This window comes from Cryptomeria japonica, chromosome 4 (genome assembly GCF_030272615.1).
Source record: "Cryptomeria japonica chromosome 4, Sugi_1.0, whole genome shotgun sequence".
Classification (NCBI taxonomy): Eukaryota; Viridiplantae; Streptophyta; class Pinopsida; order Cupressales; family Cupressaceae; genus Cryptomeria; species Cryptomeria japonica.
Window position 1 is genome coordinate 630,634,965 of NC_081408.1, and position 144,179 is coordinate 630,779,143.

Consider the following 144,179-nt stretch of genomic DNA (forward strand, 5'->3'; position numbering starts at 1 on the left):
TTGTCATTGATGGAAACCTTGCAATCATATGATACCAGCAAGATAGGATACCAGGACTGACAACGACAAACTCTACACCGGCTCACAAAACACAGGCAATGAAAGGAAGGATATCGGCACCCTGGCCGATAGGAATTTTGTTTATAATGTATTTTGTAATTAATTGTAAAATCATTGTAAGCTGACATGGCAAGTTGTAAAAGGACTCATATATGTATGAGATCTTTGTAGAGCATTTTGTAAAAAGGAGATAGGCGAAATTATGCAAACCTAATATGTGAACTATAGGTTAAGGGTTTACGTATGTAGCATAGCTTAAACCGATTCTAGATCTAGCATAGAAGATTCTAATCTGAAGCAGTACAAGACATTAGATTAATATAATCCCATTTTGTAAGTCAGTGTGACTTCTTTTGTAATTGAGCAGTGAGCTCTAGGCACTTGGCCTTCCTGCATGTGCAGGCCCCTATTGTAAGAGTAATATTCCCTTATTGGCCAGTAAGCAAATATTGCTGGTCACAAATCCCACCAAGGTTTTTCCCACACCGGGTTTCCTCATTAAAATACTATGTTATGGTGTGCTTCTCATGTGGTTGTTGTTATTCTTGTTTACTGCATTATTTTTGGTTTGTCAGTACATAGTTTTAATATTCTTTTCATGTTTTAAGTCAAGTAAATTTATATACCAATTAGATACTTATTCACCCCCCCTCTCAGTATCTTTGGGAATCCTAACAACCTAGAGCCACCTCTCTGAGGAACTATCAACCAATGCTTCACTATATTATTTCAGTGTCCACTCTTGTCTGCATCGAACTCAGTGATTGATTGGGCAGGGGAAAAATTTGAGAACTTGTAATCTGGAAACTTGAAAACAGAAGAAATGACTTCCCTATTAATAGCGAGGAGGGTTTCACCATTGTCCCTCTTGATAGTTTCAAAATAAGGTTCATATCGCGCAATGCACTCCCTAACTAATTTTGGGAAAGGAATAGTAGGAGAGAAAGTTGCTGCCTCTATCAGGCCACTACTTAAAATTTCTAGACCAAAAGAACCATCAATACCTTTAAACTTCCTTTCCTTCAAGTCTTCCAAATTCTCCCCTTTCAGGTCCATGTCACTGATAATGGGTTCTGTGCAAGCAAGATTGAAAATATTTTCAAAAAGATGTAGAGTGGACTTCATAATTTATAACCAATAACCCTTATTTGTCCAGCAATTTTATTACGAGAGAGAAAAACAACTAAAAATCATTGAAGAAGATAGGAATCAAAACTCACCTTCATGGCTGAAAACAATCGAATGACTACCAACAGAAAAACCTTCGACCAGACACTCCACAACAATGAAGAATAGGTTTCAAAAATAAATCACTTCATACCTTATAACAAATGAAGCGCCAAAATCTCATTAAGTGCATTAATTTTAGCCATCAACTCAAATGTGTCAAGCATTGGGATTTGACATCACGCATGTTTATTGAATGCATGATGACTCTCTCGACATAACTGCCAATTCTCAATAATGATTACTTGCCTTCAAAAATTGGCTAGTTCACGTCACCCGAGATATGGCCAGATGTTCATCACACTTAGCAATAAATGCACCATCATGTCATTTAGTCTTTTTTATGGGACCCACTTGATTTGAACATTCATGAACCATTTGAAGTGACTTCATGAGGGTTCAGGTATTTCAAAGCATACTACGCCAAGGAGATTTTCTTGTGAAAAAGATTAACTTTGTTGATTGCTGCTGGTCCTTTGAACTTCGTCGAACATTTTGAACATCACTGAACTATTTGAACTAGGTTCAAATAGTTCAAAGTCCAGAGAAAGAGTATACGAAACGTCATCCGTGACCATGAAATAGAGCTGCTGCAAAACACTTGACGTAAACGTTAGCCTAAAAATGTCTTAGATACAACTTAGAACTTGCGGTACCTAAATGAACACTATGAACTCATTTTAGGATGGTTCGAGGGGTTCATGAGGTTCAACCAGAACATTGAAGTGAAATGCTAAGGATTTAGAAAAGATTTATAGGAGGATTAGGGATTGAACAAATGAAATTTTAACAAGATTTCAGAAAAAGAGGGAGAAAAAGGGCTCAACTAAAATTTTTGCAAGGTGACTCACTCTTATTATGAGGGACGAATGACAAGGTAACAAGTCATTTATCCAGTTTTCAGTGACTTTGGTGACTGCTAGGTTAACTCTACCTTTATCATAGTTGACCATCTTTTCCATGAAATTCATCATGAATCTTCTCTCCAGCTTTTCCTAAACCTTAGGAATCTCCTTCCATGTAGAAATATTATCAGGTTCCTCTCTTCTTAGATCCCCCCCCATTTTAGATTTCGTTTTACAATTTCTCTTCTTTTGCAACTTCAAAGCTTTCTTCCAAATGAAACTTGAAATTTTGAAAATACATACCCACAAAGTGTTCAAAAAATTAATATTCTTTATTAGGATTCTACCCTTCTGATGTGTCATCATTACCTTTCTAAAAATTTGAATATTACTCATTACAACTTTCATGATTAATCTTGTGATCCATTTTCCCCCATGAATCTGTCCTTTCTGATAAGTTTTTTAATATGAAAATCCATATTAACATCCCCATTCCATTTACATCGAGCTTCAGAATTTACGCCAAGGTTTTCTAACCCATCTGCAACCCCATTTTTTTCTTTAGAGTTATATATTATAATATATGTTAATAATTATTATTAATATTTTTCATAATATATTACAAATAAAAGATATCAGATATCAGATATGTATTCAAGATCCACTTTGGGAAAAATAATTTAAATTTTCATAATGGCACCAACATTTTTAAGATTGGGATAGAGGGAGAGTGATAGGGAGAAGTAGACTAGGATATGGAGAGAGAGAGAGAGAGAGAGAGAGAGAGAGAGAGAGAGAGAGAGAGAGAGAGAGAGAGAGAGAGAGAGAGAGTTGGCAAGGAATATGGGGAAAGTGATCTAGACAAGGAGAGAGAGAGATAGGGATAAAATAATAAAAGGATATATATATATATATATATATAGAGAGAGAGAGAGAGAGAGAGAGAGAATGAGAGATACATAGAGAGATGCATAGAGAGAGATATCTGATATCTTGTTCAAGATAGGGAGAGGTAGAGAGAGAGAGATAGGGGGAGAGAGAGAGAGAGAGAGAGAGAGAGAGAGAGAGAGAGAGAGAGAGATACACAATGAGATACATAGAGAGAGAGATCTAATATCTTGTTCAGGATAGGGAGAGGGAGAGAGAGAGAGCGATAGGGAGAGAAGGGGATACAGAGATGGAGACAAAGAAGGAGAGATAGAGAGAGATCATATACCTTGTTTAGGATAGGGTTTAGGGTTTAGGTGATATCCCACTCTCCCTCTCCCTCTTCCCTTCTCTTTGTCTCTATCCCTTTACCCTTATCTCCCTATCTCTCCCTCTCCATCTCCCTTTACCTATCTCACCCTATCTTTATTGAACATAATGTACCACTAAGAGGGGGATAAATCAGTGCTTCCTAAGAATTCTTTACCTTTGAAATCTAGCCTTGAGTACTAGAAAACAACCTAAGCACTAAGAAATCAAACCGGTAAGACAAGAGTGGTTATAAAAAGGGGTAAACACATAGAGGCACAACTCACAACACCAGATAGATGAGGAAAATCCAATATGAGAAAAACCTTGGTGAGAAATGTTGTTGGAGTCTATAGCTCTAATCCAACCTCACAGTAAAACAATGGATTATAAAAATTTAGGGCACCAACCCAAGGAGCACCAACTGCTACTAATTTAGGGCACTAACCCAAGGAGAACAAACCCCTGCAACAAGAACCAATGTAGTGTAATATAATGAAATTAAAATTAATACAATGATAACATCTTGTTGCAAATGAGTTTTGCAATACTTGATCATTGTGTGTTGGTGACCAACCTCCCTTCTTTCACCAATTCTTCCACTATCGGTTATCAGATTGCTCTCCCTCTTATCACTTCCAATTAGTTCCTTCCTTTCTTCTCTTCTTCTAATCTTCACCATGCACAATATCACTCCTATAATCCTTCCTAGTTGTTCAACCCCTACTAGTACACTTGACTGTTAAGACTATAACAGTTCACTGGTTACTATGTGGCTGCCGATAAAGACCTCTTACTAATTCTAGCTTCTAACATCATACTCAGTCACTCTGCAAGAGAACTCTCAAATAGATTATCTCTCTTCTTTCTCTGGCTCTCTTTTTTGTCACAACTTGCATTCAGAATCCTTATCTTTAGTCTCGATTTGACATATTTATATATGAGGATTCCTAGTAGAACCACAATTCAAATGGTTGCATGGTAGGGTTTTCCTCCACCAACTCAATCAGCATCAGATCTGATTGGATTTACTTTTCTAAGAAGATGAAATGCATCACATCAGTTAGTACCACCATATCTTCTCCTTCCAATGCACTTTTTCTATTTTTAGACATCTGCAACTGGTTTTTCGGTCTCTCTTTGTACATCATCAGTAATGGCTTAGTTGTTTCCTCTGAATAATGTACACAAGGATCGGATCTTTCTAGAAGAATGGATTAGTCACTTTGCCTCTTTGTCTTCCTCCAGCCTCAACATCCTGCCATCGATCCACGATTTGTGGGTTCTCCATTAATATCAACCTACTTACCCACAATGTTGATGGCAACATCACCAACCTCTACATGCTTGCCACATGTCAGTATTGTCGATATCCACCTTTGCTCAGACTGCTAAGTCAGTTTTGCATCATTCATTGACCAAGACACACTACTAGTTCAACACACCTTAGTGGTATAACCTAACTTCATTGGTGAACCTTCATATCTCCTAACTTCTCCTCTATTGATGGATCCACTTGGTCTACCATCAAACACAATAAAAATACATCGGTCCATCAACTAAGACTATTTATCAGTGATGTTGCACTTCTACTTGTATACTGATGGTCACATCCCTGTTATCCTTTGCTTGCTTACCGGTGCACCTATTTACTGATAGATGTCATACTTCATGTGTACTAGTAACTTGCCTTACTTGGCAACTTGCATACTACTTCTTGCATACCAATTAACATCTAAGACAACCTTCTCTATCAACTTGCATACTTTGACCATCATTATTCACTGGTCACCCTTACTCCTCACAGTGCACACTCTATACTGGTTGACATCAATGACAACATAATACCAACAATCTCCCCCTTTGGAATTGATGCCAATGCACTTGCAAGTCTCCATACCATTAGATTTTCTCCATACCATCATATTTCTCCCAGTTTTACACAGTGACAAAGGGTCAAGGTATTTTTTCCGTAACTGGTCCATTCACCCTTTTTGGTTCATAGTTGACCATTTTGATTGTGTAGACTCCCCCCTATAGCTAGCATGTGGTTCAAGAGATACACATATTTCTATACAATTCCCCCTAAACCATAGTTCTCCCGACTAACTTAAGTGCATGAGATAGGTGACACAACTCCCAAATTATGTCTCAAATACTCAAAAGTGCTTATAGGTGATGATTTTGTCAAGATGTCTACCACTTGTTCAGTGATAGGGACATATTCCATCATTTTTTTCTATCCTTCAACCTTCTCTTGGAGGAAATGATACTTGATGGCTATATTGTTTGTCCTTGAATGCATCATCGAGTTCTTTGACATGTTGATGGCACTTGAGTTATCACACTAGATGGGTATAGGATCAAAAAAATTCACCTTTATGTCCTTGAGGGTCCTTCATCTAGAGCACTTGATAGAATTGTGTGGCAGGAACAATGTATTCTACTTTAGCAATTGATAGGGAGATAAAATCTTGCTTCTTTCTATGCCATGAGACCAACTAGTCACTTAGGAAGAAAGCACCACCACTTGTGCTCTTCCGAACATCAATGCATCCTACCCTATCAACATCTGTGTATGCTTCCAAGGTAAATTCCCCTTGTTTAGGGTACCATAATCCATATTTTACTGTCCCCTATAGGTACTTAAAAATGATGCTGACTACATTCATACCATACACACTACTTGCATTATATCTGTTCTAGAGGTAGTAAGATGCAATAAACTACCAATCATGTATCTATACAAAGGTTTCATCGACTACTGGTGACTCGTCATTATTGCTCAGTTTGTATTTGGTCATCATGGGGTTACTCACTAGTTTATAGTCCCCCATTTGAGACTTCTTTAGCATGTCATTTGCATACTTGATTTGTGAGATGAATATTCCCTTATCTAGCTATAATTTCTACAAACCAAGAAAGTATGTCAATTCTCCAAGCATTCATATCTTAAACTCTAACTGCATCTGATCAGCAAAATCTCTACAAAGGGTGTCCCCGTTGCTTAAAAAATGATATCATCCACATTTACTACCATGATTAACATGTGGTTTCCTTCTTCTTTGATATATAAGTTGTTGTTAGCACTCCCCTTTTTGAACCCTTGCTCCTTTAGGTACTTATCTAGCCTTGAATGCCATGCTCTTGGAGCGTGTTTCAAGCCATACAATGCTTTCTTCAACTGGCACACAAAGGTTTTTGTCATCATGTAATATAAACCCTTCTAGTTTCTCCATATATATTTCTTCTTCCAAATTTCCATTAAGGAAGGCAGATTTTACATCCATTCGATACACTTTATATCCTTTGTAAGCTAAAAAAGCTAGAAACATCCTAATGGCTTGTAGTCTAGCTACTGATGCAAATATTTCTTCAAAATCAATGCGCTCTACTTGATAGTAACCCTTGAACACTTGTCTAGCTTTATGCCTAATAATCTTACCTTCTTCATTCATCTTATTCTGGTAGACCCATTTGGTACCAATGATATTCTTCTTTGCCGGTCTAAGGACTAATTCCCAAGTCTTGTTCTTTTCAATCAGTTGCAACTCTTCTTCCATGGCAGCCATCCACTTCTCATCCTTTCTTTCCTCATTGAAGGTTTTAGGTTCCATTTCTGTAATGAGGTAGAATTTTACCTGCTCATTGGTCTGGCTAGTCTTCTCCTTGTCTACACAACATCATATTTATTTCCTATGATCTTCTCTTTAGGGTGATTCTTCAACACATACTAGTTTCATCTTCTAGTTCATTGTCAATCTAAACCTCAATATCTTCATCACCCGAGTCAGCATACCAGTTGTGTTGTTGTAGTCTTCCTCTGTACAAATCTTCTTCAACTCTAACATTCATACCTTCAATGACTCTTCATAGTCTCTTATTGTAGCATTTGTATGCCTTACTATGATTTGAGTAGCCAATGAAGATGCCTTCATCACTCTTGGAATCAAAACTCCATAAGCAATTCATATCTCGTTTGATGAAACATTTACATCCAAATACTTTGAAGTATTTAACTGATGGTTTTAGGTCATATCACAATTCATAGGGTGTCGTATTGCTATTTATTCTTAGTTGCACCTGGTTTAGAGTTTATACTATATTATGAACTGATTCCTTCCAATAGAGATCCGATATATTTGCCTCATTCAAAATGGTCCTAGCCATCTCCTTGATTGTTCTTTTTCTCCTTTCTACAATACCATTTTGTTGTTGTTTTCTTGGAGCTGAATAGTGTCTTCTTATTCCATGCCTCTCATAGTAATATTCAAACTCATTTGATGTGAATTCTCCACCTAGGTTTGATCTCAGACATTTCATCTTGTATCCACTCTCCCTCTCAACCATCTTCCGAAATATCTTGAATCTTTCAAAAGCTTGAGATTTGTCCTATAGGAAAGTAACCCATGTCATTCTTGAAAAATAATCAATGAGGAGCATGAAGTATCTTTCACCAGTAAGAGCTCTTATCCTAGATTGGTCGTAGAGATCAATGTTCATAATTTTAAGTGGCCTTGAAGTATCATATTCTTTAGTTTGAAAAGTCACCTTAGTTTGCTTTCCTTTTACACATTCGTCACAAAATGTGGTTGTTAGTTTAGTGATCTCTAGTATATGTCTTACATAACCCTTCTTGGTCACCTTGACTAGGTTATCAAAATTTATGTGGCCTAATCTTCTGTGCCACAACAAGCTCTCATCCACCATTGACATCATGCATTGGGCCTCATAAAATTCCTTCAGATTTTACACATTTCCATTTGTTATTTTACCTTCTGCTACAGTTTGACCAATACTCTTTTTATTTATCTAGCAACTGATAGAGTCAAAAGTGAATTTATATCCTTTATCACATATCTAACTCATACTTAGCAAATTATGTTTTAGACCTTCTACATAATACATATCACGTGCCTTCAATTTTCCATCTATATTCAGAGTACTATATCCTTTTATCCTAATGAAGATGTTATCTCCAAATATTACCATTCCAATATTCAAGCTTGATAAAATTCTTTTTATCACAAGTCATGTGGTTGGAACAACCACTATCAATAACCCATAGATTTCTTCTTTCTGTAGGTATGGTAGTTTGCACAATCAGACTTGATTCTGCTTTGTCCTTTTCTTTCTCAACCTAAATTAGTTTGTCTTCTTTCTTTTTGTTTGTTGCAACTTCTTGTTCCGACTTAACTACCGATTCTTGATCAAGAGTTGTCCTTTTCTACTTGATTTTCCCATGCTAGCAATGCATTGCAATATGTCCAAACTCTTAACAGTTATAGCATTTCAGATTTACACTAAAAGATGAATCTTTAAGGCTATTGTAGGACACCAATTAACTTTTCCTACATTCAAAACTCCTATGACCAAATCTATTGAATGGATAATAGACAACATTCATATCCTAAAGTGCATTAAATGGATTTCTACTTTCAAAATTAATAGAGGGCTTATTCACCAATCTCCAATCACCAATTCTATGTCCAATTTTATTACACCGGTAACAATAACCATGAAATTTGGGTACATACTAGTCTTGTTATTTTGGACCAGCGAACCTTTATCTCACCGATGATCTTCCTTTCAAGTTGAAGACTTTAATAAACCCTTCATGATCAACCCTTTCTTTTCTCTTAGGATCTGCATTCCAGTGCATTTAGAGTGGCCTCTGGTTCAATGGCTGAGTAAACTGGTTTGTGGAACAGTTTCTTGTAGCTTCTACATAAGTTTTCTTGTCAGTATCTTTACTTATAGTGATTTTTTTCTTCTCTTCACCTTCTCTTGAAGAAGTGAATTGTATCTCCTTACCGGATGTGTATTTTCTATTTGAACTTTTTCCTTCTTCAAATCCTAAGCCATCGATATCATTTGATTACCTTTGTTTACTCAACATCTTGTCCAAGGATTCAATACTATCCTCATACTTGCTTCTCATTTTCAGTTCTTCCTTGCTCTTTTCAAGCTCCTTTCTGAGTGTTATATCTTCCTCTTCCATATTTTAATGTACCTTCTCCTTCTTCATTAGATCATAGGATGTAACTTCACATATCCTCTTAACTTCTTCCAACTAGAGTTTCAAGTCAGAAATCACTTGATTGGAATCATCCAAAGATTTCTTCAAGAGATCCTTTTCTTCTGAGAAAACAAGATTGACCTTCTTAAGTTCTCTTCTTGTATTACTTAACTCCTTAATAACACTTATGAGCTCACCTTATAGATCCACTCAGCTTCAATGTATTCATCTTCCTCATCTTCAACAACTGGATCATCTAGTTTCATAAAGAGATTAACTTCTCTTTCATTCTCATAGAAGTCATATTTTTCTTCCTTGCCGGTAGACTTTATTCTCTTTTTCTCTATCAATAGATCTGCTAGAGCTCCTTTTCTCATCCCAACCGGTTTCACTATAGGGACATTTTGTAGAAAAGTGTCCTATCTAACCACACTTAAAACATTTTAGAAACCTATTTTGCCCTTTTACTTGTACCAGATCCTCTTTTGAGCTTCCTCACAAAGTTTGCCACCTCTGCATTATAATCCTCACTAGATTTACCATGAGCAACTTCTTCTTTGCCTTTCTTGATGGATTTGAAAGAAGCCTATTTCTTAGAAGATCCTTCACCACTTGTCCTCATCTCATAAGCAGATAAGGAGCCAAATAACTCATCCATTGTGAAGGTTTTCAGATCCTTAGCTTTCTATATAGCAGAGACCTTAGTATCATACTTAGATCTAAGTGATCTAAGTACCTTTTTCATAATAATTTCATCAAATATTTCCTCTCCAATTCCTCTAATATTGTTCATAGTTTCATCTATCCTATGAGGACAATCTGCAATCTTTTCTTCATCTTTCATCATCAAGCCTTCAAGATGACCTCTTAGTGATTACAGCTTGGCCTCTTTGACTTTGACACATCCTTCAAATAATCTGTTCAATTTTTCCCAAGTCTCCTTGGCAGAGGAGAAGTGCATAACCTTAACAAACTCATTATCTAACAACCCACTAAGAATAGAATGCTTAGCCTTTGCATTGTTCTCATATTCCTTCGTAGCATTTGGGTCTATGGGAGGAACACTGTGGACAATATGCCCACATTTTATAGACATTTGCACATCAAAACCAAGAGAGGAAAGAAATGTCTCCATTATTTTTCTCCATAAGGCATAGTGAGTTCCATGAAACATGGGGGTTTTTGAGGAGGCAGACTCATTTCTTGCTATTATGTTCTTTGACTAGAATCTACCCAAGTTAGAAAAAGCTTTGATCAACCGGGAACCTGGCTCTAATACCAATTGTTCAACACAATGTACCACTAAGAGTGGGGTGAATTAGTGGTTCCTAAGATTTCTTTACCTTTTAAACCTATCCTTGAGAACGAGTTATTAACATAAGACTAAGAAATCAAACTGATATGATAAGAGTGGTTATAAAAAGAGGCAAACACACAGATGCACAACTAACAACACCAGATATACTAGGAAATCCCAATACAGGAAAAACCTCAGTGATAAATGTTGCTAAAGTCTATTGCTCCAATCTAACCTCACAGTAAACAATAGATTACAAAAATTTAGGGCACCAACCCAAGGAGTACCAACCTCTACTAATTTAGGGAACCAACCCAAGGAGAACCAACTCGATGTAATACAACAAAATTCAACTTAATAGAATGATAACATCTTGTTGGAAATGAGTTTTGTAACACCTAGTCATCTTATATCTATCAGTTACCAACCTCCCCTCTTTCACCAGTTCTTCCACTACTGGTTATCAGATTGCTCTCCTTTGATCACTTATAATTACTCTTTGCCTTTCTTCTCTTCTTCTAATCTTTACCCTACATAGGATCATTCCTAGATGCCTTCCTATTTGTTCAACCCCCACTGGTACACTTGACTATTAAGATTACAATAGTTCATTGGTTACTCTGTGGCTGGTGATAAAGACCTCTCACAAGTTTTGTTTGCTAACACCACACTATGTCACTCTACAAGGGAACTCTCAAATAGATTATCTCTCTTCTTTCTCAAGCTCTCTTTCTCTCACAACTCGCATTCAACTTCCTTATCTTCAGTCTTGAGTTCACATATTTATATCTAAGGATTGCCGCCAATACCACACTTCAAATGATGGCGTGCTAGGGTTTTCCTCAACCAACTCAAACTGCATCAAATCTGATCAAATTAATTTTTCTGAGAAGATGAACTACATCATGTTAGTCAATATTACCATGCCTTCTCCTTCCAATATAATTTATCTATTTTTAGATGTCTTTAACTGGCTTGTTGGTCTTTCATTGTACACCACCATTAATGGCTCAGCTATTTCCTATGACCAACAAACACAAGGATCAGCTCATCCTACAATATTTTATTATTCGCTTTGTCTCTTTGTCTTCCTCAAGCTGCAACATCCTTCTATCAATATATGTTCTCCATTAATGTTGACCTACTGATCAACTACCACGTCGATGAGCACATCACCAACCTCTACATGCTCGCCACATGTCATCCTTGTCGACATCCACCTTTTCTTAGACTGCTAAGTTGGTTTTGCATCATTCACTGACCAAGATATACTATTGGTTCAACACACCTTACCGATATGACCTAACTTCACCAGTGAACCTTCATATTCTGTAACTTCTCCTTTGTCAGTGGATCCACTTGGTTTGTCATGAAACACAATAAAAACACACTGGTCCATCAACTAATACTATTTATTGGTCATGTTGCACTTATTTTTATATACCAGTCATCACAACCTTGTTATCCTTTGCTCTCTTACTGGTGCACCTGTTTACCGATAGATGTTGCACTTGATGTGTACTAGTAATATGCCTTACTTGGAAACTTCCAGCCTTCTTCCTGCATATCGATTAACATCTAAGACAAACTTATCTATCAACTTGCATACTTTGACTATCATTATTCACCGGTCACCCTTACTCCTCATAATGAATACTCCATACTGGTTGACATCAATGATAACATAATGCCAATAATCTATCCCTCTCCCTTTCCCCTTCTCACCCTATATAGATTATTCTTCCATTATCCCTTGTGAATTACCTCCCACCCTCTCTCTCTCTCTCTCTCTCTCTCTCTCTCTCTCTCTCTCTCTCTCTCTCTCTCTCTCTCTCTCTCTCTCTCTCTCTCTCTCTCTCTCTCTCTCTCTCTCTCTCTCTCTCCCCCTTCTCTCACACACTCTTTCTATATGAAAAGATATTAGATATTGGATATTTATCCAATTTCTGATCCCTTTCCATTTGGGTGTCAGTGTTTAAATGTTGGGCGCCAATGAAAAAGTTGACGCCAATATAAAAATTATCTTTAAATATTAGATATACAATTTAAATCAGAAATCCAATTCACATTCCACACAAAATAGGACAATAGGCTATTTTTTGCATTCCAACATATTGGAGTACAAAGGATGCTAAGAGGAGGGTTGACTCAATGTTCTAATAATCAACATCAAATCAAATATTTAATAAACATATAACTGAATGCTCAGTTTTATTCAAATGTGGCAATCTTTAAACTGCATCAAATGGTATGAAGCAAATAAATTAAATTATATGAAAAATATGAAAATCATAAAGCCTAGAACAAAAACATAACATAGTATTTTTCAGGAGTGGAGAACCCTCATAGAGATGAAAAACCTATAAAAAGCCTCACCAACTTTATTAGAAAATCAATTGTTTACAGGGTCTCACTAGAAAGAAATGTGCCTCACTGGCTATTAAAACAATATGCCTCATTGACAAATAAATTTGTCTCACTAGCTATTGAAAAAATGCCCCACATCATCATAGTTCTGAGAATAGAAAATATAGAGTATAATCTATGTTTCACTTTATAACGTTTCTTGACTATCTCATTTTTATTTGAGACTCAAGAATTCATATGCATGCAAATATATCTCGCACGATGAAGTGCTTCACAAAATAACAATTTCTCACTAAAAAAAACTTTTCAATCTCATTTCAATCGAGCTATCTTGCAATAGTGACTATGTCACTTGTAAATAATACAAAAAACCCTTCATAAGTTCCATCAAAAACCTATATTTCCAACTATTTTTAAATAATATCATTATAATTGGTAAGACAATGTTCATAGGTATGATATCACAGCTATCAAAATAAGGCATTGAAGACATTTTTAAACCTTCTAGCTTAAGAAAAGTATGTCTAACAAAAAAAATTTATCAACAATATACCATAAGCTTAAAATTTGTTTTCTTAAAGTTTTAGTAGCTTGAAAAGAGAAACAATAAACTTAGGCCTAATAATTGTTTCTAGGAAAAAAAAAATCACCTAGAATGAACAACCATGCCTTGCAACTTCCTTAGTAATCACCTCAACATGATAAGTAGCTTCAAATATTGTCACAATCCTCCTAAAAATCTTTTGTGCCCGAAGATGTCTTTGCTAGGGTTTTAGTTGATTCAAACAAAATGATGTCGATAACAACCAAAACAATAATAATTCCTTCAATACTCATAATGAGTATAATATTTTTATGTCCAAAGTCAAAGAACCAAAATTATCGTGTTATCATTACCAAGATCACCATGTTTTTATGCAACTTATTTTTTCCAAGGTCAAAAACATATCCTTTCTTCAACTTATATTTGCATAATTTATAACTTATCTTTGTATTAAATAAGTCAATGATAACTTAACAACCTTGTATATAACAAGTCACTCATAACTTATCAACAAAATGTTAATAATAAATCAATCCCTTATTAATGACAATGATACATAATGTATCAGAATAACCATCATCCAAAGAATAATACCAAGATCATGACAAGTGAAATATGATGAGCATGTAGTGTAAATTAGACCATCCATCCTATATACCTATCTACTTAAATGAGTAAAATGAGTATGCCATCTTATACACCTAGCCACTAAAATAAGTATGCCAATGACCGATCAAAGTGTACCAATGTGTCTTTTTCCATTAATTTTTTTTTGTCATCAATTTTTTTTTTCATAAAATGTGTTGTTTAATTTGTATACCAAGTACAACAAATGTCTTTTGTCATCAAGGACAACAAACAAAGGGAACAAAGAACAACAAACTCCCCCTTTTTCCTTAGTGACAAAAACACAAATATCTCCCCCTTTCTGGCAGCAAAGACAAGAGAACCATTTGATAAATAAGTACAACACATAGAAAGGAGAAGTGCCACTAGGTATTCACTAAAACTATCATCAGACAAAATAAGGAAAAACTGAAGAAAAAAAAAAAGTAGTCATTGAAACTACTAGTACAAAACTATTGAATGCCAAGATAAGTCACCACTTTCATAAGCAAAAGCAATAGATTAGATCATTGTCTCAATATAAGCTTTGTAGCATGGAAGAATAACCACATAATATAAGCACTATATACCCAACATGAACAAGAACATGAATCAATGTCATTGGGAGCATTGTCTAGTCAAACTCTAATAAAAAGATTCAAAAGAAATATTAATCATAGGAACAAAGAACTCATATGTCAGGGATAGAAAAAAAACTTGAATAACTTCCCCTAAAACATTATAGAAACTAAGCTAGTTGAGAGAACTAAAGGAAAGAACACCAAGTCTATCCCTTAAAGATTCAAATAATACCTTTGGTAATGTCTTTGTAAAAATATCAGCTACCTAATAACGTGATGCCACATATTCCAAAATGAATTCATTTGATAAAAAAATTTCTATTAGTAAATGATACCTAATAGCAATATGTTTAGTTCTAGAATGCATTATAGGTTTTTTTGAAATATTGATAGTGCTAGTGTTATCACACAAAATATGAATAGGTTGAGATATTTCCACTTTGATATTTTTTAATCTTTGAATCATCCATAAAACCTAATTATAGCATGTGGAGGCACCAATATATTCTAAACTTCAATAATTGACAAAGATAGAAATATTATAGTTTGACTTGTTGTGGAAAATACCTCCTACTCAAAAATTGATGAGCTAAAGAGGCTCTAAAATAAATGTTTCATAAGGAACAAGACTTGCTAAAGGTTTTGAAAATGAAGTTGCCAGTTAAGTGGATTTAACCTTGGAGGGAACTTTGTGGTTAAGCGTGCTTGAGCTGGAGTAGTCTTGGGATGGGTGACCTCCTAGGAAGTCATAGTTTTTAACCCCTGTGAGCATCACCTAGATGCAATGAGTGCTAAGTGGACCATTCATTCTCATGAGAGATGGGTTCTTGTGATCCACTACTCATGAAAACATGCTTCAATGTGTTTGACTCAAAAACTACATAGGTTAACCCTTGTAGCAATATCATAAGTTGACTTGCTATGGAAAATACCTCCTACTTATAAATTGATGAGATAAAGGGGCTCTACAATGAATGGTTCATAAGGTACAACATTTGTTGAAGGTTTTACAAATGGCGTTTCAATCTAAGTGGATTTAACCTCGGAGGAAACTCTGTGGTTAAGCACGCTTGAGCAGGAGTAGTACTGGATGGGTGACCTCTCAGGAAGTCCTAGTGTTTCATCCCTATGAGAATCATCTAGATGCAACGACTACTAAGTGGACCATTCATTCTCATGAGAGATGGGTTATTGTGAGCCACTTCTCATGAAAACATGGGTCAATGAGTTTGACTCAAAAACTACAAAGTTGAACCCTGATAGCAATACCATACTTTGACTTGCTATAAAAAATACCTCCTACTTATCAAATGACGAGATAAAGGGCCTCTATAATGAATGTTTCATAAGGCACAACACTTTCTGAAGGTTTTAGAAATGGGGTTGCAAGCTAAGTGGGTTTAACCTTGGAGTGAACTCCATGGTTAAGCATGCTTGAGCTGGAGTAGTACTGGGATGGGTGACCTCCGAGGAATTCCCAGTGTTTCACCCCTATGAGCATCACCTAGATGCAATGAGTGCTAAGTGGACCATTCATTCTCATGAGAGATGGGTTCTTGTGAGACACTACTCATGAACCATTCATTCTCATGAGAGATGACTTCTTGTGAGACACTACTCGTGAAAACATGGATCAATGAGTTTGACTCAAGAACTACACCAATGAACCCTGATAGCAATATCATAGTTTGACGTCTTGTTGAAAATACCTCCTACTTATCAAAGACATGGAGTCTTATTTCTTGATGTTCCATGCTACCAACCTAGCACCAAAGGAAAATGCTTCTCCATAAGTTCTCTTTATATCGTCAATACATCCTAGCCAATCAATAGTAGTATAAGAGAGAAAAGTAAAATTATCATGTCTTGGACGCCACAAGGCATAATCAATAGTACTATTGGCATATCTAAGTATCATTTTAATTGCCTTAAGATGAGATTTCTTCGGAGAGGATTGAAATCTGGCCACCAAGCATACAACTTTCATAATGTCAGGAATTGTGACAGTCAAGTATAAAATACTATGTATCATAGACCTGACATAGTATGATCTACATCAAGTAAATCAACATCTTGAACTAATTTGTAGTTAGTTTCCATAGGAGTTCCAACTAGTTTCCTTTCATCCATTTGAAATTTCTTGATAATCTCTTATGCATTTTTCATCTGAGAAATAAATATACCCTTCTCAAGTTGAGAGACCTATAACCCCAGAAAGAAAGACATTTCTCATATCATGGATATTTCAAACAATATTTTTATAATGCTAGGAAAATTAGAGAACATGTCATCATCATTTATTTCGAAGATAATATCATCTACATAGACAAAAACTACAAGAATATTATCACATTTTTTTTGTAATACAAATTATTTTCCACAACTCCTTTTGTAAATCCTTGATCATGCTACAAATTCTTATTCAGTTTAGAGTACTAGGCTCTAGGGGCTTATTTTAAGCCATACGATGCCTTTTTTAGTCTATGGAATTGATCCTCTTCAGCTACACATTTAAAACCTTTAGGATGTTCCATATAAACTTGTTCCTCAAGATCACCATTTAAAAAGGTTTTTTTAACATCTTTTTGAAACACTTTGATATTTTTATAAACATAAAAGGCTAGAGAAATCCTTATAGCTTCAAGTCTAGCTACACAAGTAAAGGTTTCATCAAAATCAATACCCTCATTCTAAGAGTATCCTTTGTAGACAAGTCTTGCTTTGTTTTGAACTACATTTCCCTTGTTATCAAGTTTATTCCTAAACACCCATATTGATCTAATAACATTCTTGTCCCTAGGTCTAGGAACAAGTTCCCATGTTCTTTTTTTCTAGATATTTTGTCTAACTCCTCTTTCATTTCCTTAAACACCATAAAACTAGTTATATTATCTTGAAAGTTAACCCTCTTGGGGCCTTCCCCATTTGGTTTTTTTACATATTAAATATGGTTTTCTATTTAAGGTTATTTTGTTTGGTTATTATGCATTTGTTGATTCAGGTTTATGAGATTAATTGCTAAAGTTAATATATCTACAAAAAAATTTGTAGTGTGGTAATATTGATTCACACCCCCACCCCCCCCCACCCCACCTCTCAGTATTATAGTCCATTCAACCATTCAATAATTGGCATCAGAGCTTGGTCCCTTGTTTAAAATTTGAACTACTTCAGGAAGATCCTTGTTGGTTGAGCCATGGCTCTGATGAGTATGAACAAAGAACATAATCTAGATGAAGAGTTAAAAATACTAGTTAATGATCTAGAAAGTGTGGAATATGACAATGAGGAATTAAAAGAAAAAATCAGACAAACAAATAAGTGTGTAGTGAAATTGCTATGATAAATCTGGAATATCAAATTAAGACATAAGGAAGTTAACAATCAGTTGAAGCACATACATAAAATTGTTGTAGATCAAATGCTGAAAGTTAAGGAGAAGAAAAAGATATAAGAAACCCTAAAAGACTCAATCAAGATGAAGACTGAAGAATGTGACAAGCTAGAACAAAAAGTGAAAAAGCTGAAGGCAGAAAGTAAAGCTCTTCAAACTAGAAAACTATTGGAAAACCTAATTAACATGTAGAAATATCATTTACATAGGATTGGATTAGGATTTCAATCCAATGAATGCTTAAATCAAGATGATAAAGACAAAGGTAAGGAAGCTAAGACTGAAGTAGAGAAGAAAACTGAAGATGCAAGCAAAACTCAATATAAGAGATCTATTGCAAGGAGACATTTAGTTTGTAAACCAAATGAACAAAGGTACTAATCATTTAATGGTTATTATTTTCAATGTAATAAATTTGGTCATAAGGTGATAGATTGTAGGATTATTCATGTTACAATTGAAAGAATTTTGGACATAAACTAAATTACTAGAGAAATCATGCTATGAGTTAGAATCATTATCCGATGAGAATGAATAAGATGATTGGTAAGTTTCATGGATATTATCATCTATGCAATGGTTATGGTCATAAAGCTAATTAGGGTAGACCTAGAACACATTCATCAAATTCAATGCAAAGGATTATCAATTGTTATAAGTACAAGCAATCCAAACATTATCCTAATCAGTGCAAAAATAAAGTTGCTATGGATAAATCCTATGAAGAAAAATATGATGAAGGCTAGTGAATCAAAGAAAAAGGAAGTCATGGTATGGAGAAAAAAGGAGGTAAATAATGAGAGAAAACTAGGTGTACCAGAATCTGATGCACACACCTCTTTCTCCAATAACTGAACTTAATGCTTTCGATGAAGGGGAGTTTTCAAGGAAAATCATTCAGACCCCCTCTCTCCAAAGTTGTTCGTGCCATTCGTCTGACATGACTGTGTTAGAGATGTAATCTAGTAATTCAATGTTTGTGTTGATGTCATCAATAAGACACTTTGTGGTGTCAAAACCCTAGAAGGAATTGGCAAGGTAAATTTAGGAATTTGATATCATTTTCATCATTGTGTAAAGAAAAGAATTTAATGAGTGGAGAAGAAGTTAAAGAGAAAGGAGCAGAGAGTGCAATAAGTTATCATGGAATCGAAGATAATTATTGGAGAATCAAGCAAAAAAGTTTTCAAATTTTGAAATAGGAATCGCTATATTATTTTGACATAGAAAAGATCAAAAAGATGGAAAGTAGTTTAGGTGAAGCAAATTTGTAGAATGTTAAATAATTAGGTCATAAAGGAATATATTTATGGAGTGAATTTTCATGGTTTGACAATGAGGATATGATCATATTAATCCCGAGTCAAGTGTAAAATAACTATATCATTTTGGAAAAACCCTATCCTATCACGAAGGACATTATTTCAACTAGTACTAGTCTATGAGACAAAGGGAGTTTATCAGTTAAGAAGATTGTAAAGAACAAGCATGTTAGACCCTAACCCATGTGATGAGAGATCAAAGAGAACTATTGGTCGACAAAATCATTAATCCATTTTTGAGGTATGTTTCATATGGTATATATTAGAAGAATTGTTTTAGAAATTGGGAAGGTTTCACTTCAGCGATTGCAATATATGTTACCCACATGATCTATATGGAAGATGTTGTGTTCCATTTATGTGAATTGCTAAAGAATCTTTTGTTAGAGAATATCAAAATGAGAAAATATCAAGGTTACCCCTTCTGCTTTAGATTTTTTCTTATATGTTTGGCTATGTATTGTCTAGGATTGTCATCAACAAAGGACAATGCAATATGGGAATCTGGAGTCCTAATTGCTACACAGATTTTTTGATCTTAATAGATTGGAAAAGAGAGAAGAAGTTGTTGTTGTCTACTATAAATCATTTAAGTTGATGTGGAGTATTGATCTAGTATCCCTTGCTACCTGTTCAACTAATGAGGATCTAGCCTTCAGAAAGATGTTAAAAAAGGAGAGTGTGTCCTCTAGTTCTCTAGAATTTGAGAAGTAGAAAGTGAATGAACAAGAAGAAGTAATTGAATTGGATGATCCAGAATCTGTTGTGGTTAAGGAAGAATCAGAGGTTGTAGAATAGGAAAATGATGATGAAGCAGATAACATGCAAGATATGTTGAAAAAAAGTGATCATGATAAAAGCAATTTATCATCATGCATAAAAGAGAGATGAGAGATTGTATCAATAATGCTAATAGAGTTTACATATGGGTGGGTGCAAGAAGTTGAGTCCCACTTTTGGGCAAAAAGTGGAAGTTTTTTCCCTATTTTTCAAATTTTTTGTTGATTGATGTCAAAATTTGAGGTACTCAGAGTCTAAATATGGAAAAACTTTAGTAATAGAAAATGTAGTGCTCAAAGTCTAATTTTCAAATATGTAATTTATTTCAATACCCACATGGTAGAAATTTCTTTTTAGTAGGCATATTTAAAAACCACTTTTTCAAAATGCCTGTTTTAGGACCATACCACACATGTGTATGACCACCATATTTTGACGTAAATAAAAGAATCTTTGCAAATCCTTCTGGGAAAAGATACCTAATATACCAAATATTGATGATAATATTTTTTCTTATTTTTTTATTGAATATATTTTTTTAATTAATTTTTAATTTACTATAAAGTACATTTTCAAAACATCATGTGTATGACCACCATAATTGATGAAAATTTCATATTTTTTAAAAATATAAAATTTATCTTCAAAATAATTGTATGTAGATTGATGTCATATAATTTATTTTCAAAAAAACTGAAAAACCCAAAAGTTATTAAAGTTTAACTAAAGCTCACTATTTTACATTTAGGTATGACTTTTGATTAATAAATAATGCAAAAATAATAAAACTAATCATACCACTATGAAATTTACATTTTTGAAATAAGGACAGTGAGAACTGTAATGGGTTTTTGTTTCATTAAAAAATATGATGAGGAAGACCTTCAAAAAATTATGGCAAGGCAGAAATCTGGTATTCCAGTGCCTTAGCCATTTTTTTGGAGGTCTAAGCATAGGCTTGGTCCAACCAAGCCTAACCATGAAGCCAAAACCAAGGCATTAGTGTGTTTCCTACTCCATCTTTTATGAAATGGGTGCCTATTATTTAAAATTCAAAAAATGGGCACCCATTTTGAAATTTATAGCACTTTAAGAAACGTGTACCCTTTTTTAGAAATGGGTACATGTTTTTAGAAACGGGTGCCCATTTTTAGAAATGAGTACCCTTTTTTAGAAACGTGTGCCCATTTCTAAAAATTGTGCACCCATTTCTCTATGGTGGTCCAACCCTAAACGGGCACCCATTTTTCAAAGCGTGCACCTATTTTATTTTTATGGGTCAGGGCTCCAAAGCTAAACAGGTGCCCGTTTCTTAAAAAATAAGAACTTCTTTCTAGTGGCAAACTTTTTCGCTTGCAAACTTCCATGGAATTGGGATCCAACTTCTTGCACCCACCCATATATTGTCTTCAATGGGAAGCTTCTATGGAAAATCATAAAGAAAATTTTGAATCTATTGAAGATGAACTAAATTCTTTCGGTAAGACATTTGACTTTTTGATTGACAAAGATGGTAAGAAAAAGAAAAAAGTAAACTCCCTACATTCTGAACTATTATCTTTGTAGAGGTAGAAGGGAGATTATGTGAAAGTTTTCCAAAAAGGTAAGGAAATTGTTGAGGCTAAACTGGTGCAGGAGCACCTACCTATGAAGACATGAACCAAGAACAGGATGATTTTCTATTAGCCTAAAAGAAATGTAATAAGATCCTATGGGTCCTTTTTTTAATTCAATGTCCTAGAAGTGTGACAAGTTTGTCCATGTTTGGGTCAAATTATCATCTAGGGTCTGGTAAAAAAAATTGAGTCAATAAGGTTCACAATGGTCTAAATTGATGGATCAAGTGACCACACATCTATTTGAGTTGTTTTTGATATTTTAGAATCAAATGTAATTATTTTGGGGGACTATAATAGTTTGGAGTCTAAGTTGGTTCAATTATGCAAAAGTTGTCATATTGTCAATTTGTTGTCATGACAATTTTACACCTTTTTGTAAGTTGCTACTCTCCAATAGTCAGTCAGTTTGAAAAACATTTGGAGGAGGTTGTGGTCATTTGGAAAATACCTTTAAAGGCCCCAAACACTAAAGGATGTATGTTGGCTATTTTGGAAAGGAAATTTAAGCATCAAGAACCGTTGGAAACTTAGAAAACCATCTAATTTATGTTGATTGCATACTGAAGGTGGATTGGCAAGAATGATAATGGAAAAGTTCCTATAACCAAATCATTTTACATTTGTTTTTCTTTCAGTGTTTAGTCTACAAGCAAATCTCTACCGGATAGCCTAAAACCCTTAGACCCTTAGGGTTTGACTATAATAATGGGTTTTGGCCTAACAATCCTTAATCGAACACTTTATTGTTATAAGAGATGATAGGCCACTATATCATATTTCAGTCCCAAAATCCATTAAGAGGATACAACAAGGTAAAGAGGATGGAGAATTGACCCTAGGTCTAGCATCTCTATGTGACAGACCGGTTTGATGAGTGCAGTGCGTGAGAATTGAGTGGTAGAGCATTGGAAATGGGTTTGAATGTGGTTGAAGAGTATTTTGGAGGTTTACATAAGATTTGATGGTTAGTGATAGTCACCCATTAGGACAACCAAACCAGTTTGTTGAAGGCATTCAGTCAAATAGGTGTAATAGCCCTATTAGGTTTTGTAGTGCAGTATTGGTTGAGATATCTACAAGTTAGTCCAGTACCAAAAACTGAAATATTATCGAGAAATACCAAAAGGGTATTTAAAAATATAATTTGTTTTCCTAGATCCTTAGGGTGTCAAAATTTATCACCCAATTCCTTCAAATGGAGGCTTAATAGCAATCGGTTCTATTTGTGATCAACTGAGTCAAAATTGATGTTCTAGTGGATTGAAACCATGAAATCCTATTTCATTTATGTTAGGGTGTTGTGAGAACAACACTCCAAGGATCGTTGTGTTGAATTGGTCAAGTGGACCATTCAAACCCTAAAGCTTAGTAGTAGCCCACTCATGTATGCAAGGGTATGGGTAGTCACACAAGAACTTGAAGAGTGTTAGTTGTTTGTAAGTGGACAGAGTGGAGCCTTTGGGCTTTCTAGGTGTGGTTTGGTTTCATTGAACCATTTCTTTACTTGGTGTGTTGTAAGGATCTTTTGAATTAGGGATTACCAGTTTATTTTGTGAGCCTTAGAGGTTGGTTGGTTCAAGGTTATCTTTCTGGTCTATTGCCTCCTCATCATAAACAAGAACATTAGTTAGTATTGCTTGGTGATGTAGTTGAATATGAGTAGAAAACATCTATTCTTAACAATTTTTCTCATGCTATTGATGTGCTGGTGGAGTGTAGTAGTTTACCTCTTAGCATTAAATTGGTTGTTGATTCTTGGAAGGTTCTCCTTCCAGAGCTTAAGGAGAAATGCAGGTAGATACTTGGGAAGAAAACCAGTTAAGAGTTTTTTTATTGACACAAATTTTGACATTATTTTTGTTAAAGCTATGAGATTTCCACAATCCATATTGTATAATAGTTTGTTTTTTTGGATTCAATTGTGTGTGTTATTTATCCATCAACGTTTCAAATCACACTCCGTGATTCACCATCAAGATGAGAAGAATTCTAAAGATATGAAAGATGTTGAGTTGCAGATTTGAGATAGAATATAAAGAGTGGGTTGTGGGAGGGCACAAGGAACGAGGAGAAAGGAAAAGAAAAAGAGAATAACCACCCAAGGAAAAGAAAATGGAAAGCCAAGCAACATAAACAAACCACTAAAAACAAAAAAGAAAGAGAAATAAAGTCAACAAATTAAAAATAGATCAAAACAAAAATAAAAACATATATATATATGTGTGTGTGTGTGTGTGTGTGTGTGTGTGAATGTGTGGATTTATACACATATTCATAAATTTTTATATATATATATATATATAAACACTTACAAATATGTGTATAAGCCCATACCTATACCAAAAGGAAGAGAGACGCAACCAAAAATGAGCAAAAGCATTAACATAAACAAAAAGCCAAATGCAAATATAAAAATACAAATGCAAAAAATCAATAAATGAATAAATCAATGAAAATATACAAATATGCAAAGAAACCAAAGGGGGAGAGGGAGCCGCACAAAGGAAAAAGAAAGAGGGGGAGAAGTCAAGGCAGGGGGTAGGCATGGTACTGGAGGACAGAAAGAAGAGGGTGCCATGAGATGCTGAGGTTTAGCCCATCGTCACGATTAAGATTGGAGGGGTGATGGATAATAGCAATGGTCTCTTTAACTTTTCTCTTCAAAAAATTGTTCTCCCTCCACAATATTTGAGTGTCCTCCAAACAAATATTTTTGTTATTGAACATATTTATTTTTCTTTCTTTCTTTTTCATCAAAGGCACCCTTTGTCCTTGATGTCAAAGGGGGAGAAAGGTAAATAGAGAAATAAGGAGAAATGTAGAGTAATGGAGATATATGAGAAAGGGGGAGTTATATTCAGATTTTGTTTTGAGATTATTCTTTTTGAGATATTTTACCATCAATGACAAAGGGGTTGATTGTTTGATTTGTGTGAATTTTGTCATAAATGTCAAACCCAATAATTTGGTTAGGCCCAAATGTAGCATATTGAGTAATAGTGGAAGATAGGTATGTATGTCATGTTGAACAATAGTGGAAGATAGGTATGTATCTGATATGAAGCAATAAGGTATATATGATCTACTAGAGTTATTTCCAAAAGATCCCCTTCTTCCAAATCTTGTGCTTGTCTTGTCATGGTTTGTTTCATAATTCGGTATTAGTTGTATCTATTATATAAATCATATCAGTTGTATTAGTTTGTATTGCTATCCGAGTGATTTTATTGCATGGTTCTATGTTCTGAAATCTTTGGCATATTTATTTTGAAGTTTGGGATTTGTTGTGCTTGGAATTTATGCTTGTGTCTGAGTCTATGGATCTAACAAACTCTTATTCTATTATGATATTTGATGCACATGTTTTGGTATATAAAGTATGTGAAGGAAGCATGTAGAGGATCAGTTGAGACTGACTTGATCATCCTATTTTTGTCGAAGCATGTTTTTGATAACACGTTGATCCAAGCAATGCATTATTGTGTAAATCTTTTGTGTTTGGCTGACATATTATCTCGGTGTATGTTCTTACGGGTATATATATGTATAATAGATATGTGTGTAGTAGAGAAATGCAAGAGTGTGTTGAATGATGAGAGTAGTATGTATAGTAGAGTATGAAGTGTGTTAATGACATAGCTATAGATAGGAGAGTAGTTATACATTGAGAGTAGTAGAATGTGATATATGAGTGAAGGAGTGCATATCGTATTGTAGTAATCCTTTACCTGATCTACTACAAGTAGTTGGTTTAGTGGAGTAGAGTCACGGTGTTGCAGTAATCTTTTACCAGATCTTCTATAGGTAGTTGGGGATAGATTGCAGAGACCCCTTACCGGATCAGGTGTAATTTTATGTGAGTTGATATCTAAGATTATCTTGGAAGTGACTTCATGCATTTGGATTTGCAACTTTACTTATTTCATTTATAATTATTGCAATAAAAATTCTACTAGTCAGTTGCTTTGTAATTTGGTAGTGAGCCATTCGGCAGTGAGCTACCCATTTTGTAAACACCATATAACTAGCTATATTATCTTGAGAGTTAACTGTCTTCATGGTTTTTTTCATTTGGCTTTTCTATGTATAAAATTAGGTATTCTATTTGTGGTTATGTTGTTTCCTTATTATGCATTTGCTGATTCATGTCTATGAGATTAATTTCTAAGGTTAATATATCTACAAAAGTTTTTAAATTGTGGGAATACTGATTCACCCCTCCTCTTATTATTTTGATCTATTCAACCATTCAACAAAACCATTGTAATTTGACATGCTAACAAGAATGCTTCAAACTTGTCAAAAGATAGGATAAACAAGCTATATGATGAATGATTCTTAAGGCACAATAGTTGTTGAAGATTTTGTAAATTGGGTAGTAGATTAAGTGGGCATGTTCTTCGAGAAATTTTTATGATTAAGCACATTGAGATAAATGTAGTACTAAGATAGGTGAAGCTCTAGGAAGCCTTGATGCTTTGTCCCTGTGATCATCACCTAGTTGCAATAAATACTAAGTTGAATATTTGAGCATTCATGCTCAAACAAGATGGATTCATGTTAATCACTAATAAAATATTGATCAAAGATTTTGAGTTCAAAAACTATATAGTTAAATCCTAATAAACCAACATAATAGATATATATGTTCTTACAATTTGATAAATTAAAGTAATCTAAATCAATAATTTAATTCTATATAAAAAAATTATCTCTTTAATTACATACTACAATTTATGAATCAACTTGTTTAAAAGAATGGATAGGAGAATTAAAACAATTGCAAAATAGAAGAAAATAGATCGGGCATGTGTAGATGGTCTTCACTTTATAAGCTCCCACCAATATTGACAAGTTGAAACGAACCTGGTAAATGTTTTTTTGGTCGCTCCCACTTATTCTTCGATCCCTATCTTGCTACCACATACTCAAATTTTTTGAAATAAACATTAATTTTGGCTTTGAAATCGCATGTTAAGTTACCGAATTATTGAGAGTGAAGTTTCTTTCAACGGTGAGAGTTTGTTTGCATATTATCATATTAATAAATGATTAGCAATCATCGAGTGCCGAACGTGGAAACATAAGCGAGCAACTACTGTGATGTTACCGTTAAACAGTCTGAGCAGGAGTGACAAAAATATGATATATTAATTAACAAAAGAGTTTGTGACCTACACTTGCGCATAAACCACAGAAAGGGAATCTCGTGCGAGTTAAACGGGTCCAAAGAGTGTTCCTGAGAAAGATTATAACTATTATTATTATTATTTTATATGAAATTCACGTGTAGTACAAATGAAATAACATAATTTCCAACAAAGTCATTTATTTCTGTTGAGGCAGTTTCCTTTCTTCGAACATTAGCTACAAAACAAAATTAAACAAAATTGCCTAAGTATTTCACTTTTGATGATTAGGCTTGAACTTGAGTAAGTTCCACCTCATTTTCTTCCAATGATCTTCCCTTTGTTTCCGGTATCAGAAATGTGCAAAAGAAGCCCAAGCAACTTGCTACTGCTAGAATAATCAAGGCGTTGTTTATACCAATGCCCGTTGGATAAGAGCTTTGGCAAACATAAGGGTTTGAATCAATAAACTTAGCACTCTTCATATGCCTGGGTTGAGAGGCATACAAGAACCCAAATGCTCCAATGATAGGGCCTGCTTTACCAGCGGCTGCAGAAATACCATGGCACGTCGATCGCAACCGTGCAGGAAACAACTCCGCCGGCACGATGAAAGTGGTCGTGTTGGGCCCAAAATTTGAGAAGAAAAATGTCATAGAATAGATCGCCAGAAAGCCATGTCGATGAGCTTTCTGAGCCCAGTAACTTTCGTAAGGAATGGCGAGGGCGAACAAGAAAACTGACATAAAGAAAAACCCAATGAGCTGAATTTTAAACCTCCCGAGACGATCTATCAGAAGAATGGTAAATATGTATCCCGGCAGAGTCCCACAAAATGCAATCAATGCCTGCGCCCTTGCAGAACGATAAACATCATCTAGTGGATTCTTATAATAACACTTCAACCATTTGATATTATGATATATATCGCTCTGAAACAGATTGCCGCTGTAGAATGCAATATCCACAAAGAACCAAGTGGATGCCGTGCCTAGCAGCTCTAGCCCGTGCCGCTTCACGAAAGCCATGGAAAACAACCCGAACTGTGGGAGCAGACTTTGAGTGCCTGAATCATCCGACTCATCTTCTTCAATATTCAGATTAAGAACCGTCGACATGTCCACTGCAGCTTGCCTTGGGTCGTTTGCCACTAAAGCAGTGTAGCGGGCGGTCTCCGGCATTTTCATCCGCCAGTAATATGTAAAACCTGCGGGAACGGCTCCTAACATTAAGATTATTCTCCACACCACGTCCTTTTGCCCGAATGACGGCATATCGCCCACTACTGATATCATGGTAGCCGACAAAATTAAAGCCACTATACTGCTCGCCAGGATTCCAAGACCCTGCATCCCAAATACAGCAGCGATGAAAGCTCCTCTAGTTGTGGTATTTGCATATTCGGCCATGATTGTCGCAGACAGTGGGTAGTCCCCACCAATACCAAACCCTAACCAGAACCTGAAGAAGCATAAACTGCCAATTACTGCTTCCGCTGATCTGCCGATTGAGAAGCCAGAAGCGATCGAACTCGCGACCATCAAACTTAGTGTTATCCCGTAGGCCCTCTTTCGTCCCATTCTGTCTCCAAGCCAACCGAAAAAGAGTTGGCCTGCCAATGCTCCGCATAGCGCGATTCCGTTGACGGAGGCTTTCACACGAATGGGCATCTCATTTTCATAGTAGATGCTTCCCAGTAGATTGGAAACAGGCGGGATGCAGAAGAGATCGTATGCATCGGTGAAAAACCCCATGCCTGCGATAAATATCGCACTGAAGTGATACAACTGCGTACGCGCCGAGTCCAGCGCAGACAGCACCCGGAGCGGCATCCTTTACCCTAAATTTCACAATTCCCAATGCTTACCCACTCTGAGGAATAGATTCCAGATGTAATATAGGCACGGCAAGAGGTCAATCGTCCTAACGTCTTGTTGATAAGTGATTCGGTGTATTTGATGAATATTCTTGAATTCCCTTGAATATACTGTTCTTTATTGTGAATTTCTTAAAGAAATTGAAATTCGTAGTTGCGGGGAAGTTGATCGGAATTTGTCGAGAATGGGAAGGACAGGTTTGTGGGGCCGCCTGAAGAAAATACTTCAACGACTGCCTGGTACAGATTTCTGCCCTAAATAGTTTATAGAGAAATAACTTAATCACCAAGTTCTTCTTGCATTCTAGGTATATTTATTATCCAGCGCAAAGACCAGGACATTAACAATAAGACAATTTGAAGGGACATGTCGGAAACTTCAAGATGAATAATGTATCACAAATATCTGTATATTCAGATACAGTTGTCCTACAGTGCTCTCAAACAAATCATGCCAGTAAGGAAGGAACGGTCAACTGTCATAAAACGGTTTAAAATCATAAGGATTGATTAAGCGATTGATTAACACGTTGCTATCACGTTGTACGAATGATCTGTTTATACCGTCAATTTTAAAATAAACAGTTGTGACTAACATGTCCCTATCATGCTGTACGAATAATCTATTTTGAAATCAAAATAGCTTCGACCACGAATGGTCTGTTTTACCAATGATCTGTTTACACCGTCAATTTTGCAATAAACAGTTGTGACTAACACATTGCTATCACAATATGCGAATAATCTGTTTTGAAATCAAAATAACTTTGACCAATCTGTTTTAGAACCAGAATAGCTTCTATCATTCACTCATAATTGAAAAAGCAGCCTAAAACAGACCTAGTGATTTTAATTGACCAAGCTTACATATGCTGTTTAATTTTGGCTATACTTATCGTTTTTATATTGATCTTTTTGTTGTCTGCGTGGATCTCCAAACATGTCAGACTACACCTTCGAAAAGTCCGTAGAAATAAAAAACAACAAACTGGCCGGTCCCTGTTAATTGTCGTAAAAGAGATTTCTATACCTTTGGAAAGCATCGTGAAATGAAATAAAAACACTCCAAAGTGGTGTAGTATTCCATAACAATTTAATATTGTATATTTATGTGCATTTTAATTGTTTATTTTAATGAGCTGGTTTAATATAATCATTATTTATTAATTAATGATATATTATTTTGTGAACTTAAATTTGTGTTTTTAGTATTTTGTTTATTTATTTACACGTGGTTTCTTATATTTGACTTTATCTTTATTCATATATTTTCATATTCATATATTTTATAATGGTAAAATTATATATTTATGTTAATTTTTTTAATTTTTTGATTTATTTTAATGAATTGGTTTATTATAATTATTTATTAACAAATGATACATTATGTATTGAATTTCAATTTTTTTTCTAGTTAATTTTTTATTTAAACACGCTTTTATATATTTGATTCTATCTTATCTTTACTAATATATTCTCACATTTAATATTTATTAGGCTTTCACATTTAGACAATCATTTTTCACATTGACATATGTATTTTATTGTTGTTGGTTAATCCCATCACCAGAGATCAATTTTACTCCTTATGAAATTGACCCGTAAAATTAAAAAAATTCAAATAAAAAAATATTGATTCCTACCAATTTCATGCTCATCGTGAGTTGACTTAGCACACCTTTGAAATGATTGATTTCTATATAATGACATTCAAAGGCATTCAATGTGCATTTACTCTCATCTAGAAAAGATTTACTTTTGAGTAGTCAAGGAACTTGAATCTATTCAAATCATTCTAGAGAATTTCATTGACTAAAGAGTGCTATCTTCAATCATTGCTACTATGATTGTATAGGTAGGCTAATCAAAGTGGTTGACCAAATAAAATATGAATTCTTTGATCTAATGGTTTCACCAATGTATTTTTAAATACCACTAATCCTTCATAGTCAACAAAGTACAAAATTTTGTGAATTAGAAAGAAGAATTCCATAGTTATCTAGCTTAGGTTTCTTGAAATTAAGACAAATATACACTATGTAGCATTAACTTGGAGCTACAAACTTAACCTATCACAATGTTTAGGGCCTATCATAATTTTAAAGCATTTTATAGGGAGATAGTTTTTTATTTTGGAATGAAATCTATTGCTCATCATAATTCTTAAACCTCCATGCCTTAACCTCTAAAGCTCTTTTTTGGCAGGACTCTTGGGATGGTCACCCTCCTATTTTATCTAGTTATACACAACTTCATCCTCTTTGCAACATTTTTACTGATGTTGGATGTGTTTAGCTGGAAAATTTTTAAATGGTTAGGTGCATTGGACAGGTTGAGGTGACTTGCTGGAAGGATCCTCTTGAATGGCCTTTGGGTGGCTCAGATTAAGATCATGTGGTGTTGGTTAATATCTTGGAGGGTAGGTAATGTAGTTCCCTCAAAGAGAGATATTTTGGCTTGGGGTCCTAACCCAAAAGGCAATTTTTCTGTTACTGAAGGTTATGCTCAGCTTGATAGGAAATTCCATGGCCTAACAAATGTTCCCTGGTGGAAGAGGTCTTCTTGGCCAAAATGTAATTTTTTCCTATGGCTAGTTGCTCAAAGGAAATGCCTCACGTAGGAGAATCTTCGTAAGAGACGCTTCTAGGGACCATCTATTTGCTATCTTTGTATGCATAATGAGGAACACTGCTCTCATTTATTTTTTCTATGCCCTTTCTCTAGGGAGATTTGGCACATGTGGTGGAAGGCTTGGCAACATGCTTGTTTTCATGCTACCTCTTTAATTGACTTTTGGGATAGCTTGGGCAGACCCCCAGCGAAGACCTCTTTTCTTCAAGTTTCCTGGGCTCTTGGGCTAGCCCTTATTATCTGGAATCTGTCGTTGGAAAGGAATTAGAGGGTCTTTTGTGATTCACATATAAGAGGTCCTTAGTTGTGGCAGAAGATAGTTAATAGGCTTCAGGAGACAATCTCGGCTAAGTGCAATTTGTCTGAAAATGTTGATCTGGGTGATTATGCTATTGTAAGGAATCTGCAATTGGAAAACATTAAAATAGACGGTGTTGCTAGAAATAGATCTCAACATGTGAAGCAATGGATAAGTAGAGATGGAAGGTGGATTCCCCCTCCTATGGGAATCTTAAAAATTAATACGGATGGCTCTTCCCGTGGGAATCCCGGACATGCAGGTATTGGAGGTATAGGTAGAGGTGATGATGGTTGTGTAGTTTTTTTCTTCTCTATTTATATTGGGCAACACTATAACAATCTTATGTAAGCCTTAGCTATAAAGATTGTTGTTGAGCGAGCTTGTTCTTTAGGATAGAAGAAGTTTATTTGTGAGTCAGATTCTCATATTGTTGTGGAAATGTTGAATAAACAAAATTTGAATGATGTGAGTTGACAATTATCTTATGTGGTCAGAAAAATTTTACAACTATGTAATACTTTGGAATTTGTATACTTTTGTCATATTCTCAAGTAGTGGAATAGAGTGGCTGATTTGTTGGCCAAGTGGGCTTCAAAGCATGTTAATGGTTGGGATTTTAGTCGAAGGGATGATCTATCTCCTAATTATCTTGAAACTTTAGACAGGTTAATGCTAGAAGACAAGATGATGCAAGAGCACCCTGTGTGTAGGATCAATTTCCCTTTTATGTTTGTTTCCTTTTCATTATCATTTTGAGGCCCTTTGAGGCTTCGGATAAGCCTAATTTTTGGTGTAATTCCAAACTAGCTAGCCTTGCCAAGTCATCTTTCTGAGGGCTTTCCGATAAGGTACTATCATTGGAAATCTGACAGTCGGATCTAATCCTATGGTTTTTGGACTTTGTAGTGCTTGTGCTAGTGGTTTTTTAGGATCCTTTTAGTTTTTGTTGCTATCTCAATGGGCCTAAGGCCAAAACTTTGTATTTCTGTGATTTCTAAATAAATCTTTACCCATTTTTCCAAAATAAATAAATACAAAATAAAAAAACCTCCATGCCTTAACTCTAACATTTAATTTTATAAATAAATATTAGTACTTTGGTGTATCTTTGTTAAAATATTAATCTTTACTTGGTAAAGGTTAATTATTTATTTGTATGATTTGTATTATGTTAGGTGATTCTTATGGTATCCTTAAATGTTCTATGCCCTTTTACATTACCTCATACATGTGTAAGGATGACTCATTTCTTTGAATTTATTTGTTAAGGAATATTTGTTGTCTCTTCATTAAGATGATTTGACTCATTGCACACTCATATTATTAATGGTGACATTCATAGAGTTGGGAGTTAAAAAGTAACTCATTCACTCATCTTTATTTAAGAGTATAAGCTTATCCTCTCATTATTCACATGATATTATAATACGTCTCTCTCTCTCTCTCTCTCTCTCTCTCTCTCTCTCTCTCTCTCTCTCTCTCTCTCTCTCTCTCTCTCTCTCTCTCTCTCTCTCTCTCTCACATTCTCTCTCTCTCTCATATTCTTAGGATATTGGCTAGGGTTTTTCTTTTCTTTTTCCCCTTGCAAAATCTCATGTGTCTCCTCTCCTATTTGGTGGTTGCTCAACTCAAGTTGCTCTTCATTCTTAGTAACATCAATCAAATAACTTATTAGATTATTATTTTATTTGTTTCTCTTATTTTCATTTTATGATATCAAAGTAGGTTACTAATCATTGTTCAAGTTGAAGTTGATGAAAGTTGTCTTGTCTTATGAGATCACCTTTGGAGGAACTCTTTGAGAGAAAAAGAAGACATTTTAATCTAAATATTTATTACTATTAATTTTGTGTGAAGTGATCTCCAACTATATTTTAGAATATTTATTTTAAATCTTCTCATTAAATTTAGATGCATTAAATTCTAATTTTTTTTTAAAAATTGCAGCAAAGTTTTTTAACACACCTTTGTTTTGATAGTTTTAATCAATTTATTGTTAATATTTCTTACATGCAAAAATAATAATTTTTTTTGTTTTATCTATAAATTTTGTTCTTGTATATTTACTAACAAGATTTTTTTGTGAAAACTCTATTCTCTTCAAAAACTGTTGAGAAAACTCTGCAACGTTAATGGTTCCCACTTTTTTGCCACTTTTGACACTGAGATGTACATTTTTAAAATAATCTTCAACTTCCGAGAACTATAACTTTTAAACTATTAAAAATTTGAAGATGATGTAAATTAGTGATTTCTAGCATTTTGTTTTTAGATTCTATATACATTTTTTTCAAATTTTTTTGAAGGATTTTAAAAAAAAATTTCCATCTCCCTCGAAAAGTAGTTTTTTACAACAAACTACATTTTTTAAGAGTGATGTGCCTCCCAAAATGCATAACTTTTTTTCTATAAATGATAAAAACTCAATTCTTTCGAATTTTGGTTTGTAATATCAATATCCAGGGCTTGCATTTAGTTTTATAGTGATATGTTCAATATTTTTCATTTTATAAAGTTTTGAAGTCCGACTAGTCATAATTCAAACATAGGTTTGCGTTTGAACACATAACTTGTTCTATATAAATCGAAATTCAATTTTTTTTTTTTGTTAGAAAGAAGACATTAATACCAAGGGCATAGATATTTTTCAGAATTTTTTTGAATTAGTTTCTTATTTTTTCCAATGTGTTGAATAGAGAAGTTCATGTTCGGTGAAAAACCAATTTTTAATAAAATTAAAAAATCAAGAACATAATAAATTCAAAATATAACAAAATTATATTCGTTGGAAAGCTTGCTTCGAGTACTACCATCTAATATTTTTGGGTTATCAAGATTATTTCATTTGTGCATTGAACCAGAGCTCCGAAGTCATTAATTCTTGAGAACTCTAAAATATTTTGGGAGAAACTTCTAATTTTTGGGGTTCGAACGAACACGAGTTCGATCGGATTGGGTTCGCTCGAACCAAAATGGATTCGAGCGAACCCCCATTCACTCGAACAAGTGAGCTCAATTTTGGCATGTCCAATGTTCGAGCGAACCCACTCGATGTTCGAGCGAACCCAACTGAACAGTTTGGTTCGCTCGGACTCCCAGGGGTAGTCCGAGCGAACATTTGTATTTCGCTCGAACACTGGCAAATCCGAAATTCCCACTTTCGCCAAATTCCTTCGTTGGCAAAAGTGGGAACGAACTTTTTGAATTCACCCAACTATATTTTAGAATATTTATTTTAGATCTTCTCATTAAATTTAGATGCATTAAATTCTAATTTTTTAAAAAATATTGCAACAAAGTTTTTTAACATACCTTTGTTTTGATAGTTTTAATCAATTTATTGTTAATATTTCTTACATGCAAAAATAATAATTTTTTTTGTTTTATCTATAAATTTTGTTCTTATATATCTACTAACAAGATTTTTTTGTGAAAACTCTATTCTCTTCAAAAACTGTTGAGAAAACTCTGCAACGTTAATGGCGGGACCTTGAATTCCCTTTTGTCTCTTGTGCTCTGATCCCTATCATTTCTTTGGGATTTTGTATCTTTCCCTTCCTTGAGGGTTGGGGTTTACAATGTTTAGGATTGGGGAAGGGGCCTAATCAGGCTAACATACTTTGGAATTCACATACTGGTTCCTCTCTTGTGTAAGATCCTCTGGTGGCGGATTCTTCTTGTCACATCTCCGTGCCTCAGTACCATCATGATATCTTTATTGAACTTGAATCAAGGTCGTATGATGATAAACTAAAAGTTAAAAGTCCCTCCAAAAGGGTGATTCACCCTGAAGGATCTTCCCCTCTGACTATGTGTGTTAGTGAAAATAAAGTTAAAGCACGAGATGTTTTAGTCAACAAAGCCATTATGGAACTAAGCCTATCCTTGGTGGGGAATTTTGTGACTTTTTTACCTTCTCTGAAACTGGTGAAGAAATGGGTGTCCTCTCACTGGAAGGTAAAGGGGAGTGTCTCTTCTAGTGCCATGGCCAATAGACTATTCCTCTTTTGCTTCACAAGTCAAGCTGACATGGCTCATGTTCTCACGAAGGGGCCCTAGCTCTTTGGATCCTCAAACTACCTCTCTCTATGTAAATGGAAACCAAATCTTGACCCTTGGTTTGATATGTGTGCTATGGCTCTAACCTGGATTCACCTGCTAAGACTCCCTCTAGTATTTTAGAACATTGAGATTCTGAAAGGGATTGCAAACTCATTTGGTATGTATTTGGCTTTTAATAGCATTACAGAAAGTAAGTCAAGTCTTTTGTTTTCTCACGTTTGTGTCAATGTGGCCATTAATACGGTCTTAACAATAAAAAGTACTCTATAGTCCAGAGTTGGGTCTTGGGTTCAATAGATAGAATATGAGAATGCGAAGGCTTTCTATCAAAATTATGGAAGATATGGTCATCTAAGTACGTCTTACATTACAAACACTACCAAGAAACAACAACTGACCTCTAACCCTGAGAAGACCCACTAGATGGAGATCAAGAATATGAAGGAGCCACCTCAAGTGAATAATTATCCAAAGGTAGTCTCCTCTCTGGGTGAAGCCCCCCAAAATTTGATTGTACCCTCATGAGAGACATTATGGCTATTCTGTGCGAAAATAAGAAGAAGAGTGTGTATGACCTTTTGGCTTCTACATTTGGTGTTGAGTTTCCTATGGTGGGTCCTTCTATCCCCTTGGAAGAACCTAAGAGTTTGAATCCCTCAACTACTAGTGAGATTAAATTATATACTTAAACCAACAGGAATGCAAGGAATAGGGTAAAAAGGAAAGAAAGAAAAATGAATCCTTTCCTAAGTAAAATGTGTCCTCTATCTCTTCTGAATTAAGTGTGGAAGTGAGGTATACTTTGATGGTGACTCCCCAGAAAATGTTGAATGAAGGTTTTGGTAATCTAAAAGAAAATCTAAAGATGCTAGGTTTCTCTACTACTCCGCCACAAACTAAGATAAAACTCTTGATTGCGGAGTATAAAAAAGAATATAAAGGATGGTAACAAGTGCTTATCAAAAAGAAGAAGAAAGCTAATGTGGGAGGAAACACCAAAATGGGCTGCCCTACCAACAAAGACTCTAGATACAAGGAAGTGGATAAGGAGGTAGCAATATGAAAGTAGTTAACCTATGATGGAATCCCACAAAATAAGAAGAAGAGGAATTAACCCAAAGCATTGGGGTTTATCCCCTATTAAGATGAGTATGGTTCTCAAGACTTATTATTCTATGATTATTATCTCCTGGAATGATAGGGGCCTTAACGACCCTGTAAAACAACATATGCTAAAATGTAAAATTGTGAAACAGAATATGGATATTCTTATGATTTGGGAAACTAAAATGAATAAGGATAATTTTCAGAAAGTCATTAACTCTTTTTGGTCCTTGGCTCACTTTTTGAATAGTGACTTTGATGGGGCCTTGGGGAAAATTTCTACCCTATGGAACCCTAATCAGTTTGAAGGAATTTTAGTTTCTTCTGAAATAAATTTTATTATTGTTAAAATGAGAAATATTAAGTGAAATTTACAATGTCTTCTAGTTAATGTTTATGCCCCAAATGTCTATCATATCAGAGCCAACTTAAGGAGATCCATAAATTTACATATTGAAAATAGAGCTGATGAGTTATGGATGATTGTTGGAAACTTCGACTCTCTCCTCTGCCCCTCAAAGAAAGTTGGTGGTAATGAAGACTTTTTGGATAGTATTAATGAATTAGATGAGCTCATGTCTTCCTCTGGGATCTTGGACATCCCTCTTAATGGGTCTAAATTTACCTTGACCAACAATAGGCAAGGGGTCCATTTGATTCAGGTGAGACTGGACTGGGTCTTGATTTCCTCTAGTTGGAACTATCATGATTCTTTCTATATTTGGTCTTCTCCTTGCTCGAGATCTAATCACAATGCTATTTTCCTAACATTGGATGAGCCTAGGATTAGAAAGTCTTATGCTTTTAGGTAAGAACTGATGTGGGCTCAACATGCAAATTTCAAAAGGTGTGTTCAATAATGGTGGAATACTCTAGTTGTTGGCACCTCGATGTTTAAAATTACCTAAAAACTCAAGATCGTCAAAGATAAAGTTAAGGATTGGAATAGGTATTCCTCTGGTAATATCTTGGAACAAAAGAAGAACATAATCAATAATCTACAAGTTATCCAATCTACAATGGAAGAACAATAGGTTATGGAGGAAGAATCCAAGGAGGAATTACATCTGAGAATCCAATGGCTTGCTCTCAATAGAAAAGAAGAATTATTCTGGAAATAGAAATCAAGGCTACAATGGCTAAAAGAAGGGGATAAAAATACAATTTTTTTCCATCTATCCACTATGAAACATAGAAGTTGAAATAAAATAAGATATATTCTAGAAGAAGATGGTACTAAGGTGGATGATGAAGAGGATATTGCTTCTCTCTTCATTGATTCTTTTAAACTAAGTCAACTCTCAACTCAGAGAATAATAATATGAACAATATGTTAGATGTTATACCCAGAGTCATTAAAGAGTCAGATCTCTTGGACCTCAATAAGAGAATAACCATGCAAGAGGTGAAGGTGGCTCTCTTGTCTTTCTCTCCTAATAATGTCTCAGGCTCAGATGGATTTTTGCCTACTTTCTTTCAAGACTTTTGGGATATAGTTGGGAGTGACTTATTCAATGCCATCAAAGACTTCTTTAAAATAGGTAGCCTTATTAAACAACTAAATGCGACTTTTTTTTCTCTAATTCTGAAGAAGGAAAGTATTGTTTCCACCAAGGATTTTAGGCCTATTAGTTTATGGAATATGGTTTACAAAAACATTTCAAAAACCATGGTCAATAGGTTAAAGGCTTTGCTTGATACAATGATCTCCAAACATCAAAAAGGTTTTGTGGAAGGAAAACACGATTTAGATGTAATCATTGTGTCTCATGAGCTTGTTCATTATATGGATAGTAGCAAGAAACCCTCGATGGCTTTAAAATTGGATATTTCTAAGGCCTATGATAGAGTTTCTAGGGAATTTCTCTTTGAAGTTGTTGAGAGATTTGGATTCAAGGAAATTTCTTAGAACTGATTGAGCAATGTGTTTTCACTTGTAAGTTCTCAATCCTCATTAATGGTTGTTACAAGGGATACTTTTCCTATGGAAAAGGGCTTTACCAGGGTGACCCCCTCTCCCCCTGATTTTTATCATTGTTGTTGAAGTGTTAGGAAGAAATATTGGAAAACTGAGATGTGGGGACATTTTAAAAGGTTTCAAACCAGCTTCTTCTCTAAACCCTAATACCCATCAACAATTTGTTAATGATACCATCATCTTTGGTGAAGCTTATATTTCTAAGGCTAGGCAATGGAAAACAACCTTGGACAGATATGCAAACATCTCAGGCCAGGATATTAACTTTGTTAAGAGTAAACAATTTTTTCTAAATATTTGATGAATAATGCTTGATGAATATTTGATGGATGAATGTTGAATGTTGTTGAATACTTCAAAGATCTACTATTTTGCTGCATTGAAGGCTCTTATGCTCTAGAAACCTTCTCTTTAATTCTTAGCCAAAGACCCCTTCAAATAAGGAAAGAGAGCTCTTAAGTATGAATCCCTAGATCTTAATTTCATGTTCAGGATGACCTACGATTTGAATTTCCCGTTGATATTTTGGAGTTAAACATTATTATATCATAGGATTGTGCTCCTGAAATCTCGAGGAAAAAGTCATGGACCATGTGCATTCCCGCCACGATCTGACCAACTTTTCACCAAATTTATGGGGCTATTAGATATGATGATATTGTAGCACATCCCAAAGTTATAACTGATTTCAAGATGTTTTGATATGTGAAATCAAGACTAAATGGTCAAAATAAGATATAATTAGGGTTTATGATTAAATGATTCATTGGAAGAACAAGATGAAAAGGGGCATGCTTAGGGTAAAGGGCTCAACTTTATAATATGTAAAGTGATGAAACATGAACTTAGATTTAATTTAATTAATTAATTAAATACTAAAAGGGCGTTTAGAAATGCAAGATGCAAGACACACTAAGGCGGGTGCTAACCTAAGTGTGAAATTGTACCACCTTAGCAAGGGTGTACAATTTACGAAACTACACTATTATGTTGCTACCATAGAAAGTTAATGGTTTCAAATGAGATTGTTCTATTATGAGTCACAATGGGCCCCCATATAGAGATATAAATGTTTTTGAATATGGGAAAATAGGTATTGATGAGCCCCTAAAACCCAGTACATTTAAAAAATTATCAGATAAACATTACAACACAACAAAAAGATATCAAACAAAGGAAAGACAAGTGGTGAACCAAACACTAGCAAACAAGAGAACATGAATTATAGACCAAAAGGAATGACATAAGTCCAAGCTTAGGTTAATTTCTGAAGCATCTCTGCCACTTCAAGCTCCAACTGTTCCATATTGTTTGTAGCTCACTTAATCTCCTTGATTTCCTTATTGTGGCTTTGCATTCTTTTAGTGCTTTCTCTCGTTCTTCTCCCTAACCCTGTGTCCCTATCATCTGGGGTGTCATCCTTAACATCAATAATGCCTACCATGACCTTATCCCCTTGGTTGTTCTCTAGCTTGCAGATAAGGGCTTTCATGCTGGCCGAGGCAACCTTCAAAATCTTGTAGCTTTGCTCCCCTATTTTTTTGAGCGTTTTCTCAATACCATCAAGTCTCTTTTCCATTTCTCCTACTCTATTTTCCAAGCCAAGAAAGTTATTGTGGTTGGTGTTGATAATCTCCTCAGCATTACCAATCTCCTAAGTGAGCTCACTAAGACATTCAGGAAGGGAATTGAACTTTTTGGAGCCTAAGGCCTATAATTTCTCGATTTTTCCTACTTCCTGAGCTTGCTTGGTTTTGATACCTTAAATTTCCTTATGCACCCCATTGAGAACCTATTTGAGGCTTTCCATTTCGTTATTTATGTAGAGATAAATATTCAAGTGATGCTCCTGATGGTTCTTATCACCAGTAGTATTAAGATTAACCTTCAGGCCAACCTCCCTATCCTTAGAGCTCTGAGATTCTTTTGTTGTTGTGTCCTCCCCCATTAATCCCTTCTCCTTTAGGTCGGTCCTAAGAGGTGACCATTCTTTGGTGTCTACCTTCTTGCTTTTAGAAGTTTTCTTTTTCCACTTCAGACTCACAAGGGTTTGGACCCCCTCACTTCCAGTGTCCATGTCATTATCGGTCCGATACTCCTCCTCACACCAACTATCCTCCTCCCCCCTTTGCTTCTTTTTGGAAAATCCTTTGTTATGTTTCCCCTACTCTATTTTTTTATTTATTCTCCTTGACTGAGAAAATTGAGGGTCATCCTCTATCTTCTCTTCTGTATCATAGCCATCGCTTTCCTCCTCATCAAAATCATCAAAATCCTCATCCGATTTAGAAATATCAGCTATATTCAACTGGGCAGTCATGTTCTTGATGTAATTATATAGAATCACCATCAAACCTTCATGCATTGCAAGGTTAATACTGGGGTTGGAAATTTCATCCTTGATCCCCACATTAAGGGTACAAAAATTATAGGGAAAATAAATTTTATCTTTATACCTAAAATGATTAGGTAAAACAAAGTGGTAGCTATAAACCCTAGTGTATCTACCATCAAGTGTGATAAACTCCATAATAGCAAGCAAAAACATTCTCCAAATTAACTTAATTACCTTTGGCAAAAAGTAGGTATGGCTGCCCTTGACTAGTCTAGCCCTTTCCTCCTCATTCTTCAGAAATTTCTTAATGGTAGCGTCCGAAATATTTCTATCCTTGTAAAACTTGATGCCCTCCATAAGAAGACCTATTACCTCCACAATCATGGTTTCGGTCACCTTGAACTTCTTGTTTCCAATAATTAACGTTCCTTTGTTCCAGCCCTTCTTGAAGATTCTCGTGATTTCAGGTCGTTTCTCCTACATATTTTCCATAAAATCCATCATCTTGACAGCTTGAAGGATAGCCCAGACTTGTGGATGACTCTTCCATTTCTCAATGGTGGTATGCTCCATTCTCGTTCATTTACCCCCCATAATCCTATTGTTACCAATAATATGCAACTCCCTCCTGAAACCTTTCTTCACAACAGACTCTCTATAATAACCAGTTTGTATTCTATAGAAGTTTCTGATGCTATTGTGGAAGAGGGATAAAAATGCCCACAAAGCATGCGAAGTTAATCTATAATGATTGTTGTACTTCCTTCTCAGTAGCTTGCAGAACCAGCACCTGCTGCCACGATGTCTACTTACACTTTAGGAAATGATATCAAATCTATCCCTACTTACCATGCAATCTTTCATAAATTAAGATGTCACATGCCACACTCGGTAGCTACCCTTCGCCTTTCCAGGTAATAATTATCTCGCTCCATACTCCCACATTGGTAGCCTAGTCAGCACTTCGGTTAGCCTCTTTGTAGACATGTTTGATGTGGTATTTTTGAAACCTCTGAATCAAATCTCTAATTGACTAAATGATGTTCTTGATATTCCATGAAGGTTGATGATTGCTGAGAAGGCAGTTAATGATGGTTTTAGAGTAGCCTTCTAACCAAAGCATTTTGACCCCTAAATTAGAGGCCAATTTAATAGATTGAAAATCTCCCATAGCTTCCACCATATGATTGGTTTGAATACCTAAAGGATAGGCCACCACTTTAGTGAAAAAGACAACCCCATTTTGGATGACACCACCACAACCATCCAGACCTGGATTTCATTTTTCTGCCCCATCAAAGTTGGCCTTGAACCACTTATTGGGGGGAGATGAGTAGCAACACAAGATTCTATTAATTTGATTGATGTTAGAGCCCAAAGAGGCTAAGAAAATCCATCTTTTAAGAATATCAAAGTCCTCCTTACTGGTACAACTATGCACTCCCTTGGCCATAACATTCTCAACACAGTTATTTTTTATCTTGACCCAAACCACTTCAGAGGTGTTAATATGATTTCAGAATATTCTATTATTTCTCTCTTTCCATATCCCCCAGAGGATATGGGCAAAAGAGAACTTCCTAAGTTTTCTTATGGTGATGTTATTGGTGGAATGATGCCACCTTCTGAAACAATCTTGCATCTCCTCCTGGAAAACCCAATTCAGCCCCCACATTTAAAAAAACATCCTCCAAATAGGAGTAGTATAAGGATAGTGTAACAAGATGTGGTTCACAGATTCCTTATTATTAAGACAAAGGTAGCAACAGTAAGGGAAAAAAAATTCCCTTTTTCTTAAGTTGTTAGTAGTAAGAAACTTGTTTTGCAAAAGGATCCATAAAAGGATATTTATTTTGGAAGTCAACCCTGGATACCAAGCCTTGGCCCAGCTCAGAATAGCATCTTGGGAATGTGTCAGTAAAAGGACAATAGAGGAGACCAAATAATTTTTAAACAAAGTTCCACCGCACACCATATGGTCTTTCCTTCTGGGATTCAAGATCATATTATTGATCATTAAGTTTACCTACTTGAGTTTGGGATCAATGGGTCTGAGGTCCACCCACATTTGATCTTTCCAATAATTAGCCAATTTGGTACCTATCTTCTCCTTGCAATTATGGATGAGTGTATGAGAAGCCATCTTATTAAGAGGGGCTCCTCCAATCCAAGCATCATCATAAAATTCCACCTTCCTACCATCACCAAGGGCCCAAACATTGTCGAGACTAGCAATACCTTTAGCCTAGATAACATTATTCCAAATGAAAGATCCACTTGGTATCTGATCTAAGACCAGGAATTCCTCAATGGTGGGAGATTTCCTTAAGTACTAAGCCTTCTAGATATCATTCCATTTTCCTTTTCCCTGATAAGTTCTAAAAAAAATTTTTGCCAGGAGAGTTTTGTTAAAAGTTATGATATTCCTAAGACCCAAGCCCCCCTTCTTTTGAGGTTTACAAACATGTTCCCAAGCTATGAGAGTGATTTTCTTCTTCTCCTCCACCCCTGACCACAAAAATGCTTTCTGGATTTTCTCAATGGTATCAACAAATTTGCCAGGGATTTTTAAAAGGCTTAGAGCATACACTGGGAGACTCTGGAGGGAAGATTATAAGAGTTGGACTTTTCCATCTTGACTAAGAAGGGTTCATTTCCAACTAGCCACTTTCTATTGAATCTATCAAAAAGACTATTCTGGAACAAGTCCAAGGGTTTCAATCCCAATGGGAGGCCTAGGTAGACAACAAGAGGCTTACCAATTTGGCAACTAGGGATCCAAGCCATTCTGATTTCTCTGTCTTCTGGGGTATTGAAGAAGAAAACATAACTTTTCTCCCAATCGATGGTTTGACTAGTTGCCTTACTATAAGTGTTGAGAAGGTTCTTCATATTGGAAGCTTCTTTGATAGTGGAAGATCCCATTAAAATGGTATCATCAACAAATTGTTGATGAGTGCAAGCTCTAAAATCAAAAGAAGGCGAAATACCACAAAGGAGCCCCTCAGAAATAGAGTTGCTGATAAATCTACCCAAACATTTGGCCAAGATGATGAATAGTATGGGGGATATGGGATCCCCCTGCCTGATACCCCTAGAAGTTTTGAAGAAAGTGGAAGGCACCCCATTGACAATGATAGAAAATGAAGGGGTCGAGATGAGTTGATCAATCATCTTAATGAATCTTACACCAAATCTGAAAGCCCCCAGCACCTTAATCAAGAAACTCCAGTCCACCCGATCATAGGCTTTATAAAAATCTAGCTTCATCACAAATCATTTGTTTTTTTGAATCCACCAACGAATGAATGTTTTCATGGATAGAAATGATGGAGTGAAGGATTTGTCTTCTTGGAACAAATCCACTCTTTTGGGGTGAAATGATCAGAGGAAGAATCCTTAACAACCTACTAGTAACCACTTTAGAAATTATTTTATAAAAAGAGTTGCATAAGCTTATCGGTCGAAACTTATCCATAGAACCAGCTCTTGGGCATTTGGGAACCAGAACTAGGAAGGTAGCATTAAGTTTCTTTAAGATCTTTTTAGCCCCAAAGAACTCCTGCACACCTTTAACAACATCAGCTTTGAGGATGTCCCAGAAGGTTTGGAAGAAGAATCACGAAAAACCATATGGGCCCGGTGCTTTGTTCCCTTCAAAAGAAAAGACATCTTTTTTAACTTCCTCCTCAAAAGGCATGGCTATCAAGACCTTGTTCTAATCCTCGCTAATAGTTGGAGGGATATTGTCAAGGATGGCATTTTAGGATTGACCGTCCAGAACAGAGTCCTCCAAAAGAAGAGAAGTAAAGAAGTTTCTGGCCTCCTTCCCAATCTCATCATCCTTCCTCATTTCAGTTCTCCCAATTTTCAGCTTCAAGATTTGGTTAGCCGCCTTGTTTTTCACTGCGGTCATATGGAAGAATCTAGTATTTATGTCCTCTTCTTTAAGCCATAGGGATCTAGACCTTTGCTTCCATAATTCTTCTGCTCTTCTTATAATCTTGTGGTACTTCACTAGCACTTCATTTTCCTCGCTGATGGAAACTTCATTGTATCCACTAATTTGGATTTTATCCTGCATTTCCTTAAGTTCTAGCTGAGTTTTAGTTTTGGCAGCAAATAGATCTCCAAAAACCTCCTTATTCCATTTTTTAATATTGTCCTTCACATTTCTTAATTTTTTGGCAACTCTATACATAGCATATTCTAGAGATATAGCTGAGAGGGAGAATTGATAATGATTAAACCACTCATTAGGGATGAGGGCCTTGTCAAGTTTGACTTGAATGAGATCATCACCTGTCCTTCTGTTTGACCATGTAAACTTGTCCCCCTGGAGCTCAATATCGTGCAAGCCTTGGTTGTTGATAAAGTTTAACAGATCCATTATGCTATCCAGCTAAGAGGGGACACCACCAAACTTCTCATTGTCTTTGAGGAGGTTGTTGAAATCCCCCATAACAATCCACATATCATTCTTGTAGAGGGTCTAATAGCCTCCAAATTTTTCCAAAATTTGCTTCTACCATATCTATTATTAGGGGCATAAATATTGGTAATAAGTAAAGAGGTCCCATCCCCAATGTCATGGAACCTGATAAAAGCCAAATTTCTCTCCTGCATGACTAGCTCCCCATAAACCCCCTTTAGGTTCCAAAAACTAGCTATGCCCCCTGAAGCCCCATCAGAGCTTCCAGCACAAACTTCCCCATTCTTAAAGAGCTTAATCTTTTCAACTTTCTCTTTAATCATTTTACTTTCTTGGATAATAACAATGTTTGGTTTATGTTCTCTAACTAGATTTCTAAGAACATCCTATTTATACAGACTATTCAATCCACATATATTCCATGAGATTATTTTCTAAATAGGAAACATACCTCATGGATGGTCATTTGAGTACCATCTTCTATGTTCTTGTTGGACTCTTGATCTCTAATTTGGATTTCTTTTTTCCTTCCTGGAGGAGATGGGTTGAAACCAGTGTCAACTTTCCTATAGTTTCTTGTCTTGACTAAATTAGCTTGAGGGGTAGACTTAGGTCCATTTTTGACCCCTATCTTTCTCTTTGCAACTTCATTTGTATTGTCATCTTCCTCTTGAGTGGTTATCTTCTAGTCTACATCATTGACATCTTCCCACTTAGCATTAAGCAATAAGATCGTAGGTGATTGCTGAGTGGTGGCTTGTACCATTTCTAGAGATTGTTGTGATCCTCACAGCGAGATCCCTCCAAGGATCAAGCATCTCTGGGCTTCTTCAAAATCACTACTGAGTCCTGCTCTGCTAGTGTTTTCTGTTATGTGTTTTGAATCTACTTCCCCATTGTTCTGTAACACCACCCGTATCTCTCCTTCTTCCAGGTTATCACTCTTTTAATCCTCTTGATTGATATCTTGTTGTTTTCTATCATCTTTACCAGTTTGATCCATTTTACTTTTATCATTCAAAGGTATTTTTGGCTTTTTCCCATTAACATTTATTTGTTTCTCTATCATGTTAGGGATGATGACACTTTGGCCCTCTTTGATTTTTTTTCTCTTTCCAAGCTCTCTAGTTGCTTAACAGGGTTTTTTGCTTTCCATTGTAATGTCCTTTCTTTCTTTTCTTTCTCTTTGCCTGTCTGAAGAGGGCATTTCCTTGTTGTATGTCCTGCTTTTTTGCAATGAAAGCAAGCAAGAGGGACACTTTCATATTCTAGGGGTTGGTTCAGTTTTCCTAGTCTAGATTTGATTTCAATGGATGAAGGCATATTTGTGCCTTGCATAACTCCGAAATAGATCTTAGCAAAAGTAAGTCTTATTCTAGTCATGGTTATGGGATCCATTGAGAGGAGTTCACCAAAAGGGCTAGCAACACCTTTAAACACATCTTCCACCTTGAATTCTAAGGGAAGGCCCAACAATCTCACCCAAAGAAGAGCCTAGACAAAAAATGATTCATTAAGTTGCATCTTAGGCATCCATTTTTGCAGAGCTAGTGTTGCTTTCCCAATCAGCCAGGGACCATCTCAAAGCACTCTTGACATATCTTCCTTGTAGGAGAATGCCAAAGAAAATGCCCCTTTTGACATAGCTATGATCTCCACTTGACCTTTAAGAAACCATTTCCATTTAGCAAAAGCCCTGACAATATCAATGTTTGGCCTAGGACCCTAACAATTTCCAACTAGTGTCATTGCCATAAGGTTGATGTTATGATCAATAACAGGGTCTAGGATTTCAATAGAAAATCTACCCTTTTCTAGGTCTCATCTATTATGAAGTGGGGGGAGCAAGGATTTTCCACTTGGTTTGACATAGAATAGAGAATTCCAAGACCAACCATTATCCCTTCCCACCAGTTCTTGCCTATGAGTATCTTCCAGACATGAATCATCCTTTTTTCCATCAGGATTGATGGGCTTGTCACCTTCTTGTGGGTCCCCATCCATTGGTTCCTTTGCACTCGTCTTAGAGGAATCTTGGCTGTCCCAATAGTCATCCTTACCCTTCTCGCCTTGGTTTTCTTATCCATTGCAAGGTTTCCCGCCCTACTCTAGATTCCAATGTCCCACCTCCCTGTTCTCTCGTTGCTCCCTCTTCTCGCACTCCATCTTTTTAGTTAAAATTAATGGTTTGAACCAAGGATGTAAGCACTACAGGCAAGAAGCCCCACTATTTCTCCAAGGTTCTCCCCAAGGTAAGGGTGCTCCATTTTTAACATTGTAGAGATGAACCCATGGGGTTTGAACCTAGGTTGTAGGCACTCTAGGAAACGGTGAACAAAAATATATATTTAAAAAGTATAGACTAAGGTGAAAGCCTTTATCGCTTTTTCTATGAATAATATCACATTTAATAAGTTATTATGTTTTAAATTTTAAGTCTTGACATTCATTAGTGGCATGACCAAACACTTGATGATATAAATATTTATTTAATTAATATAACATTTCTTATATACTAGAGGACAAGTAATCAAGTGGAATTTGAGAAGCCTCAAATAAAATACTCTTGTTTAGATAGAAGGTGAGGATTGAGGAAGTAATCCTTTCTCTTGTTGAGAAAGGTTTGACAGTTAATAAGAAGAAGACATAGAGGTATTAGAAAATAGAGGAGATTATATATATAAATCAAAAGTTAAAAACCCTTAACCAACTTTAGATATGTGAAGTGTAGCTTTTACGAGAGTCTCAATGCCTTATTCCATACACCCTAAACCATTTTTATTATAACCAATTTTAGAAATAATTTAAAAGTAACCCCCTAATGTGTTTCTAAATAAAATGTAGGATTAGTAGTATAACAAGAATTGATTATTTTGTAGAAATGTAGATCCTTATTAGGTGTTAAGATGTCAATATTAGAAGGTTTAATATTAATTCAATTGTTCCATGCATACTAAAATCTAAAGAGCCTTAATCACAATCTATCCACATACTAGAAGACAGATGAAGTTAGTATATATTTAGACGTAGAGTGGCCAAATGAAGCAAAAGACTCATATGAGACCTTAGGTGTAAATCATAAGACTTTGTACTCTCCAATAAAGGAGGGTGTAAAGTCTAGTAAACCATAGTTATCAAGGAAAGAGTCATCTTAGCTAATGAAGGAATATGATTAGAAGGTGATGCTTCTAATTTGGTTAAAGAAGAACTCTTGGAACTATGTGGATATTTAAATCATAGTTTTGTTTGTAAATAATGTTGTGATTAACAAGTATATATCAATATTGTCAAAACTGCATGTATATATATATATATATATACATATATACATAAATATATATATATATATATATGTATATATGTATATATATATATATATGTATATCTATATGTATGTATGTATATATATATATGTATATATGTATATATATATATATATGTATATATGTATATATATGTATATGTATATCTATATGTATGTATGTATGTATGTATGTATGTATATATAAATATATATATATATATATACATACATACATACATACATACATACATATAGATATACATATACATATATATATATATACATATATACATATACATATATGTATATATATATATATGTATATGTATATATGTATATATATATGTACATATATATATACATATATACATATACATATATGTATATGTATATATGTATATATATATGTACATATATATATATACATATATACATATACATATATATGTATAGATATGTATATCTATATGTATCTATATATATATATATATATATATAAATCGTAAGACTTTGCACTCTCCAATAAAGAAGGGTGTAAAGTCTAGTACACCATAGTTATCAAGGAAAGAGGCATCTTAGCTAATGAAGGAATATGAATAGAAGGTGATGTTTCTAATTTGGTTAAAGAAGAAATCCTAGAACTATGTGGATATTTAAATCATACTTTTGTTTGTAAATAATGTTGTGATTAATGACTATATACCAATATTGTCAAAACTGCATATATATATATATATATATATATATATATATATATAGAGAGAGAGAGAGAGAGAGAGAGAGAGAGAATATGAATGAACAGGTATCTACATTGATTTTATGTAGCATGTTTATACTAAAAAACATTAATACTTGATTTGTTATCAATTAAGCTACACTTTTTTCAATTTTTATTAATTTTTATTATCAATTAAGATTTATGAGCATATTAATATTGAACTTACAAAATAGATAACTCATGTTGGGAGAAAACAATATTAATTTTGTTGGATGCCTACAATTTAATAAGGTTGCCACATCATTTGGTCTCACATAAGGTCGAACAACTTTCTTTTGTTAGGCTCCTTGGAGCATCCTATGGTATTTAGGAAAATTTGGATTGATTCCGAAATAGAGATCTTATCTAGTGAATCACGAACCTTCTCAATAAGATCTTACTTCTTAAAAAAGTGCTAAGAAATATGGGGGTATAAAGAAAAGGTTGAGGAAGAATAATTATTTCTTTTTTATTTTTCTTTTTTACTATGATGTTTTTATGTGTGAGTGATTGCATAGTAATTCTCAAGTTGATGTGACATATTAATTTTATTGCTTTTAGTTAGTTAGTTTATATGGTTTAGAGAGTAAATGGGGTTAAGATGGAATTTTAACAAAATTGAAGAACAGGTGTTCGTTTAATTTGTGGTTGAGGATTGTATATTTCTTTAATAGTAAGGTTTAATTTGAATGTGAGGACATTAGGAAAAAGACAAATAATAATTATTGGTTTCACAAGTTCGTGTGGGTGACAAAAAACATAAATTGTATTCATTAGACTTAAGCTAGGGTTTTTATTCACTATTGTTTCATCTCTATAAGGGAGACAATTGAGAATACTGTTAACCATATCATCCTCTTTCTCTAAGATATTCTCATGAGTAGGATAAATTTTGTGAGAGATATTAGAATGATTCCTCAATGATTAATATCTAGAAGTGATATAATTTAAGTTAATAGAAGGTAAAGTGACATTATGGAAAGTGTTAGTGACATCATAATGTTATAGTACAATTTTATTATGGGTAGGATGAATTTTAGGATAGGAGTAGAGTGATATAAGATTATCTAAGCCACTATCACATCTATGAAATTAATTTGTTGTCAAAATAAGAACAATAAAATGTATAGATAAGTTGATTGAAGGAAACAATATTATTCCTAATCAGATGGCATCAAATGAAAAAGAAATAATAATTTTAAAATTCCTTTTGTATGATGTCTAATTAATTAATCAGCTAATCAAGAAAACAATGAGATCTTGAATGAACCAAAATTTCTTTGTGAACTATAACATATGCCACATTTGTAACAAAATTCCAATGAATTTATGCAAGTATCTAATGAATAAATCAAAATTGATCAAATAAATTCAACTTCAATGCAACGCAAATGAATAAAAAAAGTATAGCTATAAGCTATGTTGGGTTCACCAAAATATAGTATAGGATATTAGAGTACACATCCATTAACATAAGATCAATACACTTTCACATACATCATTATATGTATCAGTGAGCTTGACTTGATGTTTAAAAGGAAGAGTCACATACAGTCACACTTATAATGATTGCACGTTATAGGAATTGATTGATTGTATCTAAATGAACAAGGTTAAATATGGTTAAATTAAGAAATGCTAACACAATACTAAAATATGAATGAAAGATATATATTTGGAAAGGATATACAAAGATGGGCTTGGTTCTAACATTTAGAGCCAAAAGTGGTGTACATACATTTTGAATGTCCTAATCTAAGGGTACTTAGAATGGAAGAATATGAGGAGGAATATAGTTAGGAGGCTTTGATGCACTCTCCTCAAAATTTAGCCTAGAATAATAAGAAAACAAAGCATAGTGAACTAGTTTAGGATTTTTCATCCATTAAAAGTTTATTGAAACTTATGATTATCTATTCTACACTTCGGTAGTATTTTTCTCTCAAATATAAACGTGTACACATATAAAAGAAGCAAAAAATGTGCTATTTAGGGTCTTGCCAAACTAAAACATTGTGTTGTTGTTCCCATCTCCACAACAACTATAATGATAAAAAGAGTGTTTTGCCTCACAAGAAAATAGGCTAAACGAATGATAAATTCCTAAATGACAAGATTTCCTTGGGTATAAGTCATCTCATAGAATTCCAAATAAAAAGTGTTCATAAAATTCACTTTGGAAAGTCCTACAAATGTTAGTTCAATACCACAATGACAATAAATGGAAAATATGAATCTATACTTGAATGTATAATTCTCGTATCTTGTGTTCTTTATGATCCAATTGCTCTTTAATGAATTTAGATTGTGATGGTTACTCATAGAAATATAGAAGAATTTAGATCTAATGAAAGATAGAATATATTATTTATATCAATAGCACAAGGATATTTTTTTATAAAAGGTCAACATAAAAAAACTAAATACAAAAACTAAGACTAGATTTCAAAATACAAAGGTGAAACTTAAAGTGGCCACAATTTAGAGACAATTTTTTGAGACTAAGGAGTCGGACACCCTAGTCCTCTCAAAATTTTCTCTCTGAAAGGGAGAATGCAATTGTTAAGGTTTGTGATATTAGATCGTATCCTAATTTTGACATTTGACAATAATTATGTCATGAGATAAATGATGAAGATTTAGGGTAGCATACATCACAACTAGGCTTAAATTAATCTAGGAGAAATCACACTGAAGTAGGATCTAAATAGAGTGTGAAATTGTTAAGGTATACAATTTATGATGCTATAATATATTGTTGGCCATTTGGGGGAATTGATTATGTGTTGCATTGATGTTTTGTCATTGATGCCAACACTAGTTGTTTGGATGCTTTATTGACACCCTTCTAGTCCGGGTAGGTTGAGTAGTTTCTGGGTGGTTTGGATTCGACATGATCCGGTAAGCTCCGATATGGTTTAGTTATGGAATTAGCTTATTCATAATACTCATATTCATATCCAGTCAGTTGGTTTTGGTCTGGTGATCGAAAATTGTCATGTTTTCTTGGAACCTTGGCTTGTGGTTCCGGTGAGGCATTCATTGATAGAGCTTTTGATGAAGATCCTTGTTGATATGCATAAGTGGTGTTGGTCCATCTTTTGGTGGACTTTCAGGATGGTGTTGGTGATCATGTTCAAGACTTGGTGTATGGAGATCATTGCTTTAGTGTGCACCTATATTGGGTCTTTGTTGGTCTAGGTTATGGACCAGTTTAATGAAGCATGTCGATTGGACTTCTCGATATATTTCTAGGATTTCTTATGTGTTGGATATTATTTGTTTAGTCTAAGGTTGACATATTTTGTAATTTTGTAATTGGTTTATTGTCTGGTGGCCGACTCGATTGTTTATGGTCAAAGGGTTTGTATATATATGTGATGTAAGATCTCATTGTAGATCATGATAGGTATAAGTTGTTATTCGAAATGGTTATGTAATGTGTGAATAATTTAATATCATTCAGGTAGAGAATTTGGTCGATCATTGGAGATCGAATTGGGTTTATGTAAGAGTATTTAGTCCTTCGATATTGGGCTTAACTAGAACCATACTCAGGCATTGAAGATGCTATGTTTACAATTCAATAACTTCTCCGGATTGTAGTCTTGATTTCTATGCAGTTAGTGAGACTCCTTTTATGATGAGTAGTGCGCTCTAGGATGTTGGCCTTCCTGCAAGTGTAGGCCCCTCAATTGTAATTCACATACTTACTACAAAATTATTATCTGACTATGGGTAGGGTTCCCACCATGTTTTTTCCCTTTACAGGTTTTCCATGTACAAATCTTAGTGTCATGTAGATGGTATTTATTCTCTGATTATTGTTTATTCTTAATTGGTTTAACTCCTACTCTGGTATTTGGTTTAAGCATTCTAGTATTAATGTTTTGGGTTTCACTACTAAAGTTTTAATTGCTTAAGGTTTACGGTAATCTGTGAGAACTGATTCACCCTGCCTCTTAGTTGTCTTACGATTATTTGAATTATCTAACAATTGGTATCAGAGTTTTGGTCCTCTCTATAGAAAGCTTAATCACTTGAGGAAGATCCTATGGTGTCTAACATTTCAAGTTCATCCAGTTCATCTAGAGCTATCTTTCAGAGAGATATTCCTAGACTTGATGGAACAAATTACACAATATGGAAGATTCATATGGAGACTCATCTAAGATGTCTTGGCAAGGAGATTTGGGAGATCACATAGAATGGTGTCACACCTCATAATCCAGCATCACACAATCCTCCTCTAGAAAACTTGGACAAGGAGCTTGAAAATGATTGTAGAGCATGAGAATCCCTCTTGTGTGCACTTTCTGATTAGCAAATAATGGGATTAATCGACAAATCATCTAGAAAAGGCTATATGGGATAAGTTGGAGACTCTTAATGAAAGTGACAATATAGTGAAGATTGCTAAACTTGGTGGTTACTAGGTAAGATATGAAAACTTGAAGATGGAAGAAGATGAAAGGATTAATGCATTTATGGAAAGGGTAAATCAGATTGTTATGAGAATTCAATGTTGTGGTGGAATTCTAAGCGAAGATGAAATTGTTTCTAAACTTCTGAGATCCCTACCATTGACTTACAAGATGAAGGCTACTACTATTAATGAGATAAGAATTATGGCTAATACATCTGTCAACAAAGATATCTTGTATAGGAAATTATCTACTTTTGAGCTTGCAGAATTTGGACCTTCTGGGGCTGTGAAGTCTGAACCTGCTTTTCATGCATCTGCATCATCAATTGGTAAGCAAGATTGGAAATCTTTATATGCAAAAGAATTGGATGATATGAAGAGAGAAGATGAGGAGTTTGAGCAACTTGTAGCACTATTTTTTAGAAGAGTACCTAAAATATTGTTAGGAAGTAAGTATGAAGGAAAAGCACCTTTTAAATATTTTGCATCTAGATATCTTGAAAGGAATTTAAGATTTGAAGAAAGATCTAGAAGATCATTTGAACCTAACCTTGGATATTAGAACAAATATAAGTATAGGAAAAATAGAGACAAATCATGCTACATAGCAGATGAGGAAGGCATTAATGACTTTGATAATGAACCGATAAAATATTCTACTAATGGTTTTGGCAATGGGAAGGAATGGGTGATCCTGGCTATCAAGGAAGATGTTGCGGCACTAGAAGAGAATGTACTTGAAGAGAAGGAACTTGCTACTAAAATTGAAGACAAGGATGGATGGGTAATTGACAGTGGTTATTTACATCATATGACTGGAGATAAAGGGAAGTTTCTATCTTTGCAAGAATTTGATGGCAGTCTGGTTAGATTTGAAGATGACAAAGAATGTATGATCAAAGGAAAATGAACTATATCATTGGATGGTAAGGACAATACTGATAATGTTTATTATGTTGAAGGTTTAAGGCATAATCTTTTGAGTGTAGGACAATTGGTGGATAATGGATTTCGGTTATAGTTCAAGGATGGAAAATGCAAAATCATTAACAAAACGAGTTTGGAGATTGGAACCGGTACACAAACAAAATGTAATATATTTTATTTGAATTCAAGTAAGAAGACATGTTTGATTGCACAAATTGCTAGGAGCTGGCTATGGCATAAGAGGATATGTCATGTGAATTTTGATTGCATTGTGAAGATCAGTTCAACCAAGGCAGTTAGAGATATACCTAAGATTGTGAAGCCCTATAATCCGGTATGTAAAGAATGTAAAATGGGAAAATAGGTCAGAATGTCTTTTAGGAGTATACAAGATAAATCTAGTGATGTTCTTGATCTTATTCATACTGGTTTGCATGTTAAGGAAATATTTATATGGATTAAAACAGACACTTAGAGCTTGGTATGCAAGGTTGGATAAATATCTTTTGAAGCTTGGTTTTAATAAGGGCAATACTAACAGTAATTTATATTATAAGGTCACTAATGATGATATACTGAGTTTTGAAGTATTTGTTGATGACATCATTTTAGGAGGTGAGGATAAGTTGTCTAAGGAATTTGCTAATAATATGGAGAATAAATTTTAAATGTCTATGATTGGGGAAATGAAATTTTTCTTAGGTTTGCATATTAATTAGACTAATAAAGGTATTTTCATATGTCAAACTAATTATGCTAGGGAATTGTTGAAGAAATTTGGTATGGGAGATTCTAAACCGCTAAGTACTCTTATGATTACAAGTGAGAAATTGACAAGAAACAATGTTTCTGCATTGGTAAATCCTAGAAGTTACAAATGAATGATTGGAGGTCTAATTTCTTTGACTCAGACTAGGCTTGATATAATGGATGTTGTTTCTATGGTATCAAGATTTCAGATTGATCCTAGAGAAAATTATGAGTGCGATGAAAAGAATTTTTAGATACTTACAAGGTACATCAAAATATGGTTTGTGGTACCATAAGGATGATGAGTTTACATTATGTGGATATACAGATGTTGATTGGGTTGGAGATGTTGATGACTAGAAAAGTACTTTAGGTGGAGATTTCTTTCTTGGAAAGAAGTTGGTTTCATGGATCAACAAGAAACAATCATGTAATTATTTATCTACTGTTGAAGCTGAGTATGTTGTTGCTTCTACTAACTGTACATAGGTTTTATGGATGAAGCAAATGTTGAAAGATATAAAGGTAGATTGTGATGGACTGGTAGTTCTTCACTGTGATAACTCTATTGCTATTGACATATCATAGAATCTAGTGTTTCATTCTAAGAAAAAGCACATATCTATCAAGTATAAATTTTTGAAGGAGAAGGTGGAAGAAAATGAAGTGAGACTTCTTTATGTGAACACTAAAGAGAAGATTGCAGATATTTTCACTAAACGTTTGCCTAAGGAATCATTTGAATAATTCAAAGATAGATTAGGGGCTTCTGCCCCTCCGGTAGAGACTTGATTGATGCGGTTTAACATCAGTCTGGTATGCATTATCAGAGATACTTTTCATTTTGCCATTGATGTGGAGATGCTACTGCTCAAGGGGAGTAGTCAACTTTATGATTTAGTGGTCTATGTTTTTTCTTTGATATTTTTTGTCAAATTTTTTGCAATGATGTCAAAGGGGGAGAGATATTCATGTGATGAAAAAAATCTTAAGGAGTTGTATACATTAGTGTGAGAGATATATGTGTAATTTAGATCTTTAGAGAGATATTATTCACAGGGGACATTTGGTCTTTATTCTAGAGGTTCATTGCTATGTCTTTTAGTGAGAGATTGTTGGTTGTCTTCCATTGGGGGATACTTGTTTCACATTTCTTGGTACTTAGATGTTTTTCACATCTAGCATTGCCATCAATGCCAAAGGGGGAGACTGTTAGCCATTTAGTGGAATTGATTATGTGTTGCATTGATGTTTTTTCATTGATGCCAACACTAGCTATTTGGATGTTGTCCTATTTGCTTGGAAGCTTGGCTTGTGGTTCTGGTGAGGGTTTTACTAGAAGAGATTTTGATGAAGATCCTTGATGATATGCATAAGTGGTGTTGGTGCAACTTCTGGTGGATTTTCAGGATGTTTTTGGTGATAATGTTTCAGACTTAGTGGATGGAGATAATTTCTTTAGCGTGTGGACCTATATTGGTTCTGGTTGGTCTAGGTTATGGACCGATTTAATGAAGCATACGGATTGGACTTCTTGATACATTTTGGGATGTCTTATGTGTTGGATATTATTTGTTTGGTCTAAAGCCCATATGTTTTGTAATTATGTAATTGGTTTATTGTCTGGTGGTTGACTTGATTGTTTATGGTCAAAGGGTTTGTATATATATGATGTAATATCTCATTGTAGATCATGATAGGTAAATTTCGTTATGGGAAATAGTTATGTAATGTGTGAATAATGTAATATCATTCAGGCAAATTATTTGGTCCATCATTGGATATCGAATTGGTTCTATGTAAGAGGATTTAGTCCTCCAGTATTGAGCTTAACCAGAATGATTCTCAGCCATAGAAGATGGTATCTTTGCAGTTCAATCATTCGTCCAGATTATAGTCTGGATTTCTATGTTGTCAATGAGACTCCTTTTGTGATGAGCAGTGCGCTCTAGGATACATTGGCCTTCTTGCAAGTGTAGGCCCCTCAATTTTAATTCACATACTTACTGCAAAAGTATTATCTGACTATGGGTAGGCTTCCCATGTAATAACCCACCATAATTAACTCAACAAAATTGACCATTCTTTTTTTTTGTGTGTGCTTAATTTAATCATTATGTTTGATTCAATTGCATACTCTAGGCATCCATCCATTTGGAATAGGCATTCATCCATCCAGGATGAGCATCTAACCATACAGGTTAGTCATTTGTCCATATGGGACATAAGATTTCATCTATCCAATATGGGATAGGCATCTACCCATACAGGGTAGGCATCTATCCATTCGGGATAGGAGGTGCTCTGGCCAGAGACTTAGACTCATTGGGACCATTTGGGTCCTGAGCCACTCACTAAGTACTACACTCTTCTAACAGAAGTGCACCGAATTAAACAACATAATACAATCTTGAATTCTACCTTGAGATTTGGCTTAAAGCCTCGGGAAGTCAAGCGAATCCATGCGGGATTCCTTCTAAGTATGCATTGAATTACTTTTTCCAATTTAATTATCTTATCTTTCAAAATAGGATTCTTACTCAATCTTTCTTTTACCAAGCCTAGACCCCACCCACGAACACCTGAGTACAAGGGACAACTCCGTCCCAAGACTGCCTACATACCCGCTTCGGCATGGGATCAAGGTGTAAAGTATGTAGTTCTATTTTCTACTCTATGGTTTGATGTAAACTAATTAGTGGGTACGCAACCCTTTCTAGGGTCAATGTCCCAAACAGTTTCTCTGCGGTTGCTACCCATGATGATAGCACTTAAACAAAGGCTCAAGATGGCCTATTGTTTGTGGCCTAACAACTACATCCTAACACCTATCATGAGCATCACCCTTGACCAAATTGTCAATCACCAATATCTCTTCAAGATTAAAAATCAATTTCATAAAAGCATTTTATTTAACCAACCCTAAAGGGGGTTAACTATGGTTTATCTCAACGGAAGTAAAATCATTTAAAAATTATCTTATTAGATTATCAATCGAAGAGGGATTACCTACCCCTTGGATTTTAACTTCCAAGTGTCCCTTATTACTCCTCAATGATTTATAGGGATGATGCCACAGACATCGTTGATGTAGCTTTATTAGGTGTTAAGTGTAGTAGTTCAACATGACAGCATTACCCGTAAGTGTGACCCAGAGGCACCGTATATACTGAACGCTACTATGTTTTGGTTTCCATCTTCCTTTATTTAGTTTTCTAACTACAAGCTATGAATACATCATAATTGAAAACAACTACTAATTGAACATGCAAAATTTAATTAATTTAAATAACTACTTGAAATATAACTTGCATAACAATGACCATTATGAAACTTGCATATTAATAATTACATGTGTACTTGCATGAAAATATCAATAAATGTAATTAATCCATAAGTAATTTGCATGTTATAAGAATAGTGCAACTTGCATGAAAACATCAATATATGTAATTATTCTATAAGAAATTTGCATGTTATAAAAGTAGTGCAACTTAACGTCAATAAATGTAATTAATCTATAAGTAATTTGCATGCTATGAAAATGTCAATAAATGTAATTAATCTATAAATAATTTGCATGTTATAAGAATAGTGCAACTTGCAATCCAAAAATAGCGATTAAATTTAGGCATTTGATTCAAATCATATTAATGTGAATTATTTGCTTAATGCCAACTAAGTGCCCCAATGGGTCTTAATAGATTGAATGATTCTAATTCTAATTATAACATAAATAATTTACAAGTATAAACTTACTATAGTTAAATAAATCTTGAATTTACTACTCAATAATCCCCAATATTTATAAAATTTTATAAGTTAAATTTAATAATTTGAAGTTTATACTAAGGAAAAAAAAAAGAAAATAAAATTAACAGTGTCTAATTTGCAATTTATTCATCAATATCTAAATAACTAACAATTTTTAAATAGCAATTTATATATTAATTTGCATTTTATACATTTATATCAAAAAAAACTCAAATATAAAACAAAAAGGTGAATTGCTTGGGTTTAATAATAAATAGAGGGGGGGGGGTGTGAGGTGGGGACCATGGGTCCCATCACCCCTGCGGGCCTGCGCAGTCCCCTCCACTCCCCTGCGGCCACTGCCGTGACAGTGACCGTAGGAGTAGTGGGGGGTACCACTGCCCCCTTCGGTGGTTATAATAACCGCTGACCCTGTATGCCTTCGTCAACATTCGAAGACCGTGCTATATGCAACATTAAATTATTTTAACATTTGAAATAAATTTAAAATAATTATAATGCAACATTAATATATTTTAACTTTGAAATAAATTTAATACAATTATAATGCAACATTAATATATATTAACTTTTGAAATAAACTATATATATATATGATTTCATATTCCCTTACTTAATGATATATAAAAACAAAAGAGAATTTATTTATAAGAACACAGATAAAATAGATGATCAAATAATTGTTTTAGATTGATTTTACATAAACAGGAGGGTAACATTTAGAGAGAGAGAGAGAGAGAGAGAGAGAGAGAGAGAGAGAGAGAGAGAGAGAGAGAGAGAGAGAGAGAGAGAGAGAGAGAGAGAGAGAGAGAGAGAGAGAGAGCTTATTCTAGCACTCACAGGGAGGAAGTTTATTTCCAGATTTCACAGGGGAATTGTTTATTTCCAGTATTCATTTCCAGTATTCACAGGAGGATTTTATTCAACCAATATTCACAAAGAGGTTTTTGTTCAACTCACAAGGAGATTTATCTAATTAATAATCACAGAAAGATTTAGAATAATCATAGAGAGATTTAAAATAATCATAGAGGAAACAATCATAGAGAAAATTATCACAGAGAGATTTAAAATAATCACAGAGAGATTTAAGAATGAGATTCAAAATTCCATTCGAAAAACCAAAGAGATGGATTAAAGGGAAGAAATAAAGATTCAAATCACACAGGAAGAATTTTAATCTCAGAAAGAGAGAGATTTTAAACAAATAAAAGAATATGATTTTCTTTTTGCTAAAAACTTTGGAAAAAGAAAAAGAAACAAAAAGTAAGATCTTGTGCATATTTTCTTAAGGGTAATAAAATAAATAAATAACTATGAAAGAATTATCATTATTATTTATCCCCAAATGAAAGATTTAAAATCTAATAAAAGAATTTCTTTATATAAAGGAAGATCTATAACTATTGATAATATGAATTCCTCATAAGTAAATGTGAAATAACAAGGAGAGAACCTGGTTTATTGAGCTTGATGTTGAATCCACTGGTTATCCTTTTGATCCTTCCTTGCAACTTGAGGGAAATCCTTCAACAACAACTTAAAAATTCTTGCAACAAAAAAAGAGACTACCAAAGAAGATCTACTTCTAAAACTTGGGAAATTTTCTTCAAAACATAATCAACTCCCTTCTTTGAAACTTGCATATAATTTTATAAGAAATTTCCCCTCCATTCCACTATCTAAAAAATTTAATTAAAAAGGAGATTCTTTCCCAATTTTGGACTTCATGCAAATTGATTAAACTTAGTGGGGGAGTTACATGCAAGGTGGTGGAGAATCCTCTGGAAGCTTCTAATTCTTCCTACAACATGTGCCATAACTGGAAGTAGAAAATAGATAAATAAAAATAATGTATATTTTCCATGTGTGTGTGTGTGTGTATTATTATTTTATTCTTCTATAATATTCATTCAATCATTTAAATAGCTTATCCAAAAATATCATAGAATTGTATTTTAAATCCAAAAGTGATAAGGGAGGGTTATGACATCTCACCATGGTTTTTCCCTTTACCGGGTTTTCCATGTACAAATATTGGTGTCATATGGATGGTATTTATTCTTTAATTATTGTTTATGATTAATTGGTTTAACAGATATTCTAGTATTTGGTTTAAACATTTTGATATTAATATTTTGGGTTCCAGTATTGACTTTTTAATTGCTTAATGTTTCAGTAATCTGTGACAACTGATTCACCCCGCCCCCCTCTCAGTTGTCTTTCAGTTATTTGAATTGTCTAACATATGTTAATTGAGTTTGATTAGTGAAGAAATTCCATGTTTAAGTGAACTTGATTTGGAGTAGTATTGGGATGGGTAACATACCATAAATTATTGATGTTTCCCCCTATGAGTATTATATAGATCTAATGATTAAGTGAACTATTTATTCTCATAAGGGATGAGCTCATGTCAATCACTTTTCATGAAATTTAACAAATCAATGAGTTTGACTCAAAAATATGTAATTGGATCTTGATAAACCATCATAATTTGCCATTCTAACAAGAATACTTCATACTTGTCAATAGATAGGATAAAGGGGTTGTATAATGAATGGTTTTAAGTGAACTTGATTTGGAGTAGTATTGGGATGGGTAACACACCATAAATTATTGATGTTTCCCCCTATGTACATTATATAGATCCAATGATTACGTGAACTATTTATTCTCATAAGGGATGAGCTCATGTCAATCACTTTTCATGAAATTTAACAAATCAATGAGTTTGACTCAAAAATATGTAATTGAATCTTGATAAACCATCATAATTTTCCATTCTAACAAGAATACTTCATACTTGTCAATAGATAGGATAAAGGGGTTGTATAATGAATTGTTCTTAAGGCACAATAGTTGTTGGAGATTTTGTAAATTGGGTAGTAGTCTAAGTGGGCATGATCTTAGAAAAATTTAATGATTAAGCACACTAAAGTAAAAGTAGTACTAGGATAGGTGAAGCTCTAGGAAGCCTTAATGCTTTGTCCCTATGAGAATCACCTACTTGCAATAAATATGAAGTTGAATAGTTGAGCACTCATGTTCAAGAAAGATGGGTTCATGTTAATCACTACTTATAAAATATGGAACAAAGATTTTGAGTTCAAAAATTGTATAGTTAAATCCTAATAAACCATCATAATATTTGATAAATTGAAAGCAATCTAAATCAATAGTTTTATTTTATATAAAAAAATTAACTCTTTAATTACATAATACAAATTATAAACCAACTTGTTTATTTAATGAATATGGATACGAGAATTAAAGAAATTACAAAATATAACAAAACAGATCATTTGTAGATGGTCTTCACTTTATTAAGTGCCACCAATATTGACAAGTTTAAACGAATCTAATGCCAAACCCTTATTAAATGCTTTTTTGGTTGCTCCCACTTATCCTTCTATCTCTATCTCTGCTATGATACTTTCTAGATTTTTTAAATAAACATTAAGTTTTCTCTAGAAATCGTATGTTAAGTTACTGAGTTATTGAGAGTGAAATTTTGTTTCAAAGGTGACAGTTTGTTGCATGTTAATAAATGGCTAGCAATCATAGAGTGGCGAACGTTGAAACCTAAGTGAGTGACTACTGTGATGTCAACGTTAAACAGTAAGCACGAGAGAAAAACAAAATGATATATTACTTAATGAAAGAGTTGTAGGAGTTGAACGGGTCAAAGGAGTGTCATCAAGAAAGATTATAACTATTATTAGTCGATAGGCTATCCCCTGTGGGGGCACCTCCCATTGGAATTGTCTCACGCCATTAAACTATAGTTGTTTTCCAACTATGGGGAAATTTTGTCCAAGTAGGTTTCATTTCTAGTTTGGTGCTTTCGAAAAAGGTTTATAAAATATAACATATTACTTTGGGGCTTTCCAAAAAGGCCCACAGTGAGTGGTTGGCAAAGGCACTAGTCCTGCAGATGGATATTGCTACTCCTTCCCACGTGTTTGTTGCATTCCATGCGTTTATATCTTGTCATCCAATAACTCTACCAGCTAGCAATTGTCGTGCATATGGTTCAGCATTGCCAGAAATCAGTGTTAATATTATTAAAGCTATGAGATTTCCACAATCCATTTTGCATTTCTAGTGTATTTTTTTCTGGATTCGATTGTGTGTATATTTTTCCATCAACGTTTCGAATCACACTCCGTGATTCATCATCAGGATGATAAGAATTCCCAAGACATGAAAGATGTTGAGTTGCAGATTTGAGGCAAAATATAAAGAGGAGAGGGGTGGGGGAAGGCACGGGAAACAAGGAGAGAGGAAAGAGAAAAGGAAAAGACCACCTGAAGGATGAGAGACCTAAAACACTCCAAGGAATAAACCACCCACAAAAAAGAAAAAAGGAAAGCTCAGCACCATAATCAAAACCACTAAAGAACAAAAAAGAAGAAGAGAAAATGGGATAAAAATAAAAAACTAAAAGAATAAAAAAATGATTATAAATACATAACGGAATAAACACAAAGGCATAGACCAAAAGACAAAAACTAGAAACAAATAAGAAAAGAGAAAATTACAATTCAAAAAAATGAGCATATAAAAATAAACACAAGAGGAGGTCTAAAATCAAATATAAACTAAATAAACAAATAGGAAAATAGACCACAGGGGGAGAGGGCGATGCATAAATGAGGAAGAAAGAGGAGGAGAAGTCAGGGAGGGGGGCGGGGATGACGCTGGAGGGCAAGAAGAAGAGGGTGCCACGAGATGCTAAGGTTTAACCCATCGTCTCGATTAAGATTGGATGGGTGCTGAATGATAGCAATGGCCTCTTTAACTTTCCTCTTGAAAAAGTTGTTCTCCCTACACAATACCTGAGTGTCCTCCAAACAGATATGATGCTTGGTAGTTGATGAATGCTCAGCTAAGGCTGATTTGAGGGCACGTTCATGCTTAATGTCGGCACTATGCTCTTTTATTCGAGTCATGAACGAACGACCTGTTTCTCCAATGTATGGAGTTCCACAGGAGCATACAATCTTGTATACACCTGACTCTGAAAAGGCATCCCTAGTGTCCTTAAGCGGAGGGGCATGCCTCTTGATGGTGGAAACAGGTTTGAAGGCACAACGGAGACCTTTTTTCCCAAGGATTTTTGAGATTTTGTGAGAAATGCCTTCAACATAAGGGAGAGAGACATACGGGGCCTGCGATGGAGAGGGCACGGGATTCGAGATGGAAAGGAAATGAGATTTGGCTTGGAGGAAGGCCCGAGTGATCTGCTTGTTCGAGTAGCCATTCCAAAGGAAGACTTGACGAAGATGGGAGAGCTCTTGGTCTAAGTTATCCTTATCACAAATCCGATGAGCTCTTAAAGCCAAGGTTTTGAGGATCCCAACTTTCTGGCTATGGTGGTGATGAGAAGACGAATGAAGATATAAGTCAGTGTGGGTAGTTTTGCGAAACACCTGACGACCAAGGGATCCGTCAGGTTTTTTACAAATTAAGACATCGAGAAAGGATAAAAGGTTGTTGGATTCAAGTTCTTTGGTGAAGGCAATGGACGGAGAAATGTTGTTGAGGTGAGTATGAAATTCCTCTAACCTGTCCAAGCCGTGGGGCCAACATACATTGGTGTCATCCATATATCGTTTCCACCATTTTGGCTTGAGGGGGAAAGAATGTAAGGCCACCTCTTCAAAATGTTCCATGAATATGTTGGCAATGACCGGCGAGAGAGGGGAGCCCATGGCTACTCCGTCAACCTGTTCATAGATAACACCTTGGAAGGCGAAGAAGGTTGACCTTAAGCAAAGTTCCACTAAAGAGGCGATTTCCTCATTGACCTTAAGCTTGACAATCTCTATGGCGTCTAGAATAGGGACCTTGGTGAAGAGGGACACCACATCGAAGCTCACAAGAGTGTCTTGAGGGTCCAACTTAGTGTCCTTGATAAACTGGACAAATTGGTTGGAATCTTTGATGAAGGAGTTGGAGTTACCAACAAGCGGAGAGATTAATTTGGCAAGAAAAGCGGCTAACTTGTAAGTCGGAGACCCAATGGTATCGACAATGGGTCTCAAAGGAATGTTGGCTTTGTGAATTTTTGGGACCCCATATATACGAGGGGTCACTTCCTTAGACGGAAGAAGATGAAGTTTGGTAGAATCATCCAAAGAGGAGTTAGAAATAGCAGATCTAACTGCCTTCAGAATCTTCGGGCACGGGTTACGAGACAAAATTTTGTAACTACTGGAATCTGAGAGGAGGATTTCCATTTTGGCCAAGTAATCTGGTTTGCTCATAATGACCGTGGCATTGCCTTTGTCAGCTCTTGAGATGATAAGGTCATTATTGTGCATTAGATTATTGAAGGCCAACAGCTCAGCTTTAGGGATGTTGAATTTAGGAGGTTTGGCATAACGGAGCGCTACAGCACAATCTTGTCTAATCTCTTCAGCAACATCAAGAGGGAGGGTACGAACCGCATTTTTGATCTCGATGAGGAAGTCGATGTGCGGAATGTTGCGAGGAGTCAAGGCAAAGTTAAGACCTCGCTTGAGGAAGTTGAAAGCGAGAGGATCAATGTGGGCGGGAGAGAGGTTGACCACAAGTTTGGTCTCCCAATTACTAATGGGGTTGATGATAGGGGCTGACCTAGGAAGAGTGTCGAGATCCAAGGCGGGGGGAACTGTTAAGCTTTTGTTGATTCATCCATTAAGATTAAGCAAGAGATTTCTCACCCACAAATGTGTTAATAACCTGTTTTAAACATAACCCATCGTATGCTTCTTATCTGAAATGAAATTTAATTATCTCATCGTCTTTATTGGAATGATATTTTGTACAACTTAATAATATTTTTTTATATATCCTTTAAATGGTTTATTTTAGAAATTCATGCATTTCACATAGGTATCACATTCTCTATCAAGTGAAATGGTTTCTATGTTTCTTTCCATGTTAGATATATATTCGTATATTATTCTCACATTCTATGCCTGTGGTTTACAAAGTCTCCACTTAATCTCAATTTCCTGATCAATTACAGTTTTCGTATTTCCCTATTCCTTTCTCGATTTTAATAGACAACTCTTTTAATTAAAAAAAAATAGTTTCAATTGCAAATTTTTGTATTCCTCTATTCCTTTCTCGATTTTTAAAAAAAAAATGTTTCCCTAGTAGCTTGTGTATTTGATTTTTTTCTAGCTTGATTTTCTTTTGATTCTGACACTATTGATATAATGCTTTTAGAAACTAACCAGGGCAACATAAAACATTGAACTTAAAAAAAATAACTCCAACCTATTATTGAATGATTAAGAGATTGAATTTGTTAATGGCTATGTATGATTAAACCAACTTAAGGTTAGCCTAATGAGATAATAGTGAGCGCATAGTATTAAATATCTTGTGCCTCATAATTATGAACATAATTAATATTATAAAAGAAACTTACATATAAACTAAATTATGTAGTTGTATATTTCATAGCTAAATTATTTTGTATGTCTCCAATATTATATTGTTAAATTAGCGGTTCAATGTATAGAATTATGTTTTTGTTTTATAAAATTTTAATAGATTGGATATGGATTCGGTGGAGATCAAAGATATCCTGCCCCCATCGGGTGATATGATAAGAATTAGGGAGATAAAATATTACAGTCTTTTTTTATTATTATTTGTAAAACAAAAACATAAAAATATTTAGTAGTCATATTCTTTTCTAATTGGACTTTTTAGATTAAAAATGCATTATCTAGTATAATCAAATTAAAACATATAGAATTAAAAACACACAATAAATAAAAAATAATCATATCCAATAAATTAGAATTTCAATTAGAATTTCATTTTGTAGTGGTTTGTATATATGCTGCAGTTAAGTATTTTCTTGGTAGTTTACGATGAAAAACAAAAAAAAGACCAATTGAAAACATCCTAACTATTATTACCATCCCTCGTGACATTTACTATCAGTGTTATCCATTGAAAGAGCTTTAGGAGTTGACCGGGTCAAAAGAGTGTTCATCAAGAAAGATTATAACTGTTATTATTATTATTATTTTATATGACATTCACGTGGAGTACAAATGAAATAACATAATTTCTAACAAAGAAAAACTTAGTTCAGTCGAGGTAGTTTCCTTTCTTGGAACAATAGCTAGAAAACAAAAAAAATTGCCACATGTTCCACTTCTCATGATTACTCTTGAACTTGAGTAAGTTCCAATGATCTTCTCTTTGTTTCCGAAGCATATAAGAATCCAAATGCTCCATATACTGTTCTTTATTGTGAATTTCTTAAAGAAATTGAAATTCGTAGTTGCGGAGAAGTTGATCGGAATTTGTCGAGAATGGGAAGGACGGGTTTGTGGGGCCGCCTCAAGAAAATACTTCAACGAGTACCTGCTACAGATCTCTACCCTAAATAGTTTATTGATAAGTAACTTAATCACCAAGTTTTTCTTCCATTCTAGGTATATTTATTATCCAGCGCAATGACCAGGAAATTAATAAATAGACAACTGAAAGGGACATGTTGGAAACTTCAAGATGAATAATGTATCACAAATATCGGTGTATTCAGACACAGTTGTCCTACAGTGCCCTGGAATAAATTATAAATTATAAATTGTAATATAGTGGTCAACTGCCACAAAGTCGCTTAAAACCATAATTATAGTGTCCATCATTCACTTATAATTGGAAATGCAGCGTAAAACCGGCTTGTTGATTTTAATTGACCACACTTACATATGCTGTTGATTTTAATTTACCACACTTGTCGTTTTTGTATTGATCTTTTTGTTGTTTGCGTGGATATCCAAACATGTTAAACTACGCCCCGAAACTTCTCTACAAATAAAAAAAACAACCAACTGGCCGGTCCCTGCTAATTGTCGTAAAGGAGATTTCTATACGTTTGGAACACATCATGAACTAAAAGAATAACACTCCAAAGTGGTGTAATAGAGAGGGGTCAGTAGTTGTACAGAGTCTAATAGTTAGTTATACCAATTTGTTGTTTATGATATCTAGTTTTGTACATATTTTTACTATATACTGTAAATAAATAATTTACAAGAAAATAAAAAAATTATCAAATGTTCATCAAAATAGACCAATACTTGAATACAAGAGAACCTTTAACTGTTATATGAAAAAGGTATAAATACATTCATTAACAAGTGAAATAAATCTTTTTTTGTTTCAAATAAAATATGATCTGTCCTATAAGTGACTCATTTATACAATAAGACGCCCACTTCCACAAGTACTATTACAAGAGAACATATAAATGTTATATAAAAAAGATATAAATACATTCATTAACAAGTGAAATAAATCATTTTTTGTTTCAAATAAAATATCATATCTATCCTATAAGTGTGCATCATTTATAAAATAAGATGTCCACTTCAGCAAGTACTACTATCATAGTGAAAAATATTATTCTTATGTGTACAATTATTGGGGTAGCAATGTGTATGCATTGGAGTATTTCATGTTAATATTTTTTCTTATCACAACTATAAAAGGTGAACACAATAGATACCATGTTTTTTTATATGAAATAAGGGGGATTTTTGAAAGGTTTTAGTGTTCAACAATCAGTCCATTTGTGTTCAATAGAAGTTGTATTTTATATAATAATGTTGTTTTCATAACAACAAATATTTTTTTGTTTTCAAGTATTGGTCCTTTGGTGTTGGATATAAAAGTTAGAGATAACACATACTTATAATTACTAATAGGTATTTGGTCCATTTAAGTTGCATATAAGCTATATTTTACATTAAAATACAATATTGTACTTATTACAAATGATATTTTTTAATTCAACTACTAGGGATTTTTATATTAAGTTTTGGTTGAACTTTTTAAAATTCATTTTTTGGACACTTCGCACTACATGTGTTATTTTGATGAGTTGCACGATGAGTCACGTTTTCAAACCTTACATATAGATAGTTAAGTGTCACTTTTACATTGCTAAAAAAAAAAAAAAAGTCTAACAATATTCCATGTGACAGCTACATGTTGATGAAGTCATCCCTCACGACCACTAGTCCCTCTCCCCTACTATTCCATAATAATTTGGATTGATTTTAAATTTTTTCACTTTTTAAAAGAAGATTCTTTTAATTTATTAAAAAGAGTGAATTATATACTTATGTGCACCTTTTTTTGGTTTATTTTAATGAGGTGGTTTGATATAATTATTATTTATTAATTAATGATATATTATTTTAAGAACTTAAATTTGTTTTTTAGTATTTTGCTCATTTATTTACACATGCTTTCCTATATTTGACTTTATCTTATCTTTATTCATATATTCTCATATTTTCACATCCATATATTTATAATGGTAAAATTATATATTTATGTTATTTTTTAAATTTTTTTTAGTTTTTTTTAATGAGCTGGTTTATTATAATTATTTATTTAAAAATTATACATTACGTTTTGAAGTTTTTTTTTTTTTCTAGTTATTTATTTATTTATTTAGTATGCTTTCATATATTTGATTATATCTTATCTTTATTCATATATTCTCACACTTAATATTAATTAGGCTTCCACATTTAGACAATCATTTTTCACATTGACATAAGTATTTTATTGTCATTGGCTAATCCCATGACAAGAGATCAATTTCACTCCTCATGAAATTGACTCTTAAAATTAAAATATTCAAATTAAAAAATTGTTGATTGCTACCTATTTCATGCTCATCATGAGTTGACTTAGCACACCTTTGAAATAATTCATTTCTACATAATGACATCCAAAGGAATTTAGTGTGCATTCATTCTCATCTATAAAATCTTTACTTTTGAGTAGTCGAGGAACTTGAATCTATATCAAATCAATCTAGATCATTTCAATGACTAAAGAGTGTTATCTTCAATCATTGCTAATATGATTGTATAGGTAGCTTAATCAAAGGGGTTGGCCCAAGAAAATATGACTTCTATGATCTAATGATTTCATCAATGAATTTTTAAATACTACTAATCCCTCATAATCAACACAAAGTCAAAAACTTAATGAATTAAAATGAAGAATTCCTTAGTTATCTAGCTTAGGTTTGTGGAAATTGACACAAATCTACACTATGTAGAATTGACTTGGAGTTGAAAAATTAACCAATCACACCATTTAGAGCCTATCATAATTTAAAGGCATTTTATAGAGATAGTTTTTTCAGTTTGGAATGAAGTCTACTGCTCATCATAATTCTTAAACCTATATGACTTAATCCTCACATTTTATTTTATAAATAAATATTAACAATTTGGTGTGTCTTTGTTAGAATATTAATCTTTACTTGGTAAAGGTTACTTATTTATTTGTATTATGTTAGGAGATTCCTTTGAAATACCTACAAATTCTTTGTCCTTTTGTGTTATCTCACACGTGTGTGAGGATATATCATTTCTTTGAATTTCTTTATTAAGAAATATTTGTTATCTCTTCATTAAGAGGATTTTGACACATTGCACTGACATATTATGAATGCTGACATTCATAAAATTGGGATTTACAAAGTAACTCCTCTCCTCATATTTGTTTAAGAGATTCTTCTTCTCTCTCTCTCTCACACACACACATTCCTAGGCTATTGCCTTCCATTTATAATTCAAATTCACATCCGACTTCAACTGCACCTAAAGCCAACCAAGACATATGAAAGTCTTAAAGTAAGGAGGCCCTTGGTTTCATTGGCATTTCAATCATTCTCGAGCTTTATATGTTCATTGGTAATTATACAAAATCCTATGAAGCGTTGGAAATTCTAAAATCTACTTACGATAATTCAAATGAATCAATAAAGATCCAAATTTAGGATCAACTCAAAGACCTCAAGTATACTGATTTTAAAAGTATGGATGACTTTTTATTAAAGTTTGATTCTATTAATATTCAATTACAGGATTTAGGAATTAAACTTGAGAATATACGTTTAATTTATATTATTCATAAAAAGTGTCTTCCTAGACAATTTCAGTAGTTTAATATTACTAATATTCATCCTCAATCAACTATTCCTTCTTTAACTAGTCACCTTACTTATGATATTTTTCATGTTTTTTATGTCAAAAGGAAGCAAAAATTGATTTATTTTTGTACTCTTAAAAGTATTGAGCATGCTTTTATGTCTAAAAATCATAATCATGATTTTAAATCTAATAATAATCATCATTATTCTAATAGTAAATCTAATTCTCATTCTAAATATTATCATAATAATACCAATGATAATAAAAAGAATACTTCTTCTAAGAGGCCTCATTATACTTATTGTGGTAAAGATGGTCATTGGTCTAATAATTGTTCTAAGAAGCAAAATTGTAAAAAGGCAATGACACAAATTAACCAACAAAATAAACCTAATAATATTTTTTTCAATAATAATGGGAATCAATATTGTCATGATTTTACTTGTACTTATAATGTTTCTCAACCTCTTGAATGGGTTATTGATTCAGGTGCCTCTCAACTTGATACTTCTATGCAACTTGATACTTTTATACAAATTTTTATAATAATTATAGTTCTAAAGTAGAAGAAATTGGAGATGTGAATGTAGCTAATGGTAAATTTCATGATGTTCTCTATGTTCCCTAATTGAAAACTAATTTAATTTTAATTTTTAACCTTTGTCAAGATTAGAAGATTGGATTCTATAAGGATATGTGTTATGTGATTGATCCAAAACATAACAAAGTTATTTCTAATGTTAAGTTGGACAATGGTAACTTGTTTAAGTTTTATGAGCTTTCCCATTCAAAATATTCCTTACTTACCACCATTTGATTTCAATTTTTGGCATGATAGACTTTGTCATATCAATGCTAACAATATTTCCTTGATGGAAAAATATAACATGGTAGAAGGATTTCTTAGTATTCCTCCTTCTAAAATTGTATGCACAAGATGCATGAGTGGTAAGATGCATAGGGAGCTCTTTCCAAAAAGTCAAGAATGGAGGGAAAATCATAAGTTACACCCGATTCATAGTGAGCATTTGGGACCCATGGAGAATGCCTCCATCCAACGATTGAGGTATACATTTACGTTTGTTGATGACTTTTCAAGAAGAACTTGGATTTATTTTCTCCATAGTAAGGATCAAGTTGTTGATGTTTTATTTTAAATTTCATAAGCTTGTTGAATGGAAATATGGATTGAATATTTAAATTATTAGAACTAATGATGGTATGGAATATATAAATATTTATTTCAATGGTTATTTAAAATATTTTTGTATTAAACCTAATCTTACTATTCTGTACACACCTCAACAAAATGGTGTAGTAGATTGAAATCATAGAATCATTATTGAAATGGCTAGATGTTTGTTGCCTGTTAAGATTACGCATCATAAATTTTGGGTTGATTCTATGGCTTGTGTTACTTATCTTATTAATAGGACTCCTTCCAAATAATTAAGGGGTATAACTATTGAAGAGGATATTTGGATCCATTGTTTATGTTCATAAACCAAAATAAAAAAGGCAAAAAATTAGATTGTAAATCTTATTCTCATATATTTATTGGTTATGATGAATATTATAAATCTTATAGAATTTATAATCATATCACTAACAAAGTTAAAGTTGTTAGATATGTTTGCATTGTTGAAAATGGTGCTCATGATTGTTCTAAAGTGCATGATTGTGAATTTTCTCAAAGTAAAGTTTTGATTGTGGAGGGCGATCCTCCTTCTCTAAACCCTCCTAAGGCATCTCTTAGTCAGAGTAATAGTGATAATGATAGTGATAATGATAATTCTACTCCTCATGATTCTTCTCCAGGTGATAATTCCATTACATCTAAATGGAACCCTAAGTGGTTGAAAACTTTGATTCAATAAAGTGATGATTATTTAGCTAGAATGGTTAGGCTTGGACTAAAAAATACAATTATTTCAATTATGCTCCAATCTGTCTACTATGGTAAATATAAATGGTCCTAAATCCTTTGATCAAGCTAAAAAATAAACCTCATTGGAAAAAGGCTATGCAAGAGAAATATGATGCTTTGATAGCTAATCAATCTTGGGATTTGATTCCTTTACCTCAACGTAAGAATATTGTTTCCTATAAATTGTTATATAAAAGTAGGTTCAATTCAACTAATTAAGTTAGCAATTTTAAATATAGATTACTTTCTATAGGTTTTTCTGAAGTAGAAGGCCTCGATTATATTGAAACCTTTTCTCCTATAGCTAAAATGCTAACTACTAAAGTAGTTCTTACTTTATTTTCTCATATGCACTGACTTAATCATCAAATGGATGTTAAAATTGCTTTTGTAAATGGTAATTCGCATGAATAAATTTATGTCTCAACCTCCTAGTTTTTTGAAGGAAGGTAATGAACACCTAGTTTGTAAGTTAAAGAAATATATCTATGGTTCGAAACAATTTCATAGAGAATGGTATTTTAAAATCAATGCATTATTTATTTCTCAAAGTTTTATTAGAAGCAAAAATGATTTTAATTTATATATTAAGCATAGTGAAGACGATATTGTGATAATTATTTTATATGTTGAAGATTTAATTCACTTCAATTTATAATAATTTGATGTATGAAGTTAAGTTTCAATTAAATCAAGAATTGCATATGACAAATTTGGGTCTATTGCATTGTTTTCTCGGTATGTAAATCTGGAAAACACCTAATGGTATTTCTATCTAAAAGAAAATATGCTCAAGATCTTTTAGATACATTTAAGATAAATAATACTAATAAATTGTCCACTCCTTGTGAATTACGCACTAAACTAATGATTGATATGAAAATTCCTGTTGTTAATGCTACTTTATATAGGCAACTAGTTGGAGGTTTAAATTATATAACTCTTACTAGGCCTGATATTTCTTATAGTGTTGGTTTAATCTCTAGATTTATGTCTAAACCTCAACAAACTCATTTCAAAGTTGAAAAATAAAGTTTGAGATATGTCAAATGTACTATTAATGTTGGTTTATTTTATGATGTAAATTGTCATTTTATTTTAAAAGGGTATACTAATTTAGATCTAGGGAGAGATCTCAATTATTGAAAATATACTTGTGGATACTGCTTCTTTATTGAGTCAGTGCCATTTCTTATAAAAGTAAGAAACAATAGTCTACTTCTCTTGGTTCCATGGAAAATGAATATAAAGGTTGTACTAATGCCTCTAAAGAAGCTTTATGGTTAAGAAGATTTTTTGAAGACTTGGGTCTACCTCAATAAGATCTAAACCTTTGTATTATGACAATAAAAGTGGCATTGCCTTGGTAAATAATCCTATATTCCATGCAAGGACCAAGCATATTTCTCTTCATCATCAATTCATTAGAAAGAAAATTGAAGACAAGAAATATTTTCTTGTATATTGGAAAGGATAAGATCAGTTTGCCAATATTCTCAACAAGCCCCATTGTAAAGAAAAATTCCAAATTCATTGTAAAAATTATGGTTTTACAACCCATTGAAGGGTTTGATGTAAACTCCGCAAGTAAGATTAAGGGGGAGTGTTATAATATTAATTTGCACCTCGTAAATAATAATTATTTATTTTTATAATTTGCATTATGTTAGGATATTCTTTTGGAATCCCTACATGTTCTTTGTCCTTTGGTGTCATCTTACACATGTGAGGATGAACCATCTCTTTTAATTTTTTTATTAAGGAATATTAATTGTCTCCTCCTTATGAGGATTTTGACACATTGCACACATATTTTGAATGGTGACATTCATATAGTTGGGAGTTACAAAGTATCTCCTCTCCTCATCTGTATTTAAGAGATGCTTCTCCTCTCATTCCTCACATGATATTATAATAACCCCCCCCCCTTCTCTCTCTATCTCTCTCTCTCATATTGTAAGGCTATTCCCTTCTATTCATAATTGATAAGGGTTTTTTTCTTTTCTTTTTCCCCTTTCCAAATCTCATGTGTCTCCTCTCCTATTTTGTGATTTTGGACTCAAGTTTCTATTCATTCCTGGTAACATTACTTTGATCAACAAACTTATTGGATTATTATTTTATTTCTTTCTCTTATCTTTATTATTTCTAAATTTAAATTGATCAATTTTATTTACACTACTATATATGCATATTTAATTAAATTAGACTAAATTTAGAAGAAGGTTATAATATTTTAACTTTATATTTGTGGTGATTCCATCAAATCTTACATCATATTGGGGTTCTTCTTAGGATTTTACCTTCACTATATTAGGGTCTTATATCTATCCTTTCTAATTGCATCACCCTTTACCAAATATTTTTAGGGTTTCATTTCTCATTAGTGTTGTATATTTTTTCATAAGGTTTATCATTTATTTTATTATATCACTTTTTTAATCGTATTGAATATTAAATTCATGTGAGATGTTTAATATTTTAGATACTCAAAATTCACTATCAACTCAAAATTCTTCATTTTATTTACTAAATAAAAATTAGTTAGTTAATTTAAGTAGTTATTTCTATAATCCACTAATATCTCATATTATTATAACTAAATGATATATTGGGAAATGAGAACCTAGGCCTATGAATGCATACTAAGATCTCAAATTTCTATTATGTAGAATTGGAGCATTGAAACATTTAGAAAAAATCTTGATAAGAGAGAATAATGTTGAAATTTTATTCCTTTGTTTTCAAGAGAATTGATATTTTGAATTGTGTGTATGATATCTAGGATTAATGATAGAAAAATGATAGATTTTATAGTAGTATATATTATAGAAAAAGTAATAGATGTAGTAGGCCAAATATTAAAGGGATACAAAATAGAACTAGAATTTGAAAAATGGAGTAGAGTGGTCTTGACATAAGTGATGTGTGAGCCCTAGTCTATAATGGTATTTGAAATTGATGGAGGTGACCTAAAATATAATCAAGAGGCTCTAAAATATTGTCTTCCTAATGTTCAACCTAGAAAAAAAGACAAAGGTGCCCAATGAAGTAGTTTGGAATTTGTTGTATGTTGAAAATATATTACAACCTATAACAACTTGCTTTGGACTCCTATTTTTTTTCACTATTGAATTTTAACCTACACACATAGAAAAATAAAGAACAAGGGTTTTGTTATCTATGAGCTTGGAAAATTCAAACCCTGTGTTGTTGCTCTCACCTCCACAACAACTATTATGATGAAAAGAGTGCATTTCTTAAAAAGTATAAAAGATACACCATAACAGAAATGAATTAACAAATTTTAGTTCAATTTTGAAATCCTTGGTATGGAATTTCATAGAATGATATATTGAGATAATGAAGTCTTGCAACATGTTAGTGCATTATTTGGTCAAAGAAAATATAATGTAGTTGATCATGATTGTTGTAACAATGTTGTATGCTTGAATGTTTTGCTCCTTGATTGCACATCTAGATTTGAGTTTCTTGATTGAATGATAAAAATATTATTTGAACTTTCTAGAGTATATAGAAATTTGAAATGAGAATAGGATTTTCATTTATATAAAACTTACACCTTTTCAAAATTAATTTTTGAGGAAGGCCAACTAAAATAGGAAAATTCTTTCTATTTTCTTATTTGAGATCCATTCTTCACAATTTGAGTTCAATTTGTTTGGTCAAAGGTGACTAGTATACTAATCCTAATTAAATGAGCTACATAAAAGCTCATACATTTGTAAGTGCGCCTAGAAACAATCCTCAAACTAAGCACAATTAGGCATGTAAATCAGGCACATCTACCAAACTTTGTCAAAACCTAGTGTGAAATTTAATAACTATACCATTTATGATAGTACATTTAGTCCCCACTTTAGTGGTTGTATGAACTTATTCTTATAGTCCTGCTAAAGTATATAGATAAAAGGCATGTACTATTGGTTGCAACAATGAAGGAAAACTAAGAGGGGGGGTCAATCAATTTTCACCGCATTCAACCAATTAGGCACAATCTTAGATTTCAATTAATTGCACTTGGAATAAAGATAAAGACAATTAAAAAAAAACACATAACACCAATATTTTGACATGGAAAACCTGGTTAAGGGAAAATACACAGTGAGAACCTACCCACAATAAGATGATATTCTATAGTAGTATGTGTAAATATCACAATGGGGAATGTACATGCATTCAGGAACACTACTTAAAGCTCACTGCTCAAGATATAATGACCCAAAAGTTTCCAACCCTTAGGGAAGGTTCACTACCTTACAATAATGATTGGACTACAATCCAAATTACTTGAACTACAAAAATAACATCTGCTAATGCTTGATGACAGTTTTGGTTAAGCTCATTTGTCTGCCTTGCAATAATCTCTACTCAATACTCTATACCAAAGGATAAATTCACCTATGCACACACACACCACTCTCTAATAATGTAGAAACTACAACGACACTCAAATTACATGAATATAAAACCTATTTATACAATTCATCAACCTTGACTACAAGGTCAGCTAAACAATCAAAACTCAATTACAAAGTTACATCACACGATACATAAATAAACCACCAGACTAGTATAAGGTCATAGATGACATAGAATAGACCTAAACCAAATCTCCAAATATGTATCACTACTGGAAATCTTTCCAAGAACAACCACAACAACCTACACCACCAGAAATACTGCATAACATAGAGAATATCACTAGATCAGCAAAATCACCAATACCACACATAAGGATCAATCAAGACCTCAAAAAAAAGGAAATGATCAAGAAACACCAACAAAGCACATTAGAACCTTCCTTAATAGCTGCACCAACACCACTTAATCAAATCTTCATCAATCAACACATTAACTCTCAAGAACAACAAACAACAACAATTCAGACTATAAAGATGACTTGCAAAGCACCAAATCACAAACCATCTAAAATGTAGATGCATGTGAACATCTAAAACATTCTCCCAAATCTGTAACCAAGGATATGATCATACCAAAGCACAATGGTTCAAATCTCAAATTCTACCAACCACTGAAGAAAAAGATTAAAGTATAAACCAAATCAAATAATTTGATCAAGTAAACTTATGGATCACTAAAACCAATAAGGAATGAAGTATTCTAGCATCCCAAATAGATAAACCAACCATGTCAACTCAATGCAATCACCGGATCACCAAACAGCTCTCTACAACACTAAAACATAGAAATATGTTGACATCGATAACAACAACATATCCTAGTAGCACCAATATCCAACAATCTCCCCTTTTGGCATTGATGGTTGTTAGATTCTACAAGAAGTGAGAACTGAGCCATGATCTGATATTAGTCATAGATCACATGCAACTCCCCAAGCAATAGATGATCAAAGATCAAAATAGCTGAATGAAGATAATTCTGATATAAGAGAAAAATAGAGACAAAGAAGAGAATTTGGAGAATACTGTCATCGATCTATCACTAAACTAGTGAAGGTGAGAGTATAGTGTTTATTATATAAAAAAATATAAGCACACACATCCAGGGGGTGCATTAACTCCTATTCCCCATAAAAAGTGGGAGTTTTTACCTTCTTGGTAAATGCCAAAACATGTGCATAACCTCCTTACATGAAGACAAGAAAGGAGTTGATAAAGTTGGCACATAAGGCCAAAAGAGGGTGAGAAACCCAACTACCCCATAACCCACTTAGGAAATGACAAAATAGTGGTTATGAGAGGTGGTGCAACAAGCTAAATAAGGGTGTGTAGCTCAACTACCCATGTGAGCTGGAGAGTTACACATGTAGCTGAGGTATTTCGCCATGTGTCCTCATATAAACCACTCCTATTAACCTAAGGAAGCCTAAATAATATTTGTGTAGGAAAAGTAAATACCCCCTAACATAAGGAAAATAAAAAACCTACACTAACACCCCCTTAAGCATATCCTAGGTGGGTGAAAAGATGGGTCCCAACAAATAAGGCTATGTTAGGTACCCTTGTACATAGATATCATACCCAAAAGAAGAAGCCCACCCATAAGAGGAATAGCCCCCCCTCAAATAGAGAGAATGAATAAAGGACTAAGAAGCCCTTCCTGAAGTAGACACTTGTCACATCCCAATTAAAGGTCACAAATAAAGGAACTTGATTTTGGTGAAGGGTTTGGTGAAGATGTCTGTAGTCTGCTCTGATATAGAAAAATACTTAAGATCAATGATGCCTTCCCAAATCAACTCTCGAATGTAGTACATATGTATCTCAATATGTTTCATCCTTTGGTGATGAGCTGGATTTCTTGAGATCTATATAACACTTTGATTATCATAAAATATGATAGTAGGCTTCCTGACTCGAATACCAAACTGAGTGAGAATATTCTGAAGCCAAATAGCCTCGGTGGTGGCATTAACTACCCCTTGATACCCAACCTCTATTGATTAAAGAGAAATTGTAGACTGCTTCTTCCTCGACCAACAAACTAGACCAGAACCAAGTGAGAAGCAATACCCTAAAGTGGACTTGCGATCCTGAGAATCACCTGCCTAATTTGAATCCATATATCCCACCAGGTCAATAGCCATACCTGCTGCATACTAAAATCCATAATTGTGAGTACCCTAAATATAGTTGAGAACCCGCTTCACTACTTTCCAATGTAGCTCATGTGGCTCCTGCATGAATCTAGAAACCATTCCCACTACATATGAAATGTTAGGTCTTGTATGAATCAAATAGATGAGACTTCCAGCAAGTTGTTAGTATAAGTTTCCATCAACAAATGGTGAAGAGCTTACAATCAGCCATGTGAAAGCTAGAGAGCATATCAAGTGCATACTTTGGCTATCCAAGGAAGATACCTCAAGATGACTGAGTGATCTCAATCCCCAAGAAGTAATGTAGAAGACCCAAGTCTAACATTAGAAATCTATCATGTATAGCATTTTTCACTACCTTGATGGTGGACGAGTGACTCCCTATGATCAACAAGTCATCAATATAGAGAACTATAAATATGAGAGTATCATCTTGTTGCAAAATGTATATGTTAGGATCAGAATGAAATCGAGTGAAACCAACTGTCAGAAGGAAGGAGTCCATCTTGGCATACAAAGCTTGAGGAGCTTGTTTGAGGCCATAGAGAGACTTTTGAAAATGACACACATGTGAAGGATCCTGAACAAATCCCCATGGTTGCTCCATGTAGATTTCCTCTTGAAGGTCACCATGAAAAAATACACTGTTCACATCCATCTAATGAACTTCCCAATAATGAGATAAGATATAGCAAGGACAAGTTAGATGGAATTCATCTTAGCAATTGGAGAAAAAGTTTCAGAGTAAACAAACCCTAGAACTTGGGAATTACCTTTTTCTACCAAGTGAGCCTTATACTTATCAACTGAACCATTTGCTGCAAATTTTGTTTCATAGATCCACTTGCATCGAACAAGTTTCCTTACCTTAGGAAGAGGAACCAAATCCCATGTGTGATTCCTTTCCAAGGAATTAAACTCATCTTGCATTGCAACATCCCACTGGGGAACACCTGAAGCTTCTCGAAATGATTATGGATCAGAAGCAAAAGAAATGAAAAGATGTGGAGTCTGTTAAAATTTTGACCTAGTTCTTTAAGTATATGATGGATCACCAAGCCTATCTCCTGCTGACTCAAATATTTGTCAATCCTAAAGAGGCACTGAAGTTGGAGAGTCTGGGGGAGAACCATCAACCTTTAAATGATGATAATGAGAAGAATGTGAATCGTCATCATCATTGTCACCATCTAAAGTGTAGGAAGAAGACTCCTCATCAAGATTAGGAGGATTAATATCCTAAGAAGAACTGTCATCATGATACAATGTCTCCAATGTGATAGTGGATGGAGAAGTGGTATGAGAAGAAATAGAAGAACTCTCCTCAAAATGAACACTTCTCTCAATGAACAACTCATGTGTAGAGGGATGGAGAAGTCTATAACCTTTGACATCATCTAGATACCCAGTAAATATGAAAGGCTTACTCTACAGATCCATAGCCTCTGTTGTAATGTGGGCCCATGCAACAAAACCAAACAATCTGAAGTGCTTAATTGTAGCTTTCTGACCAATCCAAGCTACAATTACCAAAGACTTGGAGTGAATCATATAATTTTCCATATCCTTCAAAGACCTATTCTTGCATTCTATGATACCATTTTGCTAAGGACTATATGGAACCGTGTGCTGAATGTTGATACCTTTTGAAGCACAAAATTGTTCAAACTAATTATTAAGATATTAACCCCTATTATCTATACACAAAATCTTGATGAACTTCCTAGATTGTTTCTCCACAAATACCTTAGACTTTTATTTGAGAAAGTAAGCCAATGTAAATCTGGAAAAGTCATCAATAAATGTCTAGACATATCTAGCCTTGCTGAAAGATGGTTGTGGGAATGGTCCTACCAAGTCACTATGTACCAACTCCAATAGTTGTGTAGCTCTCCATGCTTTGCCTTTATCATACTTCTCCTCAAGATGCTTACCAAGAATACATCACTAGAAAACTCCATCAAAAAAATGAATAAAAGGCAACCCTGAAACCATGTCCTGTTGATTGAGTTGTTTCATGTAACGGTAGTTCAAGTGGCCAAATCATTGATGCCACAAACAACTCACCTCATCTACATGAGTGAGTAAAATCATCGAAGGAGAGTCAAGAACAAAAATGAGAAGACTGATATAATCTGGATTGATGATCTTCTTTTCCCACAACAATAATAGACCAATTATGCATTTCAGTGATTACCATTGTATTTGGTGTGAACTCAACTCACTTGCTAGAACTAGTTTGAGTGATCTGATAAAAAGATAGGAGATTAGTTGATAAAGATGCAACGCAAAGGACATCCTTAAATGTTCCTTCACCCATATCAGCAGACCCTCTCCCATGCACTTCAACATGAGTGTCATCACCCATTAGTATGGAAGGCATAGAACATGGCTATAAAAAGGTGAAATCATCTTCTCTAAAAGCCATGTGGTGCGAAGCACTCGAGTCAATTATCCAAGAATTGGGTTGTGAAGCAACAACAACTAGGGCCTTACCCTTTCATTTCCCCTTACACTGATCTATGTCCTTAGAAGATCCTTCTGATAAACTCTATTTGACTGAATCAGGCACCTTGATATTATTCTTTTTAGGAAGATTTGAAAGGTGGTCAATTTGTTTCTTTAAACACTTATGTTCATCATGACCAAGCCTCTTAAAATAAGAACACTTGACCTTATCCTTCTTAGTTTGATCACCTTTTGATGAAGAGGTTTTATTATCTTCTTTTGAAGTAGCAAATTTCTGATCTTTCTTCTTCTCTCCTTGGTTCTTTTGTTTCTTATCTTGCTTACTAGACCCTTTCTAGTTCTTTTGTGCCTTGATTTATAGCTAAGGCATGTGACTTAGAGGGTTTTATTATACCCATTTTAACCAATTTGTCTTTCTCGATAGTGAGTTCTACAGCAAATTTATCTATAGAAGGCATTTTGAATGTGGCACCAAGGGCACATTACATAGAATAGAATGTAGAAACAAACACTAAATAGTTGGGACCAAGCTCAGAAAGAATACTGAAGATCAATTGCTTATCATCTTTCTTAGTTCCACATTATTCCAACTACAATCTTACAAACTTAAGTTTAGTGAAGAAGTCTTGTATAGTATCAAAATTGGTTGGATTCAACCCTATGAGTTCATTCTCCAATCAATGACCTCTTAGCTCATCCTTCTTACCAAATATGTTTTCCAAAGTGGTCCACACTACATTTGGTGTAGTGGCAGATTCAATGTGAAAAAGAAGGTCAGGAGAGACTACCATACATAGAGTACCAAAAGATTCATCACATTTATTAAACCATTTAATCTCTTATGCAACATCTTGAGGTTCAGTTTCAAGTCCCATAGTAACATGATGACATCCATGTCTTTTCAGATATATTATCATCTTATATTTCCATTCAAAGTAATTATATAGTGTTAAAAGTTGAACTATAGCTGCATCCATGATAGCAAAAAACAAGATTGCAAAGAATCAAGAAAAGTGCAAGAAAGAAGATAGAAGAGACACGCCCTCTTTCCACTAGTCTCAGAAATCACCACCCCTCCTACAAGCTTGGCACTTTATAGTTAGTGCATTTACAAGGATTTTTATAAGATTACAATTATTTTAAGGATGCAATGGCAAAAAAATAAATTTCAATACAAATAATTTGAGACAAGATCTGAAAAAAGTTAGCATTATAGCTGCTCAATTTATCTAAATACCTTTCCAACAACTATTAGTTTTTGAAAAACAAAGTTGTGAGGGAAAGATATGATCAGTAAATAGAAAAGAAGCAGTGGATACAACCTGCAATATCTAATAAAAAAGGGAAGAATTTTTCAATTTTACCTGCAATATTGGAGAGTGCTCATTTCTAGCTTATTGTCAAGTATTTATTTGCAAAAATTTGACACCCGAGGCAAAATTTATGAAACTTTTAAGAAAGGTTGAATTTACCTACTAGAAAAATGGCTTAGGCCCTAATCAAGCTTGATTTATGCAAAAAATATTAATTTTCTTTGAATACCATCAAAAACCCTGAATTGTTTTTGCTGTTGGGAAGAAAATCCAAAAATCGTCTTTCTTGAAAATGAATAAAAATTGGAACACTAAAGCTGAAATGAAAACAACTCCAGTAAAAAGATTTTACTCTAATTTTGGTGAAGTAAAAGTCACTTTTGACTTTCTCAATCCTTCTAGACACACTAGAAATGCTTATTAGGCTTCCAATATTACAAAAAAAATGTAATCACCTAGATCTTACAAGAAGACATACATATAAACCAGAATTGACTACAAGCTATTTTCCTTTAAATTGTTTTGATTCTCCAGGTCACACAAGAATGAAGGAGAAGAGCATATATGTTTTTTAAGGAAAATATTAGCTATCTAATAGTCTCAAATCTTTAATTTAAATCAGAAAAAAAATAATGAGCTATACTAGACAACAAGGCTCTAATACCATGTTAGATTCAATGAGAACCAAGAACCGAGCTAGGATTTGATGTCGGTCATAGATCACATGCAACTCCCTAAGCAACAGATGATTGAGGCTAAAAATAGCTGAGTAAAGTTAATTTAGATATGAGAGAAAAATATAGATAAAGAAGAGAATTTGGAAAAGACTCTCACTGATCTATCACTGAACTAGTGAAGGTGAGAGTATAGTGCTTATTATATAGAAAAATATAAGCCTATACATCCAAGTGGTGCATTAACTCATATTCCCCATAAAAAGTGGGAGGTTTTACCTTCTTGGTAAATGCCAAAACATGTGGCATAACCTCCTTACATGAAGATAGGAAAGGAGTTGAGAAAGCTGGCACATAAGGCCAAAAGAGTGTTTGAAACCCAACTACCCCATAACCCACTTAGGAAATGACAAAATAGTAGTTATGAGAGGTAGCACAACAAACCAAAAAAGGGTGTGTAACTCAACTACCCATGTGAGGTAGAGAGTTACACATGTAGCTGAAGTATTTTGCAACGTATCCTCATATGAACCACTCCTATTAACCTAAGAAATCTTACATAATATATGTGTAGGAAAAATAAATACCCCTAACATAAGGAAAATAAAAAACCTACAATAACAATGGAAACATATGAATGTGGAAAATAATCAATGTAAAAATGAATCAACATCAACAATCTACAACAAACTCCCCCTAAGATCATGCACACAAAGCTCCAAAGATAAAGCAGTTTTTCACTTGCCTCTCTCCCCCTTCGACAACAATGCCAAAGACAAAATAAAAATCATGCTTTTCTCCCCAAAAATAATCCTCTAAGAAGGAAAATCTCCCCCTTAGGATAAACTCACAACTGATCATCAAAATCACACACTGACTACTCCAGCTGGGTAGCAACACCAACTCATCAACTTGGACAAAAAGATAAGGATCTGTAATCCATCAGACTAGTGCAACTCCATGCATCTAGTTCTCATCAGGAGGGGCAGAGACCCCTAGCTTGTCTCTCAATTAGAAAAATGTATCTGTAGGCAAAGGCTTAGTGAAAATATTTGTAATCTAATCCTTTGTAGATACATATTCGAATCTAACTTCCTCATCTCTGACTTTCTCCCTTAAGAAATGATACTTAATTGATACATGATTTTTTTAGAATGCAACACTAGATTCTAAATTATCACAATAAATAATAGTAGGCTTATCATAAATCACTTTGATATCCTTCAACATCTGCTTCATCCAAACTACCTGAGTACAGTTTCTAGCAACAACAATGTATTCAGCTTCAACAGTAGATAGTGATATAGCATCTTGCTAATTAATAGACCATGAAATCAACTTCTTTCCCAAAAATAATGCTCCACCAGTATTGCACTTCTGGTCATCAATATCACCTTGCCAATCAGCATCAATGTAGGTACATAACAGGAAATCATTATTCTTCAGATACCACAAACCATAGTCAACAGTCCCCTTCAAATATTTGAAAATACTCTTCACAACAGTAACATGAGTCTCTTTAGGATCTTCTTCAAATCTAGCACAAAGACAAACAACATGCACAGTATCTAGTCTAATTTGAGTTAAGTACAATAGTCCACCAACCATAGATCTACACAAAGTCAGACTAACTTTCTGAGATTTATCATTTTTAGATAATTTGCATACAGTCACCATTGGAGTTTCAATAGGTTTAGAATCAACTAATCCAAACTTCTTCAACAATTCCTTCACATACTTAAATTGAGAAATGAAAATACCTTTACCTATGTAAGTAATTTGCAATCCTAAGAAGAATTTCATTTTACCTATCATAGACATCTCAAATTCCTTTTGCATATCATTAGGAAACTTCATACTCAAATCATCATCTCCTCCAAAAATGATATCACCAACAAAGACTTCAACAATCAAAATGTTATCATTTTCAACCTTAAAGTATAAATTACCATGAACATTACCTTTATAAAATCCCAACTTTGTCAAGTATTTGTTTAATCTAGCACACCAAGCTTTAGGGGCTTGCTTAAGTCCATACATAGCTCTCTTCAATTTGCATACTGTGTCTCCTTCATCTGATAATGAAAATCAATCTGATTGCTCAATGTAGACTTCCTCTTTAAAATCACCATTCAAAAAGGTTGACTTGACATCCATCTGATATACTTTGAATTTCTTGTAAGCAGCATATGCAAGTAGCTATCTAACAACTTCAATTCTAGCCACAAGAGAAAAAGTCTCCCCATAATCAATTCCTTCCATCTGAGAACATCCCTTGCATACCAATCTTTCTTTTTTTCTAACAACTTCACTGGCTTCATTCAGTTTATTCTAGAATACCCATTTAGTACCTGTTGTCATATAGGATTGCACTCGTGATGCTAAGTGCAAAACCAAGAAATCCCATGAAACATGGAAACACCTTTGAGCCTATGGGTTACTCAAGTTCAAGGTGAATCTCCAGGTTATGGGTCATCTTCCCTTCTCAAAATTAAATTACTAATGTGGAAAAGAGTGACAGATAATCTGAAAATACTATAAAACTATAACTAAACTAGCAAGTGATACACCAAAAATGATTATGATAATAGGCCTATAACTCATAGAAAAATGTCAAAAATTTATCCCCATAAAGCAATCTACTCTTCAACCACATAAATATTTCCTACGAAGGCCAATTAGAATGTAAACTTGGAAGGAAAAATAGTTTCACAACCAAATCGACAAAATACCCCTTTACACAACCTAAAACCTATGATTATACGAAAAGTAGAAGATACATGCACATAAAAGAGATTGAAATCCAAAGGTTTTAAATTAAAACATAGTAAATTTCTATCAAATCTGCAAATGAACATGGACAATTATCAAGGCAAATATTTAAAAATCTGAAATATCAAAGGAAAACGACTATAAAACTGAAATACTAAAGTGCTGAGATACAATGCTTTTTTGCAGAAATGTGTATGAAAAAACAAAAGAACCAGAGGGAAAAAAAAGGGGAATTGAAGAATATACGGATATCATGAAGCTTATCTCCTCCAAAACATTAAAAAGAAAAGGTGCATGAGAAAAATCCTTGGGCGAATTTGCCCAAAATAGCATTAAAAAATCATGCATAAGCTTGCCAAAAATAGCCTATGCTACCAAAAATAGCTCTCCCACTGATAGTCCATGGAAAAAATACCCCATGCTGAAAATTTGCATGCCAAGTTGATAAATATAGCTCTCATGAAAAAGAAACACCTCCTTCCTAAAAATTGCATGATATCTCTGCCAAATATAGCCTCAAGAAAAAAAGATCTGCCCCTCTAAAACTGCATGAAAGGGAATATTACTTTTGCTTTCTTCCTTAAAAATAATTTTGTTTTAATCACTTAATTAAAACAATTTGTTTTAATTAAATGGTAAAAATAAAATATTAATTCTCCCTTAAAAACAATTCTATTTTACAAGTTATAATTTTTGTTTATTTTAATAGAGTTTTATTAATATTTTATAAACTAAATCTTAATAAAATTTATTAAAATACAAATTCAAATAAAAATATAAAAAGGCTTTTATTAAAGCCTTTAAACCTCCTTGCATGAGGGGCCTAACTATACATCTTAGGTTGAATGACTTTAAAATCATGGACCTTGACTTATTTTCAAGTATGATTCATTTTTAATGAAAAAAATAAATAAAAAACAAAGGCCTATTTCGAATTAATTAGGGCATGCAAAGGAAAATGGGAAAATTCCCTAAAAATATGGCATTTCATTTTCATCCATTTTGTATTTGGTTGAGAAAATTGTTGCTCTACCGCCATGCATTGATATCTTGCAGGCTGAAACAGGGTTTCAACTAGATCTAAACTGGAATTTTTAATAGGGTAGCAACTGCATGATAACAACATGGTATGTAGCTCTTTGTTCATCTATTATGTGAGTTTTATCCTTTGGAAAATCTTTTGCAGATATATTGCTTTAACATCATGCAAATATAATGGTTTTCTTGTATATATTTTTTGTCTCTATTATTATCATATTGAAAGGAAAATAATGACATACAGTTTGTTTTTCATTGTGAATTCATTAGGGTTCCCATCAAAACCTTTGTATGCATCTTGTATTCATACTCTATCTGTGCTATTTGATGACTACTTCTTAATAGTGTTGCTATGAAATTTCTGACTAACAGTATATATGCTTTGTTCTTTATGAGACCTTTCCACTTATTTCTTTTTGGCATACATCTGAGACTATTCTAAAACATTACATCCTGACACTTTTCTTTACTATAGAACTTTTTACTTTTCGAATAAGGGTTTCTAAAAATCTGTGAACTAGGTTTTCACGATATTTTTTGGGTCATTGCATTTTGTGGTCATTTAATTGTTGTCTAAAACTTGTGAAAATACAGTTTTGGGTTTTCACGATATCACCAAAACTCTATAAATATATCTTTCTAATTGCCATCCATGCTTGTTCCTTTACCAGATGTGATACTGTGATCTCTGTCCATTTATAGTGTATGATGATTATATTGGCGATCTCTATAAGTATGTATCTTAACAGTGTGTACTTTGAAGTTGATATTACTACTTTCTTCATTATATATGCACTCTTAAATGCACTTTTAGGGAATGTTCATAGTTTTAAGAAGACTATCTTTGTTGTAGGTGAATATCACGGTGTTCATTGCATATTAAAACTCTTAAACATATGGTTGCACCATGAATGCTTTCCTTTGGGAAATGAAAGATGTTCATGATTTATGCTTGACTGTTGTGTTCTTAAATACTTATTTATTGGCTTTTGCCATTGTATTTGCTCCATAAGACTAAGGACATCTTTTCACGTGCTGGAAGTGAAAACTTCATATTGATCTTCAAAACCTTGGATGAATGCTTGATGACTGTCTTGGACTGCCTTTTGAATCTATTGCTTTATATATTGATTGTCCTAAATGGTAATTATTCTTCATTGTCTTGAGGCCATTGAATGTTTCTATCTTTGATAGGGATTAAGTATACTGGAAGAAGATTTAGAGTGTCCTTATGGCCTTGTGACAATGGCATCTTTGTTTTAAGTCACTATTCAAGATGACTGTGACATTTATGGGCTGCAAAATATTTCTTCTCTGTAATTCATATATCAATGGTAGTGATATGTCATGTCAATCTTAAAATTTTCTCAAGTCTTTTCTTCAATTTTAGGGCTGCATTAATGACTGTTAAAGGCCTACATACTGTAGTTATCTTGAAAAGGTGTTGTGTATATACTGTTATGGTATTGAGCCTTCAAGAACTGTATCATTATTTTTTTTCTCCACAAAAGTGTAAATATCCTTGCTGGAGGCTGCCCTTAAATGTTTCTCTGGTCTAACTATTTTCTCTAACATATCTTGTGACTACTTGGTGGGAAATATCATATTTTTTGTTAAAATAATGATGGCTGCAATAAATATGTCTTCAGCTAGTATTTGGACATTGTATCACAACAAACCTTTGAAGCTCTTACTCATTCCTTATTTCTCATTATCATTGTCTTGATGAGGATATTAAATCCTATAACCCAAAGGATCTTATGATGATTATTTCTACCATAACTTTGCTATTAACAAATAGTGTCCTTCAATGGCATTTATAGACTACTCTTTAGGCTCATGAAAGTGATGATTATCCATTCTAGGTTGCGTTATTGGTGTTTGAAGCTGATCATTCTTTTACAAGGACTGTTTTTAAAGAATTGCACATTTGATAGTTGTATGTGATAGCTTTGTATGGTCTGTGCTATCATTATACTTCATCTCTATTTTGACAGTTAGTAAATATGACTCACTGTTATGTACTTATTTCCTTTAACTGGCTAGGACTATGAATATGCACTATAACTGTGCTTTCTTTATTTGATTATTGTTGTGCAAAGTATATGGTTATTGACTGTTATGACTGCAACTAATATGACTACTCTGCCTTGAACTTATGAATGAGACAAAAGTTATTCACACCATGTTTTGACTTTTACAAAATATCTTTCTAGCACTTTGATCATTATATTATCGATCATCATGACTTTCTTAAGTGTTGTGTCTTCATTTGACTATGTATTATTACAGTTGTTAAGGCACTCTCATTTGTCACTGTATAAATCTGCTCTAACCTTTGTTTCCAATAATGATCTTACTCATTTTAGGCACTTCATCAAATACACTTATGACTGTAACATGATGATTAGATTCTCTTTTGACTGCAACTCTATCTTATGCTAATTGCATTGTCTTCATGGTTTTACCCTCCACTATTGGACTATATTATGAATTGTTAGACCACTCTATTGATGTCTTCCTTGAGTGCTATAGCCAATTATGTATCTGTCATTAATGTTCCGATCACTACTTGAAACCCTTGCCTCTCTGTGATATATTCCTTTCCCTCATCTTTTGTTGTACTAAGCTAAGTTTGTGACCTACTTCCCTATTCGTATCCATTAATGTGTAAATATTTATGTCAGAGTTGAGGTATATTACTGTAGTATTCTCAAATTATACTTTTGATAAAGTAATGCCTTATTTAATTTCAATCGTGACCTTGCTATAGCTACATTATTGAGCTGCTCATAAATTGTCACTATGCATCTTTCTATGCTCATCTATCCATTAAATTCTATTTGTGATCTAATTATTGATGTATCTTTACTTTTTTGTAGCAACTTATTCTTGCACTATAACTATAGCTTTGATGATTGATATTCTTTTCTGCTTACTGAACATGAACTCATAAGACTTAGTCTTTTTGAGACCTTCCATGTTGTTTTTACTCACATGATGGCTCTATTCATCTATTAACCATGGGATATAGTTCTATCCACTATTGTATGTGTTGTCATTGAATGGTAGTTTTTAACTGTCAATGAGTGATAATACATGGGACTCTAGATATTGTTGTGTTCCTATTTGGTAGCTGATTAGTATCACTGTGTGAGTAGTGACATGCATGATAAGATCAACCCCTTCGGGAGTGGTGTAGGAGCACCCTTCCATACTCTTTCTCTTTCTTTTTCTTGTTGGTTATATGCTTCTTATGAAGCCATTGTATATAAAATAATGAGCCAAGTGCTCATAAGTCTTAGGTAGGGTCCTAGAGGGGATCTTAGGGGTCATAAGTCAAAATTGTGATTGCTTTGAAAATGGAGGTTGTGTGTGTATCTTGGAGGTGTTTAGGGGTCCTTCATATCATGGTGGTGACCTTAGGTTGGCCCATCGTGGGTCTAGGAGTCATGAAGAGCAACATTGGGAAAGTTGCTCAAAAGTTACAAAAGTTGCATGACAACTTTTAAAAGTTGTCAAGCAACTTTTCCACCATGTTGTCAAAATCATTAGGTTGGTGTGGACAACCCTAAATGTGGCACACCAACCAAGGTATGGGTAGTGTATATGGTGAAAATGGATAACAATAATAACAAGATTGAAAGGCTAAATGAATTCAACCACCAAAACCCTAGCCTAACAACAACAAAGATCCACCATAACATATGAAGATTACCTAAGACAATGCAAATCAAATGAAATCACAAAGATTATACCATCACATGTCCAATAGGGTTTTGATCTCCATTCTTCCTATCTCCATTGATCTTGCTTGATATATTTGCTCTCAGATTTTATGTGCACAAGAGCTCAACAAAGAACGGAATGTGGTTGCAAGTAGGATCGTAGTATAGTCAAGTCCTTAAGATCAGTGATTAGGGCATTAGCTCATTAGGGTTTGATAATGAAGGAAACATCTCCTTAAATAGAAGACACAATATGAAATGGAGGGATAAGATTGAGAGGTGTAAAAAGGAGGTCGGCTAGGATTAGAGGGTAGGTAGAAGAAATAATAAAATAATGAAAGAGGTAGGTAGTGTAGGAATTAAGAGATGAATGACATGTGTCATGTGTAGAAAAAGGCTAATGAATTAATTAAATAAATAAAGATTTATTTAATTAATAGAAGAAATGAGATCAATTAAATAAATAAATATTTATTTAATTTAGGAAAAGGATAATTTAAATAAATAAATGTATTTATTTAAATGAGAAATAAGGCTAGAAGAGGATAAATGAATTAATTAAATAAATAAAGATTTATTTAATTAATAGAAGAATTAGGCTTAGATAATTAAATAAATAAAATATTTATTTAATTAGACATGACAATTTTGAGTGTCTACATTTTGCCCCTCTTTGAGATAATGCAGCTTGTCGCGTTGTTTCAAAGAAGATAAGATGAACTGATACAGAGTTGCCCCAGTATGGGAACAATATGCCCCCTCGAGAGATTGGATGAAAATGTCTGAAAAGATTGTAGACAATCTCTCAATAAGAAAGAAAGGCTAGAATGGACTGACCGAATAAAGTGATAGAGTCACGGGATAAGGAAGACTAACTCAGGAAATGAGGGCGAGGGCTAAGGTAGGCTATAAGATAGACCATGGGGGAAAGACATCCTCATTGGCATCCATACATCCATGAGATCAGAGTGTAGAGTGAGAAAAGAGCAATAGCAGTCAGCAGCAATGGCTTTCATTCACAGATTCGACCACGTTCATCGATTCCAAAGGCCAGCAGAGGCAGGAGAGCCGGTAAGTACCACAAAACCTCCTCGTACTTTGACACATTTAATTTTGTCATTAATGCATGGTAGATAGGGCAATAAATGTGCTTAGAAGTAGGGTTCAAAAATGTCAAAAATCATTTAGGCATGTCTGTGTTGGTGCTAGGCACGTCTGTGTCTACTAGGCACGTCTGTGTATGTGCTAGCCGTGTCTGTGTCTAAAACCGCATTTATGTCAAATGCGGACGCGTTTGTGTCATGTAGGGGCATCTGTGTCATACAGGCGCATATGTGCACAACATAGGCATGTATGTGTCATATAGGCGTGTCTGTGTTGTTCAGACGCGTTTGTACAGTTTGTAAGTGTGTTTGTGTCAAAAAAAAATACAAACTTTCATCTTCCAGGTCAAATCAGCAGTTCTGTGATGAACATACGCTGTTGATTGGATAAGCTGCTGAGAGGATACACTCAAGCAGGTCCTCTAGGGAAGACTAGAATAGATCAAGGCACTTTGTGATGAACAGTGAGTACCAAGATAGAGTACTTTGTGATGAACAGGGAGTACTTAAAGTATGAGCAGCACTTTGTGATAAACAGGGAGTGCAAATGTGAGGAGCACTTTATGATGAACAGGGAGTGCAAAACACGTAGTACTTTGTGATGAATAGGGACTACCACTAGGATAGAAGCAACACTTTGTGATGAATAGGGAGTGTCACTAGGATAGAATGCCATATGCATTTAGATAAAAAGTAACATTTTGTGATAAATAGTGAATGCCACTATGACTGACACGATTGATTTGCTTGACTGCAGGAGTATTTGCCTATGCTGGAGTCACGGGAGAGATTCCCATCGACTCAGAGATTGTGACCTGAGTTGACAGCCGAGGAGCGAGATGCTATTAAGGAGATGGGCTTGAGACATGTACTATATGTGCTTGAGTTTCGGGCAAACATGGGACTAGTGACTGCGCTGGCTGAGAGATGGCACTCAGAGACTTGTACGTTTCATTTGCCGATGGGTGAGATGACAGTCACCCTTGAGGATGTCTATAGGATATTGAGGATACCGATCGATGGAGATCTGATCCCATACGATCGAGATGGAGATAGGGAGGCCCTGAGACGAGTATTCTAGGACCCAAGATTGGAGATGAGGGCAGGACATGTGGCATGGGACACGATGACAGCCACAGGGCTAGCATTGCTGGCAGTGGTAGGAGGAGCGATCAGTGGGTTCCTATGTCTAGATAGTGTGACATGGGGGTTGGCTGTGGGTTGGGGAGGAGCACTGGAGACACTGGTGATGCAGCACACCAGATATGCCTGGGGACCATGTGTGCTAACACACCTATACTATGAGCTGCATCAGTTCGTATATCATGGATCAGTGGGATTAGGCTGTGGGGTGACACTGCTGCAGGTGTGGGCTTATGAGCATCTACCAGTGACAAGGCCGATACACTTCAGAGGTAGGGGACATGGACGTAGTTTTGTTCATCTATACGACATGATCACATCGCAGCCACGGATTGGTAGGTTGGAGTACTGGTGACGAGTGATAGACGACATTGATGTGGTCATCTGGAGACCATACCTGGGATGCGAGGAGTGGGAGGATGATGTAATTAAGCTTCCTTACACCTTCCGGAGTAGGTATCTGATTGGGCGGATGCCCTATGTGCTAGAGAGACAGCTTGTAGATAGGGTTTGCAAGCAGTATGGCAGGATCTAGAGGATGCCACGGGGCTCGGGCATGTGTGCATGCACTGTCAGGGATCAGGCATAGTTTGGGCCCTTATTGTCATATGATCAGGCAGTTACACAACTGGCAGAGATGGTGCCCCTACCCTAGGATATGTGGCTAGAGATTGACGATGCCGGCATGGATGCCAAGTATACAGCATACTGGGCAAAGCATCCCTTCCCACACTTGACAGATCCGGGAGAGCTATTGGATGGAGATGGGGGTGGGGATGATGATGATGATGGTGGAGGTGATGGGGGTAGAGGTCGATGGAGGTGGAGGGGAGTAGTTGGAGAGAGGAGGGTTTCACCTCGGAGGGAGGGTGGAGAGGCGAGAGAGGCTCGGGTGGTGAGGGGTCGTGGTGGATTGCCGGTGCAGGTACCAACAGCACAAGGTCTGAGAGCGCAGGGTCCCAGACAGGTGCAGAGATAGGTACAAGGATAGGGATAGGGACAGGTACAGAGAAAGGCACCCGTATAGATACAGGCACAAGTACGGAGACAGGTACCAATACAGGCACCTGTACAGGGAGAGCCACAGGTAGAGCCATAGGGGGTTGACGTAGAGGAGGATGAGCTGATTGAGCTCAAGGAGATCTTCCAGGGATAGGCAGATGAGATTCAGGATTTGGAGAGGGAGAGGGATTGTCTCAGGAGGAGGCTCCGAGATACTGAGCGGGAGAGAGACCAAGCTATTCAGCGCTAGAGGCTGAGAGAGCACTGAGGGCTGGGAGACAAGCAGTAGAGGACATAGGGGCAGGATATGCTTATGTCCTGCGAGTAGAGGAGGAGATTGCCTACTGGTGAGACCTCTATTATGGTGCAGTGCCAGTAGATCAGTGGGCGAGGAGCTTCCATAGACCATCGCGGACAATGATAGCTACGGGAGGGAGTCAGAGGAGGCAGGCATCTAGTGGTGGGGTTATGGGTCCGCCACCACCACCAGATAGAGGGGACAAGAGGGATGATCCTAGGGTGGGTCCTCTAGGGGCTCAGATTTCGTCGAGGCCAAGTGGCTCCGAGGGGGGGAGTTCATCATAGCCTTAGAGGGCTCCCTATGTATCAGTATTGTTCCATTTTTGTATGATGATGTAGACACCTGTGGGTGATTGTAGCCATATGATTTTTGACATCATTGTATCATGACACTTTATATATATATATATATATATAAGATGATTCATCTTTGCGACAGCTATATTCATGTGTACCTATGTGATGAGATGCTCTTATGATGTATGTTTTATGTGATGCTTATAATATGGATGCAAATATGTACATGATGCAATGCAATATATTTTTTGTTCTTTTATATTTTCTATGTGATGCATGATGCAAATGTGAATGTATGTAATGCAGATGAATATGATAATGCAAATGTAAATTGTGCTAACAGGTGTTGTGTGCAGGATGTGATGCAGTTGTGATATCTATATGTATGTATGAAATGCTTATATGTGGTAATGCAGGTGCAACCTACATGAAATGCAAATGTTTTTGGTGTGTCATTATACTCAGTCATGTGATAGCAGGCTACGTGGACTGAAGAAGGATTATGGAAGTCAATCAAGAAAGGGAGATGAAAGATAGAAGATATGAACGTGAAAGAGCTTCTTGTGCGTTATCATCATTGAGCTTTATTATGGCAAGTAGGTTATGACAATCGAGGCATATGTTCAACCCAGAAAGTCATTGTACCTATTTGCATGGAGATAAGACAGTCACAAACAAGGAATGCCCTAGTTCACACTAGACTCTTAGTGTCCTCATATCTTTGGACAAGTCATAGCATTACTAAAAGACAATCCACAGACAGCAAATACAAATAGGTGATGATACCCCATCCTCGCCTTTCTAGTCAAAGACATCCTGGAGATATAATCTCTAGTCAGAGACCTCTTGGAAAAGCTAAAAGACATGTCACCAAAAGATAAAATCAAAAGAAAATCAAGACTCGACACCAACATCCACTGTAGTCCTCAAGTTTAGTGTCTCTTGTCACTTGTATAAGTCTTATTTGATTGTGGTCACAATGTTTACTTTCACAAAAAGGATAGATAGCACTGAACCATATGTTGTCTGAGTCTGTTAAAAGATTTGATTTTGTTGAAGCTCATTGTTGCTGCTATCTCATCTAAAACTGACTGAATCCATGAAGCTGATACTTTATTGCGGAGAAGATGAAACTTTATTGCGGATTGGCGATGCAGATGTTGCTTTATTGTGGATTGTGCGTGAATAGACTGAACGAAGCTGGAAGAAACTGTACTCTTCGAAACATGTGATGTTCTTAGTTCCACGCCCATCACTAGACATAGGATTTGCCTTAGCCACAGATAGGATCTGATTTATTATGGATGGAAAGGGAAGTTTATTATGAATGGCTAACCAATCTTGGGTAGATCAATAACAAGCCATGATGGGAATGGGTAAGTTTATTATGGATGAATTGGTCGTGAGTGTGTGCAAAGTGAAAAGATGAAAGTGAATCCTGAAGGAGGGACGAGAAATGTCTCTATGCATGGTGCTGGTGACCTAGTTTTCACCATGGTACTTGCCCAGGGCGCCACCGAAGTGGTTTTCACTGTTGGACGAAATTATTTCTCTTTACTTTTTTTTTATTTTTTGATTTTTTTTTTGTGTTTTTGAATTTTTTTTATTTTCTTTTGTATTTTTGAATTAGGACATTCCGAAGAGCTATGTGTAAAACCTGCGAAGGTGCATGCTATTGATAGGATCCTCCAAAGGTTAACCTTCTGTAGTTGAGAGCTAATATGCCCCAGATCCATATACTGCTATGATGATGTAGGGACCAAGCCAGTTTGGTTGAAACTTGCCCTTCTTCTCTCTGTCTTGCTGATTCTTGGGGTTTTCTCTGAGAACCAAGTCACCTACCTAAAATGTGCGAGGCTTGACTTTATGATTGTAGCTGTGACTCATTCGTTGTTGGTAAGCCTTGAGATGATTAAAAGTAGTTTGTCTCTGTTCATCCAGTAGTTCCAGTTCTTGTAAGCGAGAGACCCTATAGTCTTCATCGTTGATGATGTTTTGCAAAGAGACTCGTAAAGAAGGTAACTCGACCTCAATAGGCAAGATGGCTTCAGTGTCGTAGACAAGTGAATAGGGTGTAGCTCCTGTAGGTGTGCGAACACTTGTGTGATAGGCCCAAAGTGCGGGATTTAGTTGGATATGGCAATTACGGCCAGCGTCGTCGACTGTCTTCTTGAGGATTTTAAGGATTGTTTTATTAGACGCCTCAGCTTGGCCATTACCTTGGGGGTAATATGGTGTGGAGAAATGATGAGAAATATGGAAGCAGTCACAGAGTTCATGAACATCCCGATTTTTGAAGGGACGCCTGTTATCAGTGATAATGGAAATAGGAATACCATATCGACAAATAATATAGTTAAGGATGAATGTGGCAATCTGTTTTCCAGTGACTTGTGTGAGAGGCATGGCTTCAATCCATTTTGTGAAATACTCTGTGGTAGTGATAATGAATTTATGACCATTAGAAGAAGGAGGGTGAATCTTGCCTATGAGATCGAGTCCCCATTGACAAAAGGGCCAAGGAGACGCAAGTGGTTGTAGTTCTTGTGCTAGCGCATGTATGAGGTCTCCATGAATATTGGGCTAGTAATATCCAGTCCTGATGAGTTTCTTGGCCAAGGTAGGAGCACTAGCATGTGGACCACATATCCCTTCATGTACTTCACGTAACGCAATCTGAGCTTTGTCGCTTTCTAGACATCTAAGAAGAGTGCCATCTAGACCTTGCCGGTATAGGATATCAGCTAAAATAACATATCGAGAGGATTGGCGAATGAAAGTGCGGCATTGGTTATTTGATAGATCAGGAGGTAGGGTATTGTCACGAAGGTATGTGAAGATGGAACCATATAATTGGGACTCGGGACCGACAACACATATCATCTCAGTAGGAGTGATCTCATATGACGGAACCAAAAGGTTATCCACCAAGAACTCATAGCATGTCTCATTTGGAGGTAGATCGATTAGTGAAGCAATTGTAGCCATGGCATCTGTGGCATGATTCTGCTTTCTTGGTATCTGCTCAAAATCTATCTTTGTGAAGTGTTGTTTCAGGTCATCCACCATTTGCTTGTAAGTAATTAATTTTTCATCTTTTGTTTGGTAATCATCAGTTGCTTGATGGATGACCAGTTGAGAATCCCCAAAAACATGAAGTTCCTGGATCTTCCACTGAACTGCAATCCGTAATCCAGTTGTTAATGCCTCATATTCCGCTATATTGTTAGTGCAAGGAAATGATAAGTGGTATGACTTTGGTATAGAGTCGCCTTGAGGAGTTATGAAGAGGATGCCAGCTCCTGCCCCATGCTGTGTGTATGAGCCATCAAAGTATAGTTGCCATGGCTTTGCATGTGATATTGCTAAAATGGATTCATCTAGAAATTCTAAACTTAGAGGAACATCATCAATCATGGGAGCATCTGCTAATTGATCTGCGATGGCTTGTCCTTTTATTGCTTTTCTGTCCACATACTTGATGTCAAATTCACTCAAGATCATTACCCATTTAGCGAGTCGCCCAGTAAGTGTTGCTTTATTGAGAAGGTATTTCAACGGATCAATTCTTGCAATCAACTTAGTCTTATGAGTGAGCATGTAATGTCATAATTTCTGTGAAGTAAAGACCATGGCGAGACATGCACGCTCAATTGGTGTATAGTTTAGCTCATATCCCACCAATGTGTGACTGATATAGTATACTGCCTTTTCCTTGCCCTCAGTAATTTGTTGTGCTAAGAGTGCCCCCAGTGCTGTTGGAGTAGCTGAAATGTATAGTAACAGAGGCTGATCTGGAACTGGTGGCATCAAAATTGGCGGATTCAAAAGATAATCTTTGAGTGTCTAGAAAGCCTATTGACAATTATCATCCCATTTGAATTTGATGTTTTTATGTAGCAAGTGCTGAAAAGGATTACACTTATCTGCAAGTTGTGCTATGAATCTCCATATGGACTGAAGTCTGCCTTGTAAGGATCGAAGTTGACTGATATTTCCAGGTGGTTACATCTCCAAGATGGCCTTGACTTTTGCTGGATTGGCTTCGATTCCTCTTTTGGACACAATGAATCCTAGGAGCTTCCCGGAGGTTACTCCAAAGACACATTTCTTGGGGTTTAATCTTACTTTGTATTTTTCCAACCGATCAAAGATGATTGAAAGTATGTCCAAATGTGTATCTCTGTCTACTGATTTACTCAAGAGATCATCAACATAATCTTCCACGGTTACATGCATGAGATCATGAAAGATAGTAGTCATGGCTCTTTGATATGTAGCACCTACATTTTTTAGCCCAAAGGGCATGACATTCCAGCAAAAAGTTCCCCAAGGGCAAGTGAATGATGTTTTGTGTTGATCCTCAGGTGCGATCCTTATTTGATTATAACCAGAAAATCCATCCATCAATGATAACATTTCATGACCTGTTGTGAGATCAACAATCAAGTCAATATTTGGTAATGGAAAGTCATCCTTTGGACAAGCTTTGTTGATGTCTCTGAAATCTGTACATATTCTAATGCTACGATCTGGTTTACTGATAGGTACTAAATTGGAGATCCATTCAGGATAATCAATTGGGCATATGAATCCAACATCCAATAATTTCTCAAGTTCTGCTTTGACTAGGAATGCCACTTGTGGATGCATTTTTCTTAATTTGTGTTTCACTGGCTTTGCCCCCGGTTTGACTGTCAAATGATGCATTACCAAATCCGGATCCAGTCCAGGCATATCAGCGTATGACCATGCAAATTTGATTTGTCATTCTTTGAAGAAACTTATAAATTTTGACCTTTCTGACTCTGTCAATGATTGAGCCAGGAATATATTGTGTGGAACCTCTTCTGTACCAATGTTTGTTTTGATGGTCTCTTCGACCAACATGGATGACTTTCATTCATATGATGTTGGGAGAATGTCGAGCCTTCCATCTTCGGGTGCCTCAGAGAGGTTTTTGCCCTCAGATACGTCCTTTCTTTTTACTTTTTTGGGGTCAGACAGCGCCACAATGTGGTTTTCGCCATAAGACCCTTGGTTTGTTCTTATTTTCACATTTTTGTGACTAGAAGGTCCGACACCCTCACCAAAATATGCCATGTTGTTGAGTTCTATAGTGTATCCTGCTTTATGGTCCCCAGAGGGAAGATCATCTCGTATGCCAAGATAGTCAATAATAGCTTCATCATTTTGGAATGTGTCAAATTGTGCTAGTCCTTCATGATCCCAGTCAATGAGTTGATGGTGAATAAGGGGAAGGCCTTTAATATCTTCAGAGTTAGTGGGGCTAAGAGTGAAGATGTGGTTATATTCAGGTATATCAAGGTAATCATCGAGGTCATCGATGGCACTCTCTTCATCAGTTTCAATCGCAAGTGAATCCAAATTATCATCACTAGTAGCGCATTCTAGGACAAGTGTTCTCATCCTATGTGATTTCAACCTAGAACCTTGAGACAAAGACTGTGTGGCCTCCTTATGGGTTGTCTCTTGACCAACTCTAAACATTTTACAAAATTCCTCTTCTTCTGTGGGTTCATCTGGCTCTCTGAATGTCTCGGTGAGCTCATAGTCACTGGAGGATTTGTCTGAACCCCATTCCCATTCATTGGAGTCTGTGGAATAGCGATCCTCTTGTCAGATTTTGGCAACTTTGATTTGTGATGCTTCTTCAGTCCCTCTAGTGTGGATCTTGGAAGTCAGAAAACCAAGTCCCTTTGAGCGTTCCTTTTTTATAGTCAATTCAGGTTGTAAAGGTTCAATGATACCTTCCTTTCGTAACCCAAGAGGGCTTGTTCCATCATACCCGAATTTTTGTAGAATCTTGAAGCCTTTGCCATATTTCTCATAGGGTATATTGATGTGATCTTGTGTGTCATCTTCAATGTCTTTGTAGAGCATTTTGTATAAATTTTCCTCTTCCAGTTCACCCCATCTTTGAAAGGTAGTAGGGTCCCATTTGAATACCATGATGGATATTTGCTTGTTAGGATGTGGTCTTCCATATTCTTTTGGGGAACTCATGACTTGTCGTAAGTACATGGTCTGATTCAAATTGTATTCTCCCATGCCTTTGTCTTGAAATTTGCCTTTAAGCTCACCTTGCTTTGATGTCGAGGGTTTCAATGACTCAGGATCAATGTATGCTGAAGAAGGAATAGCTTCACGATTACTGGGAATGATGGTCTCAGTTTGTGATCTTAGGTTATTGCAATATATGAACGGATTAGGATCCCCGTTAACTATTACTTTGACTCCATTGTGAGGAAACTTAATGCATTGGTGATATGTCGATGGGACTGCCCTCATTTCATGAATCCAAGGATATCCTAGCAATACATTATAAGTGAGATCTAGATCCAAGACTTGACAAACCACATCCTTTGTGACTGGCCCAACTCTAAGAGGTAAAGTGACCATGCCCTTGGATGAGCACTCTTCATCATCATATGCCTTGATGGTGATTTGATTTGTTGAATTCACAGCTTTATCAGAATATCCCAATTGTTTAATGGTGCTCAATGTACAAATGTTTAGACCAACTCCTCCATCTATCAGGACTCGTTTTATTTGATGTTTGTGTATGAAGGCTTCAACATGTAGTGGTGCATTATGTGGCTGACTCACGGAGGTGTCATCAGCTTCTATGAATGTAAGGGAGTGTGGAATGGAAAGGTATCCCACCATGGCTTGAAACTGGTCCACATTTAGATCAGTAGGAATGGCGATGTCTCTCAAGATTTTGTCAAGAATAGCTTTATGAGCGGGAGATATGCGTAAGAGCTCAAGGATGGAGATAAGCATGGGTGTCTTCCCTAACTGTTCTACAAGGTCATATTTAGGTTTGGTTGATGAAGAAGTGGTATTTTTAGTGGAGGCACCTTGCAAAGTGATTTTACCTTGACGAGTTGTAACATGACATTTAGAGGTAGGTTCGGAAGAAGATCCAACACCTCTTAGGACAATCTTGGGTCACTGGGTAGAACTCTCAGGAGTTTTGTCCTTGATGATAATAGTAGAGACATGATTGTCCATCGAGATGTGATTGATAGTTGAATCATAGTTGTAAGGTGCTCTAGTATAGTTGGCTTGATCATCTATGACTTTATCTTTTCCCTTGTCATGCTTTGGGAATGGCTCCTTAAACATCTCATGTTCTTGATTGGATGAGTGTCCCTCAATCTCAATGTCACCTCTATCAATGAGATCTTGTACGATGTTCTTCAGTCGATGACAATTTCCTGTCTTATGACCCTTGCTCTTATGAAATTCACAATACTCATCATCATTCCACCAATTTGGTTTAACCTTTGGTTCATATGGAGGAAAATCTGGAACTGTGATAACCTTGTTTGCCACTAACTTTTTGAAGACTGACTCAAGTGGTTCTCCCAATGGAGTGTACTTCCTTCGTGATCTAGAAGTTGTTTGAGTATTCACTTGATTGTTTGTAGAACTTGATCCTGAAAAGATGAATTTGGGTCGCACTGTATTGGCATCAACAACACCATCATTGACTGTGTTCTTGTTTTTATTCCAAAATCTTGGCTTGTCTTTTCCTTTAAAGTCATCTTTGTTTTTCTTGAATATCTTAATGACTCCTTGTTCAATTAGGACCTTCTCTGTTGCTAAGCCCTTTTCAATGACATCCTTGAAGGTGGACAAACAAGCTTTTCTTAGATCATAACCAATGTCTTTGTTAACGTTTTGTGTGAACATCTCTACCATTTGTTTTTGTGGAATTTCACAAGAGCATCTACTAGCTAGATTCCTCCATCTTTGTAAAAATGATGCAAAAGACTCTCCCTCTTTTTGCTTGGTGTTGCACAAAGTAGTGACTGATATGTCTATCTCTATGTTGTAGGAAAAATGTTGGATAAATGCCTCTGCTAAGTCACCCCATGACTTAATACTAGGTGGGAGTTGGGAGAACCATCCCATAGCTTGATCGCCTAAGCTTTGTGGGAATAATCTCATCAAATATGTCTCTTCTGCTGCTACTTCAATGCAAGCTGTGAAAAGATATCTTATGTGTACCTTAGGATCCCCTTTTCCTGTATACTTATCAAATTTAGGCCTCACAAAGTGTGTAGGAAATGGAGGCATTGGAATGCTCTTGTCGAATGGATAAGGACATATGTCTCTCATTGTGTATGTTGACTTTGGTGTATTTATGTCCTCCATTTTCTTTTGTAAATCCCTGATTTGTTGCTCCAAATTGCTCTTAGGTGGTGATCAACTTCTTGGACCATACCCCATGTTTGAGGCACCAATTGGAGGAGGAGCGTGTTGCATATATGGATTATATTGATCATACACATGTTCATATGGAGGAGGTCTATAATGATGCTACATATATGGACCACTTGGTATAGATTCATGTTGAGGAACACCATATCTACTTTGTGCATGTATACCATATTCTACAGGCATATCATGTCCTATTGTGTTGCCCCCAAATTTGACACGGGGTTTCCTTGTGTCCAAATTTTGAGCATGCCTTTGAATATCCAATTGTTTTGGTTGATCCGTAGCTTGAGTATGTGATTGAGTATATCTGTCTGCATAAGACTTCCATAATGGTCTGCGAAGGTGAGTATCATATGCTTGACCATGTGTATGTGGGACCTCTGGTTTTTGAAGCAAAGACGATGGTGATTCAGGTACCATATATGGTCCTCTATTTCCTCCACTATTAGGTCTCCTTTGATCCATGTTGGAGTGAGTTTGTTGCAAAGGTCGATTTTCCATTATTTGAGACATGTCAAAATCATGAGGTATCTTGGCTCCACTTTGTGCTATCATTTGTAAGAAGTATTGTCTATCCCTCTTCATTATTTCCTCAACCAACTGATTGAAATGGGGATTCATAATGGATTCTTCCACATCTGCTGAATGTATAGAAAAATTGTCCATATTGTCATTGTGTGTAACATTGTTGTTTGTAGTGTCCGTGTTCTCAACATTTGGAATGTTTCTATAGACATCCATGTCAGGCAATGTAGTGTGATCAGTATTGAAAAATATATCATTGTCATACTCATAAGAACTCATGTTTGCGGACTCTTGAGCCTCTTTAGTTTCTCTCATAGATTTTTGAAGACGAGTTTCAACCATGAACTAGGTATTGACCAAGATGTGTGAGACTAGATGAAAATGGAAAAAGTATGGAAGACCAAGAGTTGGATGGAGTGTAAATGAATCTGAGGTGTACTTGCAATGTCCAAAGTGTAAGACCAAGTATGTATGTAGTAGAGTAGGTGTGACTTCCAAAGAGAGGATAGTTTCTCTTGATGAGGTAAGTTGACCTTGACTCTAAGTAAGACCAAATGAGACCCAAAGGTGATAGACCTTGATGAGGGACCACTTAGCAAAGTGTTGTTGTATGTAGTGTGTTGACAAAGTATGATGAGGACAAGCAAGTGACCTCTTGACTCAAGTTTAGACAAGTGTGAATGTAAAACAAGATGTGAAACAATGATGGACTATGTGAGACCCAAAGATAGGTTGAACGCTAGATGAAACCCTAGAGAAACAACCTAGGAAGCTCAAGAATTCTGAAACTGGCTGTGTTTATTTGCTGGACTATAAAAAAATAATTTTCAATTCTGGACACAGACGTGCCTGTATACTTCACAGACGCAGTTCCCTGACACAGACGTGTCTCTATTCAACACAGACACTGTTAGACACACAGACATGATTCTGCCCTTCACAGACATGGCTTGATGACACAGACATGATTAGAATAGACACAGACGCGTTTCTATAAACTTTGTGCAATTTTTTCCAATCTGTGAAGTCATTTTTTGTTGTGACCAAATCTGACTGTTTGACTGTTTTTTTTTTTTCGTGACAAGAGGACACAATGTTGATGAGGACTCAATGTTTGTAAGTGTTTAGACTCAAAATGACTCCAAGAAAAGTGTGTTGTTTGATGTAAAATTGTTTTGCATACACTTGAAGACACAAAAGACACAATGTTTTGCTGTTTGGTCTTGAATGTTTGAATGTTTAAAATAAGTCAAGCACAATTCTTATGGTTGGCCAAGACAATAGTTGTTGATCCCACATGGGGTTTTACCCCCGAGGCTACGCTATTCAAAGCGGATACTTAGATGCTTGACCTCACTGGCTCCACCCTCGGCACTCACTTCTTGGGTCAGCCAAGCATCAGTCCCCACGAAAACTCCCCATGGCGAACTTTGTATCTCTACTAAGAACTGTATGTGTGTGGGCCGCTACCAGAGGTCCGACCTCTTGCCCCAACAACTAGAAGGATTTGGGATTCTAAAACAAAAAGGTGTTGGTAAGGGCATCCGCTCGTGTGGCCATACATAAGCACTTTCAGCTCTGTAAATACAGAAGGCTCCTAGCCGGTAAGGGTTATGCCCTACAAATGATCAAATAAATTTGATCAAACAGGTTTATGGGGAGACATAGTGTTGGTATGAACTAATCAGCACACGTTATCCATAGTTTTCACCATGAATACATTTGTTTATAGTCATTTGGAAGAGGTGGGTTTTCCTCGCTACCACTTGGGTCGTTCTCTTCTCACTAGTAGTCATAATGACCACACGGGAAGATAGGCCCTCTAAAGATTAAACAAAAAAGAACCTATTGCTCAAGACACAAAAGACAATGATTCAATTTTAGTGCACCAATGGAAGTGTTTGCTAGTCTATGAAAACAAGGCACACAATAAAAATCCAAAAAACCCTTGCCAAGGACCTGCAACAAAGATTTGTTAGTAGTTTGGGTTTGTTTCAAATAATCACCCCTTCTTGCAAGCACACAAGTTAGGTAAATTTTAAAACCCAAAAGACTCTGTGAAAATAGGGGCCTTCAATAATGCGTTTTGCTTCCAAGACAAGTTGCACCAATTTCATTAGCTAGATCTGAAAGTGTTAGCTCAAAATAAACCAGATCTGAAACCCTAAACAGAAAATCTAAAAATTGAATCAATAAAAATCCCAAAATTTGAAACTGCCGAACACAGACATGGTTACCCTTTTCATAGACACGATTCTATGACCTAGATGCAGTTCTAAGAGACACCGGATGCATCTCGAGAACTCAGACATGATTTCCGAACACAGACGCGGCTAAAAACTTCACAGACGTGACTTTATGACATAAACGCGATTTTTGAAAACCTGCAAAACAAAAATGTTGCCAATAGCACAGACGCGTTTTAAGTTGTTGCAGATGTGCTAGAAAATCAAGAACGCTATCCGAATGCACGCAGATGCGGAAATATAAAAAATGCTGTCAAAAACGTCCGATCTGCAACTTCAAAAACACAAAATCTGCAACAAGGAGGTTAAATACAAAGGGACAAGAGTCCCACCGGGCGTGCCAAAATGTATATGGTGAAAATGGATAACAATAATAACAAGATTGAAAGGATAAATGAATTCAACCACCAAAACCCTAGCCTAACAACAACAAAGATCTACCATAACATATGAAGATTACCTAAGACAATGCAAATCAAATGAAATCACAAAGATTATACCATCACATGTCCAATAGGGTTTTGATCTCCATTTTTCCTATCTCCATTAATCTTGCTTGATATATTTGCTATCAGATTTTATATGCACAAGAGCTCAACAAAGAACGGAATGTGGTTGCAAGTAGGATCGTAGTATAGTCAAGTCCTTAAGATCAGTTATTAGGGCATTAGCTCATTAGGGTTTGATAATGAAGGAAGCATCTCCTTAAATAGAAGACACAATATGAAATGGAGGGATAAGATTGAGAGGTGTAAAAAGGAGGTCGGCTAGGATTATAGGGTAGGTAGAAGAAATAATAAAATAATGAAAGAGGTAGGTAGTGTAGGAATTGAGAGATGAATGACATGTGTCATGTGTAGAAAAAGGCTCATGAATTAATTAAATAAATAAAGATTTATTTAATTAATAGAAGAAATGAGATCAATTAAATAAATAAATATTTATTTAATTTAGGGAAAAGATAATTTAAATAAATAAATGTATTTATTTAAATGAGAAATAAGGCTAGAAGAGGATAAATGAATTAATTAAATAAATAAAGATTTATTTAATTAATAGAAGAATTAAGCTTAGATAATTAAATAAATAAAATATTTATTTAATTAGACATGACAATTTTGAGTGTCTATAGGTAGTATAAGATGTTTTAAACCCTAAGTTAAAGGGTTGGTTGTTAGAGATTGTACGGCTCAAGCAAACTATATTGACTATGACTGTTTTTGAGTTACCAGTCTATTTGAATGAAGTTACCGAGCAAGCAAATGGATTGATTTGTGATCAAACCTATGTGGAACATTTTATTTGATGTATATATCTTCATTGTGAGTGATTATATTAGCTTTTTTATTACTGGTTGAGTGTGTTTGTAAATAGTTTGTGAATTGTAGTCTTACTATCCAGTTTTGGACAGGATTGTGTAAATGAAGTCTTAACTCCATTCCCTATTATGGAACCACCATGAAACCATGGGGAATGGATGTGAAGACCTTGTAAATTAGTCCCAAGGAGGAAGGGCCCTTCAAAATGCAGGAAGGCCAAGAAAAGACCTACTCCTAGGTGAGACTGGACAATGCCCGGTTAGGAGAGGTCAGATTGCAGAGGTCTTGGAGAGCAAGGTTGAATAGTGGAGAGGGAATCCTTTGGAGGAAGTGTAGAGGAGTGTTTGAATCAGAATTGGTGTGAAGGAGGAGCCTCCACCAATCCAAACAAGGTGGAAAATACTCAAAACCCTCTCTATGACCTTGGCAGACTACAAAACCCTCACAAAACCCTTGTAAAACCCCAAAATTCGCCTTAGGCACTCTACGGCCACTTGGAGGCCCACAACCTAGAAAATACTTGAGCCCTTGCCAATTGAATGGTAGTCCATTTTGGGAGTTAAGGTTGTTTGTGCATCATTTGTGAGGGGAAGCCCTAGAAGACCGGTTAGGAGGCCTAATTGGTCCTAGTCCTTGTAGCCCTTTTTGAAGACAAAAACCCAAATTTGTGAAATTGGTAAGGGGTTAGAATCTTGAATCCTCTTAGGGGATCATAAATGGGTGGATTGACCATGAAATAGACCAGAGCAACCTTGCTAAGACCTTGGAAGGTGTGGAACAAGATTAGCCCTTATTAGCCATAGTAAGGGATTTTGAGTCTCATAAGTAGGTGAGACCTTAGGAGTAGCAAAGCAACTCATTGGTGGGTGGATTAGGAAAGGTCAGGGGATTCCTCAAGAAAAGGAAGTCCTAGAGACCCTAGGGTGTGAGGAGAACACCAGGTGATCCAAGTAAAGGATCTAGGAGCATAGACTAGGCTAGTCTATCCCAAACCCCAACCCATCAGATTGGTATCAGAGTAAGTGAAAGACTTGTTGGACTGTGTATGTCTCTATATACTAGTGAATTAGTAGGGGAGAGAAAAATGGTTACTAATGCAGAGCTGGCTAGAGAGGTGGAAGAACGTAAGGAGAAGAATAGACTCCTTGAAGCAGCAATGAGTGAGATAAGGGATAAACTGCAGGAAGTGGTGGATCAGAGAACACATGAACCTTGGGATGAAGACACCAAAGGTAAAAGCAAGAAAATCATAGACATAGATGATGTAATTCCTGAACCAGATCCCTTGTACAATGAAGAACCTTTTGTGAAGGCTATCAAGGCTTTGAACACCAAATCTATTGAAGGATTGCCACATTTCAGTGGAAGAATGGACATAGACACTATTATGGAATGGATTGAGGGAATGGAAAACCACTTTGAGTGTGAGGGAGTGACAAAGGCTTAGAAGGTTAAAGTTTCCAAATCAAGATTAAGGGGAGCAGCTTTGACATGGTGGAAGTACCTACAAGAAGAAAGGATTAGCATGGGAAAGCTACCAATTGCAAATTGGAAAGCTATGGTGAGTAAGATTAAGGAAAACTACTTACCAGAGGATTATGAAGTCCAACTTCATAAGAAGAGACAAGGATTGAAGTAGAAAGATCTTGATGTAACCTCCTACACTGAAGAGTTTCAAAAGCTATGTCTTAGATCAAAGGTTCAAGAAGATGAATCTATCAAGGTGGCTAGGTATCTAAGCGACCTAAAGTGGAACATACAAGAGGAGATAAGCCTATGGACTCCTACTACTATTCAGAAATGTCATCAGCTTGCTATCAAGGTAGAAGAGAGGAACAAAAGGAAAGGAGACTCCCATAACAGGGGTAGAGGTAGAGGTATAGACCAAGTGAATCACCGAGGTGGTTACCAAAGCAAGACAAATGAGCCAACAAAACCAAGGAGAAGCCAAGTTGACTGAGCATGGTAGTGAAACCAATCTCAGAGGAGGACACTCTAGAGGAAGAGGTGCACAAGGTGGTCCAAATAGGGGTAGAAGTACCAGTAGAGGTAAATCCTATTTTGCAACTATGAAGTGTTACAATTGTGGACAATTGGGACACCCGGCATATAGATGCCTTGACAAGCCTACCTCATCAAATAGTGGAAAGAGGGTTGTTTATGCACAAGAAGACTCTTCAAGAAATAAGACATCGGATGTGGACCAGATTGAATTAGAAGTTGGTGAGAATCTGATGTTCAATAGGATTCTAATCAGATAGTCGGTTAAGGAGGAACCCAAACATAGGAGAGCATTGTTTAGGGTGAGATGCAAAGTTCTTGGTAAAGTGTGCAAGGTGATAATTGATACAGGCTCAACTGACAACATCATCTCAAAAGAGGCAGTGAGAAAGTTAAAACTCACAAGAATACCCCACACCAATCCTTACAGGGTGACTTGGTTGAACAAAGGACAAAGTGTGCTAGTCAATGAGAAAACTTGGGTAGAGTTTTCTATTGGAGGATATAAGGATAAGATCCTTTGTGATGTGTTGCCTATGGATGCATGTCACTTATTGCTAGGAAGACCCTGGCAATTTGACAGGAAGGTGATCTATGATGGAGAGAAGAACTCCATATCATTCAAGAAGGATAACAAGACCTTCAAGATTCAGTGTTTGACAAAGGATGAAGAGGGCACTTCAAAAACACCTAGCGTTTTAATGGCTACTGGTAAGGAATTCTTGAGTTTGCTACATGACGAGGAGATAGTGAAGTGTGCCATCTTTGTGAAGCCAAGGGAGGAAGAAGACAAGTTGTAGGCAGAAGTACCCAAGGAGGTGAAGTAGATGTTGCAAGAGTTTAAGAACATAGTAAGTGATGGAGCACCTGCAACACTCCCACCAAGAAGGTCCATAAGTCATCAAATAGACTTTGTTCCTAGTGAATCCTTACCTAACAAGGCTACATATAAGCTCACACTTGATCAGAATAAGGAAGTGGCAAGGCAAGTGCAGGAGTTATTGGAACAAGGACTGATCAAGAAGAGCATCAACCCATGTGCAGTCCCGATAGTGCTAGCATCAAAAAAAGGTGGTAAGTGGAGACTATGCACTAACTCAAGAGAAATCAATAGGATTACCATAAGGTATAGGTTTCCTATTCCTAGAATAGAGGATCTAATGGACTATTTAGGAGGGGCTATGTATTTCACCAAGCTAGACCTTAAAAGTGGTTATCATTAGATAAGAATTAAGGAGGGTGATGAGTGGAAGATTGCTTTTAAAACCACAGATGGTTTGTATGAATGGCTTGTGATGCCATTTGGGCTTACTAATGCTCCAAGTACCTTAATGAGGTTGATGAATGAGGTGTTGAAAGACTTCACAGGAAGATTTGTGGTGGTGTACTTAGGTGACATTCTCATCTATAGCAGAACCAAGGAAGAGCACCTTGAGCATTTGAGGTTAGTTTTAGAAAGGTTGCATGAGGAGAAACTATCCATCAACCTTGAGAAGTGTGACTTCTTGAAGCAAGAGCTGGTTTACCTAGGATTTGTGGTGTCCAAAGGAACCTTGAAGATGGATCCAAGCAAAGTGGAGGCAATCTTGAATTGGCCTGCACCTAAAATAGGGACTGAAGTTAGAAGTTTCCATGGATTAGCTCAATTCTATAGGAAATTTGTGAGGAATTTCAGTGGTATATGTGCACCAGTCCTTGACACCATTAAGGGAGGTATGAAAACTAAGTTTAAATGGACTGAGCAGGCAGATAAAGCATTTCAATTGTTGAAATAGGAAGTAGCCACAAAACCCATCCTTATCCTACCTACATTTGCTAAGCTATTCACCTTGGAGTGTGATGCAAGTGGAGTTGCAGTAGGTGGTGTGTTGAGTCAAGAGGGAAGACCTGTGGCATTTTTCAGTGAGAAGCTTAATGAAGCAAAGAAGAAATACTCAGCTTATGACCTAGAGTTGTATGCATTATTGCAGTCATTAAAGGAATGGAGGCATTACCTACTTCCAAAGGAATTTGTAGTGTTCACAGACAATCAGGCATTGAGTTACATAAACACTCAAGGGAAGCTAAGCAATAGGCATCTGAAATGGATGGAATACCTCCAATCCTTCACCTTCACCATCAAGCATAAGAAGGGGCAGCTTAATAGGGTGGCAGATGCATTGAGTAGAAAGTTGTTGACAGTTCAAGAATTACAGTTGCAAAGCATAGGCATAGAAGGTTTCAAAGACCTCTATGAAGGAGATGAATACTTTTCAAAAACTTACAATGTTTGCAAAGAGTTTGAGAACTATTTCCATGGTGAGTATGTAGATTACACTCTCCAAAATGGTCTCTTGATTAAGGGTAATCAGTTGTGTGTACCTAGAGGATCCATGAGGGAGAACCTCATCTAAGAGAAGCATAATGGCTGTTTGAGTGGACACTTTGGGATTAATAAGACCCTAGATTTAGTATAGAGGTGCTACTATTGGCCAAAGTTGCCAAGGGATGTGAAAAGATATGTAGAACAATGTGGAGTATGCCAAAGAGCCAAAGGTGGATCAAGAAATGCTGGTTTATATCAACCATTACTGGTTCCTAACAGACCTTGGGAATGTATAAGCATGGACTTTGTAGTAGGACTTCCCAAGACAAAAATAGGTAAGGACAACATCTATGTGGTAGTAGATAGATTTTCCAAAATGAGTCATTTTATCCCATGTAAGACTACACATGATGCAAGCTATGTTGCTCATCTCTTCTTCAAAGAGATTGTTAGGATTCATGGACTCCCTTTAAGCATTGTTTCAGATAGGGACAACAAGTTCATGGGTCATTTTTGAAAAACATTATGGAGAAGACTAGGAACTAACCTGTCATTTAGCTCAGCTTACCATCCACAAATAGATGGTTAGACTGAAGTCATCAATAGGGTGTTAGGTAACTTGTTGAGGTGTTTAACTAAGGAGTATGGCCAAACATGGGACCTAATCATTTCTCAAGTAGAGTATGCATATAATGACAGTGTGAATAGAACCACTGGTAGAAGCCCTTTTGAGGTTGTCTATGGCAGACATCCAAGAGGAGTATGTGAGTTGAGAGACCTTGGTAGTTTGGAAAAGAAGAGTGGGCAAGTAGAAGACTTCACTCAAACCATCAAGGAAGTTCAAGAGCAGGTTAAGAAGGCCATCCTTGAATCCACTCAAAAACTGAAAGCCAAAGTGGATGAGAAAAGAAGGGAAGTTTAGTTTAAGGTGGGTGACTATGTGATGGTACATCTGAGCAAAGCTAGGATGCAAGGAGGTAAGCCTACCAAACTATAGATGAGAAGAGTAGGACCTTGTAGAATCCTATCACAATATGGTAAGAATTCCTAAAAAGTTGACCTGCCTTCAGATTTAGCTATATCACCGATCTTTAATGTAACTGATCTGATCATGTATAAGGGTGAGATAGAAGGGCAGACTGAGAACCAAGCTAAGGTACTGCAGGACCTTGATGTTAATGTCTTACCACAGGTGAAGAAGCCTAAAGAAGAGGAGATCTTGGAATCAAGAGTGAAGAAGTCAACTAGACACCAGGTCTACATGGAGCACTTTGTGAAATGGGCAGATCAACCAGTATTTGAAGCTACATGGGTGGAGGAGAGCAGGTTCAAGGCACTTGGAATAGACCCGGCTCTCATCTCTTTTTCTTTTTCTTAAATTGTGTGCACAGGGGGAGTATGGTGTAGGAGCACCCTTCCATACTCTTTCTCTTTCTTTTTCTTGTTGGTGATATGCTTCTTATGAAGCCATTGTATATAAAATAATGAGCCAAGTGCTCATAGGTCCTAAGTAGGATCCTAGAGGGGATCTTAGGGGTCATAAGTCAAAATTCTGATTGATTTGAAAATGGAGGTCATGTGTGTATCTTGGAGGTGTTTAGGGGTCCTTCATATCATGGTGGTGACCTTAGGTTGGCCCATTGTGGGTCTAGGAGTCATGAAGAGCAACATTGGGAAAGTTGCTCAAAAGTTGCAAACGTTGCATGACAACTTTTAAAAGTTGTCAAACAACTTTTCCACCATGTTGTCAAAATAATTAGGTTGGCATATTGATCGAGGTATGGGTAGTATAAGATGTTTTAAACCCTAAGTTAAAGGATTGGTTGTCAGAGATTGTACGGCTCAAGCAAACTGTATTGACTGTGACTATTTTTGAGTTACCAATCTGTTTGAATGAAGTTACCGAGGAAGAAAATGGATTGATTTGTGATCAAACCTATGTGGAACATTTTCTTTTATGTATATATCTTCATTGTGAGTGATTATATTGGCTTTTTGATTACCGGTTGAGTGTGCTTGTAAATAGTTTGTGAATTGCAGTCTTACTATCCAGTTTTGGACAGGATTGTGTAAATGAAGTCTTAACTCCATTCCCTATTGTGGAACCACCATGAAACCATGGGGAATGGATGTGAAGACCCTCTACATTAGTCCCAAGCAAGCAGGGCCCTTCAAAATTCAGGAAGGCCAAGAAAAGACCTACTCCTAGGCGAGACTGGACAGTGCCCAGTTAGGAGAGGTCAGATTGCAGAGGTCTTGGAGAGCAAGGTTGAATAGTGGAGAGGGCATCCTTTGGAGGAAGTGTAGAGGAGTGTTTGAAATAGAATTGGTGTGAGGCAGGAGCCTCCACCAATCCAAACAAGGTGGCAAATACTCAAAACCTTCTCTGTGACCCTGGCAGACTACAAAACCCTCACAAAACCCTTGTAAAACCCCAAAATTCACCCTAGGCACTGTACGGCCACTTCGAGGCCCAAAACCTAGAAAATCCTTGAGCCCTTTCCAATTGAATTGTATTCCATTTTGGGATTTAGGGTTGTTTGTGCATCGTTTGTGAGGGGAAGCCCTAGAAGACCGGTTAGGAGGCCTAATTGGTCCTAGTCCTTATAGCCCTTTTTGAAGACAAAAACCCAAATTTGTGAAATTGGTAAGGGGTTAGAATATTTAATCCTCTTGGGGGCTCATAAATGGATGGATTTACCATGAAATAGACTAGAAGCAACCTTGCTAAGACCTTGGAAGGTGTGGAACAAGATTAACCCTTATTAGCCATAGTAAGGAATTTTGAGTCTCATGAGTAGGTGAGACCTTAGGAGTAGCAAAGCAACTCATTGGTGGGTTGATTGGGAAAGGTCAGGGGATTCCTCAAGGAAAGGAAGTCCTAGAGACCCTAGGGTGTGAGGAGAACACCAGGTGATCCAAGGAAAGGATCCAGGAGCATAGACTAGGCTAGTCTATCCCAAACCCCAACCCATCAGGGAGCCCATTTCAACACACATACATGATGATTTTAAAATGAAAACTTGTATCTACACATGAAAAAAATAAGTTAGATAAAAATATGGTTCTCATTGATATATCATGGCATCTTTTTGTCACTGATTTGCTCTCTTTTGAAACTGATATAGCAGTGTAGGCACACTAGGAGTAGCATAGTGTATGTAGGAATGAAACGAATAACCCAGAGCTCTAAAAAAATATTTATCTCTCTATTTTAGGTCAACACATGGGGTGGACAATAAGGTGTTTGGATCAACGAAGCTGATCAAAAGATTCTTCTTCAGAACTCATCAACCTAAATAGACAATGATGGGTTCTTTCTTTCCTTTTTCTATACATTATTCTGCTTCTTTTGTGTTTATATTTCTATGATCAGTGTGATCTATTCTTAGCTATTCCCATGGCTTGTGTGGGACCTTGTAAATAGTTTGTTCTTTATAAATAAAAATGCATTACATGTAGATGTTTTACTCATGTATGTCTTTCTTGGTTTCAACATTGCATATTTGGAAATAAGATACTTGTATGGCATACATGATTATTTAATAAAGACAACAAAATTTTGGAAAAAAAATTGTGTACCGTTTATCTAGAAATGAATAAGACCTATAATAGGTCACCATATTTAGGTCTCGAAAAAAGCTCCCAAGTGTTATTATCCTCAATCTGATTTAGCTCTTATTCTATTATTTTTATCCAATTCTCATCTTTACATTCTTCTACAACATATTTAGGCTCAATATTTAAAATCAAACATATCTCTTCAGCATAAATCCTTCTCCTAGTCATCACACCTTTATTTTTATCACCAATAATATTATTTTCTAAATGATTCAACCTTACATCCCTCAAAGCCTTTTGATTATTCTGATTATCAGACTCTTGCACTAATTCACCAGCAACAATAATATCCAAATTAACTGTCTCCATCGGATCATGCTGCTTTAAGATCTTAGTCTGCATACGCTTAGGAACAACATCTTCATCATCAAAATCATAACCACATGTTCTGATCTGCTTTCCAAGACATCCATCCACCTTCACATTTGCACTCTCCACTATCTTTCCCAATCTCTTATTTTAACATCGGTAGGCCTTGTTCTTAGTAGAATATCCCAAGAAGATTCTTTCATCACATCTTGCATCAAACTTTCCTATATCCTCGTCTCTCTTGAAATAATATTTACTTCCAAAAAATCTACAATTTCTTATTGTAGGAACATGACCAAACCATAACTCATAAGGAGCCTTAAAGGAATCACCTTTAATATGCACCCAGTTGAATGTGTAAACAATTGTGCTAACAACTTCTCTCCAGAAGGTTTGTGCAATATTTCCTTCAATCAACATAGTCTTGACATAATCCAAGATAGTTCTATTCTTCCTTTCAATAACTCCATTCTGTTGAGGGGTTCTAGGAACAAATAAATGTCTTCTAATGCCATTCCTCTCACATAATGTATAAAACTCTCTTGATGTAAACTCTCCTCCTCTATTGGATCTCATACATTTTAGCTTCAACCATGTCTCAGTCTCCACTTTGATTTTGAATATCTTGAACTTCTCCAACACTTCTAATTTCTCCCTTAGAAAGGGAACCCACATCATCCTAGAATAGTCATCAATCAACAACATGAAATATCTATCACCCTGCATGCTTCTCACTCTAGTAGGACCACATAATTCAATATGCACTAGATCTAACAATCCACTAGATGAATACAACTTACTCTTAAATGAAGTTCTTGTTTGCTTTCCCATCTGACATTCCTTACATACCGGATTAACAGACTTCACAATCTTAGGCAAATATCTAACATCTTGAGTATAACTTATCCTTATCATGCAGTAAAAAAACATGACATGTTCTCTTATGCCATAACCAACTTTCATCAATCTAAGCAATCAAACAACTATTCTCACTAGCATTCAAGTGAAAGATATTATCTTTAGTATTAGTACCTAAATAAATCTCTACACCGGAGTCATTTAGGATCTTTCATTTACCATTCTTGAATTATAAATTATATCCCTTTTCAACCATTTGTCCAACACTCAAAATATTATGCTTTAAACCTTCAAGATACAAGACATCATTAGTATTATGCTTACCATTGAAAGATATAGAACCTCTACCATGAATCACACAAGCTTTATCATCTCCAAATCTCACTATATCATCATCATAACTTTCCATACTCACAAACTTTCTTTTATCAACTGTCATATGATGTGAACAATTGTTTTCAATCACCAATTCATCTTTCTCTTCAATCTTAGCACTTGAAGTTTTCTTCTCAATAATACATCTTGTAGGATTCATTGGTATCAGATCATCTTCTTTGATAACAATAAATACAAACTCATCTTCTAAATTCCCATTCTCTAATTCTTCATCTTTTACACCTTCATGAAGAGCATAATAGCATCTCTTCTGATTTTTGAACTTTTTGTAGGGCTTATAGGACATATCATTCTTATCATGCTTCTCATATCTATCATACTTATTAGATCTATCATGCCTTTCAAATTTATCTTGCTTATCATATCTAGACATTCTCTCAGAGCACCTAGAAGCAAAATGTTCTATCTTAATACAAGTGAAACATTTCAAAGGTAACTTTCCATCATACTTATGAGCTCCCTTAGGCAATCTCTGAGAAATAAGGGCTTCAATCTAATCCAATTATCTTTCTTTCTCTTCCATCTCTCTCTTTTCTCTTTCAAATTTGGATACCCAACATGAACTTTCTCTTGGATCATACTTCTACTTCTCGGATATAAAGGCTCTAAATGCAGTCTTGGATTTACCATGTGATAATCCAAATTTTCTCAACTCAAATGCAACAAGCTTTCCAACCAACATGTCTCTAGTTATTGTAATCACACTCCACATTTCATCAATAGAATCTATTTTATTTTTGTAAGGAGACAATGATCTCATCACCTTAGCAGCAATCTCATCTTCTTCAAGGGTTCCATTGGCACATCTGATGTTCATGACAAGCTCATTCACCTTAGGCATAAAGGATGTTATGTTTTCATCTTCTCCCATCTTTAATGCTTCATATTTTCCTTTCAAACTCTGCACCTTATAAACTTTAACTTGCACATCTCCTTCATACAAGGTCTCTAGCTTCTTCCAGATCTCATGTGCAATCTTCAAACCCATCACATTAGTCATCTCTGAATCAATCAAGGCACTCAATAATGCTTCCTTAGTTCTTATGTTATTTTCAATATCCTTTATCTCAATAATAGTAATTGGTCCATTCAGAGGAACATTTTAGACATTCTTTGTAATCGGCCAATACTCATCTCCAAGACACTTCAAATGAACTTCCATCTGGTCCTTCCAAATAATATAATTGCTTCCATCAAATCTTGAACTATCCTTCTTGAAAACATAAACTGCCATCACAGATCTCCTCAAGTGGTCAAGTTTCTTTCGAAGGATCTAGCTCTGATACCAATTATTGGCAACAACAATGAAGGAAAACTGAGAGGGGGGATGAATCAGTTTTCACTGGATTCAACCAATTAAGCACAATCTCAGATTCCAATTAACTATAGAATGAAAAAATATAGAAACAATAATGGAAACACACATAACACCAAGATTTTGACATGGAAAATCCGGTCAAGGGAAAAACCATGGTGGGAACCTACCCATAATAAGATGATACTTTGCAATAGTATGTGTAAATATTACAATGGGGAATGCACATGCATTTAGCCACACTTCCTAGAGCTCACTGCTCAAGATATAATGACCTAGAAGGCTCCAACCCTCACAAAAGGTTCAATACCTTACAAAAATGGTCGGACTACAATCTGGATTATATGAACTGCAAAAATAGCATCTGCTAATGCTTGATGATAGTTTTGGTTAAGCTTATTTATCTACCCTACAACAATCTCTGCTCAATACTACATACTGAAGGATAAGTTTCTCTTATGTGCACATACACCACTCTTTAATAATATGGACACTACAACCACACTCAAATTACATGAATCTAACACCTATTTATACAAGTTATCAACCTTGACTACAAGGTCGACTAAACCCTCAAACCTCAATTACAAAGTTACATCATACAATACATAAATAAATGACTAGACCAATATAAGGTCATAGATGACATAGCATGGACCTAAACCAAATCTCCTAACATCCATCACCACCATAAATCTCACCAAGAAAAACCAGAATATGCTACACCACCAAAAATACTGCATAACAGGAAGAATATCACCGGATCGGCAAAATCACTAGTACCACACACAAGGACCAATGTGGACCACCAAAAAAAAAGGAAACAATCAAGAAACACCAACAAGTACATTAGAACCATCCACAATAGCTACACTAACACTACTGAGTCAAATATTCATTGGTCAACACACTAACTCTCAAGGACACCAAACAACAATATTTTAGACTAGAAAGATGACTTACAGAGCACCAAATTATGAACCATCTGAAATGTAGATACACGTGAACATCAAAGACATTCTCCCAAATCCTCAACCAAAGATATGATCATATCTAAGCATAATGGATCAAATACCAAAATTTGCCAACCACTTTATAGAAAGACTAAACTACAAACCAGATCAAATAATATGATCAAGTAAACTTTCAGATCACTAAAACCAAAAAGGAATGAAGTATTCTAGCATCCCAAACAGATAAACCAACCATATCAATTCAATGGAATCACCGGAGCACCAAACAGCTCTCTACAACAATAGAACATATGAATATGTTGACATCAATGACAACAACATATCCGAGCAGGAACAATATCCAACATGTATAAAATAAGCAATATGATCAACATTGGTAACATACATGGAGAATGCAAGACAAAAGGGTGTGGCATTTAGGAATAGTAAGATCTATATATTGTCACTAAGAGCCATGCCAAAAGGACAAGGCATGACATTTAAGAATATTAATATCATAAGGTACGTACTTGAAATTATGTTATAAAGACACAAAGTATGGCCTCTAGGACTAGTAAGGCCCTTAGATGCTTACTAGGAACCATACCCATGAGGAATAAAAAGGTTAGCAAGTTGTGTTATGCTAGGTGACTCATGAACAACTGAAAGCTACAGTGGCTAACAAGAAATGTTATGCTAGGTGAGCTTCATGCCAATAGAGATTACACGGCCAAGAGAAACTTCTTTTTGCTAGTTAATCTTGATAGAGTCTTGCAAAGGTTTTGTGATAGCACAAATAAGTTTGTGGTGTGTGATCAAAGAGAAACACATAGAGGAATGCATGCCCCCATCTTAAATTAATTGTGTACAATAGCTAAGAGAAATTTCATTTAAGGAAGTATGCATTCAAAGATAAGCATGTTACAATAACAAAGTTCCCCCAATCATAGGAATGGTGACACTACAAATAAAATAGATAATGCAAGAGCATGTAAGGCATCAAAATATATAGGGTTACTATGCACATAGGATAAATAATGAATATTAATCAAAGATTTGGAGGAAACTCAATAGCTATCAGACTCTCACAATACATCATAATACATAGTTTTAATACAATGCCTCATAAAATAGGGTTGTAATACACATTTGACATATAATCAATTTTATAATTTAAATAACTACTACATAATTATTATATGTCAAATTACAACTAAGGATTTAAGTTCTTAATCTAGGTAAAAGAACATATAAATATTGGAAGTATTTCTATAATAATAACTTTCATTAAATGGACTCACCAATAATAAATCAATGAAATGTATATTTACAACAATTACAAGTTCATAGCTATAATGGATGGAAATAAGGTTCAAAATTTTATGCATGCAAACTAGGAACTAAAGGTATTTTATAATGATTGCATTAGAGGAAGAATGGACTCAATAAGATCAACCTCTAATTTATTAGGAAAGGGCTAAGAACAAGGTAAATTTAGTACAAAATCTAAGGTTTATGATGTGATATTGAAAATAATCAGCATTCACACATAATTTTAGATCAAATATGCAAATAGAAAGTAAAAATTTGGAAAGAGGATGTAGAGAGGAACCCGTGTCTAAAATTTGGACTTGGAGATATGGGAAAATGGTGCTTGGGGTGCCATTGTCAAAGAAAAATTCCCTTGCTCTAGAGTGTTAGATGTGGACAATATTTTCAAGATTAGTCCATGACATTATGAGTGTTTCCCTAAATTTTCATTGAAAAGGTGTTGGACAATGGTACTTAAGGTGAACTTGTCTTCCAATTTTTGCCTCTATAAAAGTTAATTTTGTATGTCTTCATTTTCTCTTTCTAAATCAATATTTTATATCTTAATATCATGTCACCTACACATATAGAGGAGAAAAATGATGTTATTTTATTGGGGTTTGCCTAGGTCAAACCTTAGGTTTAAATTAACCCTATAATTGAATTGAAATTGAAATGGAAAGTGTTCCTTGATAGGGCATATGCTAGATCTGAAACTAAATTGCTTGATTGAAATGATTATAACTTCAATTGATAATGCAATTCTCTTATGATAAGTCCTTCACATGTTGATGTAATAACATGAAAAATCATGATAAAATCCATCATGGAATCTATAGTGTTGTAAATTGCACCTCATGTAGTTCCATGCTACATAAGCACCTTTTCTTTATGTTGATTAAATAATTCCTTCATCTCCTTGTCCCTTTCTTTATGTTGGCTTTCCTACTCACCCTATCTTTTATTTTTTTCCCAACTGTGTTTATTCATTGACACATGGATGCATGGGCACAATTGGGACATCCACACATCATGATAGTGTCACAAATATACAATCTAAAGTGGAAATTGAAGCGTTATGCCTACACTTGGAAGATCTCTTAACATCTCTTCATGTAGCCACCAACATTTATTTTCTTCGTAGAGACTTCATATCTTTCCTAGAAATGCACCCTATGCAAAGTTTGAAAACTTAGCTTTGTGGAGAAACATGTGATCAATCCAAAGTTGTGGGTCACCTATAATTCTACTGAACATCAAGATAATGTTTTCTCCTATGTGGTACTCACCTATTAAACTTTATTGAGAAAAAGGTTAGAAGGATGATGGGAAGATAGAATCTAACCTACAGGGCGTTTCACCAAAATATTAACTTGACATGTAAACAACTTGCATACACTAACCAACCAAATGAAAAATTTCATCTCACACAAGTCAATTTCATATGCCTCTTGCATAAGTATTTCATATGAAGACCTTTATAAATGCCAAACTCCTAGAGGGAAAGATAACCTTCACAATTAGAAGCTTTCACAATTCTGATACAACTTATGACCTACAACATGCATATATTTATACAAGGGTACTAACTTTGAGACATAAATCACAAGGAATTAGAAAAAGCATTCACAAGTGTTTATTTTGCCAGGTTTTATTGGATGTATTTTAATGTATATATCTGATTCAATCTAATACTTGCATTCTTGGAATTCTATATGTTCTCAAATTGAATAATATTATACTATATATATTCCTTTGGAGAGGCATGTCCTTGAACAAACATGTCTCTCCTTTAATTATAATAATTAAATCAATATTATAATGTTTCATCAATCAATTATTAAGATTGAATATTAAATTTTATATGATTAATAATAATATAATAATATAACATAATAATATATTATTATTAATCAACATATATTATATGTATTCTAAATGATCATTCGATTGAAGCTACAAACATTAACACTCCCTCTTAGCTAGTGAGGATGATCAGACATAATGTGTAGTGATCTCCCATGTCAACACTTATGGCCCTCACCATAGCTACACAAAACATAATTAACACTCCCTCTTAGCCAGGGAAGATAAAATCAATGCAAATGCATTAAGTCTAGATTAATTATGGAATAGAGAAAATATTATCTCACTATGATATCAGGAAGTATGGTATAAACAAGAATATCAAGGCACATGATATTCACCATAACTCAAAAATATCATGTCGTGATATTGGGAGTATTTGCATCAACCATATGATGCTCATCATAGGGGACCATAGTCTCAAGGTGTGAATTTGCCTCCGTTGGCAATTCTACTCACAAGATCTTGCGTGGATTGCCTTTGTCGGCAATTCTATCCATAAGCTCTTGTGTGGATTGCCTCAGTTGGTGATTCTATCCATGAGCTCTCACGTGAATTGCCTCACTCAGAGATTCTATCCACAAGCTCTTACGTGGATTACCTTAATCGGCAATTCTATCCATGAGCTCTCACATGGATTACCTCAGTCGGTGATTCTATCCACAAGCTCTTATGTGGATTGCCTCAGTTGGCAATTTTATCCAAGAGCTCTCACATGGATTGCCTCAGTCAGCGATTCTATCCACAAGTTATCTTCTATGTTCACCACATGTATCGTATGTAATTTTATTCAACAAGAGTGGCGGATATATATCATTTGTCTTCATTAGATCATGCCGCCACGATCCTTCTACACCAGTAGGATTACTTAAACCAAACATAACAATAACAAACTAGTATGTTAGTTTAATACTAAATTAAATCGCAAGTATAAAATCAAATTTTCAGGGCACTAAAATAGATTACAATTTTAGAGTTACGACTGAGACTAAATTTAACACTCCCTCTTAGTCTTAGGAGTATATACCTAAAACTTAATTTAGCCCAACACTATTCTCATGATAATTACATCACCTAGGTGTGAATAATCAGCCTATGATTCTAAGGATATACTCACTTTGATATCCATGTTTTAAGTATTAGCCTGTGATACTAAGGATAAACTCACTTTGATATCCCTATTATAAGTATTAGCCTATGATACTAAGGATATACTCACTTTGATATCCCTGTTATAGTATGTGCATTGACATTAATCCACTTACATAATGTCTACTATAACTTATCATATTACTGATATTCAAATTGTCTGATTTTCAGTTTATATGATCTTCCAAACATTTATAAGATCGTCACCTTACAATGTTAAAATACAAGTGTTCATTAACTAAAGAATCATCATCCTTTAGGAATGAACACAGGGAAAGGTTACATAATTCATATACTCAAGTATATGACCAATAAGTTTACATAATTTTAGACATCAATTACATTTTAAGCATACCAAGATACCTCCTAAAGTGATCAATTTTCACTCTTGCTAGGGGTTTGGTGAGAATGTCAGCTATCTGATCTCCTATATCGACATATTCCAATCTTATTACCTTTCTCTCTGTCATGTCTCTTACATAGTGATATGGGATCTCAATGTGCTTGGATCTATCATGGAAAACTGGATTCACTGAAAGTTTAATGCAACTCTGATTGTCACAATGAATGATACTAGGCTTCAAAATTTCACCAAACAATCCTACTATCAATTTGCTCAACCATACGGCTTCCTTAGCTGCCATGGATGCAGCTATATATTCAACTTCTATGGAGCTCTGAGCTATAGATGATTGTTTTCTACAGATCCAAGATACCATAGTTGATCCCAAGTTGAAACAGCATCCTGAAGTGCTCTTCCTATCTATCATGCTTCTAGCCCACTCTAAATCAGAGTATCCATGTAGGTTCAATGCAGTGTGTTCATAATGCAGTCCATAGTCCAAGGTACCTTGAAGATATCTCAATATATGCTTTACTGCAACCAAATGTACTTCTTTGGGTTCAACCATGTGTTGGCTAAGTGCATTTACTGCATAACATATATCAAGTCTGGTATTGACTAGGTACATTAATGATCCAATAATCTGTCTGTATAATGTTGGATCTGCAAATTTGGAATCTATTATAGCTTCTTTTAGTTCATGTAGGTTTGTTTCCATAGGGGATGAAATTGGCTTACAATTCATCATTCCAAATCTCTTCAGAATGTCAATGGTGTATTTACCTTGATTTAGATAAATACCATCTGGTTTTTGCCATACTTCTAATCCAAGGAAATAATGGAGTAGACCTAAATCCTTTATCTCAAACTCTGAAGCTAGTTCTTGTTTGCATTTTGCAATGAGATGATTTTTGCCTGTAATTAATAAGTCATCTACATATAATATGAGTATCAACATTTCACCTTTGATTATTTTGAAATATAGATTTGGATCAGCAATGTTCTTAGAAAAACCTATCTCTAATAAGTAACTGTCAATTCTTTCGTACCATGCTCTGGGAGCTTGTTTTAATCCATACAGTGCTTTCTCTAACTTGCATACATGTGTTTTAGCATTATTTACCTCATAAGTGTTTCACCTTCAATAGTGAAAATCCCTCTCAATCACTATGATCGAAATTGTCACAAGTTAACTGAACCATCTTCTCCCTCTGAAGCTCAAGTTCTTGTATCAACCTCTTGTCCTCTTTTGAAATGTCAGACTCCCTCTGCATCCGGTCTCAATCATCAATTTATTTCTCCCTTTAATTCAATTTTATTGTGCTTTCATCCTTAAGTTTAAAACATTTCCTTTCATAAGGTGAGCCCATATAAGAAATATCATGCATGAATCATATCGCATCATAATTCCCTTTGAATGATGTAGAACATTTTCATAATTTTGATCAACACTTTCATTATGATCTGCCACACACAATCATTAATCCCTTTTGCAATTTACTAAATTTATCCAATCTCTTCAGTGAGATGTTAGAAAATCTAATTACAAACATTTCCTCCAAGTTATAGCAAGATCCAATGGTTAAAACAAAAGTTATGACATTTTTCCCAAAACTACTAACCCTAGGTAGGGTTTCAAGTGACCTGCACCAAAGTCATCATATCTTGCACAAAACTAAATCAAATTTGATGAGATAAACATATTTGAAAACTAGAAACACAGATCTTTTCATCCATATATTATAGTCCTCATTCTGAGGCCAACCAAGGGCCGTACAATGGCATATTTCAGACTGAAAATTCTAAAAAAACTGAATTCTCCAACCCTCTCCAACCTCCAAATTAAACCTCACAGGCCTGAGCTCTGGTACCATGTTGATTTTCCCAAGTTTTATTGGACGTATTTTAATGTATATATCTGATTCAATCTAATACTTGCATTCTTGGAATTCTATATGTTCTCAAATTGAATAACATTATACTATATATATTCCTTTGGAGAAGCATGTCCTTGAACGGACATGTCTCTCCTTTAATTATAATAATTTAATCAATATTATAATGTTTCATCAATCAATTATTAATTTAGAATAATATAATAGATTAATATTGAATATTAAATTTTATATGATTAATAATAATATAATAATATAACATAATAATATATTATTATTAATCAACATATATTATATGTATTCTAAATGATCATTCGACTGAAGCTACAAACATTAACAACAAATAATTTTATCAATCAAATAATTACACACAATAAAACAAAAGAATTGATTCAAGGCATTCATTGTTGTTCAAGCCAAAATGGGTTACAGAAATACTCAAAACTACCAAAAGGACCTCCAAAGTCACTAAGTGCGAAAGATACATCATCCAAACTCCTCCTAGAATTAGCTACAATCATCACTATATATTTCCTCACTCCCTCCAAAAACCCACCAAATAGGGAACTTTGAACTAACTGGGGTCGGATGCATTCAAGAAACCCCAAATCTAGGGCCTCAAACTCTACCAAAAAGATCAAACATGGAAGAAAAAGTCAGGCAAATAATAAGGAACATGATGACTTAGCAAAACAACCCCTAAAAAGCACCACAACTTCATCAAAGCAATAAAAAATAACATGGGGGGACAAGACCAAAAATACACTTCATTTTATTTGTTTGTTGCCGCTGTAGTATGGCTTCTGGGTGCCACCATGAAGGTTTTTCGAATGGAGATTTCTGGGAAGGTTTTTTGTAGATCGAACATGAAGGTGTATCTAGTGAGTTTTTTGCCATTTCTCTACATTAACTCTATACTTGAGCTCTTTATTCAATCATTACATTTGCAGCAATTTTATCTTTTGTCTGATTTAATTCTTTACCAGAACCAAAACTTTTATAGACTGATTTTCTTAAAATCCGAAAGGGTTTTTCTGTTATTAGAAAATACTTTTTCTCCTCTGATTGGCATCTTTTGTTTAGAACATAAGGGTTTCGGCAAAATGCCATTGGTATTTTATGATGTGGCTGTTATATTTTTCAATGACTACATCGCTTCATATTATGCCTTGGAGCTCATTGCATTTTTGAGTTGACTGTAAGTTACCGTGACTGTTCATGGTCTTTGTTTTGATAGATGCCTTTGAGTTCTCTATGACTCGAGCTGACTATGAAAACTAGACTCATCATGTATTTTGGCTTTACAATGGCTGCTCGAACCATCTTGGTCTTCTTTGGTGGATTGAAAACCTGATTGTCCTTGACTGAGATTTGAGGCTGCAATAAAAATTTTAAATTGTCATTTTAACATTAAGTCGTGATCTTCATGTTTGATCATTATTCCTCTTGATGATTTTGTGTATTATCATAGACTGCCATAGTCTGCCTAAGGGCTATCATTGATATAGCGAATACACTCGCCCTTTGAACACTATCACCAATTTGGTCATTGTCATCAATCTCTTTAATTGTCTGTACTCACTGTACTTATTCTAATCCCCCTTGATGGAATGATTTTTGGTATGAAGAGGGTAAGATCTCTTGATCACTGTTTTGACAGTATCTAGGGACTGTTCTTTGATATTTGTGGCCTTGTCCCTGCATTCTTGATTGGATAATGTCATTATTTCTCATTGCTCCTAACTGATTTTGCCGCCTTGAGGGTCACTCTTTTAGATCTTTGTGCTACTATAGAAAAACTATTCTTAACAAAACAAATCACTATCATCTAGGTTAATGATCCACACCCATATATCACTACTTATCTACCCAAGATCTTCTCTTGGTCATGGATAATATGGTGATTTCCTTGCTTGCTACTCTCTTTATGAAAACTATCCTGGAACTTCTTTCTTGGCTACCTATGCATGTAAAAGGTGAATTGACTGCAACCCTGTGCATACTGAGGACCATTCTCTTTTTTTTGGTTTGATGACACGGTCCATACTGAATATGGCTCATCACTGCAGCTTGTGATACTAGAGATCACAAGAATCTAAGAAGGCTCTTGACTGCCTTGTTTCACTCATTAGCAAATACACTTTCAAATGTAACATTGTTGCATTTTTAAAATCACTATGTGAAAGAATAATCTTTCTTTCAAATGCATACTAGGCTCTACCCTTGTGAGAGCCACATTTTACACCATATACATAATATCAAAATGTTGCACTTGTTATTGCACATGGAACAAACCGGCTAGAAAAATAAATGCACATAGGGGCTAGCTTATGCATGTATGGGTAAATGTTCATGTTTAGTGTGTAACCTTTCATCACTTAGAACCTTGTTCTAACTCATTATTCACACTCTATGTAGGAAACATGAAACCTAAGGACCAAGGGAAGATAGGAGAAGCAAGGCAATACCATCAGGTGCATATCAAACCAACAGTACTAGTCATTCAAGAAATGATTGATTACCCCCTTTACATGTTCTTATTTTCAATATTTACTCATTCATGTATAAATGATCCCCATATGCATTTATTTGAGAAAATTAAGTCTCACAACTTGTTGTGTGACACATGTATTTTATTATCTTCAATAAAAATTACATTTCTTCAAAAAGACTTATTCAATCTTTCTGTGTTTCGTACATTTATATCAATGAATGATTTTATTTTGCAATCTTTTATTCTACAATCTCTTAAGGTTATTTCATTGGTTTACTTGAATTCAACATAGAGAGGTTATAAAATGTACCATTTGCTTAAAAAACTTGGCGGCTCTACCTGATCGAGCCTATAGGTGAAAATTTGGTAACAATAGTGTCTCGCAAATATACAATCTAAAAGAGGCAATTGAAGCATTATGCCTACACTAGGAAGAGCTCTTAACACCTCTTCATGTAGCCACCAACTTTGATTTTCTTCATAGAGACTTCATATCTTTCCTTGGGAGCTTCATTTTAATCTCTGTGTTGGCACGATTGGCAAGTGAAGAAAATTGTTTACTAGCATTGATGTCAACTAGGTCAAGTGCATTGTTAAAGGGGGAGTTTGATGGTATAAGATATAGCTATCATATTCATGATAATGTTAGTATGTGTTAGTAAGATTATCGCAGCTATTGATGTCAAGTGGGAAAATGATGAAGACATGGAACATAATTAGATATTAAAGAAAACTAAGATGGTGTGGACATGATGCTTCAAGTGGAATCATTAAGATACAAATACATATATATTTATATTTGTGTACATGGGAGTCATAATGAAAAACTCTTTTTGGCATGCGATGTTGTGAGTTGATGGAGGTGTAATGTTGTATGTGTTCATGAAGGAAGGCGAGTTTGATTTGAATCCACTTGAATCTAGCAGCATGTTTGAATATTAGATTTGTTCATAGTTGTCAAGTATAGAAGGGGTTTAGTTCATGATCTATGAACAATAAAGTTGTTGAGGCCATATGTCATTTCCACAAGGTTGATGATTGTAAAGGTGCATTGTATACTTCAAAATTATGTTTATTTAAAGTGTCAATATAGACAAATCAGTTGGAGCCTGAATAAGAGAGCTTGTAATGCAAGCTTTTGTATTCTATCACCATGGCAACAAGAACTTGTAACTGAACTACATATTCATGGTAATAGAGCGATAGGAACCTATAACTACATATTCATTGCAATATAGCGATAGGAACTTGTAAGTGCATATTCATGGGAATAGAATGACAAGAACTTTATTTGTTTGACTTAATAATACATAGTGATGAATATTATAGTTTTTAATTATTGTGGTAATCCCAAAGGTTGGTGTTTTATTTTTAATTTATACACATGTATGATATTTGAGTTCCAAACGTTTCAATTACCAATAGTTAGTGTTATTGTGAGGATCTCATTATTACTAAGAGGGGGGTGAATCAGTAATAGGAAGTAAATTGAAACTTTTCACCAATCTTCAAAATACTTCATAAAATAGTTCACAACCAATACCGGTAGCTAATCAAACAATTACCAAATTAGATTTACCAAAACGTTACTGGTCACAACTTAAGGGTTCATCATTAAGAAAATATAGTAAAGATATCAAATGAACAACTTAACAATCCATCCATAATATGAATACAAGGATTTTTCATGTGGAAACCTAAATAGGAATACCGTTGTGGGAATTGGTACCGACAAAATATGCACTCTTTTGGAATGTGCCTTGTTAGGAGCCTAGCCTAGTTAGGAGATTTACAACAATGCCCGATTAAGAGATGACCCTATTAGGAGTCACCCGGTCATGGTATTTTACAACTTAGCTATGTTAGGAGCTTTACCCTATTAGGAGTAACCTCACTGGAGGATTTAAACCCAAATTAATGAGCCACTCGGTGAAGGGATTTACAAGATCAAGCCTATTAGGACCTACCCAGTTAAGGTATTTTAATGCTACTACAGCTATTAGGAAACAACAGATAAATGATCTGTACTCGGCACTTCATAGCTTGCTATTACAGATCCTTGTCAACTCCAATCTACTTCTCCCATGTAGACATCTCAATCTGGTTCAACACACACACACTTCTCTGATCACCAAAACACTCAACCTTCTCAAACTCAACCTAAATATTGTTTATAATTAGGTCAGTTACAAAACCCTAACCTACATTGAATCTAAATCATAGATCATATCAAATCATTACAAATCATTACAGATCATCATACAAATCATTACAACAAATTATAAGAAAATTACAACTATTGAATGATCATAACTCATCACCACACATCGATCTGATAAGCTGTCAAACTCTTAATACATTATGCTAATAACTTCACTACTTCCCAAGAAATTTGCTCTTTATATGTTCCAAAACAATATCTTATCTCTTCACATGGATTTTGACATGTCATCATTAACTTATGAACATGAAAAGAATCACTGCCAAACCATAAAACATCATTGGTCAAAAGATCTTCATACTGGTTCTCAAACCCTGGCTGATTATACAACAGTCAATTACAAACATGACTTATAGTTCTCCAAACATGATGGGGTTTATGTCATAGACTCATTATGATGTCATAAGCACACATTCCAAACCGCAACACCTGACTCAACATGGATCACTGTGCAATCATCTCCTTCTATGCTCCTTCTTACTAGTTCACTATCACTTGGTAGTTTTGCTTTCCGAGTCAATCCAATTCAATCTGTTACCGGTTAGACTTAATCAGTAGACTTAGATGACATAACATGCATAAACAAGCATGGACAAATATGGTTTCCATCAATGGTAATATAAATAACTAGTGCATACCCTTTGCATACTAGTCTTTCTTTATTTCTAACAACTTCACCATATTCATTCAACTTGTTTCTAAATACCCACTTTGTACCAATTAGATTTTTATCATGAAGTTTAGGAATAAGTGACCATGTATTGTTTTTCTCAATCTGATCAAGTTCTTCATTCATTACATTTAACCAATCATCATCCTTAAGAGCTTCTCTAACTTTCTTTGGTTCAACTGTGGAAATCAAACAAGATCTTTCTCTGCTTTTCCTTCTAGTCTATACTCTAGCATTCTTATCACCTATTATATGGTCTTTAGAATGATTTAACCTTACATACCTATGAATTACTTGTTTCAGTGCAATAACCTCTTCTTGTTCTTCATTTTCTTCATCTACCAGTTTAGCATCTTCATCTGCATTGTTCTTCTCAACATCTTTATGCACTTCTGGTTCAACAAACATAAGTTTCTGCTCATTTTCTAGATCAGATTTACTGGTATCGTCAACTTTATTAGGAAATTCATCAACTTTAACATTCACACTCTCCACAATTTTCTTTTTCCTTTTGTTGTAACACTTGAAAGTGTTACTCTTGGTAGAGTAGCCAAGAAATATTTCCTCGTCTCTTTTTATGAAACATATTCTCCCAAAAACTTTGAAGTAACTAACACTAGGAGTCATACCATACCATAACTCATAGGGTGTCTTATCATTACCTTTCTTCACTAGTACCCAGTTCAATGTGTAAACAACAGTGTTGACTGCTTCTCTCCAAAATATCTTTGGTACATCTCCCTGTATCAGCATAGTCCTTATTGCTTCAACAATGGTTTTTTTTCTTCTTTCTGCAATTTCATTCTATTGTGGTGTCCTTAGAGCAGATAACTACCTCTTTATTCTATTTTCATCACAATATCTCACAAACTCATCAGATGTAAATTGTCCACCCGATCAGATTTCAGGCACTTAAGATTCTTAATGGTTTCCTTTTCTACTAAGGCCTTGAATTCCTTGAGATTTTTGAAATCTTGTGACTTTTTCTTCAGAAAATTAACCCATATCATTGGTGAAAAATTATCAATAAATATCATAAAATACTTGTCACCATAAAAACTTCTAGTCCTCATAAGACCACATAAGTCAGTGTGCACCAAATCTAGAATATGCTCAGAAGAAAAATATTTGCTCTTAGAAGAAGATATAGTCATCTTACCCAACTGACATTCTTTACACAACACATTCTCTGGTTTAACAATTTGTGGTATACCTCTCACCATACTATATTTACTGACCTTAACCACATTATCAAAGTTCACATGACAAAATCTTTTATGCCATAACTAGCTATCTTCAACCTTAGCAACCAAAGAACTGTTCACATTAGCATTCAGATGGACTAAGTTACCTTTAGTTTTCTTACCATTAGCAATTAGTTCTCCTTTGCATTCTAAGATCTTGCAAACTCCATTCTTAATCTCAAGATGATAACCTTTGTCATTCAACTGACCAACTCTCAACAAGTCATGTTTTAAACCTTCAACCCAAAATACATCATCAAAATTACTTGTACCATTAAAAGAGATAGAACCTTTACCTTTAAACATACAAGGTGAATTGTTTCCAAATCTTACTACACCGCCATCAAATTCTTTAAGAGAAATAAACTTGTTCTTATCACTGGTCATGTGGTGTGAGCAACCACTATTAATAATCCATTCATCACTGTTGTCAATGTGAGATATTAAAGCCTTCCTATCAGATAGCTCTTCCTTAATAGCAACAAAAATAATCTCCTCATTGTCTTCATCCTCAAATTCCTCATCAGTAGCACCTTCATCAATTGCAACATAACATTGTTTCTTCCCTTTTCCCTTATATTTTTTAAACTTTTCCCTTTGATCATTATTAGGACAGTATGCAACAATATGTCCTATCTTGTTATCAGAGAAACATTTGAGAGGCAACTTACTTCTATACTTACTAATGCCCATAGGAAGTCTTTTATCCAATAGAGCTTCAAATTCCATTAGATTACCTTCATCATCCATATCAGCTTTACTATCGCCAAGATGACTTGACCTACATTCATGAATTTAACAAAAATATTTTCCTTTTATCATCGGTACAATAGATACAGATGCTTTAAGCGCAAATTCTGTCTTAGGTATAATTTTATTAAAACTATTTAACTCAAAATAAGCAAGCTTACCAATCAAAGAATCAATAGTAACCTTATCCTAAGTAACTGACCTCAACTCTTGAATAGCAGACACTCTAATGCCATAGGCAGGCAATAGATTTATAAGCATCTTACTCACAATAGCATCTTCTTCTATAGTACCACCAACACTTTTGATTCCACCGACAACCTCTTTAATCCTCTATCCATACTGAGTAATATTTTCTCTTTCCATCATTCTCATGTCATCAAACTTTCCTCTAAGACTCTCTTCCTTAGCCTTTTGAACATGCTTATCACCACCATAGATTAATTCTAACTTCTCCCAAACTTCAAAAGCAGTCTCTAAACCATGGATATCAATATATTCAATATCAGCTAGTGTACTTACTATGGCTTCTAGTGCTTGAATGTTTTCTTGTTGCTCCTTCAATTGATCTGCAGTCAGAGGACTAGTAGGAGGTACATACTAAGAAATAACATGTTGCCAGAAATGAGTACCCATAAATTTGATATATCTTTATTCTATCACTCTATATCTAGTAGTTATCCTTAGTGAATTTGGTACCCTCCTTCTTCATCATCTTCCTCATATCTTTTCCTCAAGCGGTTAAGCTTCTACACAAAGAGGACCTAATGCACTAATACCAATCGGTTTTGTGAGTTTCCGGTTATTACTGAGAGGGGGGGTGAATTAGCAATAAGAAGTTAACTAAAACTTTTCACCAATCTACAAAATAATTCATAAAATAGTGCATAACTAGTACCGGTAGCTGATCAAGCAAACAAAAAATCAGATTTACCAAAACATTACGAGTAGCAACTTAAGTGTTCACGATTAAGAAAATATAGTAAAGATATGAAACAAACAACTTAACAATCCATCCACACCATGAAGACAAGGAGTTTTCACATAGAAACCCAAATGGGAAAAACCACAGTGGGAATTGGTACACACAAATATACACTCTTTCAGAATGTACCCTGTTAGGAGCCTAGCTCATTTAGGAGCTTTACAAAAATGCCTAGTTAAGAGCTGACCCTATTAGGAGTCACCCGATCAATGGATTTTACAACTTAGCTTTGTTAGGAGCTTTACCCTATTAGGAGTAACCTCACTCAAGGATTTAAACACAAATTAATGAGCCACTCGGTGAAGGTATTTACAAGATAAGGCCTCTTAGGACCTACCCGCTTAAGGGATTTTAATGCTGCAGCAACTGTTAGGAAAAAATAGATAAATGATCTATACTCAAGACTTCATATCTTGCTATTATAGTTCCTTGTCAGCTCCAATCTTCTTCTTTCATGCAGACATCTCAATCTGGTTCAGCACACACACACTTCTCTGATCACTGACACACTTAACCTTCTCAACCTCGACCTAAATATATTTTACAATTAGGTCAGCTAAAAAAACCTAACCTACAATCAATCTACATCATAGATCATATCATATAATTACAACGAACTACAAGACAATTACAGTCATTGAATGATCATAATATCACCTCATATCGATCTGATAAGTTGTTAAACCCTTAACACATTCTGCTAAGAGCTTCGCTTATTCCAAAGAAATTTGCTCCTTGTACGTGCCAAAAAAACATCTTATCTCTTCACATGGATTCTGACACGTCATTATTAATTTATGAACATGAAAAGAATCACCGGCAAACCATAAAATATCATCGATCCAAAGATCTTGATACCAATTCTCAAACCCTAGCTGATTATACAACAGTCAATTATAAACATGACTTCCAGTTCTCCAAACATGATGCGGCTCATCTCATAGACTCATTATCATGTCATAGGCACACATTACAAACCACAATACCTAGCTCAACATGGATCACTACACAATCATCTCCTTCTCAGTTCCTACTTACCAATTCACTGTCACTTGGTAGTTCTGCTTTCCAACTCAATCCAATTCAATCCATTACCTATTAGAATTAATCAGTAGACATATATGATATGCCAAGCATAAACAAACATAGACAAATATGGTTGCCATCAATGACAACACAAATAATTGATCATCAAGCATCATATTATATCATCACCAATAGTCTTTTACCGGTACACCATCATCTCCATCAGTTATGCCAATAGTTCATTTTTAAGACAGAAACTTGAAGAGTGGTTGTTGGTTCAGTTCTTTGAATAATCGACTTTTCAACTATTCAAACAAGATAATGTAGTTTGGTTGAAGAAATATTGGTTGGAATGTGCTGAAAGAGAGAAAACTTCTTCTACAAATGATATAAATATTTAATACAATATGTTCATAATGCTTGCATTGACAAGAGAAATATTTGTTCTTTGAAAGCAAATGGTATCACAAAAAGAAAATATTGTGTGGACTATATTTAATAGATGTAGAAGAGGGATTTGATAAGTGTTTCAGTTGTCTTCATTGAAAATCTTGGTTGAGAGATAGTTTGACATGATAGGGGTCCAAATGACATATTTATGTTCTCTGCTACCAATGATTATATAAAAAGATTGTTTTATTTATTGCTATAGATTAAGAATAGTAAAATATTTATGTTATGTAATGAAACAAAGTAACCCTTTGTAAATGTTTTGATCTCTTGTAAATGGGTTGGTTCTCCCTAGAGTTGGTGCTCCTAAACTTGTAATTGGTTAGTGCTACTAGGGTTGGTGTCTTGGATGTGTAAGGGGTTGGTGGTTCTATATTTGGTTCTCTAAATGTAACCAATGAGGTTGCCAGTGAGGCTTAATAGAGTTTATTTTCAAATTGGATTTTTACCCTTCAAGGGTTTTCCAGTCATATATGCATGTTATGTGATGTGCATATATTGTTCTACTTTCTTATGGATTGACTTACGATTTTATGTTTTCAAGTTTTTTGCTATGAACAGAGATATGTGGTTGTTCCATTAATTGTTAATTTTTACTTGATCTATGAGTTGAATTTTTTATTGACCACTAATTCAACCCCCTCCCCCCTCAGTGGTATGGGGTATTCCAACAATTTGTGGCAAAGCAACAAGTTTTCTTTTAGAAGTCGAATCAACTTAGGTTGATCTTGGAAGAGGAATACCATGGGAAAGAATTATAGAAATAAAGTTTCTAAAAGGGGAAAGGTTTGCCTAAAATGAAAGCATTGTCTAATAAAAAAGTTGATGAGTTTTCTAATAATCTTGATTCTAAATAATGTTATCCAAATTTTTTGGAGGAATATTAGTTCATGGAAGTTGCAAATGAACATCAAGATGATCAAGAAATTGATGTAGAGGAAGGAGTTGTTGATCTTGAAGCAAAGCTTGTTGATGTCCTAGTTGAGATCAATAAGCTTAGACAAGAGAATCAAAAACTCAAATTACAATCTCAAGAACACTTTAAGCCTAATGGGGTGATAATTGAAAGTCTTGAAGAATTTTAGAGAATAATTGTTTAACTATAGTATCAAGTTGAAGAAGCCTACAAGATAGAATAGGAAACAAGAGTTCAATTAGAAAAAAATGAAGAAGATTGTAAAATTTTAGAAACTGAAATTGTTTCTTTGAGGAATGAATTGAAGAAAATAAAAAACTCAATTGAATGAGAACTCCAAGAATGGAAACAATTTTAAGATATTGGGAGATTTAAGAAAAGAGAATAATGAAATGTTAGAAAAGGTAGTTGTTATGAAGAATAAATTAGAAGATTTTAAGAGAGCTAATAGAGTTGTTAGATCTGAATTAAAAGTTAAATATGAGAATATTCAAGGTTTGAAAACAAAGATTGAAGAGAGCAAGAGGATAGCAGAAGTGACAAAATTTGAGTTGGAAGTCAAGACAAGTGAATGCCAAAAAATTGAAGGAGAAATAGTTACTCTAAGGAAAGATATTAAAAATGTCAAGATTTAGTTAGAGAAGAATCAGTGGTTTGAACAAACCACACACAAGTTGAATGAGATGTTAAACAAGAAAAATATTTCCAAGGATACTACTTGTTTAGGATATGAGATAGGGCAAAGCTCCACGGTTGGAGATGTGTCAAAATGTGAAATAGTTTTTGTGTCAGTAAAGATTGATGGAAAAGGATAGATTTTTAAGGTTAAAGAAACTCCAAGGAAAAAGATAGATCTAAGTTATTGTGTTGATACTCCTAAGATTGATGAAAGGAAGAGATTAGAAGAGAAGCTTGTTAATACTGAGCATCTCAAAGTCATCAATAGAGCTAAAAGAAGAGACAACAAGTTCACAAGGTCTCCACCTATCAGGAAATCCTAATCAGTGAGGTATAATTAATCTCAATTTTATAGTTATTGTTATCTCTATCATAAGTATGGTCATAGAGCTAGAGATTGTATTTCTTGTAGATTGTCAAATCAGAATTACAAAATTGTGTGTTATAACTATGGAAAAATTGGGCACATAGAAAATGATAGTAGAGTGCATAGAACATACAAATATAGAAGTGTTTATGAGTAGACAAGAAGAAATAATTAGTATTTTGTATTAGATGATAAAGTCATATGTTTTATATGTTATAATCTTGGGCATAGAGAACATGATTGTAGAAAAGGCTTTGTAAGATTACTTAGTCGTACGAAAAAGATGATTTTTCTTATGAATCAAAAGGAAAACCCTATGAAATTCTGAAGAGGGAAAGACCCTGATAAAATTTGGAGGAAGAAACATGAGCAAGAGAAGAAAGAAACTATGTCTGTGAATAATTGACAAAAGAAATCTCCAAGTGCATAAAGAGAATGTCACTCCTTAGTGGAGATAATTATTGCATTATTTTTCATTCCCTTTAAGAGAAAATACAATATAAAAAATCAAGAGTGTAGAAGATCTTGGACATCATCAAGGAAAGAGAGTATGATACAAAGTCTATAGTATGCATCAAAATATCTTAAGGCAATATTATGAACACTAATATTCAAAACAGTGAGGAAAATAAATATGATAAGCTTTTGTTGTGAAAGGAAGGAACACAATGTGTATTAAAAAGTGCCAAGGATGGATGAAACTAATCATTATAATGATATTTATACACTACTAATGATAATAACAGTTACAGTCACCATCAAGAGTAGTGGTTGCAAATATTTATAAAAGGTTTTCAATGCAAGAAGAATCCCAATTATGAAAAATCCTTATTTGGTTTTGTAGCATCCTAAAATTTCCGTAAACAATGTTCACCACATTTGGGTCCCTACCTTAGCATTTGTGCCCCTAGGCCTTACTGGGACCTGATTCTGTTACTACTTATCAAATTGCCATTAGTTTTTATATTCAAAGTCATACTATATATTCTAGTTGGTTAGCATTATCAAATCATGCAGTTGGTACACACAAAGAAGTCGGTATGAACAGTCTAGTCTGTTACAGAAGAAAGCAGTCATAGAACGTAGTATTCACCAAGCTCTTTATCGAGTATCTTTTTATGGCTATCGAGTAGTAAAGTTAACACACTGAGTTGGTATTCACCAAGTGAAATGTGTTACTAGATACATTGAACCTAGACATGCACATGAAAATGTGTTACAAGATCGAGGCACATCTAACCGTTATTACATTGGAAATTGTACTAGAAGATTGTGTATGATTACAAGGTCAATCTAACCAATGAAATATTTTGTTTAGTTATTCATTTGAGGAATCTTGTTTATAAGATCGAAGAAATGAATTAGATCACCGACATAAGAAATCTATTTATACAACATGAATTTAGGGTTAGAGATATATGTGAATGAGAGAAGTGTGTGTGCGTATGAAGGAAGACTGTTATAGAGACACAAAGAGGTCACCGAGAAAGTTTTCAGAGAAGAGTCGAAGAATAGAGTAAACAGAAGGGTTTACCGAGTTACAATATGGGTTACCGAGGTATGCTATAAGCAAGGTAATCTTATTCTGAGCACATAGAATCTACTATAACATTTTAGATGTAAAGTTGTAGATATTTGTAATGATTTTATTGTAATATTGTGAAGTTGAAAAAGAAACCTTTAATAGGGTAAAAGACTCTAACCAAGTCTATAAATTGTAAATCCTCTAACAAGGTGCAACATTTAGATTAATGTTGTAAAATCCTTTAGCAAGGTAAATCTAATAGATCTTGTTACTCCTAACAGGGTAAGCTATCAGAAATAGCTAAATGTAGCTCTAACCGAGCAATCTTTATTATTGTAGTAGTGAAGTTGTGGGTGCCATCCCCACCACATTTTTTCTCTCTAACCAAGAGTTTCTACGTAACCAAAATATATGTGTTATGGAGTGAATCATGTATGATTGTTATCTGTTTATTTTAAATTTATTTTATGTTAGTGCACTATTCTGTTTATGCATAATAGTAAGGTTATTATTAAAGAAAAGTTTTGGAGTATTGATTCACCCGTCCCCTCTCAGTACATTAGCTTTCCATATTGGGCCTAACAATTGGTATCAGAGCTTGAATCTTGGAAAAGGGTTTAACTACCTGAAGAGAAAGATCTTATCAATGGAAGGCTATAAAAAATCTTGAAAGATTGTGTATCTACAAGAAGAGCTGGATCATGCAAATCAAGTGATTGCAGACATGCAAAGGCAAATGCAAAAATCTCTGAAAGTAAGAAGAAGATTATCTGATGACTTGCAGGATTCTCAAGAGTTAGTGGAACAAATCGAGACATCATCTGAGAATAGTATATCTGAAGACACTGAAGAAATGATTGGAATGTTGAAAGAAAAGAACAAAGCATTGGCTGATCAGCTAAAAGTAATGAAAAGAGAACATGAACATTTCAGTACACAGATGACTGAAAATCTAGATGCATTAAGGATTGCTGAGGACAAAACAAGAGATCTACAAATAGAGAAACAACAACTTGAAGTCTTAGTATTTGATAAGAATGATGAAATCATAAGGCTAACTGGTATTCAACAAAATATGACAGATCAACTAGGTTATGCACATCATGAAGCAATTCTAAAGAGTGATGAAAATCGAGCATTGAAACTTGAAGTATCAAGGTTGAGCAATGAACTTGAAACAGAGAAGAAATCCAAGGAAACACTAAAGAAAAGTTATGAAGCATCAAAGATGTTGGATGAGCAACTGAATAAAAGAAGACCCAACAAAGATGTAGGACTAGGTTACAAAGGAAAAGAATCAACCGAGAAAGGAATTCATACTATCGAGAGAGGAGAATCATCAAAGCAAGTTGGAAATAGGAATAACATCAAAAGGAAGAAGCCTATTTGCTACTATTGTGGAAATCAAGGTCATACTGCCAACATATGCTAGATTAGAAAAGGTAAGCAACCGAATATCACTAAGTCCAATGGATATTGTTACAATTGCAATAAATATGGTCACACATCTAATCAATGTAGGACAAAGTTTGTTAACAACTATCATAAGGAAAAATTCAAAGGGTTTTGTAGAAACTACAATAGATATGGACATAGTACCGAGAAGTGCTGGTCTAAGCAAATAACTACATGCAGTATCCACATCGAGCAAACACTAGAGGTTACCGAACTCACACAGATCCTTACTGACAATATGCAGTAGTACCATGGGATTACAATACAAGGATATGGTGCAAATGTTGTGGAAGATATGGACATATTAGTGCCAACTGCTTTATAAGGTTTGGAATGAATAACCGAAGATCATGGAGAAATCCTGTTATGGCATGTTTTCATTGTCACAAAGTTGGACATTTAACTAGAGATTGCAGAGATCAACCTAGAAGAGACACTGAAGAGTTAAAAGAAAAATTCAAGATGATTTGGAAAAAGAAGGAAATCATGTCAGTTGAAGAAAGAACCTTACCTACCAAGTTAGGTGCACCTATTCCAAATTAGTCAGAAAAGGTATGAAGGGACTGCATTCTCTAAAGGTTAAATCATAACAATTCCTATTCTATTATGTACAAAATTCAAAATCTGCATAGTAAAGATGTAATTAGTCAGTTTGAAATTCTATCAAAAGTACTTTACAAGAAACCTATCAAGTCGGTGTATACAAGAAGCCTGTCAAGTTAGTTAATGAAGGAAACTTGGTTACTCGGTTAAAAATGAAAAAAGGAGTAAATTAGTAAAAGGTGAACTGAGTGCATTTAATGTTTTGACCTAACTTGCACGAAGCCCGATAAAGTTTTTTTGAGTACTTAAAGGTTTTTCGCAGTCATTTACATTCACCAAGTTTTCAAGAAGCAGAGTAGAGCGAATCAAGGCGATCAAACTTCATTCAGAGTGAATTTCAAGGTATTTACATCAATCTATTCACATTGTTAAGTTGGTTTCGGATCTAGTCAAATTGTTATTATCTACCGAGTGTGAAGCGTCAATCATTTGTAAACCCTAAGGATAGTTTGCGAAGTTTTACTTGAAACCTACAATGGCACCCAAGATCCAAGAACCCGTAGTTGTCAAAAATGTGGAGAAGCCCTCACTGAAGTATTCTTTGACTCCCAAAGTCGCCTCTGAACTGGATGACAAAACTACATTTTCACTCATCATGGATCAAGTCTTGTTAGCTAAAGATGTTAGATTCTTCACCAAATGCCATGTTGAGGAACTCGGTCATGTTGAGATTAGTGACACATATGATGAACTCTATACTGATGGCAAAATGGATAGCAAATTTTAGCATATCAAAATCAAGGGATTAACTGAAGCCCTAGCCTGTCCCCATGTGTTCAAACCCTAGTGGGTTAAGTTTGTCTTGAGCAGCATACATGATGATGTTATGTGGGTAGAGGAGCAACCATTCAAAATCACTAAGGAAATCATTCATGTAATCATCGATTATCCTATCTATGATCATGCACGAGCACAAAAAATGATATCACAGAAGGAGTTAATCAGTCTAACTGGAGTAGAATCTCATTACCGAGGATTGAAATTGAACAATGTCACTGATGCAGAACTCAAGTTTGCAATTAGAGTAATTCATTACTGTTTCTTCCAATTTGCAAGGGAAAATAGTGTACCATGTGCCATAGTTGACTTGGCCTACAAAATAGTGAAGAAGGGAATGAAAGTAGATTTATGTGAAGTACTACTGAAGAACTTGTTTGAGAACCTGAACACAATAAGGAAGCCAAAGAAGAACAACTCAGCAAATACATTGAAGTTTGGTTCACTTCTTGTATGCATGTTTTTCTACTTTGAGAAGTTCTTTCGCTCAGTCGGTAAAGTAGTTTGGGAGCTACACCGACCTATCACCCATCAAATCAATGATTTTATCAAGAAACTAGGAGATAACTTTAATGATATCATGGATGACTATTTTAGAAAATTTCAAGAGAAGATGCACAACAGGTACAAGATTCCACCATAGCTGGTAGAAAAATATAAGGATGATATATGTTTTGAGGTAGACACTGATTATTGTTATATAAATGTTGTTGAACTGAGGACTCAATCTTTGCCACCAATGGGTTATGAGATTGACTATGATATAACACAATAGTAAATTGATGCCTATCTATCATTGTCAAGGCATGCTACTGAACTAAGATATGGAACATATGAAGAGGTGAAGCAAAAAGTAAAAATGAGCATTGTAGTACCTAAGGCTACAAGAAAAGCTAAAAAAATAATAAAGGTTTTATCTGAGAAATTTGGAGAAGAATCCTCCTCTACACCTATCAAAGGCAATCTTGCCATTACCGAAGAGGAATCAAAAGCTCAAGAGGTAGCAATAACATTAAGTACCGAGTTGCCTAAGGGTAAAGTTTTGAAAAGAAAGAAACATGACATTTCAAAGGCCCTATCAACTCCACCAACAAAGAGACCCAACACTAGAGCATCAGCTACATCACCGAGTAAGAAACAAAAGAGTGTTACTATACCCAAGGTAACCAAGACCTATAAGAAATCTACTCAGAGACTCATTTTGGCAAAAGAGTCTAGTGATACAGAATCTGATGATGCGAACAAATTTCAGATTGTAAAAAGCAAAAAGGTAAATATTCATAGGTTGAAATTTTTTGTGCCAATCTTAAAGAATATGG

General features: G+C 35.0%; 3 protein-coding genes across 3 annotated transcripts; all 3 read right to left on the reverse strand.

Annotated features, from left to right (window-relative positions):
• Positions 1–27,313: 27,313 nt before the first annotated feature.
• Positions 27,314–28,858, reverse strand: LOC131875275 (low affinity inorganic phosphate transporter 3-like). Its single transcript, XM_059219357.1, has 2 exons — positions 27,534–28,858; positions 27,314–27,464 (listed from the first exon to the last, which is right to left on the reverse strand). Exons 1-2 carry the CDS (start codon positions 28,856–28,858, stop codon positions 27,314–27,316), a joined length of 1,476 nt encoding a protein of 491 aa, XP_059075340.1.
• Positions 28,859–45,076: 16,218 nt separating this feature from the next.
• LOC131875276 (uncharacterized) lies at positions 45,077–45,703 on the reverse strand. The gene has a single exon (XM_059219358.1). The coding sequence runs from the start codon at positions 45,701–45,703 to the stop codon at positions 45,077–45,079; it is 627 nt and encodes a 208-aa protein (XP_059075341.1).
• A 19,318-nt stretch (positions 45,704–65,021) lies between these two features.
• On the reverse strand, positions 65,022–95,532 carry LOC131875277 (uncharacterized). The gene is made up of 3 exons (XM_059219359.1): positions 95,369–95,532; positions 65,255–66,349; positions 65,022–65,118 (listed from the first exon to the last, which is right to left on the reverse strand). Exons 1-3 carry the CDS (start codon positions 95,530–95,532, stop codon positions 65,022–65,024), a joined length of 1,356 nt encoding a protein of 451 aa, XP_059075342.1.
• Positions 95,533–144,179: the final 48,647 nt, after the last annotated feature.

Excerpts from the sequence above, each read along its gene's own strand:
- LOC131875275 (XM_059219357.1), bottom strand. The coding sequence starts at position 28,858 with ATGCCGCTCCGGGTGCTGTCTGCGCTGGACTCGGCGCGTACGCAGTTG. Across the intron at positions 27,465-27,533 it reads ATTGGAGCATTTGGGTTCTT|CTCTTATCCAACGGGCATTG; the intron begins GTATGCCTCTCA and ends TGTTTGCCAAAG.
- LOC131875276 (XM_059219358.1), bottom strand. The coding sequence starts at position 45,703 with ATGGATCTGTTAAACTTTATCAACAACCAAGGCTTGCACGATATTGAG.
- LOC131875277 (XM_059219359.1), bottom strand. The coding sequence starts at position 95,532 with ATGGCTCTACCTGTGGCTCTCCCTGTACAGGTGCCTGTATTGGTACCT. Across the intron at positions 66,350-95,368 it reads GCGCTCTCAGACCTTGTGCT|CTTAACAGTTCCCCCCGCCT; the intron begins GTTGGTACCTGC and ends AATCAACAAAAG. Across the intron at positions 65,119-65,254 it reads TGGCCCCACGGCTTGGACAG|GTGTTTCGCAAAACTACCCA; the intron begins GTTAGAGGAATT and ends CTTGGTCGTCAG.